The 144,179-nt window shown below is 37.1% G+C and overlaps 3 protein-coding genes across 12 annotated transcripts; 2 read left to right on the top strand and 1 right to left on the bottom strand.

Moving 5' to 3' along the window:
* The first annotated feature begins 22,638 nt into the window (after positions 1-22,638).
* On the top strand, positions 22,639-51,103 carry LOC140152541 (cytochrome P450 3A56-like). The gene is made up of 13 exons (XM_072174922.1): positions 22,639-22,866; positions 24,698-24,791; positions 35,427-35,479; positions 38,856-38,952; positions 39,776-39,892; positions 40,940-41,028; positions 42,788-42,936; positions 43,156-43,286; positions 43,590-43,736; positions 44,088-44,308; positions 44,995-45,132; positions 50,431-50,593; positions 50,878-51,103. The coding sequence occupies exons 1-13, from the start codon at positions 22,796-22,798 to the stop codon at positions 50,959-50,961; spliced, it is 1,554 nt and encodes a 517-aa protein (XP_072031023.1). The 5' UTR covers positions 22,639-22,795; the 3' UTR covers positions 50,962-51,103.
* Positions 51,104-57,936: 6,833 nt separating this feature from the next.
* LOC140152539 (uncharacterized) lies at positions 57,937-108,886 on the bottom strand. Of its 10 annotated transcripts, XM_072174912.1 has the most exons (20): positions 108,794-108,886; positions 89,971-91,205; positions 88,666-88,802; positions 88,233-88,316; positions 87,312-87,448; positions 86,138-86,266; positions 85,316-85,425; positions 84,989-85,121; positions 84,305-84,499; positions 80,184-80,292; positions 79,106-79,218; positions 76,895-76,970; positions 75,934-76,302; positions 73,858-74,169; positions 72,703-73,242; positions 70,284-70,484; positions 66,601-66,786; positions 63,621-63,893; positions 62,488-62,673; positions 57,937-60,542 (listed from the first exon to the last, which is right to left on the bottom strand). In XM_072174912.1, the coding sequence occupies exons 1-20, from the start codon at positions 108,845-108,847 to the stop codon at positions 59,857-59,859; spliced, it is 5,265 nt and encodes a 1,754-aa protein (XP_072031013.1). In that variant the 5' UTR covers positions 108,848-108,886; the 3' UTR covers positions 57,937-59,856. The 10 variants fall into 10 exon arrangements, with proteins under 10 accessions (XP_072031013.1, XP_072031014.1, XP_072031018.1 ...); XM_072174913.1 differs by lacking the exon at positions 66,601-66,786; XM_072174917.1 differs by lacking the exon at positions 72,703-73,242.
* Positions 108,887-113,391: 4,505 nt separating this feature from the next.
* Positions 113,392-132,422, top strand: LOC140152538 (mitochondrial import receptor subunit TOM20 homolog). The gene is made up of 5 exons (XM_072174910.1): positions 113,392-113,600; positions 123,076-123,140; positions 126,139-126,220; positions 126,857-126,999; positions 128,060-132,422. The coding sequence occupies exons 1-5, from the start codon at positions 113,477-113,479 to the stop codon at positions 128,126-128,128; spliced, it is 483 nt and encodes a 160-aa protein (XP_072031011.1). The 5' UTR covers positions 113,392-113,476; the 3' UTR covers positions 128,129-132,422.
* Positions 132,423-144,179: the final 11,757 nt, after the last annotated feature.

Here is a 144,179-nt window from a genome sequence, read left to right as displayed (position 1 = left end):
AACATACAAGATTACGTTCCTTATAATTTTATGGTTTCATGCTTTTTCGTGATGACCGCATATTGACGAATCCCACATAACTATAAGCCAGCCCCTTTTGTATTATAATGACTATAGAGGGCGATGTTGTTGACTTAGCAGTGTAAAGCTCGTTTGTGCATTCGCGCTGCTGTTATATAGGATCGGTTTATCGTAATTACTATTCGCAAGTATGCAAAAACCACTGACAATATAATCTTATAGAGGTTATCCACTTTTGTATGTGTGACGTCTTACCAAATGCGCTGGTTCCCGTAGTATTCCTCATTCAAACCAATTCAATGCACGACCTCGGAGTTAATACCTGCATGACTTTGGCGGGTTATTTTGAAACAGTCATAGTTGCACATGCAGCCTGCAGGTACTCCTTTTGAAAGTCCTAAAGAAGGTATGGCAGTCGCTGATAGGATATGCAGCTTATAGACCACGGATAACCTCTATTGAAGCCTAATAATGTCAGACCTCTCTGTGAGTTATTTATCACAATGCCACGCATAAAACGGGGAAAAGCATTTTGATGGCCAAATCTGAGCGGGTATAATGCTTGGGCCATGTGTACCGCCCGCATATAGTATAGGCCTAGTCCACACACTATGGTTATGTGTATATTCACACTATACAGAAGCTTGACCATGATGTGTTTACCCTTGCAGAATTTAATTCAGAATTTGCTGAATTGGAACAGCCTGTTTGATTTTACTACTTTTATGTTTTCAGACTGCATTAATACCAATGGCTCAATTATTGATGGATTTTGGAGCAATAGAGAACAGCATCATGTACTGCCTATGCGGTGCCGAGGTATCTGTATTTAATTAGAGAAGTAACAAAATCATTGAATGTTGTAAAGTCCTGGGTGTAAAGTATCAAAGTCACTTCCACAAATAATACACAAGCAGTAACTAAAAGCAGAGAGCTAAATAAGGATAATTTACTGGATGGGCAGGTGTAAAAAGTAATAAACAAAAAAACATGTATTCTTTCAAAATAATAATAAAGTTTAGATTAATTGCAGGAATTTTTTTAAAAATAATTATACATGTAATATTATTACCTATTTGTACATGCTCAAAGACGAAATGAGCAATGTATATAGCTGTATTAAGTTTCAAACAATGTTTCAAGTCTATTAAAAACACGCCTCATTCGAGAATCCAAATTTACGGGTCAGGTTTTGTATGGAAATTGCTCAAAATAATATAAATCTTCGGCTTCTTATACCATTGTGTACTGTGTGATATATATTCCTACTAGTTGTAAACATGGTAAATGAATAAATTTGTTAAGAAAAGATACATCACTTTCATTATTCAACACCACTTTTAAAGTGCAAGTTTTCAAGAGATGCACCACGGTACAGGGGCGTAGCCAGCTTTCTTGGTCAGGGGGGCAAAATAAAATTTTGGGGGCACAGACGAAAAAATTGCAGTTGCATCATACAATACATAGAGACTGTATGTCTTCGAGCTTCCCGAAAAAGGGATGATGTGCGCGCGTAGCGCGAAAAAATGGTATTTTACACTATTTTCGCCCATTATCCGGCTAAAAAGGGCTTTATTGTTACAATGTGCGCGCGTAGCGCGGAAAAAATTTGTATTTTACACTATTTTGGCCCTGAATTTTTCTAGGAAAGGGGCTCCTCGCCCTTTTCTTTTCCTTTGCCCTCCTGATTTTCTCTTTCATTTTTTTGTCAGAGGGCACTTTTTCTTTCATTTTTTTTGTCAGGGGGGCACTCTGCCCCCCCTGCCCCCCCGCTGGCTACGCTACTGCCACGGTACTAGTTTTATGATAATTATTATATGGTGCCCAATTTGTTGTGGTCAAAATAATTTACTGGGATGGCACCTTTCCACCCAGGTCATACTCTGTTTTATTCTAGTCAAGATTCTCAGTAAACGTGTCACAGATAGATGGCTGATAGCAGTTGGATTTCTGTTGGAGATGGCACCTCTTATTTTGCTTCTCATTGTCTATCCTCAGGCTCCACACCGTAAGTGTCTAACATTGTCATCATTGTTCCTAGTACACACTTGCTATATGCCTGGAAGTTCCAGTGGAACGGGACATCTTAAAGTGCCATTCAGTGATCCAAGCGAAAGCGTAAAAAATTATAATTGTTTATAAATTGCTTAAAAGTGAAGGATAAGTCATTCAAATTGTCATTTGGTATTTTGATATGAACATTTTGGCAGAAAACAAAGAAAACAGTAGTATTGACAAAGTTGAAGCTCCAGTCAAATACATGTAGCTAATTTATATACTGTCAGTATACAGTAGACTTCGGTTGTATATATAAATGCGCATATATAAATGCGCACGTGACCAGATGGCTAGCGCCATATTTGCATTACATCACTGTCAATCACTGAAATGGCGATCATTGAAGGAGTGGCTACAGTTGTGACCTTGTTTCGTGGCTAGCACTGGCAAGGAACATTGGCTGGAGGTTCGATGCTATAAATTTGCAAGGATAAATCATGGATATCAAAGGATCATGATTATTGCACAGCACCCCATGTACAAACATAACTAATGTTTATTTATTTATTTTTATTTATTTATTTTTATTTATTTATTTATTTATTTATTTATTTATTTATTTATTTATTTATTTATTTATTCGACGAAAAACGAAAACCCTGTTCTATTTTGGGAAACAAATTTTTCCCCAAATTTCGGAAATTTCATGACAATTTTTTTTTTGTATTTTCTCAAATTGAAATTTATTTACAGATTTTTGTGATTTTTTGGGTTATTTAATTTTTTTAAAATACCAACCGACCGACCGACCCTACTTGAAAGGTCCGTTCGCCCGTAGAACAGGGTTTTTCTCTTTCTCGCCTTACTTATAATTTTATAAATATTATTTGTCCCCCCCCCCTTCCCCCAAAACCAACCAAAATAATATAAATCTTCGGCTTCTTATACCATTGTGTACTGTGTGATATATATTCCTACTAGTTGTAAACATGGTAAATGAATAAATTTGTTAAGAAAAGATACATCACTTTCATTATTCAACACCACTTTTAAAGTGCAAGTTTTCAAGAGATGCACCACGGTACAGGGGCGTAGCCAGCTTTCTTGGTCAGGGGGGGCAAAATAAAATTTTGGGGGCACAGACGAAAAAATTGCAGTTGCATCATACAATACATAGAGACTGTATGTCTTCGAGCTTCCCGAAAAAGGGATGATGTGCGCGCGTAGCGCGAAAAAATGGTATTTTACACTATTTTCGCCCATTATCCGGCTAAAAAGGGCTTTATTGTTACAATGTGCGCGCGTAGCTGAAAAATTTTGTATTTTACACTATTTTGGCCCTGAATTTTGCTAGAAAAGGGCTCCTTGCCCTTTTCTTTTCCTTTGCCCTCCTGATTTTCTCTTTCATTTTTTGTCAGAGGGCACTTTTTCTTTCATTTTTTTGTCAGGGGGGGCACTCTGCCCCCCCTGCCCCCCCCGCTGGCTACGCTACTGCCACGGTACTAGTTTTATGATAATTATTATATGGTGCCCAATTTGTTGTGGTCAAAATAATTTACTGGGATGGCACCTTTCCACCCAGGTCATACTCTGTTTTATTCTAGTCAAGATTCTCAGTAAACGTGTCACAGATAGATGGCTGATAGCAGTTGGATTTCTGTTGGAGATGGCACCTCTTATTTTGCTTCTCATTGTCTATCCTCAGGCTCCACACCGTAAGTGTCTAACATTGTCATCATTGTTCCTAGTACACACTTGCTATATGCCTGGAAGTTCCAGTGGAACGGGACATCTTAAAGTGCCATTCAGTGATCCAAGCGAAAGCGTAAAAAATTATAATTGTTTATAAATTGCTTAAAAGTGAAGGATAAGTCATTCAAATTGTCATTTGGTATTTTGATATGAACATTTTGGCAGAAAACAAAGAAAACAGTAGTATTGACAAAGTTGAAGCTCCAGTCAAATACATGTAGCTAATTTATATACTGTCAGTATACAGTAGACTTCGGTTGTATATATAAATGCGCATATATAAATGCGCACGTGACCAGATGGCTAGCGCCATATTTGCATTACATCACTGTCAATCACTGAAATGGCGATCATTGAAGGAGTGGCTACAGTTGTGACCTTGTTTCGTGGCTAGCACTGGCAAGGAACATTGGCTGGAGGTTCGATGCTATAAATTTGCAAGGATAAATCATGGATATCAAAGGATCATGATTATTGCACAGCACCCCCATGTACAAACATAACTAATGTTTATTTATTTATTTTTATTTATTTATTTTTATTTATTTATTTATTTATTTATTTATTTATTTATTTATTTATTTATTTATTTATTTATTTATTTATTCGACGAAAAACGAAAACCCTGTTCTATTTTGGGAAACAAATTTTTCCCCAAATTTCGGAAATTTCATGACAATTTTTTTTTGTTTTTTCTCAAATTGAAATTTATTTACAGATTTTTGTGATTTTTTGGGTTATTTAATTTTTTTTTAAAATACCAACCGACCGACCGACCCTACTTGAAAGGTCCGTTCGCCCGTAGAACAGGGTTTTTCTTTCTCGCCTTACTTATAATTTTATAAATATTATTTGTCCCCCCCCCCCTTCCCCCAAAACCAACCCTCCCCCCTTTTACACTCATAAATTAATTGTTTTTTTGCTAACTTTCACCTTCCGTGTAAAGTAAAACTTTATAAGCCGGTTGAATCAAACTGAACAAAATTGACGTATACAATTACAATATACCATGACAATAATGTGTATGATCTAGATCTAACTTACTAGCTGAATAAATCTCCAACCATGCATCACATACGTGATTGTACGTCATATTGTCATATAACGTATGAGCGTGATGTATAGTATACGAGTCTTCATCAACATCTTCCAGCCGGGATGATTAGATCATGTACAGTCATCTACGTGTTTATACTCTAAATTGTACGTCAAAGGGTGACAAAGGGCGTACAGATTACCGATTTAGCATGGGGGACACAAAAAGGTGCTTAAAAACACATTTTGAATTTGTTTTTTTGTCAATTTGCGAGCGAATGAGTAAGTTAGAATTGAGGAGGTCGGGCGGGGACATCTAGCCTATTAGTTTGAGCGGGTCATTATACCGAAAAGGGCTAAAGTTATAGTTTCCTCAATTTACGTTATAATTAGAGTTAAAATTAGGGTCAGAGTTATGTTCATTGGCGGCACTACGGGGGGGATACTTATCTTGACTCCCAAATAAATAAATCCATGACCCCTTCCTTCCGAAGAAACTGACAGCCCCCTAAGTTCCCTAAGTGCAAACATTATCAAATAACATCATCGGCAGGTACCCAGTTCTGACCTTAATGCCAGTAAGAATCACATTTCGTCATCAATATGGCCAATTGCCACGCCCATTTAGCACGGAAATAATGAAATATAACTTTTAAATCAGCTATATCTAGCTTTTCCGTCATAATTTTTTTTTTTCCGTAATGGAAAATCCAAATAAAGAGTTTATGTTTCGGGTCAAATTATTTTGCCCTTTGCAATCAATGCCACTATTTTGCAAAGCCAATTTTCCTTGTAACCTGTCATTTTCGCCTATACTTTTGCGTGTGGAATTTGTGCACATCCGGGTACCTTACATCGTTGAACACGGTATGGCGACTTGTAGATGTCACGTGCGCATTTATATATGCGCATTATATATATACCCGAAGTCCACTGGTATAGTTTCAGTTTCAGCCTCCCCAAAAGGAGAGTTTTATTACATTGTAAATATAGGCCACCGGCCTTTTCACATCTATAAAATCAATGATTACAATATTTACCAATTATAGAAACACATACAAACAAAGTCAGTCATTTTTTTCAATACTGTATCTGGTAAGCAGTGCATAATGGCAATATGAAGCAAGTTCTTTTAAAGTGTGTTCATTTGATGAAGTCATAAAACGAATGAAATTTGCCATTGTTGGCCTCGAGTCAAACCACGAGGGGAAATATTTTGCTCTAAGATCATCGAAGAAGCTGCATTTTAGGAGAAAGTGCAATTCATCTTCAACTTCTTCTTCGTCGCATAAAAACAAACACGTTCATCATAAGGCAAATTTTCTCCGTCCTGTCTCGACTCGAAGGCAATGACTAGAACATCGTAATCTTGCCACGGCAGTTATGAATCGATTATCATTAAATACATCAAGATAGTGTTCAGAAATGCGCATGTTCTTAAATTCCCGATATAGAATAAGACGACCGTTTGATGATACCTCTGCCACCCAGTCTTGATGAGAGATGTCAGAAACTCTTTGGCTAAACGAGTTTAAGAATTCGATTTCATTACCTATATCTTGTGCAAGCCATGCATAGCCAAAGCCATACGAGAACAGAATATCTTTAACAGCGCTTGCCCAAGTTGTTTTACCATTTTCATCAAGTCTAAGTAGCATCTTATATGCAATTCTTGGATATCTATGATCGGGAAGTCGCAAGATCCTCAGCCAATATTTTATAAACCTGATTATTTGACGAGTGTATAAAGATGATCTACCACACTCACCCAGAGCTGCACAATTTGGAGTTGATGAATTTACACCAAGGAAAAACTTACACGCTTTTGTTTGGACTCTTTCAATAAGATGATATTCACCAAAGCCCCAAATTTCAGAACCATACATAAGAATGGGAGCGACAGTTGAATCAAAAACTTTAAAGTGCCGCATGTGCAAAGCACCCACCTTTTTTGAAATTAAACGCAACTGCGCCATAGCTTTACTAGCTTGGTCCGACAAAGTGCGTGTTGCTTTTCCCCATGTATTTCCTGGTGTTAAATCTAAACCAAGATATTTATAAGTATTTGTTATTTCAATGCGATTTCCCTTAAAAAACCATCTTTCACGCTGCGCAATTCTGCCACCCCGTCTAAAAATAAGCACTTTGGTTTTGCGATATTTACATCCAAACCCCATTCATCACAAAATCGGGCGAGAATATTTATATGCCGTTGTAGGTCATAAACCGTATCAGCAATAAGTACAATATCATCGGCAAAAAATAAGGATTTGATTTCGTTCACACCTTTTCCAATATTGATACCTTTTCCACCTCTATTTTCAAGCATTTCATGAAAAATTGATATAAAAATCGAAAAGAAAGATGGACTTAGCATACAACCTTGCCTAAGACCAATATTACAAGGGAAAAAATCAGTGATGTGGTTTTTATCCACTTTAACTGCAGATGTTAGCTTCTTGTATATACCAGAAATACATTTATAAAAGTTACCAGAAATACCAACTTCGGATAGGCGCGACAAAAGCTTATCAATTTGCACTGTATCAAAAGCACGTGCGAAATCAACAAAAATACAATAACATTTGCGACCTCGACTGAATTGATTGTTGATAATTGCATGGAGAGTGAATACATTGTCGATAGTTGAATAGCCTTTCCGAAAACCAGCTTGAGCTTCTGGAATAATACTTGTGTTTTCAATGAATTTGTTCAATCGACTGTTTAGCACACTAGTGAATATCTTACTGAACACATTAATCAATGATATACCCAAAGAGCTTTTAAATAGAGGATATACCACGATAATTTCTAACATCATTTGTATCACCTTTTTTGTGAAGAGGGGTGATAACAGACATGCACCAATTATCAGGAATAATCGCTGAGGAGAAAACAACATTAAAAATACAGGTCAAGCATGGCAAAATATCATTAATGCAATATTTATACATTTCACTTCATATACCATACGTGCCAGTTGACTTGTTACACTTCAACTTTCTTATCGCCTCAATGATTTCAATATCAGTTATATCAACATTCAAACACTGAGCATGATCTTGATTTACACCAACATTCATATTATGTTCATTATCATTCACATCACGATTTAGATCTGATTTGAGAAGGGAGCTAAAATGATTAAACCAATCAGATGGAGAAAGTTTTGGATCTTTTTGGATCTCACCTTCTGTTCTCAAAAACTTTATGAATTTCCAGAGAGACTTTGGATCGACACAGTTTGAAACCATTTTTTCCTTCAAAGAATTTTTGTAATCACGCTTCTTCTTTCTACATAAATTCTTGTATGCCCTTTACTCATCTGGTAAAAATTCAAATTTTCACTGGTACTACTTTTCCGAAACAACTTTAGACGAGACAGTTTTTCTTTTTTCATATCACGACATTCATCATCAAACCATCCACCTTTAATTTGTTTCTTGGAGTTGTATGTGGTACAACACTTCATGTGGTTTGCAGCCTTTTGTAATAAACAAATAAACTTTTGAACACCATCATTTATATGACCATTAGCTATCATTGTACAAATTTCATCAAATACATGCTTATTTTCAAACACATTTCTTGAAAACTTACCACTTTTCTCAACCGACCAGCAATACTTATCAATGGTATGAATTTTGCAATTATCCTTGAGACCATTATGCAAAGAAAGTTTAACATTGCAATTTAAAGACCATTTTAAAGGCATATGATCAGATTCAGTCATAATATCTACAGAAAAATCACTTATATACTCAAAAAGTGGTGAAGAAATAATCAAATAATCAATCACACTTTTGCCCTGTGAACTAATGAATGTATATTCACCATAAACATCACCACAACTTCTACCATTCATGATATGAATATTGTGATTTTTACACAAAGTTAAAACATCTCTACCATTTTTATTTACAATATTATCTTTTGAAACACGTTTGCATTCAAAATCATCATAGTCATAATTAAACTCTTCACATGAATAATCAAAAATATACTGTACAGAATCATTTGAAACTAGAGTCAACAGACGCTGAGTACAAGCCGCAATTTGACCCCTATAACTTGACCCCTGGGTCACGGATGGGGTCAACTGCTCTTGCATTGTGCTTAGGATGTCATAAGAAATATTCCTGGTCAATTTCAGCTTAATCGGAACTTATACATGGATTTTGATTTTTTAAATTTTTGATTGACCTTTTGACCCCCTTAATGACCTTTGACCTCAATGAAAAAAAAACCCTTATGTACACCGACAAAATGCATTGTTCCAATTTTAATTAAAAAATTCTAATATGTTCAGTTCTTGAGATAAAAATTCTTGAAGTTATTCAGCTAAAAACAGGAAGTGACCCCTTAATGACCTTTGACCCCAAAATAAAAATACCATGCATACATCAGGGAACACTGATTCATGTATGATGGTTATATTATTCTGGTCTGTTTACATTTTGAGATAAAAATTTTTTGAACATTTTTGATAATTTTGGTTTTTGACCGGAAGTAACCCTTTAATGACCTTTGACCGCAAAACTGTAGGCATCCTAAAGACCCTGGCTAGTAGCAATGCATGTGTGCTAATGGCGACTCTCTGCTATGTAATTTGTAAAGACAGTGATTTTTTGAATATTTTTAGACTTTGACCGGAAATGACCCCTTAATGACCTTTGACCCCTTATCTGAGCACACCCTATAGACACCGACTAAAGTCGAGTCACATGATATAACCATGTCCTCATCGCATGAAATTTGTGGAAGGAGTAGCATTTTTTTGTGAAATCACATTTTTGACCATTATAGCTAGGTCAAAGGTCACAGCAAGGTCAAAGTCAAATGGAAGGTTTGGCCTAGCCCAGTGGTCTTTTGGGTCAAGTTTGGTTGAAATCTATCAATCCTTGCGAAGCTAGATGCAGTTGATTGCGGTTGCCAGAAGAAGAAAGAAGAAGAAGAAGAATTGGAAAGAGACAGCACAAGCCGACGTTTGACAAACGCCCTTCAACTTTGAACTCTAATCACGTTAAAAATTGTAATTTTATGTGTTGGAATGTAAATGGACTGAAAAACAAATTGCAAAATGATGATTTTATGCGTTACTGTACTGGTTTTGATATTATTTTCCTTACTGAGACTTGGGCTAAGTCTACCGAGGAATTTATAAACTCTTTTGATGGCTATATGGCCTATACATCATTTAGACCAAAAATTAAGAAATACGGTCGATTCCTTGGTGGTATTGCTGTGTTTATCAAAAATAAATTTATGCAGGGCATAACCAAAATTAACACTGATTTTGACCATGGTATTTTCTTACTCTTTGATAAAAACTTCTTTGGTCTTCTTGAAAACATAATTGTTGGAATAGTTTATATCCCTGATGTTCAATCAAGCACGTATAAAGCCACTGAAGAAAGTCCTCTTGAAACACTCAATGACATCTTATTTCACTTGAAGGATACATATGATGCTATGATTATGTTGTGTGGTGACTTCAATGGACGCACTGGTGTGGAAAATGACTTTATTACAAGCCGACGTCTGTAAGGCTGCGATCACATAGAAGTATACTATTCGGGTATACGGTGCACGTTTTGCAGGTTCACGCGTATAGCTTAAATCGAGCAAGGCAATTTCATAGTACCGGGTCACATAAGGCTACGATCGCATAGAAGTATACTATTCGGGTATACGATGCACGTTTTGCAGGTGCACGCGTATAGATTAAATCGAGCAAGGTAATTTCATAGTACCGGGTCACATAAGAGCTATTCGAAAAGGCCGTATACCTGCGTTTAGTATAGTATAGTGGGAATCGCGCATGTTCGATTTTTAGTGCAGCGTATACCGTCAAAATTTTAAAAACCTAAACCATATGTGGGTAAATTCATTTTTTTAATAGATGCGCTATCTAATTCTGCACATTATGACACCTCATTGAATGCAATGTGACCTCAAGAAGTAAAGATACAAGCATTTGATAAGACGAAGAAAATGGGTAAACTGACATACTCGCTATTCGCTATACGAAATACGCTCGTTCGATCAGGCTGAGTTCACATAGTATACTCCTATATGAACTCAGCCTGATCGAATGAGCGTATTTCGTATAGCGAATACCGTATACCGTATACTTCTATGTGAACTCAGCCTAAGAGCCCAATACGTAACAAAATCCCAGTACGTACAGGCGTTGGCCACATCCCTATTTGTCAGTATATATAAATTACAGTTACAGATTCATGTAAAATGACTTATTTTGTCTTAAATACATGGCTTTTGGCTGAACCACTAGCAGGCTATGTTGGCACATCTATGACAATAACAAAGGTACCAAAACCTGGATTTTGATGATTTTTACGGATGAGCAAATCATTAAATGGGGCTTTAACTGTAGAAGATACTTATCTGGAGTAGAACCAGCTATGTTCTCTTACCGCTGTACCCACTCAACGGACCCACTCGTTTGAACGGACTAAAATACATTGCTCACAGGGCACTTAGTCAGTGCTAATTCGTTCCAAATATTGATGAAAATCGGAGTAACTTTATTTCTTGACCATTTTACAGAGTAAATATTGACCGTTGATCCTTTTTACCATATACCCAGCAAACACAAAAATGTTCTTAAAACGTTTGTTGAAAACGTTTTAATAACATTTAAATGTCGGGTTCTATAAAGGTCGTGAAAACGTGTTTAAAACGTTATTTTAAAGCATTTTGGCCAAGTATTTTTGAAAAATATTTTGTCAACACATTATAATATTTTGTTTAGAATGTTTAGCAGCAAGTGCTTGATTTTTGAATGTTATTAAAACGTTTTTATACCCTTTACCCGACATTTAAACCATGTAAACGTTTTCTCTAAAAAAATGTTTGTTTGCTGGGTAACCCTTAACAATTTTCAACAGAAAATAATATTTGTTGGATCTTTAGAATATTACTTGATAATCTTTTTGAGTGAAAATTACACATATGGAGTCGTTCGGGGGGGTGTCATGGGGTAAAATACAGATTGGCAGGCAACAAACTTAGATTGAGCATACAGAGTTTTTCATTTATTGTGTCATCTCCACCCACAGAGTTTTTAATCCATTGTAGCACATTTTATCGTATTAGAAACCCGGGTAAGTGTACCCTGCATGTCTTTAGCTACGACGGATTGTGCAAAAGTGCAACTTGTGAATTATTGTTAAACCTTTCGTGAAATGGCCCAACTATTAAGACATGTATTAAAGTATAACATTGACATAATATCATTTATATAGCTTTTTGGCTACAATATATTATTTACTTTCTATAGATAACAGAAATGCCAATATGGGTTGGTTTATGGTGGCATATATCGCACAAATAGCTGGCTTGGCATTCTGTGGAGTTGCGATTGTTTCACTCTATTCAAAATTAGTAAGCGAATCAAGTCAAGGTAAACATTATTTATATTTGAATTGTAAATTGCAAATAATCGACATTCAGACTTGACATTTAGTATGGAATATTTTTTCGCAAAATTCCAAGACTGTCCTGGAATGGGTCTACGTAACCCGTACGGGCTAAATATTAATTGGAGTGTGTCGGGAGAAAATATTCCATACTAAATATCACTTCTGTTATTGATGATCATACCGTTTTCCTATACACAATACACAGTGCTCTCACCATTGACGCGTCACCTCCACAAATGATGTATGTTGGAAGAATGGACACTTGCCTAGTTAACATCACTGTGTGAAAAATAACCAGCCAATATTTAATTTATTCTCCAAACTTCTAGCAAATATATTTCTCTAACATGACCTAAAATTACAACTAGGTTAGATGTTCAGAAATGGTCGCACTTTTGTAAAATATGAGTGAGGGCAAAGCATAGCTAGCTCATAGCTAGCCAACTCCCCGTGTTAATTGAATGGAGATTTGACCGAAAATATTGAACTATATTGGTAACGGACCGCTCCGTTCTGAAGGATGCCACAAAAAACGGTACAAGCTACATTTAAACTATTCTAAATAAATAGGTTCTAGAAAATATAGTTTTGTAACATGTCCTAAATTTTAGCTAATTTAGATGTTTGGAGAGGGTCGCACTTTTGTGTTTTAGGAAGGATATGTAAACGACAGATAACACCAAAAATATGAAGAAATTATTTCCAAACCGTGTTAAGTCAACAATCATTATGTTGCTCATTTTGAAGAATGCTGGTTAACTAAAAGCAGGTCATTGTCTCATTTCGTGAACAAAGGTACACATACCATTGTTTCCTTTCGTTTCCTTTATAATCGGTTACCCAACTGAAGCTATAATACCAGCTTTATTGCGATGTCGCACATGTAAAACAGACACTTGTGCACAACCAGAGAAGATCTGATTTAATCAGTTGAGCTGCTTCAATGAGCGTTCTCTTGATTCAATAGCATTTAATGGGCTTAAGTCCTGCAAAGCGCCAGATGAATTCTACTGTAGACATGACTGCATCATGTACCATAATTTCGCTCCACAAAATCACCACATTTAACCGATACGGGAGGGAGGGAGAAGGGGAAGAGGGAGGGAGAGAGAGAGAGCACCAGAGAGAGTATCAGTTTTAGGTAGGCTGATACGTTGGTGAGGGAACAGGGTTCATATGCCTCAAAACTAAAAAGACAATGTGCTTAAAGTGCCTAAAATATTTCTCCTATTGGTTTTGCTCTCCTAGGTTTCACCCAAGGCATCAGACGCTCAGTTGCCAGCGTAGCAAATATATTGGGACCGCTATGGGCTGGTGGAACAGTCTTGATGGGGTATACTATGGTTGGGGTCATGTTGATTCTTCTTGTTATGGTAACTGTAAGTAAAATAGAGAAAAATCCAAGACTAATCCAAATTAAGATTAGAAATTCAATCTTATGGATATATTATAATTTATTTCAGATTATTTGAATATATTGAATCTAATAGAATAAGAATTTTTAATCTACGTTTGGATTTGTTCCTCATCACAATGTTATAGACGAACTCGTTAAAAGAAGCTAGAGAGTATTCCGAGCTCATCACACAAGCATTGATGGTGAGAAGGGACGCTTTCCATTGTCCGGCACACCTCATATAAATAACATCTGTATACAGAGATGGAATTAATCAAACCATGCGGTAGGTGTATAAGGGTACCCAGCAAACGCGAAAATGTTTGTAAAACGTTATAAACGTTTTAGGAACGTGCTTTGGTTTTGATCAAAACGTTTCGATAACATTTAAATGTCAGGTTTTTACAAAGGTCATAAAAACATTTTTAAAACGTTTATATTATATTAGAATATTTTGCATCAAGTTGTCACAAATGTTTTCTGAATGTTATTAAAACGTTTTGTACATTAACCCTAACACTGAACACTGCTTTTTTCTATCGAAAGTTACGAGAAACGAAAAAGGAGAAAAGATGAACAAAAAAGTCACTTGGTACCCCCGGGATTCGAGCCTTAGTCCCCTCGCGTGCCAAACACACGATCCCGACCGGTAGCCACATGGCCAGCGGTTCCCTGAGAATATAACACTTAGGGTGATTACGCCATCGCAACACGTGGGATGCCCGGTGGTTATCATGGTGGCATTTAGTGGTATCTAGCATAATATTAGATTATGAATTATTACTTTTATTATTATTATCATTAAACCCTTACTTGTTTTGTTTTTGTTGCTGTTTTTGTTTTTACTTTTACTGCTATTTTTGTTGGATGATTTTATTCTTCAGATCATGATGGTAATATCGTGGAAGCACCTCAAAGCACCAGGTGATGACGACCTTACAAAAGCTAGAAATAAAAAGAGAGAAACTTCTTCTTCAATGGCACACGATGAAAAATCGCCATTGCTTATTAATGCAGAGGATGTTGATGTCCAACCAAATTTTGATCGTGATTGAACAAAATTATGTATAAACAAAAAGCGGGCAATATGTTGACATTCAGATGGGATGTATTTGGCAATACTTTGTTTGTCGGATATTCTTGCCTCACAGTATTTTATGGATTCGAACCAGGCAGCGATCTGTATTGCGTGCACTGTATCAACTAAGCTATTCAGGCCTTTACACTTAGGATCATCCATGTTTTAAACTTGATTAGCCTAAGCAAAATGTGTATGTTTTATAATAGGGCCTACATATATTACATTCTATTCCACAGCGCGCACAAATTGTAGACAGTGCTAATAAAAGATTTCGTTGTCATACGAATGGAAGTGTCGGTTTCATTTGATAAAGCTTGAGAAATTTAAGATCCATCCCAGCAGAAAAGCAAAGATGTTCAAGGAAAATGTCATTTGTCATACGAAAAGGAAAATTTACGAGTCCTTTGTTTAGAAACTGCTAAAGCCAGATAGTGTTCAATACATTCCATGTATTCACATCCACATATTGTTAGCAGTTGAAGGAGGAAAGTACTAGAGCCAGGGGGACAATTGAAAGAGGGATAGGGAAAGAGTGGTGCGAGATCAGGGGGGAACAGAGGGAGAAAATTTATTTCTGGATTGGACCATTTCAAGTCAGCCAGTTTTAATGAAATGTACATGTTGCTTCCTATCGCAGTGTTTTTGTTTATATCTAATTTTATTGTGACGACTATGTTTCATCAGAGGCTAAAATATTCGTTTGTATGGTGTTGTTGACAATGAATCAATCGTTCCGAAAATAGCCTCCCAATTGTCAAAATTGAATACAAGTAGCCGCAATCTGTGGCCCAAGGACGAAACCTCGAGCACAACCTCTCTGGATAGTATACTTTTAAAAGCAACAGAGCCCGAAAGTTGTGCTATCAGAGAAGTAGACTCTTGGAACTGCATCAATAGCCGAGGAGAGGGCGTGGTAGTATTAAGTCCATTTCCCTTAATTCCGCATTACTTAAACAGCTCTTTTCGGAGGCACCAATTTGTATTATTCTGCAGCGTTTGCCTTGGAAATGTCAGAGATACATGACAGTTAACGTTTATACTACATGTATATATTTGTTTCTTAATATCCGTAGTTGTTCATGTTCTATTATGGATCCTGGCAGAGCTCTTCTTTATATTCTTTTATTACGACCTGCCAACTTTACCTGAACTTCTGCAACAGCAACGACAACAACATCAATTAGAGCAAGAGCCAATTTCAGCTGCTTCGCTTAGAATAAACAGTCTGTTTCATATTTTTGCTACTTGTATGATTACACACTGCATTAACATCCATGGCTCAATTATTGATGGATTTGGGAGAAATAGAGAATAGCATTATGTATAGACTATGCCATAGTCTATTTTTGATAAATAAAAGCATGTTAATCATGATGAAAGCATTCAGTTGAACTCGAAATTATACTGATATTTAATACATCAAAATACTAGTATAAAATTGTTATGAAAAAGTTAATATAATTACATTAGTGACACTAAAAGTAAAGTGGCTTATATTATTGAATGCAATTTATCATAATTTCATAATTGTATTGGCACTTCAATACTAAACAATTCTGATTTTAGAATTTGCCAGTTTATTAATCGCGAAATTCCAGGTTAAAAATAGACTATGGACTTTCAATTTTAAACGGGATTTTGAACGGGCAAAGTCCCTAACACTCACACTGTCAATCATACTTGTTTATCAATCAAATTTAACCGCAAGCAAATAGAAGACGCGCTCATGCACTTTACTGACGCGTTCATGCAATTACACAACACAAAGGCGGGGTAAGCCACATACTTGTGTACCATGTAGTTATTAATGGTAATGACAGGTACCCGGAGGATTTAAACCATAACGAGATCTGGGCGACCAATCACAAGCCAGATCCATTTAAAGAGGCATTACATCATGGCCAATTTTAGTAGGCCAGATTTCCGACAATCTCATCCATAGAAGCTCATAGACAGCCGTGTTAAGCATCTCTGATCGCAATCCAAAGTCAGTAGTCCACTTGGGAAGCTAACAAACAGAGGGAGTAGGGTGACTGAAAAGATCAGATGTGAAAATCTATCAATTGTGCACACATTACGGTAATTAAATCAGAGTTTTAAGCTTAAATACAATATCCAGAGTATGCACAATGGGCAAGTGGACTACGGGGTAGTCTACATTATGTACTGCCTATGCGGTGTCGAGGTATCTGTATTCAAGTTTCAGAAATAACGAAAACATTTCATCACGTCATATAATATCAAAATCAATTCCACAAATAATATGCAAGCAGTATAACTGGCAGATGAGCTTAAGCTCATCAAAATCGTCCTATGCTTTTTTACGACCTTTGCTTTTTTGCAGGCAAACCAATAAAGAGTTTCAAATATTGGCATGAGCAGAATACCTCTCTGAGATAGTGTTAAGGTTAATAGAAGTGTGTCTAACCGTATGGTTGCTCATACTGTCCGCTTCTTCGGTGCCGGACTCGCTTAACTGTTTGCCGCATTTTCCACAGAATATCTTGTGATATATCATACTGTAACTACGACGGAAATTCATATTCATAATGCCATAAATGATGAAGTTAATTGAGCTGTTAGTTAAACACAGAGCAGAACCTGTCAGTATACACCAATCTGGCCAGGTGCCGTAGATGTTAAACAAAATATCAGACGTATACGGTGCCCACATTATCATAAAAGCTGCCCAAATTGTTGCTACTGTCTTAAGGATTTTTATATCATGACCTTTCCATTTTTTACCGTCTTTGGGGCTACCACTGACCTCAGAACGATGCTTCAAAACCCGTTGCTTTGATTTCTTGACATAAAGATAGATACGAGTGTAACAGTATGGTATAATGATCATAGGAACAACCAGTGCTAAACTGATCCCATAATAGCTGTAGAAGTAGCTTCCCTTAGATGTCCAAGAACAGATCCGATGACGGTACCAATATCTATAGCTTCCCCAACTAAAAAGGTAAGGTAGCGCAACGATCGCTGCTACCAACCAAATACAAAACACAATAAATGGCACTGATCGTCGATTATAAACTTTGCGATACAGAGCTGGATGGCAGATGTGTAAATATCTTTCAAGTGATATTGAAACTATTGACCATATTGAGCCAGTGCAGGTAACAGTAACAAGAACTCCGAGGCCACTGCACACAATCGGAAAGCTGACAAAGAAAGCTGCGTCATTGAAAAGTCCAACTGCGGTAAAGGGAATAATGACAGCGGTGACAATTAAATCAGCAATAGCTAGGTTGATCACAAACACATTGCTGATGACTTGTAGTTTCTTATTAAGAGCCACAGAAAACATGATGAGAATGTTGCCTAAAGTACCAATAAACGCCACTAGAACAAGGAAAACGAGGTATGGAATGAAACGGATTGGTAGGAACAGTTGACCCAAATTGGCAGGTGCGTCCCATTCATATTCGTATATGTCTGTGGAAACTATAGATGTCATTGATGTCGTAGCTGTTTGCGCAATATTCATTGTGACCATGCAGGTTACGAGTCGAAAATGTATTTGTCAAATCAAAATTGAAATAACGGATGTAAAATACGAAATTATGTATCCTGTGACCGATTGCATACAAAATCCAATCTAACATCAACAATGTGGTCGTTGTTCGGAATTGCTCCTTAATAATTAATAATATGAAATTATAAAACCTGTTACTCTGGCGTTAATTTTATATATAAACAGACGCCAAGCCTGATTGAGCGGTAAATCAACCTCAACTCGTAATTGGTATTTAAAAGTATACCGCCATTAGCGGCTATTAGCTATGTCAAATGAATAGAAATATTATTGGGAAAACAATCTGAAGACTCTCATAACAGGTAATATTTGAACATAGATTACTATCTCTGACTCAATGGACTGTGGTGAAATTTCATAAGCCAAAAACATGCGAGCACTTAAGTGGCATTATTAAATGAGAGAGCCCATCCAATATTTTATGTCATTATTTCTATATGTTTAATGTATTCCACCTTCTAATTTAACATAAAAAGCAAAAATGCAATTACTATCAGTTTGATTTATCCATTTGTTCCATCTCTAAAATATCTCTTAATTGGATGCGTGTGTCTAATTGAACTTACATCGCCATTTACATCGATGGTCCTCTTTCCGCTCAAAATCATTAATAAATCGTATCACAGACCTAGGCTGTTTCATTCTATCTGTTGTATGAAGCCTTCTTCAAGAATCTTCCGTTTCCGTTTGTCTTGTGCATCCCTTGCCCAAGTGGTGCCTCTATGTTCTGGTTATTCGTCACGCCATCTTCGTCTTTGCCTTCCTCTTCTTCGCTTTCCCGTTCTTGGTTGCCATTCGGTGACTCTTTTAGTCCATCTATTGTCATTTGTTCTTGCCACGTGTCTGCCCATCTTCATTTCGCTTCAACAATCATTTTTATGATATCTTTGACTCCTGTTTTACTTATGTCACTGTTCCGGACTCTATCCCGTAAAGTTATGTTTAGCATGCGTCCGTCCATGGCTCTCTGGTTTTTTTTCTGAGTTTTTGTTCTAGATCTTTAGTGATAAATATATAGTTGACCAGGTTTCAGTACCGCAAGTCATGCCGGATAACACTCATTGGTTGATTTTTATCACAATGGATATATTTGTATCTGCCAAAACATTCTGATTACTGATTCTCAGTAAGACTTCAAGTTCTTCAATTGTGTTGTCTTCCATCTTGACTGTCTTGCCTAGATTGCATCTACTTTCTCTATCGGTTCATTGTCAATTTCAATGGTTTCCCTAGCGTCAAAGTGGGTTATGTATTTTGTTTTCCTTTTATGTATTTCCAATCCAATTTTCTTACTCTCAGTATTGAACTGTCAAGTCTTTTAAGCTGAGCTTCCAAGTATTTACTGGTGAGGTAAGGGCTACATCATATGAGCTCATATGTAAACCTCAGCAGTGGCGTAGCGACATAGGGGAAAGGGGGCTCGTGCCCTGGGTGCCACCTTACAGGGGCGCCGAATTGACCATTGAGCACCGATTCTACGCCCCTCCAGCTCCAATCGATGAAAGTCAATCTTCGCGCGCATTTCAGCACAAATATTCATTTGAAAGATCATTTTCAAACCGAAATTCAACTTCATTATAACCAACATTATTTTTTGGTATTTGTACAAAGTTTCGCGCGCTCCGTGCGCAATTGTTTCATGAATGGGGACGGCGACATTAATGTAACATTGGCCCTGGGAGCACAACCCCTAGCTATCCCACTGAACCTCAGCCCAGTTAACCGTTGAGCAATTTTGAGAAAACATCAACTGATCAAAAAATCATCAAAAAAGTACTGATATTTGGGGGTTTGCAACCAAAACAGTTTGGGTAGGATTAGACTATGCCATAGTCGAATTTTGATTTAAATAAAAATATGTTATTATTAATCATGATGAACGCATCCTGTTGGAACTCAAAATTATACTGATGTTTATTATAGTTAATAGTAAAATGGGAAGCTAACAAACAGAGGGAGTACGGTGACTGAAAAGGTCAGATGTGAAAATCTATCAATTGCACACAAATTAATACAAATCAGAGTTGTATGCTTAAATGTAATAGCCAGTGTATGCAAAATGGGCAAGTGGACTACGGAGAAGTCTAGAGTAGGATGAGCAACCATTTTTTGTCTTGTCTTATTTTACTGCACAAATCGCCGTCGGGTGTGGCTATCAACGTACAGGGTGAGTAAAATAAAGTGCAATAGAGAAAAGAATCCATTTTTATTTAAGAACCGAGTTGAACCTTCTAGGTTTTAAAACATGTTATAATTAACATATCTATTAGTGATCTTGTGTGAAAAAATCAAGGAATTAGCATTTACCGTTTTGTTTTTATGACACATTTTATAGCGATACCCAATTTTAATGTTTGTCCAAGAGACATCTAATATGTGACCCGGCAGCACAAATGAGCCGTAAATTCCCTAAATTGTATTCTGAGTTATGGTGTAAAATGTGTACGAAGGTCGTATTCATCGGTAACTTAAGCTGGCCCGACATCAGACTCATTTTGATAGGCAAAAACTAATCAATAATCCTATTGTTGAAGTGGATAATAAGCATCTACCTTAGATGGCTATAGAACTTTTAATAGCTCTGATCTTTGTTTGCTTTTGCTAAATCTTGTTCAAGTGGTGGGTTACCAGGCATTGTATTTTGTACAGGTATGCATAACCAACAATTAACAATGAGAGAACTAGTCTTTCTTAAACCTCGTTGACTTGGGGATGATTTGAAATGACCGCCAATTATGACTGTTTGATATTTATTGCCAGCAATGTGGAAAAAGAGACACATGTAAAAACGTAAAGAGCTATCATTTTGTTGAAGGAGCAAAGTTTAACAAACCATAACCCCGCTTCTGGATATCGTTTGAAGTCAAATGATATACCATTTTTAAGTTTATGATGTTTATTTTTTAAACACAAGATATAACAAAATTGACCGGGGAGTAATTTACGGCTCATTCGCCGTGGACGGTCACATATTTGAATGTCAGCCGACTCTGTGTAAGGTAGATTTGGAACCACTGCCATTTTCTTAACCTCATTGGCATTGAAATAAAATGTGTTATTGTCCTTGGTCTTGTTTAAGGGGAAGAAACATTATTTGTTGTTATTTTCATTTTCCCTTTATTTTAAAGATGTTTATTCTCTATCAAAACCATATAAATTTGTAGGCGGGTTTTTCAAATGTCAAAATGAAATGCGCGCAAATTGAAGTGGAGTGAATTTCAAAATATCCAGTAAGTTGAACATATTGTGATTAAAAAAAACTGGAGTTGGAGTCGAGTGAGGTATGAAGGACTTAAAGTAATGTTAGAAAGTTTGTTTGAACAGAAAAAAGAAATAAAAATAACGCAAAATCAACCTTATTTAAGGTAAAGTCAGTTTCAGAGCTGGCGCATTTATCGTGCATTGCGTGCTCCCATTCAAAATACACGGTACTTCGTGGACAAATATTGAAATTGGGTATCGCAGCAAAAGGACTCATAAAAATTAAACGGTAGTCGTGAGTCACTTCATTTTTTCACAGAAAGTGACTATTGAGTGTGGCATTTATAGAAACTTTCAATAATGGGAAAGTTCAACTTGGTTCTAACATAAATATCGATTCTTTGCTCTATTGCACTTTTCTTTTACTCACCCTGTATATATCGACTGAATGAATACGACAGCTTATTTTGACCTGGCCGTGTTAATGATCGAAGTTCAATAATTATAGCTACGCGTGCTGTATTTGTATAGTAATGATCTATATTCAGCATTGTACAGGGTGGTCCAAAAAATTACCCAATTTACTCAATTTGAAAGCTTAATTTCTCGGAGTTTAGTGCAGCTTTTTCCCAATATTGTTTAATATTTGAAATATGTATATTTCTAAGAGTATGTGGTGAAAAATGAGAGAAAAATAAGCTAAATTAACAAAATGGCAGTAGTTTTACGTCAGAGGTTCGAAAGTCACTTTTTTCACACGTAATTCAATGGAATGACAAACCGAGTGTGTTTACCAATATGCATGCCTAACGCAATACTCACTGCAGATAATCGGTTACATCCCATTGAATACATGTGGACAAAGTGATTTTGGACCCTCTGACGTAAAACTGCTGCCATTTCGTTACTTTAGCTTCTTTTCTATAATTTGTACACCTCATATTTTTAGAATATATAACACTTCGGGAACTCCGGGAAATTAACATTTCAAATTGGGTAAAGATCTTTTTGGACCACCATGTACAGTAAATATAGACATACACGCTAACGGCAGCGAAGTGGTCAATAACGAAAAAGGTGAATTATGTAACTACGTCACATACAAACTTGAACTCGACCTTCAATCTGTAATTTATGCCTATAGTAAATGCGTGTATACTATACGAAATCATGGCATTCAGCATGTTCAGTGACGAATCTTGAATCAGGCAGCCAGGTCAGTCAGTCAGGCAGTAATCAGTAGAGGCTAATGCCTATTGTAATTTGTCAATCCAAGGTACATGTAGTGAGTAAAGCACAGGGGAGCACACGCAAATATCAACAAAATGGAAGAAAATGACACAAATTTATCGACAACGTGGATGCTGGTCTATACGGCTATTGCTTTGTTTATCATGTGAGTTGATATTGAATTGAATTGCCTCTGCTTTCAGTCATAGGAAAATAGTGGTTATGAGTTTGTGAGTGGGATGTATGCATAGGCATAGATCCGGGGGGAATAATATTATTTGATGCTTATTTGATATGGTGTGTGGCACGTATTATTTGGGGTGTGTTTGGGAGTAAGAGGTGCGCTTAGGGGTGGGTGGGGGTGGGGTGTGTGTGATGTGATGGGGTGAGTGTGGAGATAAGATTAAACAGGGGGTTAGCTTTCATAATTATGTGCAATATAATATTTTACTATGTTTTTCTTATTCTTATTTCTTGTTATAATGTATTTTATTAACTTTTATGTGTAATAATACTTAATAATTTTGATGTTTTAAGATTGAATAAATATGAAATGTTGACACCTGTATGTTATGGGTTTCTGACCAAATTAATCTCATACTTGGCCAATTTAGCTCCAAAAGTGCCCATTTTTATTCTACTTTGCACCATATTTCATCAGTTTAGCTTCAATATGGCAAAATTGTTGGCGCACTTCCCGCGCATTTTTACCATGAACTTATTCTATCGCTAAAATGTGCTAGGTTCACCCGTACTTCAAGAAATTGTTTCCAACCCCATCCCCACCATGTCAAAATAAATCTACGCTACTGGGTGTATGAATGTATATATCTAATAAAAACTATTTCAATATGAATGTATAGGATTAGGGGTGGGGTGGGATGTGTAGGGGTCATTGGTTATGGTGTGCATGTTTGTGGGAGTTTGTGTTTCCCTAGCTAATACCGTAAATTAATTAGAAGATGATAATTGTGAAAGAGGATACCATGCGCAGCTAAAGACCCAACCACGTGATTCAAATTGACAATTTTGATTGGTCAAACGGCTGCACGTAGCTTTAAATAAGCTGCGGGTAGCTAGCTGCACGTTATGACACTAATGGCTTGCCATATACGTTTCCTACACCTTGTGAGGGCGTTAATATTATAAACGGTGCCCAAAACATCTGTGCCAAAAATCGCTTCCTGAAAGGCAAAGCATGAGAGGGAACGATTTTTGGCAGAACAGTTTGAGAATTTTGACAGACAAGTTCGGCGAGTGGCGTAGCTAGGATGATGGCGCCCAGGGCTTAAGGATACATAAGGGCGCCCCCTCCCCCTTATTCTCGAAGCAATTACGCGCGGAGTGCTCGAAAAAATTTGCACAAATATGGCCTACCACTAATTAATTTGATAATTATTTTGTGATGAAATGAGCGGCGAATCGCGACTTTCATCACTTGGTGGGGGCGCAGAATCGATGCTGAATTGGTCAATTCGGCGCTACCCCTAAGGGAGGCCCCTTGCCCCCCGCTACACCACTGCCCTGAATATTTTTAGTGACACAAAAAAATTAACATAAAACGTGAATTGCTTAGTTAACGAAACCTTAGTCACACAATCGATCGATAAACTTTTAAGGTTAGCAACTATTTTAAACTGTTGCGATTTGGTACTAGTTCACAGCATCTTGCAAAGTGTAGTGAGCTCCCGGGAGTGAGCTTTGGCAAAAACTCCTCTGGTTCTTGAGTTACGTTGTAAAGAAACAAAAACACCTTTGTAAAACGTACATACCTCATTAACAACAATAAATCAAGCAAGTTTTGTTATCAAAGTATATGATTTGTAGAATGAACTTGTGCAAAACATCCAAGTGTTATTTTTCTATAATATATTTAGATAATGAAAATCGATTGTTGCTTCGACCAACAATAGCTAGTCTACCCTTAAACCATTTTGATACGAGACATTAAACGACGCTATGATTAATCATGTTAATCATTTATGTTCCATTTACAGCAATCAGATCTATAATTTGACCCACTTCTGGAGACGAGGCATCAAAGGGCCTATGCCATTTCCGTTTATAGGAAACTATCCGTCATTTGCAGCAGTAAGTAAACATTGCATGGCCAAGTCCAATATTGTAACCTATGTATGTGAACCGCAGATAGCACTATTTTAGACAGATTTAGGTAGAGAAGTAAATGAAAAATAGTATACCCATGGGCGTCAATCCGGGGGGCAGTGTGACGTGTTCTTTTTTTTTGTTCTTTTCAGTCATTTTTTACATTTCAGGGCGATTGGCTACCTCCCCTCCCCACGTTTAAAGCCGGATTGGCGCTAATGAGTATAGCTAATACTGAGAGGTGTTTTTTGATATTTTTTTTGACCAGTGCTTCAAAAAATAATAAAATGCCTGATTTTTGCTCAAATTTCAAATAGTTTTGGCGTTAGTAGTTGATCAAAATTTAAAACAATTTACATATTTTAAATTTAAATTAGCCAAAAAATATGAGTTATACCTTGCATTTCATGATAAAGATTTTTGAAAATTCTCTCGCCATTTTTTATGTTCTATACCATTATACAAGTGTCCACCCCTTGTAAAGATGCAAACAAGGTTAAAGATTAATAGCGCCACCATTGGTCAACTTTACTGTTAAAAATGACTCAGTTTTACATGCCATCAAACAACTGTGAAGGAAGAACAAATGATTAATTGTGTTTCAACTGATTTAGTGTCCCAGGTTAAAGAGGAAATAAAACAAACAAACAAACAAAAATTTGGGGATGTCTTATTTACAAGATAAGACCCATGGTCCCAGGTACATCCTTATTCCTTATTCAAATGTAACGACTTGTTCTTCAAGATCAAGATCTTCCAAAGCCCGTTTCATGTCTTCCGCACGTGATATCTTTTCCAGTTTAGCCCATTCATTATTGTCGTCACGTTCTGCAAATAAATAAATAAATAAATAAATGAATAAATAAATAAATAGATAAATGAAATAAATAAGTAGATAATTAATTAATTAATTAATTAATTAATTAATTAATTAATTAATTAATTAATTAATTAATTAATTAATTAATTAATTAATTAATTAAAATTTGGGAAAGAAGAAAGTTAAATGGCAATCGCCATCCTGTGATACAACAAGAATTTGGTACAATAAGGGAATACACGTAGTCTATGCACATGACGCAGCTAGTTATGTTGCATGTTGTTTCGTGCAGAATGTTCGCTAAAAGGCGAAATTCTTTGGGGTGTTTAAGTGTTTTAAAATAATTTGAGCGCCATTTTTTTCAAACGGCACCAGATAGGGGTGACGAATCCAGGATTGCGGCCAGGTTGTACACATTGTACAAGTTATACAATGCCTCTGATCTCTTCTTCTCCTTTGTGATGAGATGTATCCCTCGGTGGCCGAGTTTTATCACATCCATGGAGCAAGTGCGGTGCAGAAAACACAGAAGGTGCAGGAAATAGAGGAAGGTTTGATCTTTGGTGGGCAGCTTCTGATGTTTCGCTGGAGAAATGCTTGAGTGCTGTTGGCTTTCTTGCACACTAATTTTTATTTGGTGCTCCAAGACAGGTTGCTGGTAATGTTTACACAGACGTATTTTGGCACAGTTTGTTTTCTTGAGAGTTTCAATGTGAATAGTATATGGATATGAGATGCAGTTTCTCTTGTTGGAGATTGTGATGACTTCACATTTACTTTGGTTGAAATCCATCAGCCAGTCCTGTTCCCACAGCTGTAGTTGTCCAAGTCCGCTTGCGAGGTTGCAGCATCAGAAGTATCATGAATGGTACGATACATCTGCAAATATTCTGGTTTTAGATGAAGCCATTGAAGGGAGGTCATTAAAACAGACCAAAGTTAGCAGAGGGCCCAGGACCGTGTCCTATGGTACGCCAGATGTAACAATTGAAGTGGTTGAAAAATTAACAGTTTTTGAGAAAATCTCAAAATTTGATTTTACTAACTGACTCGATGAAGGTATACGGACTATATGAATGACGTGCTCCTGAATTTGGCAGCATATTGATGTCAGAGTGATAGGCTTGTAGTTCGATGCAGTGCTACGGTCTCCTTTCTTAAAGACAGGTGTTATTAGTCCATCCTTCCAAACAGCTGGTATGCAACCTGGATTTAGGGTTGCTTAGAAAAAAAACAGTACCAGTGCAGGTGCAATCTCATCTGCAACACTCATCTGTTAACGTAAGAATGGTACCTTTTGCGACATTCTAAAAGTTCTTTTCTTACGTCTCGAAAGTTTCTTCACAGATGAGTTGATCCAAGGTTTGCTAAAGTGCTGAAAATTTCATTATGTGCGACAAAGTCAACAAAGATCTTCCTCTTCACGGGCCGCTGTGTCATTGCTCTTGTAGCAGAATCCACTAATACAGCCTCATGGTCACTAACCCCGGGGATTACTTTACACTTACTGACAAACGAAGGTCTGTTGTTGAGAAACAAGTCCAGGATATTTGTGCCGCGGGTTTGCTCATAAACCAGTTGTTCGAAACCGACAGTATTGATGGTTTCCAAGAATGTCTCATTTATTACTTTGAGGTATTGGTGACTGATGATTGAGGAGTTTTCCCAATTTATATTTGGTACAGGGTGTCCCAAAACAAGAGGCCCCTCATTGCGCCCTCTTTTTCTCCTATTTCTGAAAAGTTGATCAAATATATTTTGGTATGGAAAGAAACCTTGAGTCGTTAGCTTTAATAAACCAAAACAATTATATCAATCGCCTCACAACTTTTGAAGATATGCTCTTTTAAAGAAATGTACCCATTTTTCACTCTGTCCACGGAGAAGGCTTGGCTACTTCAAAGATTGAAAAGGAGTACACATACCATGCATGAATATCAAACATTCCTCAATGGTAACTTTATAAAATAACTTTAGTTATGGAATGGGCTTTACCGGTGGGTTGGTGGGCAATGGATTTGGTTAATAGTGTCATTCATTTGTGGGTAAAATGGATGCCGAATAGGACTTCTTTTGCTTTACTTGCAATTACTTATTTTTTCTTGGTTATTTATGCTTTTTATTTTATTATGTTTCTTACTTTCTTACTTTGTTGTTTCTTGCTTTCTTTCTTTTTATTTAAAACATAAGTCATTTCTCTTTTTAGGATAAAATGTAGCCCTAAAAGGCTGTTTGGTTTGTCTTTGGTGAATACAGGTTTCTGCCCTGGTCCTCATTGCATCAATTGCGTTGCGTACCATCCTTGTGCGCCGGATACTTGCGAATGCATTCAGTAACACGTCTGCGAAGATTTTGCTACAAAGGAAAAAAAATCAAGTGGTGTGATGTCTGGTGATCGTGCAGGCCACTCCACAGCATGAGGCATCCCAACCAATCTGTTTGCCATCCGTGGACAGAGTGAAAACCGGGTACTTTTATTCAAAAGGGCATATCTTCAAAAGTTGTAAGCCGATTGAAATAATTGTTTTGATTTATTAAAGCTAACGATTAAAGGTTTCTTTACATATCAAAATATATTTAGTCAACTTTCCAGAAATAGGAGAAAAAGAGGAGGCAATGAGGGGCCTCTTTTGTTTTGGACACCCTGTAGGTTGAGATCTCCAGCTATCCACAATGCTGGTGATCATGATGACAGATAATTCTTTTCCATCGATTGATGGTTCAAACAATTAAAATATGTATCAAACTTTGAACAAGTTGCTGAACAACAGTGATAAACGATGCCCTGATTATAACGTTACAGAGATGTGCTGCTCTTTTGCAACGTTTCAATGACAAGGTTCTTAAGATTCGTCAGAACCTTGATAAATAACTGTTGCTGATCAAAACATCTATGGTATTGAACGTTGTCAAGCGAGTAATGCTTTTCTCTGCAATGTTACAGCAGAAGATGTGTCCAAAATTATTATGTCAATTCCAAACAAATCGTGTATTCTGGATACCATGCCTATATCGTTGTTTAAGGAAACTGTTGATGTGCTTGCTAAACCACTGTCTGATATTATCAAAAAGTGCTTCAGCAGTCGCCTATTCCCCACAAAACTACGTGAGTCGGTAGTGACTCCTGTTCTAAGGAAATTGGTGACATTTTCCAGAAACATGACATCAATTATCATATGTATGCGGGCGACGTCCATATATACCTGTCATTCAATTCTGAGGTTGAAGGAGATGCGGAGAGGGCAGTTACGAGGATAACATCTTGCATCGATGAAATCAGTGATTGGATGACCAGAAACAAAGTCAAACTCAACCATGATAAATATAATTTCTTTATTGCATCTGCAACTCACAATAGAAGATTTATCAAAGACATTTCCATCACCATCGGAAATAGTGTTATCTTGCCCTCGTCACTCTTTGGCATCTCAACGAATAACATGAAGAACTTTACAGAACAGGGCGGCGAGAATTGTCTTCAGATCCAACAGAAGGGACCTGTCTGCACCACTCGTCAGATAGCTCCACTGGTTACCACCAGTTAATGCCCGAATTATATTCGAACTCATGTTATTAGCTTTCAAAAGCTTCAACGGACATCTTCCCGCTTACTTGATCGAGCTCCTCACTCAGAACATCCCGCGCAGATCCAACTTAAGATCAGGTGATGACACATAATTATCTTCTTAACATCCCTCGTATCAACCTGCTCATATTCGTTAATGTACCACGATACAAAAGTTTCAAGAAATCTCTCAAATCCCATCTGTTTCTGAGACTGAGTTCTTCACCTTGCGTAATTTCCTGGTTTTCTTGTTACGTTTTTTAATAATGTGTATTTCGCTTTACTGTATGAATGTTTTTATGATTGTAACGTAATGTTAATTCAATGCATTGAAATCGAATTGAATTGAAATGAGTGGGCTTGGGCATGAATTGAATTGGATTGGAATTCAAATCATCGTGAGCAATGAAGAATTGAATTGGATTGGAATTGAAATCATGTTGAGCGATGAAGAATGAAGTGGAATTGAAATGAAATTCAGCTGTTCTGGTATACCAGAACGAAATTACAACAGTGGCCTATATGGAGCAGTGTAATACACATAAACATGCATAACTCGCAAACGCAAATTCGGAATCAACTCAAATTTTGGGAATAAGCTTTTTTCGTGGATATCCACAGAAAAATGTCATAAAAAGAGGATGCTAGGATCACGAAATCCTCCTTTAAATTTAGAAAATAATGTGCATGGTGGACAAGCAGTTAAGACAAATATTAGGAAGTCAGTCACCTAAGAACTAAGAAGTTCCAAAGTTTTGTAAAATAGGACCCAGATGTCAAGGATCACTCGCATTGTTTGAATGTGAAAAGTGAGTTAACAATAAAGTCTCTTCTGTTGAAATGCTATTGTGACAAGTAGTGTACTTGATTTTGACTTTGTGTTGTGACAAGTGTTATAAAATTGGTAGTAAAATTTAAAACATGCACTGCAAAAACAGTGTCTAGATATTAAACACCATTCTAGACACCATCTTGTTCTCAATTTGTAAACATGTCTAAATGCTAAACATGTTTAGTACGTTGATGCCTTGTGTTTAGATATTAAACACTTGATATTTTGAAGTTTAACATTTGTGTTTAGCTTTTACATGTGTTTACAAATGGAGGACAAACTGAAAGTGTTCAATCTCTAGACACAGTTTTTGCCGTGTGCCTTTGGTCAATTAACACAAACTGCAACTGTATTGGAATTGGAATTGAATTGGAATTGAAATGAATGCTCAGAATTGAATTGAAATTGATTAGCTGTTAATTTCACTGCATTGAATTGGAATTGAAATGAAATGCTTTTGAAATTGACAAAATGAATTGGAATCGAATTGAATTAATTCTAAAGCAAGGTGGATTGAATTGGAATCGAATAGCAAGACTCCAGGTGTAGGAAGAATTGAATTTGAATAGAATTGAAATCAATTTTCTGGAGTGGAATAACAATATTGTAACGTAACATGGTAGCGTTAAATTTTAGCATTAGATACTATAAACCATATGATTTTGTTTTATTTATGTAGAGGGGAGGAATAAAGAGAGAAAACAAACAAGGAAGTTGTTTGCTCTGGGTGGGATTCGAACCCCAGACCCCTCGCATGCCAAGCAGAATGTCGCCGACACTTAGTCACGGGTCTTTCGCTGCCCGGGCCAATGAAAGCGTGCTTATATCACTTATGGTGATTGCGTCGTCACATCCCGTGTGATGCACGCATGCTCAATGAGGTTGTTAGTAGTGTTTTGTAGTACCCGGGATTCTGCACGGAATTTATCATATACTAGTACCTATCAGTAAACCTGGTGGTGGTAGTGAATTATGACTCTTTACGCACGTACCACACAAACAAAAATCTATTATACACACTTACTTTTTTTGCTGCTGCGTCTCCGAGACGTATTGAATTGTGAATCAGCAACAAAAATGCCTGCATTAACATTGGGTATTAAAGAAGAAAATGTTACTAGTATTCGATTATATCTAACCGCTTCACAAAAAGAACGTTCCCACTTATTTGAGTAGTTATAAGTTTTAACACAAATAAAAATACATATGAAAGTGTGGATAAATTTGTTAGCTCTGTGCTCTCCTAGTGGTGGATTACTTTCCTTTTATCCCCAGGTGCCTTTCATAGCGCCATGGGAAAATGTGGTTTTCTAGTCGGGTAGCTTGACTATCTCTGCTTGGCTATTATAAGCTCATGTTGATGTCTTGCCAAAAGAGAAGGCCTGCTTCCCTAGTTCCATCTGCACACCTCGTTCCAGAAACAAAGTTCTAAAAAGCCTAACGAACCTTTTATGTCTTCTATATGGAACCCTCGTGAAAGAAAATGTTCCTTAAACTAAAATAACAATTTTTTTAAAGAATTAACTCTTTGTAGAACCATCTTTAGCCTTTATATAACCCTTTCTGGTTCTTTACAGAACCGTTGAGGGTTCCTAAGAGGACAGATTTTATAAGCCATTTTTCTGAGAGTTAGTTCCTCTTGCCCTAGTTCCTAACACATAGCTATATAGCAGGTTGACTATAGTACCATGTGACCAAACCATCTCCCTCTGTTTGGCAACAGATTCTGTGGCCGCTGTGGTGCATAGCATTTTCCTGATATCCTCATCTTGTCGAGCTTTTGCGTTGTCTTCTTGCTGCCAGTCCAATTTTGACATTGGTAACATTGGTTTCCATTGGGATAGTTGAATGAGTTTATCATCATCATCATCATCATCAGCCGTATTCAGCCCACTGCAGGGCGAAAGCCTCCCCAAGTTGGCACCAAAGATTCCTGTCATTTGCTTTTGCCATCCACCTGATCCCTATGAAACTTGATATTTCAACCCTCCATCTGACTTTCTGTCTGTCTTGATGTCTTGAGCCCAACCAAGGCCTCCATTCTGTGACATTCTTTGTCCATCTACTGTTGATCTTGCAAGATGGCCAGCCCAATGCCACTTCTTCATCTTCATTGTGTGGATTATGTCCCTTTTGGTGAAGCACATCGTGCATCTTTCCATGCTATGCTGTGCAGTTTTAAGTTTTTGCGCCATGCGCCATCCTCTTAGTAAGTGACCATGTTTCAGCTCCATAGGTCATGGCTGGTAGTACGCATTGGTTGAAAACCTTTCGTTTCAGACAAGTTGGCATCTTACTTCTCATGATGTCATTGAGCTTACCAAATGCACACCAACCAGCCCTAGTCCTTCTTTTTACTTCATCCATGTGATTGTGAGTCATGTTGATTAGTTGTCCTAAGTCAGAAGTACACATATTGGTCCACCTTTTCTATATATTTCTGTGTTCCCTACCATGACCATGATTTTCGTCTTTTTCATGTTAATCTCTTATTATGACTATGTCATCTGCGAAGCGAAGGTGATTTAGGTTGTCTTCGTTTATGCTGATGCCCTTACTTTCCCAGTCCAGGTGACGTATAATTTCTTGAAGTGCCGTATTAAACAGTTTAGGAGAAATGGTATCACCTTGTATATAAGCAGCCCTCGTTGGACATATATCTTATCACTGTCCTTGTGGAGGCGGATTGTCAAGTTGAAGTGCCCTTGCTGTAGATAGTATTTATTATCTGGATGTATCCAGGATGGACGCCTTGCTGTTTGAGGGCTGTGATGATGACTGCCTGGATCTCAATGCTATCAAAAGCTTTTTCGAAGTCAGTGAATCCAAGGCACAGTGGCTGTCTGTATTCACCCATCTTTTTAACAATTTGGTTGATGACATGAAGGTGATCCATGGTAGAATAGCCGCTCCGAAACCCCGCCTGTTCCCTCGGTTGGTTGAAGTCAAGGATGTTGGTGATCCGATTTGTGAGAACTTTGGTGAAAAGTTTGTAGGTGTTTGAGAGTAAACTGATTGAAGTCTTTGATGTCCCCTTTCTTGTGGATGAGAATTATAAGGGCATTATTCCAACTGTCCATTGAATGTGTTAGTTAGTTTTAAATGACATTACGGGCCTGTTAACATCATATTTCTACCTCTTTGTTGACCTTTCCATCTTCAGAAAAAAATGCTTTAAAAATGTCTCAACTGTTTAATTTGATTCGGTCTCTAGTTGTTATGGTTATATTCTTAACCTTTGGTGATAGACTGACCACCATCTGATCAATTAATTACAAAAATGTCTACACGATAATAGCAACTTTATGACTTTTATATTAGTTTTTTTTATTTGTTTGTTTTATTGCCTTTAATTTAATAATTAATATCATACTTATCGTAATGCATTTGCACCTGGCTTATTAAAATAACAACGTACATTTTATCATATATACCACGTATAATGACTATATTATGGGTGGAAGTTATTATTACTGTGTGCAAACACACCCCTACATCACATAATAGTTATTGTTACAACTAAACACATAGCTACGGTTACCCAAGGAGATTTAAAATGACACTAGACCTTACCATGACCCAGTCATGCGACCATTTGAAATAATTACATGAATTCAAATTAATACCGAGCTGCTTATCTAAATGTGAATACGCTTAACTGTCCAAATATAACCTGATAGGGAATAAACCAATAGTTCGATCTAAGACTAATAATATATTAGCTTCAAGTTGAATGGCGCCACGAAAGTGCTTTCGGTAGGAGGCTGGCCCTCTCCCTCCCTCATTGAAATGAAAGTGTTGAACATTGTAACCCCTAGATATGATAGACTGACCACCATCTGATCAATTAATTAAAAAAATATCTACACGATAATAGCAACTTTATGACTTTTTTATTAGTTTTTTTATTTGTTTGTTTTCTTGCTTTTAATTTAATAAATTAATATCATACTTATTCTAATGCATCTGCACCTGCCTTATTAAAATAACAACGTATACATTTTGTTTGTTTGACAGGCATTGTATCATATATATACCACGTATAATGACTATATTATGGGTGGAAGTTATTATTGTGCAAACATTTGTTTACATCACATAATATGAATAAACCAATAATTCGATTTAAGACTAATAATATATTAGCTTCAAGTTGGATGGCGCCACGAAAGTGCTTTCGGTAGGAGGCTGGCCCTCTCCCTCCCTCATTGAAATGAAAGTGTTGAATATTGTAAACCCTAGAAGATCACCGCCCCTCCCTACCTAAAGGACTTTCGTTCATCATAGGACGTCGTCGAACTTTTGGATTGTTGTCTAAGTATTCCAAATAAGAATTATTAACATGATAAGTAAATTATTTCAAATGTGATTACTAACCTGCTCATTATTCCAGATATGAATACTAACCTGCTAAGTATTACAGATATGAATACTAACCTGCTAAGTATTCCAGATATGAATACTAACCTGCTAAGTATTCCAGATATGAATACTAACCTGCTAAGTATTCCAAATGTGAATACTAACCTAAACATTCCAAATATGAAAACTAACCTGCTAAGTATAACCAGGGACCGTAGTATAACATGCTGAATATGAATACTAACCTATTCTAAATATGCATACTAACATGAATACTAGTTTTTGCGCTAAACTACAGTTTAGTTTTTGCATTTACTGCCATTTTGTTTCAAGGCAACTCAAATCTTGAAAACCGGTGCCATGCTGAAGCACACATTATTGTATGGGCATGATGCAGTCATGTCTACAGTAGAATTCACCACGACCTTTGCAGGACTTAAACCCCATTAAAAGCAATTAAACCAAGATAACACTCATTGAAAACAGCTCAACTGATTAAATCAGATCTTCTCTGGTTAAATCCACACTACACATGTTTCTGTTTTACCTGTGCGGTATCGCAATGAGTTGTTATTATAGTTTCAGTTGGGTAACCGATTATAAAGCAAACGCAAGGTAACAATACTATGTGGGCCTTTGTTCACGAAATGAGACAATAGTCTGCTTATTGTTAACCAGTATTCTTGAAAATGAGAAACATAATGGTTGTTGACTTAACACGGTTTGGAAATAATTTCTTCATATTTTTTGGTGTTATCTGTCGTTTACATATCCTTCATAAAACACAAAAGTGCGAATATTTCCAAACACCTAAATTAGGTAATTTAATCTGGTCAAATTGTGATGGGAAAAAGCACGAGCATGGGGGGGGGGGGTATGGACCATCCCTCTCATCCACTCGGGATCTACGCCTATGATTCCCCGTATGCTGAATGAGATTTGGTAAGTCTAAATGTTCTCTCCCTTTCCGAACACGCCACTTTGATGAGATTATATCACACCTTAACCGTTGTCTTGTTTACTTCTTGTTTTTTTTTATAGGGATTCGTTCCTACATTGGAAAAATGGGAAAAGAAGTATGGACAAGTTTACGGGTAACTATCAATCATTTATAACTATACCTTCCACATTACTTATTGCAGCTTCTGATGTATTGCAACATGGAAGCCCCTACAATGAACGGAAGAATTACATAACTTTACGCAATGTTATATGACTGGTTCAATTCCCATTCATGCATGCTGCCAGATCGAGGCTCTCCTCGCACATGGCGGAATCATGCAATGGTTGAATGATTATGCCACAGTGCAGTAACATAAAGCTGGTTGGATCATTAGACCAAACTACAAAAAATGGGTTGCTCGTCTTTTTTGCTCGTCTTGCTCGTCGGTTTTTACTGTACAAAGGTTATTATTAGAGGTTTTGGAGCTTTGGAGCAAGAGGGATGAAAGGTGACTTACGATGGGGAGAAGACAGAAATACTTAATGACTTTTCGCCAGCCCATTCGGGGCTGGTACCTGTTTCAGGTTTGGGGTCAGTTTACTCAAGAGATTATATTTTAGTGGTATTGGAATGATTTTTTTTTTTTACTTTTTGTGGTTAAATTTTTTTTAAATATTTTAATTCGATTTGTTAGGAAAAGTAAGTATGTTTTGCCGTTTCAACGAACGAAAACGAGTGAGTATTACCAAAGTTATGTTTGAACTGATTAATTATGACTTTAAAAGTATAAAGGCCTAAATGTAACAATAATAGTAAATATATATAGCATCATATGGTCAGCAGAAGAAAATCTGACATCACCTATGATGTCATATCAGTGTCCTTGACCGGGGGTCCTTACTCCTTGACCACTGAACAGCGTGATATCATGTTGATAACAGATCTATAGAATCAAAATCTTCATCATATTCCCGGATCATATCACAGATTCTCAACAATCTGTGATCATATGGACCATATTGATGTGAAAGTAGTTATCTATCATATCCTGTGTCGTTTTATGGATAAAAATGACTCAAAATGTTATTGATGAAATGGTTGCTATCATAAACATCAGTTTTGTCTTTTCAACAGGAAAAATCCGATGCAAAATAAAGTTTTTAGGGCCTAGCTATAATATGGGCATAATTTATGCATATAGTATTGAACAATGTACCCCATTTGACATGCACTTATAGATAAATAAATTGTCTTACTTTATTAATTTAATAACTTCTTTATTATAAATAAAATGACACATAACTATTTGATTCATAAAATTACATTCAACAAAATGATTGAAGAGAAAACACACAAGGCACTAGGCAGACTGTTATAGAATGGAGTATGTAAGATGCCATGTCCATAGCTTCGCAGGAGTTTCCGACTAGCAATCAACATGATCAGCACATTCAGAAAAACACAGTTTAAGAGTGAAGATTGTAGTGAGTAACCAGTCCTTTATAAATGTGCTGGCCACTATCTATTATAATATAGTAGGCTTAAACTATACATTGCGAATTAATTAAGTTATTTTAAAATAAAATGTACATGTAAGTTAACTCAAACCGGCAGTGTATATATCGAAAGCAGTGAAATCGGACATTCCTAAGCGAAGATATTGAGTTCGTAAGTTCTGGTATTACAAAATTGGAAATTGAGATATCGTGGGTAAAAAGCTGAAAAGACAAAAAAACCAACGACAACAACAACAACAACAACAACAAAACAAACAGACCAGAACAATTTGGAGTACATGTAATGAATTAAAAGAGTTGACATGAGATTAGGAATTAATGTTTTCTGCTGTTTCAGTGTGCATGTTCTCATCGTTGATGGTTTGGTGGACTGTCATGTAGATGTAAGCGTGATCCTAAAATGCCTTTCACATTGACCAAAACTAATTACAAGACCTCTTCTACATTGAGGCTGGCTTTCCCTTTTAAAGGGAATTTTTATTTACAAGTGTGTTAAAATGTGCGCCAGAAGGTCAAGTCTTGAACAAGAGAAGACATCGGGCGTCATACACCTTGGCTGTGGCGTTCGTGTGCTATATGGAGGGATAGTCCCGATTTCTTCTCTTGTCTTGAACACCCCATTACCTGAGAAGAAACACATCTAAAATTTGTATGACATTTATATTACGCCAGATACTGTTATAGAGAAACTGAGTAAACTACATTCTGAACAAAGCATGTGGCCCAGATGGTTTCCATGTTAATTTGCTTAAGAATGTGCTGGACTTCGATGTTCCACTGTGTATGATTTTCAACTCGTCACTGATATCTGGGCTGCTTCCTCAAGACTGGAAAGACGCCAGCATTACACCTCCTCGCCTGAGCTCCAACAACTACCGTCCTGTTTCTCTCATAAGTCAAGTGGTAACGCTACTGTAGCGTGTCATCTACGACCACAGCTAATGTACCTAGACTTTCGCAAAGCGTTTGACACGTGCCACACGCCCACCTTTTGTACAAATTAGACCATCTTGGATTCTTGGTGTCCGGGGACATTTACTGTCTTGAATCAAAGCTTTTCTCACCAGAAGAAAACAACATGTGATTTTGAGAAATAGAGCCACTTCTACTCAAATAGGGTGGTAAAGCATAGGAACCAATTACCAGATCATTTAGTTGTGACCGGACCTACTGTGGCATCCTTTAAAAGGTCCATTCAGTGATTCAAGTGTAAAACATATTAAATTGTTTATCAATTGCTTAAAAGTGAAAATTATCATTTGGTATTTTTGAAATGAAAGATTTGGCAAAAAACGAAGAAAACAGCAGTATTGACGAAGTTGAAGCTCCATTCAAATATACGTAGCTAATTTATATGGTGTCAGTATATAAATTATAGATTCATGTAAATGCCTTATTTTGTGTAAAATACACGGCTTCGCCTGAACCACTCGCAGGCTATGTTAGCACATCTATGACAATGACAAAGGTACCAAAATCTGAATTTGGATGATTTTTACGATCGTCCGGATGAGCAAATTACTGAACATTGCTGAATGGACCTTTAACAAGAATATAAGAGTCCTGCCGATAGGAATGAAGGACTAATCTACCAAATATACCAAGTAAGTAAGTATAGTTTGTAAGTACAAAAGAATATCCACTTTATGTGGAAATTGCAAAAAACAGTTATTGATCTTTTTTCTTTCTTCTTTCAGAATATTTAACACCCTGAAAGGGTTTTCAAACAGTTTCTTCACTCTCACTTATCATGCGTTAAAACATGAATGAAGTGACGCAGTATACCATGTAGCCTATACATTAGAATAATATCCCAATTCACACGTATAGACATTTTGTTAGCAAAGCATTTACATGTTTTGTCTATAACCTCTAAAAATCTTTATGTTAGGAAATCTGATGGACATCTCTGTCTCCCACAGAGAGTACGAAGACAAGCAAATAATTTATTCTGGCTTGACGCTTGGATGTCATTACTGAATACTGTTGATTTTTGCTTTCTTCATACAGCATTTTCGTTGGACGTCAGCCTGTACTCATGATATCAGACGCTGATCTTGCAAAGCAAATTCTCGTTAAGCAATTCTCAAGTTTTTATAGCACAAAGGTAAACGTTCGTTTGTCATGTTTGCGTCCTGCTAGAGAACTTTCATATCAATTTCTAAGCGCTCTTTAAGCAATGTCGTTGTTCATTGAATTTACAACCGTATGATAAAACAGGCGAAAATAGTAACTTTTCGCACAAGATTTGCAATTTAAAGAGAATTGGCCATTGCTCATTGAAATGAATCTAGTATATGGACAAGTGTGCTCTTTCATTTAATGACATAAAATTTGAAAAATATTGTAAGGATCACTCGGGGTTTTGACTTTTAAACCTACATTTTGGTCAAAAATTGTCAAAAACTCTGACTGGATGAAGGGAACATTCGAGGTTTTGACAAAAAACAATTGCAGATGCCGTATTTTACACTAGTAAAATCTACGATTTGGTTAAGTCATTTGGGTGTAAAAACACAAACGGTTTTTATTTGCCGGAAGGTATTAAGCTTATGACGGAAATGTCACTGCGCGCAATGGTTATGAGTAACAACCCATTCGTCCGAAGGGTTATTAATTTGTCCGAAAAGGGTTAAAGTTAACATTTTAGGTTGGATAAAGTTAGAGTTAGGGGTATGGTCAGGTTAGGGTTAGGGCCCAGGGTTAGGGTAAGTGTTAGGATGAGAGTTGAGATTAGTTTTGTGTTAACCTTAGATTTAAGATTATAGGGCTTAGTAGTTATGGTTATGGTTAGAGTGAAGTTTTAGGGTTTGGGTAAATTACGCACACGCGCATTGACAACGTGCTTTTTGTGTAAGCGTAGACCAATAGCAGCCTAAATCATACGTCGGAAAAGCTAGTGATAAAAACTCTTTTTGTTTATTCTTTAGGAGTCCGAGTTTAAAATCAGATATCTTTCAGATAGTCTGCAAGCTTTAGAAGGTGACGCGTGGAAAAGAACTAGAAGTTATGTGAGTCCAGCATTTAGCACTTCAAAGATGAAACAGGTACGAGTGGTAAACTATTTTTCTTTAATTGTACAGCATGGACTTCCACTTTTGTCTGGTCATCGGTTGGTTAGGCCAATGTTAGATTAGATTTTCCTTCTGAAAAATATAGCACTTTCTTGAAATATCATCTGTATAATAGATTTATATGTCTTTGTCACTCACTATATTGAATATGAACGTATTTTAATTCACAGCCCAATAAATGGCACCCAGCACAAGAAATATGTAAGTAAGTGGAATCGTGTACAACAAGACCTGTTTCTTGAAGAAAGTGAGTGAAAAGCAAAAGTCAGCCCCGTTCCACACTATTCCACTTACTCTTTGGAAATTGTCATCTGTATCCGCATTCTCACAGATTTCTTGTGTTGGGTGCCAATTATTGGGCTGTAAATGTTGTCCAGGAAGCTGTTCAATGTAAGTGCATTTTGCTGTTGTGTCAGTTGCACAACTTGCTTGATTACTGACATGTGTTTAGAGTAGAGTATTGAAGTAGGGGTGTGTGTAATTTTGGTTCATTTTGATGCACAGGATTTTAAGATACGACCTTGTGAAAAATTATAAGTATCTTTTGGCTTTTGTGGAGCACGTGTGGCCGAGTGGATAAGGTGCCCGACTCATAATCCATAGGTTGCGAGTTCGAGCCCCGCTCGTGCCAACGTGTTGTGTCCTTGGGCAAGGCACTTTATCCTCATTGCCTTCTGGGGGTGGGTGGGGGTTGGATTGGATGTTTGTGTAGTTGTTTGTTTCAATGTTGTTGGCGCTGATTAAGCTGCTGCCTGCAAATTGCATTGTGTCTGTTTAGGTGTGTTTAATGTACAATTCTAGCAATTTGACCTGCGGGTCACCATTAGAGTTTGAAATAAAACCTTCCTTGATTACGGGTGGGTTTTAAGTGCATTGGACCAATATTTAAATGATAAATCCTTGGCGCTGCTTAACCCTTTAAAAGGTTTTTTTTATTTTGTATATAAATAACTAAAAACCACTGAATGGCCAAGTGATCACAATATGATATCACTTTCTTCTGATTTGTTTATGATTTAGATGATTCCAGCTATAAATACATGCTGTGATAGGATGCTGACCATCATGCAGAAGAAAATTGATAATCAAGAATCGTTTGAAACAAAACCGTAAGATATGCAACAGATTGTATGCGTATATTTACCGGTATATTTTAAGATACGCTCAGGTCCTATTAGCAAATGATTTTAGCCGAGGAGGGGAGATCGACACTTGCTTGGTATTTCATCGCCCAACTAGAATTGTGATTTTTTGACCTTTCGTATTGAAAATATGCATGAAATTTTTTTAAAGAGTTTTTATGAATATCTTCAATACAAATTTTTTTTTATAATGATCTGTCTTTCATCCCAGCTAAAGACACTTTAACTACATATCATTAGATTTATAAAGTTTACTTGCCATAAAATTTATATTATATCGCGAATTTCAAAACATCACAATTATTTGATATCAGAAGGACATTCCTCGTATTAGGTATGCAATTTGGTGTGTCTATGAAAGGTTTGACTACAAAAATGATTCTCTTATAAATGCATCTACGCACAGTTTTCGCCTCGATACACCCGAGCACGCAGATATTTCCAAGCACAGCGAGTCTAGCCTCTACGCAGTCTGTATACTACACAGTTGAGTGCATAGCATCATAGGAACTGTGTGAGATCTAGTGGAAAATAGGTTTTTGTCAAAACCTCAAGTGTTCCCTTCATTCAATCAGAATAACACTTCCCCCTAACAACACCTTTTTTCATTACGTCAACACATGACGCAATTCAATGTTTATAGCAAGGCGAATGTGGTAAATATGTTGAAAACGACCTATCCAAGCACAGTTTTTGACCAAAATGTAGGTTTTAAAAGTCAAAACATAAGTGCTCCTTACAATATTTTTTTCAAATTTTATGTCATTAAATTCATTCATCTTTATTTCATTCAAATATAAAATATAACAGCACAACAATTAAACACATACATTGAATGAGGAGGTTCTCGGAAGGCCGGATGGCCTGTATTAAGAACCCCCTGTCCTAACAACAACAAAAGTTTCAAAATAACAACAACAAAATATACCTCAAAATGTCACAACCACCCCCCTCATTTACCCTAAAAAAAACCAAAAAAGCCTGTTTTGTGATCAAGAATATGCAAAAAAAATACCGTGATAAATTCAATACTACATTAACTATATTACAGATAATACGATTAACGATACACAATTAAATTAATTTAAGCCGTACAAGGAAATTAGATAAAATCTGAGACGAATATATTCGTCTCAGGATAAAATACTAAATGTAATTAAGAATAATATTATCTTTCACTTTGGTTTTGAAATGATTGATCGTCTTTATATTCTTTATATGTTTCTCAAGTGAATTCCACTTAATTGGGCCCGCTGCTTTTAAGGTTTTATGAAAGAGCACACTTATATTGTCAATACTAGCTTTATTTCAATGAGCAATTTTTACATAGATTTTTCATAATCTTTTCGACATTTATTTTTGCTAAATTCAGAAAATATTTTGGTGCATATAAAATTAAAATTAAATTCTCTGCCTTCTAAACGACACCAGCTGTACCACGGTTTTTACACAAAAAATATTTCATCGAAATTAAACCTTCCCACTCGGCTATTTCAAAATTGATAGTCAAACTTCCTCAAAATGTGCAATAATTAACATTGAAATCAAGTTGTTTTTTACGCATTTTAAAAACACTTGGCTCGATGAGGAATGCCGCCGTTGTACTGCACACGTCGGTTGTAATACCTTATCCGGGACCTGATCGCAGAGTTTGCAATTCATAATTTCGTGTGACAAAGGAAAGAAACAAAGTGTTTAATGTCAACATTTCCTCCATGCAATATAGGGTGTTTGGTTCATATGTTCTAGATGTGATAGCAAGCTGTGCCTTCGGTATCAATACAGATTGCCAGACCAATCCAGATGAACCATTCTTGAAACATACCAAACAACTCTTCAGTATCAAATTGACCAATCCTGCCTTCCTTATTATGAGTAAGTACATGTACGTATATATGTATATTTGTACTATTGGCCCTATAATGATTTTCCAGAATGATGCGCAAACTGTGATCCCGTTGTTTACTCTTGTGACAATTTTTGACGGAACACACTATCAACTGCTACAATCCTGTTCATTTAAAGCCTTAATGTACCATCTTTTTTCAGAATATACCTTTATTTTTTATTATTAATAATATTATTATCTTGTAGTATTTGCTCCGTTTATGGCGCCAATATTCAATCTATTTGACGTGAGTTTTTTACCAGATGATTCTCTCGAGTTTTTCGCCAACATTGCGAGAAAGTCCGTTCAACTCCGCAAAGAAGGAGGAGCTGCAGACGTAAGTTGTTGGTTCGAGCCCTTGCTAAAATATCTCTACAGAATAAACAAACGACAGGAACTCAAGTAATTTGTTACATATACAATGTAAACCAATGTGATGTACCGGACCGAAGCTCTTGTATCGACGATCTAAACTGCAGTTTGGGGGAATTCTTTATATACTTTAATAGCCATTGATACATAAGAAGAAACACGATCTCTCCAAAAATACAAGGTCCCAATTTATATGTTAAGGGTAGGGCCTATATAGAAATAACAATATTGCGGCCTTCATCATTTTTTTAAACTTAACTTTGATTAGCACAAAGATCTGCTGCAACTGATGTTAGATGCAGCAGAGACAGGTGGAAGTGAAGAAGAGGAAGTAACAGAGACTAGGAGAACACCAGGGGAGGTCAAGAGTAAGCGGAAGAAAATCCCTCTGACACACAAGGATATCATAAGCCAGGTAATAATCAATAATCTCTATGACAAGTACTATGACATACAAGGATATCATGGGGCAAGTAGGAATCAAGATTCCCTCTGACACACAAGGATATCATAAGCGATATCATAAGAGAAGTGTGTTTATGCATGAGGACAGCGGGCCTTTTCAAGTGCTTGGTTTCTCATCTTCATTTAATCGATTTTTTCAGAGGGGTGCATGGGGTAATGGGGCATGGTGACTTTTAGGGGGGAAAGGCATAGTGTGTCACAGCTAATTTGGTTTCTACAGAAACCTTTCTTCCAAATGCGTAAATTAAACAAGGCTTATTAATCCGCTAGCTGACCAATATATTTTGATTGTCATTATCAGAGTCTCATTTTCTTTTTCGCTGGTTACGAAACCGTTTCAACAACTCTGAGTTTTGTTGCATATGCCATTGCCACTCATCCCCAAGTACAAGAAAAACTACAGGAAGAAATTGATAAAATACTTAAAGATGATGAACCAGTGAGCTATGAGATGATTTCTAAGATGGAATATCTAGACAAGGTGTGGTGTGAAGCGATGAGACGGTATACATCACCAACGGTGTAAGTTTATCATCAAAACTTCTTTTTATTTTCTGCCGTTGATATGGTATGACAGGAAGCACGATGGCCTAATGGTTATGGCGCAAGGTTCATAATCTAAAGGTTGCGGGTTCAAGCCCCACCACTGCCAGTGTGTTGCGCCCTTGGGCAAGACAGCTTAATTCCCAATTGCTTCGATCCATCGACCCAGGTGTAAAATGGAGAGCTGCTGGGGGTAATCACAATCGGTTGCGAGTACCTGCGTAGGCCTATTACTAGTTACGGAATTGATTCGGATATATGGCAGCGGGATAATTGTTGAAGTGTGCTGGTACTTAGGTGTAGCGCACGTTAAGTCACCGACATTTATTTTGATATGATATGATATAACTAGTAATATAATTACAACTACATATAACGTATATAGTATTTTAAATGATTTATGTTTTATTACCAAATTTTAGGTTATATTATACACAAAATTTGAAAGTATTAGCTCAAAAAATAAACGAATCAACTACTTCCTACAAAATACATCTAGTCATAATATGCAGATGACATTTCACTCTCTCTATCTCTCGCACCTCCCTCTTTCCACGCTATTCCTCGTTTTCGCTCCTCATTTCGCCCTTTCTCCTTCCATCTCCCCCTCTCTTTCCTCTTACCTTACCTTCCCCTGCTTCCTCTTTCTCTCTTCTTCGTTTCAGTATCAAGAGACGTTGCACTGATGATTTTAATCACAACGGCGTGCGAATCTCCAAGGGTCAGATGGTGTACATCGATAAACATGCCATTCATCGCAATCCGCTATATTGGCCAAATCCACTCGACTTTGATCCAGAACGGTAAGTAGTTTGCTCATTCATTGTGTAATCATCTTATCTCTTTACTTTATGAAGATCATCATGCTTATGTTATTGTTAGAGTATGTTCCTTCGTTATGTGTTTAGCTAAGAAAACGAGATTAGAGTGTGGGTGTTCCTGGATTGGATGTAGGTCTACCGATGTTTGTTTCTAAGTGAACTTCCCAAAGATCGATGAGATCGAACGTTTTCTTTTTGAGGAGAGTGGTTAGAAATTTTTCGATTTCGTTTGTGGGAACTAGAAAACATCTAAGTTGGTTGAGCGGTGGTCAGTGGAGAGGATAACATAGGCCTACCTCCGGAAGTGCTGAAGAGGTGCGACTTCTTCTCAAAGGAAAGAAACATGATCAATGGTCCATACTTTATTCCTATTCCCAAAACAGAAGATCTTTAGTTCAGAAAGCAACTATCGTAGTATCAGTCTAAGCTCCATAGTAGCCAAACCTACAACAGAATGATACTTAAATTAAAGGGTCAGACCAGAAATTGGATTGAGTTAGTAGAACGACTATTGGGCACATCCTTGCACTACGTAGGCTGTTTGAAGAGGTGAAGGCACACAACCTGCCAGCGATAATAAATTCATCGACTTCAAGAAAGCTTTCGATACTATCGGTATTCCTGAACTCATTGTTGAAGCTATGGGCAAATACCAGAACACCAAAGCCAAAGTAATATCACCAGATGGAGAGACCGAATTGCTTGAAATCTTAGCAGAGGTACTTCATGGCGACACCCTTGCCCCATACCTGTTTGTGATATTGATGATAGTGAAGAGAAGCTAGGATTCCACCTGAAAAAGAAACAAAGCAGGAGAGTTGGACCAGTGGTGTTGACAGACTTTGATTTTGCTGACGACATAACGACATAGTCCTGTTGTCTGAGGAATACAACAAGCACAAGAACTAAGTAAGTCACTATTTTATTGAAGATGAACGCAAGTAAAACAAAGTTCATGACCTACAATAACAGTAAAGAAATCATCACAACAAGCGAGGGTGTAGCACGAGAGGAGGTCGACATTTCAAATATATAGGCGCTTGGATGAAAAGCACAGAGAGGGATGTGAAGTTACGTAAAGCAACAGCATGTAGGGCGTGCAGCAAACTTTAAAAAATCAGGAAGTAAACTCTTACCAAGAGTTTCAGACTTCAAATCTTAGCTGCAACGGTGGAGTCGGTACGTGGATGTGAAGCGTGGACCATCACCCCTAAACTTGCAAAGGGGATTGGTGGCTGTTATACCCGCATGCTAAGAACTGTTCTGGATGTGTACTGGAAGGAACATATGACAAATGCAGACCAATTAAATATGGAGATGTTCCAAAAATAAGCCACAAGATCAGGAAAAGAAGAATCCGGTTTGCAGGCCATTGTTCCCGAATTAAGGAGCTCGCATCAAAAATGGTTTATACACTGGAACATAAACATTACAAACTAGCGCACAAACTCAAATTAGTGTGCTTAAACGGTTCATTGGATAACCAAGCATGGGAGGCGGAAACCTGCTCTGACCTATAGACATTCTGAAAGATGACACTGGACTGGAGGTAGCAGATTTCAGGAGAGCAATGAAGAACAGAAAGTTGTAGAAAGCCATCACAGTTCGAGGACACCACTCGAATTAAGTTTAAACATTACATGATTACGTTTCTGCATGATTGCTAATTTCAACGTCTTTCCAGCATGCTTAGGAAACAACTTCAATGATCGACGAAGTCCTTTAAACCAAACTAACTATTTTAGGTCGAAAAAAAAAAAAAAAAAGAACAGAAAGGGTACTGGAAATCATTGTCAGTTTTATCACCATTTGGGTCTTACAGAAGTGGCTTATTTTCACTATCTTTCAAAGGCCCATTCAGTGATTTGCTCATCCTGACGATCGTAAAAATCATCAAAAATCAGATTTTGGTACCTTTATCATTGTCATAGATGAAGGGGAGGCAGTGCTTAGCACTGCCGAAGAGCTGAAAGTTACCCTTACCAGCACCGCTTGGTGCTGGGTTTCTATGGGTGTTTTTTTTTTATCCTAATGGGTGCTACGGTGTGGGTGGCAGGCAACGGCAAACCACCACCCATCACACTTAACATCTTTATTGCCATGTATACCTTGATGATGAGTTTCAAAAATGTTAGAAGCATGACACTGGATAGTGAGACCCCCAGGCCTGAAGGTGTCTTAAATGCGACTGGGGAGGAGAGGACGGATGGCATCATGTTTGGTTCCAATGACGCTCCAACATCAAAGCCAAATGGAAGTGTTGGAGTTGATGGTTCTGTGGACAGAGAAGCCAGACAAAACCTCTGGAAAACAACTTTGAAAATTGGAACGTGGAATGTTAGAACGATGAACCATGGTAAACTGGACATTGTAACCAGAGAACCAGAGGTTGCTTTCATTGCCAACCCAGATGTTGCCCGGTGTGTTCTTGGATACAATTAATGAGAGAATCATTACCATCCGAATACAAGGAACACCAATGAACATAATCTGTGATTCAAGCATACGCACCTACCTCGGCATCAAACGAAGAAGAAATCAAAAACTTTTATGACCTCCAAATGGCTACAGACAGTAGCAATAAGAGAAATATATATATAATATCATTATCATCACTGGAGACTTCAATGCAAAAGTTGGAGGTCAAAGTACCAACAAAAATGTGATGGGAAACTGTGGCCTGGGAGAACAGAATGAGAGAGGAGAAATGCTTATTGACTTCTGCCAAGAAAACCACCTTATCATCCTCAATACTTTCTTTATGCAACACCCAAGGAGGCTCTACACCTGGACATCCCCAGACCATAGTACAAGGAATCAAATTGATTACATTTTGGTCCAGAAGAGATGGCGATCTAGTTTCATGTCTGCAAAGACATATCCTGGGGCAGATTGTGGATCAGACCACCAACTTCTTATGTCAACCATGAAGTTTAAGCTGAGACGTAAAAAACAACAAAGAAAGCCTGCCAGATATGATGTGAGCAAGATCGGTGACAGCTATTATAGAGTTGAGGTGAAGAATCGGTTCCAGAAGCTACTGAAAGATGATCCAGAGGAGTCCACACTAGAAGAACTGTGGCAAAAAATCAAAACTGTAATTACAGATACAGCACAGAAGACACTCGCCAAAAGAAAGAACATGAAAAAGCCCTCGCTTTCAGAAAAGGACTTCAAATTGGCGGATAAAAGAAGGAAAGTAAAGGAAAAGGGATGATAACCGCCAGGATTATCGTGATCTGAGCAGGAGAATATAAAAACAGGCCAGAAAAGATAAAACTGACTTCATCAAGCAGAAATGTGCTGAGATTGAAAGGGACAGTGTAACAAACAACACCAAGGACATGTATAGAAACATCAAGCAACTGACCAGCAAACCAACTCACAGGCTCAATGTGCTGAAAGATGAAGCTGGCACCATCCTTACAGAAGAAGAGGAGATCAAAACGAGGTGGAAACAGTATTGTGAAAACCTGTATGCATCTAGAGAAGGAAATACACCTGAAGTAGAATCTGATCAGGAAGATGCAAATGCTGACCCAGACATCTTGATGTGTGAAGTTGAGCAAGCCATAAAAAGACTCAGGAATGGTAAATCACCCGGAATTGATAACACCCTGGCAGAATTGTTGAAAGAAAGTGATGCTGAAGGAGTCGCCATCATCCACAAACTCTGTTACAAGATATGGAGAAGTAAAGAATGGCCGGAAGACTGGAAAAGAGCAGTGTTTCTCCCGTTACCAAAGAAAGGGGACACAAGAGAATCTGCAAATAACCGCACCATATCTCTTATCTCTCATGCTAGCGAGGTGCTGCTCCATATCATTGCTGAAAAAATTAGGGGTCATCTAGAAAGTGAGTTACAACCAGAGCAGGCAGGTTTCAGGAGAGTAAGGGGAACTAGAAACCAAATTGGAAATATAATTGAGAAAAACATGGAATTCCAGCAACCTTTATTTCTGTGCTTCATTGATTATTCCAAGGCATTTGATTGTGTCCAGCATGGAAAATTATGGATCATCATGAAAGATATGGGCTTCTCTGCACATGTGGTGGATTTGATTAGATCTCTATAAAAAGGACAGGAAGCCACAGTAAGAACAGAAGGTGGAGATAGTGAATGTTTTACAGTTGGCCAAGGAGTGCACCAGGTATGCATTTTGTCACCATACCTGTTCAACATATATGCCAAGCATATCATGCGGAATGCACTTGATGGCTACTCGGGTATGGTTTCAATTGGAGGACGACAAATAAGCAACCTCTGGTGTGCTGACGATACCACCCTCATTGCAAGAACAGCTTCTAATCTACAAGATCTCATTAACCGCGTTAAAAAGGGCAGTGAGGAGTATGGATTGTTCCTCAATGTCAAGAAGACAAAGGTCATAATTTGTGGTGGAAACGTAGACCAACAAGTGCAGGCAGGTGGAGAGGACTGTGTGTACTGTGGCTACCTGTCCTTTTTAAAATACTTTCAACTTCCTTGGATCCCTCATTGTAGAGGAAGGAGACAGCTCCCAGGAAATCAAAAGACGCTTGGCTATGGCAAGAACATCTGCCATTGCACTCACAGAGAACAACAAAGATGAACATCCTGGATGCCCAGGTCTTCCCGATTGCCACGTATGGGTCTGAAACTTGTGCTATTGGAAGAGCAGATAGATCTTGCTGCAACAATGGTGCTGGAGGAAAATGTTGAGAATTTCTTGGAAAGAACACAAAACAAATGAATTTGTCAGAAGCCAGATAGGAGATCACACCTCATTATACCAGAAGATTGACCGGAATAAACTTCAATATTTTGGCCATGTTTCTAGAAGAAACGGAGATTGCTTGGAGAAGATCATTGTTCAAGGTCATGTTTAAGGGCATCGCAGAAGAGGTAGACAGAAGACACGTTGGTCAGATGGAATCAAAGCGTGTACAGAACTATCTCTTACTGCAGCCTATCGTCTTGCACAAGACCGAAATAGCTGGAATGACATCATCAAAAGGGTCACAACGGGTCAGTCTTGACTCATAGGGCGACGACGATATAAACTAGCTGCATGTATTTGAATGGGGCTTCAACTTCGTCAATACTTCGTCAAATTTATCATTTCAAAATGCCAAATAACAATTTGAATGACTTTCCTTCACTTTTTGGCAATTAACAAAAAAATTTAATTTTTTTTACACTTGCTCTGGGATCACTGATGAAAGGGCCTTTAAGCCTGTAAATGGTCAGATTTGGAACAAACTGTGAACTATGTATCCTCATCATCCACTTTGTTGTAGGTTTAGCCGGGAAGCCAAAGAAACTCATCATCCGTGTGCTAATTTAGCATTTGGTGCTGGACCACGAAATTGTGTAGGGATGAGGTTTGCTATATTAGAAGCCAAGTTTGGGCTCGTTCGTATTCTACAAAGATACAAACTGGAAGTTGCATCTGAAACCGATGTAAGTAAACATGTAATCGCACACCCCACCCACCTCAAAACACACACACCCCCACACCCCAGTTATACAAACACACCCCATTACACACACCCCTTGCATATAATACCCTATCTGCCCATCCCCTTCCATAGTGCTAACAATCTGTTATGGCTGACACTTGGTCAATTGATTTATAAGATAAGTTCTTAAAAATTATTATGATGATTAGTGTCATTGGTAAAATAGTACTTAAGTCAAAATATTTTTTTTCATAATAATAATTTTTGCATTCTTTTTATTTTCAGGATTTAAGCGACACTTCTAACTGGGGCAAGTCAACAGTGTATCCAGCTAAAGGAATACACCTCAAAGCAAGCCCTCGGACATGAGCAGAGGAATCAAGACTTGTTATATTGAACAAAGTTTTTTAAAAGAAGTCTACGACTTTGGAATATTATATTATTATTTTGATCATGAACCATGTACAAATCAGGCTATGTCTGATTGTCTGTACCATCGCGGTAGTAATAAACCTTATGCTTCTGTCACACTACACCGAATAGGTATTCCGTACAAGAAACGGATGGTAGGCCTATTTTAGTAAATCCGTTGTTGTTCGTCAATGATCGTTTTATGTTCTTTTTATGTCCTGCTATCATCCGCCAAATGCGTTTCGTGTTAGGTGATGTTCGTTAAGTCCGTCGGCATGCACAAAACTTGAAACGGAGTGTACCGAATGCACATGTTCGGTATTTATCCGATGTGTGTTCGTATGGTGCTGAATATTGCCGGAGTTTGTTCGCTCTCCTTTCGTTCATGTTCGTTCTTTGTTCGTTGCACTCGGCCCGTGTTCGTTGCAAATACGTTCCTGTGAGGCCTTCACCACCGGATAGCATATTTTTGTATTCGGTGATGTACGTTGACCCAGACCGTGTTAGTGTCACACTACACCGGATCGGTCTTCCGTATAAGAAACGGATGGTATTTTAGCAAATCCGTTAGTGTTCGTCAATGTTCGTTTTATGTTCTTCATATGTCCTGCTATTATCCGCCAAATGCGTTTCGTGTTAGGTGATGATTGTTTAGTCCGTCGACAATACGTTTCAAGTTTTGTGCATGCACAAAACTTGAAACGGAGTGTGCCGAATACACATGTTCGGAAGTTGTCCGATGTGTGTTCGTACAGTTCTGTATATATACCCTGGGTTTGTTCGTTATTCTTTCGTTTATATACCGCAGGTGTTTGCAAGGTTTCGCAGGCGCTTGTGCCGGATGTAGGCCTATGGCGAACATGTGCATCAATCATGGGGGGGGGGGTTCTGAAGGTGTGTGACGCAACATCATATTTCCCCAGTACTTTACTGACTGACATGTAGAAAAAAGGGGGAAAGGAGAGAAAAAAGAAAAGAAAGTGAGAAAAATTGAAGAGAGAAGAGAAGAGAAAAAGTTAAATTGCACGTAATTTTGTAGGCCTATACATGTAAGTAGTATTGAGCATGTTGAGGGAGGGGCACTTTCTGAAGGGTAGAGGACGCAATATCAAATTCCTACCAGTTTTAGTGATTGACAAGAAAGAAAAAAGAAGAGAAAACATGAAAAAGGTTAAATTGTATGTTATTGAGTAGGCCCAGGAGAGTATATAGTAAGCCTAAGTATAGGCCTGTGATTATTATAGGCAGTGCTTTAAATGTCGTTCCTTGGCCCAAAAGCCTGTGAAAATTACTGCCGGCCCGTCGATAGGGCCTATGTAAGGCCCGTGACATTTTGTCACCAAAATCAGTATTTAAGACGGACTTAGGTCTATTACTGACTTTAACATATCAATCCATGCATGCTTTACCTGAAATTACGAGTCTGAAGTCTTATATCTTAAAGTGTCAGTGGATCAGTGTAACATTTTAAATTTTGCAAATTCAGTTCGGGCCTTCTTTTTTTTTTGTTTAAGGCAATAATAGTGTAAAAATGATGCACCAAAAACAATTGTCCAAATTTTCCATTTTTAAAACTAAATTTTTACACAATAGGCCCAGGCCTAATAGGCCCTACAGTCCCCATGCAAATGGCTTCAATTGGACCTTCATTTTGAAAAATGGACAAGTCTTCCTTTTTGCTTCTGCTATGGACATCCACGTGTTATTTTTAAAACAATTGTTTATATTATACAATAATTGTGAAAACTTTTCAATGGCTTCAATTAGGCTTTCGTTTCACCAATTTGCGGCTGTTTCAAACTAAAATAGTACCCAATAATAGTACTAAAATTGATCCAAAAATGACAAATGGCTTCAATTGGGCCTTCATTGTCCAAAGGTTTCTCACCTCTATTGCCCCGGACTCTGGTTGCCCTGATATATCAGATTTGTAGCCCTTTTGTACTTATTAGCCAATATTTGACCATTTTCGTCAAAGTTTTCCCCTTAAAGTTGTCTTTCCCCACTTTGTTCACCCTCTGAAAAAGTGCTTGCTACGTCACTGCCTCTAAGGGGTCAAAACCCTCTCAAACACCCTCTCCTCCCCCACTTTTCTGATAGTGTGGGCGTCCCTGTTGGTGCCACATGCCACGGATTCGCCGGTTATTTGTCGGACGTTGAACGATTGAATATAAAACGCCTGCAGGATTATTAGCGGCCACAACGCATAGAGAGACGAACGGGAATCGGATCCCAAAATCCGGACATTTGTTGGACGTTGACCCCCAAATCCGGTCATTTGTCGGACGTTGAACGATCGAATATAAGACGCCTGCAGGGTTATTAGCGGCCATAACGCATAGAGAAACGAACGGGAATCGGACCCCCAAATCCGGCCAATTGTCGGACGGTGAACGGTCGGATACAAGACGCATGCTGGGTTATTAGCGGCCACAACGCATAGAGAGACGAACGGAATCGGACCCAAAATCCCACGAATCTTCTGCGGACTGGTGATTTTTCCACGAATAAAATATTTTTGTATTCGGTGATGTACGTTAATCCAGTCCGTCGTAGTGTGACAGACCTATTACAAGCAATGTAGTTTACATATTATAGTCCTAATATCATAATCATAGGTAGCTAATAATTCATCAATGCCAATATCAGCAGTAGATAGCTATAGTTTGATCAGCTTGTAACACTGTGGCTAAATATCAATATATTTCATTTTGAGAATTATCTTGTGACATCTCGCCATAAGCATCCCAAAGTAAAATCCTATACTTTGGGAATAGTTCAGTTTTCATGTAATTCTTAAAAAGGAGGGCATAGCTAATTCAATGACTGCACTTTTAACCAATCAGATGACAGGAATCTATATATGTGGTGTATAATACTAAATAACTACTTTATCAGTAATAAGATCAGCCAAAGACAACTATTTCATTAGTCCATTATCAGCAGAAGATAGCCAATTCATCAATAGACAACTACTTCATGATTGAACTACAATATTAGCAATACCAATATAAGATCGATACTTCACCAATGCCAATATCAGCAGTAGATAGCTAATTCATCAATACTATTATATCAGCAGTATAGATAGTTTTTTCATTATAGATATAGCTACTTCATCAATACCAATATCAGCAGTAGACAGCTACCCAGCAAACGTTTTACGTAATTGTTGGGTTATTAAAGGGTATAAAATGTTTTAATAATGTACATTATGTTGTCTGCTTTGTTTACTTCACCTTTGGCTTATTCCCATTATTTATGGCACAGCTCTTGCACTGTCCAGCTCTTACACTGTACAGCTCTTACTGTCCCCAGTTTATGATCAGAGTGGCGCCTCTCTAATTTGGACCTCTCAGGCCACGGTCATTTGACCAAGGTGGTTATAGCATACAATTAAATCTGACCATCCTCTAATAAGTTTAAAAAAGTGATGAGGGCCCGTAGATTTTAAGGGCCCAAATCTTTCATTTCCCTGACCGTGAGTAAATTTACAAAAAGAAATGCATTTTTTAAATGATGACTTTGAATTTGGGATTGAATATCAGATATTGCTAATTGCAAAATAATGTTATGTAAACCAGTCCACATAAAATTGGCAGTTGCTATAATATACAAAGCTTTGCCTTTGTAAAAAATCATTATTATAATTTTCTTTTTTCTTTTTTAATTTTAAGTACATGTATTATTTTTTTGTATTTTTAGTTTTCAGTATTGTAGCATTATGTTCAACTACATTAACCAACAGAATTGATCATGTCTCACCTTAATAACTCTTGTAGAGAGCTGTCAATATTTGACCTCAGATTGCCTCGGGCAAACCTCATTTTCTGGAACTAAACACCACACAAGGTCACTTTATGCAACTCATAGAACCATCAGTGTTTATACTGGTGATCTGGTCATCTCAGTATACTCTACTTGCTCTATGAAAAAGGAATTACTATCAAAACCACTAGTCCCTCCAATTATCCCCTGCTGATACCCATCATCCAGCTATCAATATGGTGAGAAAAGTGTGCCAGCCAACAATTTTCTATCTATTGGCTGGTCTACTGTGGTTTATTATTGGGGTGGGCTTGTCCAAATTGGCCAAAGGGGGTAATTACCAGTAATTGGGCCTGGATTTATATCCTTTTTCATAGAGCAAGAGCAGGAGAGAATGCAAGTTGTGATCAATTCTGTGAAGGCAATGGCACCTTATCAGTCTAATAAAACCACATGTTTTATGATATCCAACTGATATATTTATCAGTTTATTTTGGTCACATTTTATCTACAAGTACAACAATTTATCATACACAATATCAATGGGTCTGTTTTCACAACAAATCCCTAGACATGAGGGTAGATTTTTCACAGAAAATCCTTAAACATGGGCTCATGTTTTGAAAATTCATTAAGAAATGGCAAAAATGGAGTAGACTTACCAATCTCAGGCAACATACCAAGGCAAAAATTAATTCAAGTTCCCCCTGTGCTGAATGCAGGACAGTATTTGCTGTCGTAGTGCATGTTAGTAACCATTGATTACTGCTCCAAGCCTGGGCTCATACACATGCTCTGAATTTTGATATGCCATAGGCTTTGCGTTGTGATCATTTCGATCAGTTAACCTAGCAATGATCATAATCTAAAATGCACTACGACAGCGAATTGCCCCATAACAGGTTATTTGCAATATTATTAACCTGCTTGTTTCATACATTTAAATGAATACTATGGGGTCCATGAGTGTCTCTAGAAATAATAGTTGCAAGGCTTTTATTACAAAAGCTCCTGTCTCTAGTACATGGTAACCACCTCCCACCACCATAATTTATACAGTCCAACCTCTTTTAGCCTGGATTTTTCCACAAGGGCAGGGGCTATTTTAACGTGCCTCGCTGTCACATACGTGCCGCGATAAAATATTCGTGCAGTGACAATTAACAATCCGTGTAGATATGCTTTAGTAGTAGACAATGGTAGAGCCTTTCTTACGGTCAGATTCAGGTAAAAATGTCAATTTTTTTATTTTTGAAACGCACTCTACTTCATCAACACTTTTATCTCATTGCACGAACATAACGGTGAGACACGTTAAAATAGCCCCTGCACAAGGGGCAAGCAAAATGACTTTCAGGGGGAACAAAATTAGTTGAAAATGGTACTCAAGACCTAAAGTATCACAACAGAACAGCCAGCAGCCACGTGGAGGGGTCGTTGGGGCAACATGTTCCACAGGGGAGGCAGCTGCCCCCTTGGCTATGAAATGAAAATTCTGAATATGTGAATTATATGTATTTATACATTGAATGTCTCCTTAGTGCTTAATTAATTCTGCATAAGAAAAGATTACTCAATATAGGGTGATAACACTGAAAGATGATATATGTGTGCTGTATGCAACATCAATATATCCTAAATGCTTCAGAGCATGAAATGAAAATGTTATAGCATTAAAATAAACATATTTATATTACAGAGTGATACTGGGAAAAGGACCTGATAAAGGAGGTTGGACTGTAGAGTAAAAAAAAACACCTGCACTACATGTGTTGAATCTACAAATTGCAATTTCCAAACCAAAATATTCCTTTCCCATTTTCCCATCTTGTCACTGAACATAACACTGACACCATAAGGCACTGACATGTCCACATACATACTACATAAATCTATGTATCTATACATAGCCACTATACACATAAATAAATTACCCTGATATAAAACAATGACAAGATACAATACTGTTTTTCACATGAACACTGCCATAGTTTCTGTTTTCCAAAACAGCACCCAGGAATCTAATCTTACAACATATTCATGTCCATCAATGCTAGATAATCACCCTAAAATGATGATTTTAAGTGATTTGTTCTATGCTCTGAAATAGACAAGCTGTCCTTGATACAAGTTTGAGATTCTAACGTGAACTAAACACCATGCATATGCACTCGTACCTGTTCTTTAGAGAGTTGTTTTTTTTTTCACTTGACTGCTCAATTATGACTACCAGACTCAATCCTTCAATATCAAACATACCCCGTCTATTTCAGTAGTTTACAGCATGCACCGTCAGACTTGTCTTGCTTGGTCTGTACATTTTTCAAATAATTGGTGTAGCCAGGGGGTGTTATTCTGAAGGGTTGTTATTCTGAGGCTCAATACTACAAAGCTTCATTATTCCAAAGGCTCATTACACCCTAGGTCATTACTGCGAATTTACAGCAAGGCTCCTTACTCCGAGTGGATCATTATTCTGAATTTCTGAATTATGGTCCTTCGGAATAACAATCTTTACCATAAATTCAGAATAATGACCCATCGGAATAACAAGCCTTCCTGTAAATTTGGAATAATGACCATTCGGAGTAACAAGTCCAAATTTGACACAACAATAACAATAACAAACCTTCAAGAGTAACGAACCTTTGGAATAACGAACCGTGACCGTAGCTAGTCAAAGTCGGCTCTCCAAAGTAGAAACGAAGTACCTACTTTGTTAATACAGTGGAAACTCTTTAATACGAAATTTGTGGGGCCACAAAATTTATCAGTCTTAACAGGATTTTGTCTTATCCATCGCATATTACATAGGGATTCTGTGCCAGGGAAATGAAAATCAAGCTTGTCTTATCAGGTTTTTTGTATTATCAGAGCTTGTATTAACGAGTTTCCACTGTACAAGCACTGCATTGGGCTATTCCAGTTGAAATCCATACACCCTATTGAAGACATGACCTTAATCTTCCACACAGGGGGTGTCAATTTCAAATAGAGTCACCTATTCCGGTCATCCCATTTAAAATTCACACTCAGTGTGTGGGAGATTAAGGTAAAGTCTTCCATAGGGGTTGTATGGATTTCAAATTGAAGAGCCCATTTTATTTTAGAGAACAGATTGATTCAAAATAACTTTCTCCCCAGTATAAACATTGTAGTTTGTACTTATCCATTTCACACCTCTGTCAAAAGGACACCCTCTTGAAATCCCCATTTGTTTCTACGGGCATTTCACTTCCAGTCAATTTTCTCCATATAGAAAATACTAATTTGCCTTTTTCTTCTGTAGTTATTGGCAGCTGATTCCCTAATAAAAAGTTGTGTTATTGTTTCACAAACAGTCATTGTTGCGGCATGTTTTGTGATTTTCCTTTGAGAGTAACAGTAAGCATCCCCTTGCATGTCAGAGGGTGCGAGATGGAACAGTAAATAAAGCCAATGTGATGAAGTGAGCTAGTTCAAGTCACATCATGCTGACCTAGAGAACCTGCTCTTATTTAATGTATCTACTGCAAATACTGTCTCCCAAGTCAAAAGGCAGTACCAGCTATAATCAAAGACTGAATTAAAAAAAGACTATAGTCTATATATCTACCTTGAGTCAACAGCACTAGAATTCAACATGTTTTGCATTAGCTTAGCGTTACTTGGTGCGTGTACATGCTTTACGCATCAGATCAATGTGCCACATATGTACACGCAAGAAACAATGCTAAGCCAACTCTGAACTTCAGATCTAGTGCCAAGGTAGATATATAGACTATAATTTGTGTCTAATTTTGCACCTTTAAACATACAAACTATCTCACAAGTTAGGTCTTAGTAACTGGAAAGAGAAGTTGCTTTTTGCCTTGTAAAAGTAACATTATTTTTTGCCATTTTTTAACCAATCCTATTCACCAATAAAGGCACCAGATAGATCAACATTCCTTTTACTCCCTACTAACTAATCACTGGCAGTGTTGAATTGATCACCAGGCGCAAACATAGTATTTTTATATCCTGTCTCTGATTAACTTACACCTGTCTGCTGCCTCCCAAATCAAAAGGCAGTACTTGCTATCACATTTACTTACATATGCCAATCGTTCACTTGGAAGGGGCAGAGGTGTCCATGTGTACAAAATAATTTCAGTCAAAATTGGGACTGAATAATATGAACAAATATGACTTTTGATCTACCTGATTACAGTGATCAGCAGTTTCAAGGTGCACCATTTGGGATTGGCTGTGAAGTAATGAGCAGTCGATCACTGGCCATTGGGTGGGTATGCAATGCCACGATGTAATGTCAACTTACAAATGTACAGAGTATCATAAAGATATAATTTGGCACCAGTCTTTGGAAGCATTGTACAGTAATGAGCAAATTGGCAACTGGTCAGTCACCAACACAAATCTGATACAATTAGCACACAAGTAAACACTTTGATTATTGTACACTACTCAAAATATTTAAAGGATTAGAAACTGATAATCCTGGTTTGCATTCTTTCTTGTCTGTTTTCATGGAGTTGATGAAAGTGGTGTTTGGAATCACAGGACTGTAGTATTTGGTATCTGATTTACAATGCTAACTGCTGTTTTTGAAAAAAGCTATTGAGTATGATCGTTTAATTTCTTTGAGTAGTGTACATAAAAGGAGTTTAAATGCCTTTGTTAACCCAAAAATTCAGGTCATAATTCATGACTTAATCAGGACAATAACTGCATCAGAAAAGTAACTTGAACTTACCAAATTTGGTTGAATTTGAGTTGTGCTCAGACTCAAGGGATGGAGATATTGGCAATTGCTGCAGTTGAGGTGGTCCAATCACCAAACAGCGCTTTGTTTACAGAGAATGCATTAAAAATGGATTACAATTGCATAATTTGCATTGCTAACAAAATTTTTACAAATCCTGCAGATGAGAACCAACCTGAATTGTATACAGCCTTGTGATGTGCCTCAGCACATTATCCAACAAAGATTTTTTCATTACTTTGACTGGATTAAAACATCATCTTAGTAGATATGGACACAAAAAATTAGCAAATATCAATTTGTAAGAAATATGTTCAATCTTAATATTGTCATGGTACTATCTATTCATTATTGGCAGAGGGCTCTGATGCTGTGGCTTGGACATCAGTAGTGGTAAGAGGTTCAGATGCAGGGGTTTCACTAGTCTCCATAGGAGTCTCTGTTGGATCTGATGCATCATTTATCTTTTCACTTTCGGTTATATTTTCAGATAATGCAACTGAATTTTTAACACTAGATGCTTCTGACTCAAGCAACACATCATTTTTTGCTTGCAAAGTTTCACTGACTTCCATTGGTTCTTCTTGTGGTGGTTCACTCTCAACTGGAGTTGGTTGTTTTTGAGGCTCACTGTGTACAACAGGTTGCTCCTCACTAACAACTTTGGTTTCTACAGAGTTAATTGTATCAGGTTTCTCCTTTCTTACACATTCCTTCTCCAACACACATTCACTTGTCTCTGCTTTTTCACTACCAGGAGTAATCTTTAATGCATCATCTTCACTAGGATTATTGACTTCAGTTGCATTTACAATGTCTTGAGAGTCAGGTGTAGGGGAAGGAGTGGCATCAGGTGTCTGCTCTGAGGAGACAGACTCAGAGATGACTTCAGGACCAGTTACTGAATCTGAATCTTGGTTAGAGGTAGCTGGGGATTCTGCTGGAGTCTCCTGTTGAAGTCTGACTATTTGGGGTTGTTCTGGCATAGCTTCAGTGGTGTCCTCTTCTGGTTGAATATGCCTCTTTGCTGTAAGAAAGTAATAAAAAAATATGTAATATGTTCCATATAGTTATATAACATTAAAATAGAAGGAAGTAATCAAAATGGAATTAATCAGTTGAAATCAAAGTGGAATGTCAAACAAAACAAACTATTTAGAAAACCTTTTGCATAATCTGATCCAATCAGGCCGAATGCAGCAAAATTAGAAAGCAAGAATGAATAAGTAAATAAAAAAAACCATAAGAAATGTGGCACTATAATAGCACACAAATTTGCAACCAAATATGTGTCAGGGATGTAAAGAACTCAATTGCTAAAATTGCCTCCTTGACTTGTTTGGATCAGGTTGGACCATGTGTTGTATTGGCAAATATGTATTTTATGTCCCAGAACCAAACTGAAATTTTGGATGAAAGATGGACAGTGTGACCTTCAAGAAGTCATGTACACCTTAATACAAAATCTGATGTATTTTGTCATTTTTATGAGGTTTGAGGTCATGAATCCACATATTTTAATTTTTTCAAGAGCTTGGCATGTGTTGAGAACAGCTAATCACTTAGCTGGGGATGATATAGGTCTATGTATCAAAGCAACAAAAATCAATTGATCAGCTGAACAATAACAACAAAGATGAAACTGAAAGGTGTAAAATACTTGGTACGTTGAACCAGAACTGTTGTAAAGAATTAACTTACATTAAAACCTCAAATGCAACATTGTAATATGCAACATTGTGTAAATGATTAAGGAACAAACAAAACCGGTAACAAAAACCAGTCGTGTAAATGACAAACAAAATACATGAAACAGTGAAAGTCAGCAACAAATCTCTTGAATTCAATTTGGTCAGAGGAATGCAAGAATACTAAGACACTTTAACCCCAAGGGTACTACACTAACTGCCCTCCTTACAGGGACTCTGAAATGCATGATATAATCATCTGAGTAACCTATCAAAATAAAGCTTTCAGATCTCTTAGCAATCTTAATCCCCTACCGACTTTTCTTACCATGTCTTACCCAGTAGTGCCCATGGGGTTAACATAAAACTTTTGCATTCCTCCAATGATATTTATGGGATAAATTGTCCAACAAAAACAGACACTATATAATGCATGTAAACAGAAAATGATCTTGTTCTGTAACAGTGTCAAGGAATGTATACCTACGTTTACTCAAAACTCTTGCTTGTTATAAACCTACAGATTTGAAAGAAATATCCATCTTACAATGAGCTCACCTAATATTTATAATTAATACTATTGAACTATGATGTACTCCATAATTATGAGTCCGGATAAAAACTTCTTGTTAAGACCTTGAGGCTGAGAACTTGACAAGGAAATCTATGAATCACAAGTGTCACCTGCTTTTGTGATTACCCTGGGGATGCAAGATGCAGGCAACACAAGGGAGATGTTAATTAGATTGCATTTATTTTGGTTATATTGGATGTGATATGTTCAGCTATATAGGAGTTAATGGCAGATTGCCTCATTTTTTGCATGTCAATTCCAACCCACAACTCATTTCCCACCTAACTAACACATTGTACTTTCATCCTACTGAAAGCACAGGATCTGTTTTGTGATATGGTAGTTTACAATGACATGGGTAGCCATGTTGATGCTTTTTGTTTGACAATAAGAACTCATTTCTTCATACAGAGTCACAGCTTCAATTGACCTTAACATACGTAACGTGGGAAAATCTATATGATTTCACCCTGCTATTTTCATTTGTAACATTTCTGTTACAAAAGGTTAAATGCAATTCCTTACATTAATATGAAATGACACTCAGAAAACCACATCCTGTTGTGCAGGAAATACCTCCTAGATGTGTCATTGGCCCCTGAACATGTTTTAATAAGCAAAACCTCCTATGTAACCTTTCGGCAGTTTTATTTTAAACATGTTCAAGGGCCACAAGTATATAGGAGGTTTTTCCCTGTCTGGATTGTTACCTTTCTTTGCTGATGATGGAGTATCTTTGTCCTTCTTAGGTCTACCTCTAGGTTTTCTTACAGGAGCTGTAGGAGTTGATTTCTCTTCATCACCTGTCTTTGGTGCACTTGCTGGTGTCCCTGGTGTATCTCCATCTGTTGGTTTGCCATCTTCAGTATCCACTGCTTTCTTTCTTGGTATCCTCACTAAAATGACAAGATAAAAAACACCAGTTTTGTTGCTGTTATTTCCTAAGATCCATGATTGTTCCAGCAAGGATGTTTGACAAAATACTTTTGTTATTTTGTGGAATTTGGGAGGAGTTAATCCATATTCACGAATTCAAATTTCCACCAATTAGAAAAAGAGTGCTTTGCAAAGTTTGGGAGTAACATGGAATTTCAGAGTTTGTGAAATTAAGCCCCCCTTCTCAAAATGCTGTTCAATAGTAGTCAGTAGTCCCCTCAAAGAATCCAAAATATTTAGAATTTTTTCAGTAACAGTTTACACACAGGACACTTTTTCTAGAGATTTGTGCCCGCTAGTCAGTAGCTGTGAACTTTCTGTTGAGGGAAAATGATTCTTCATCTCATTTGGGGATGTTTAACACAAATTCTCAGTACCAAGATGTAGCAATAAGAAAATGTAAGAAAACACATTTCACAAACGGTTAATTGCCAACATACTATCACAGCGGTATACAATGCAAGTACTATTTTTATGCCCATATCCAATTGGTCTTTTTATCTGATGTCATAAATTATATGCAGCTCTGAAATTTATGTAATTATTTTCATAGGAAATCATATGGTGTCATATACCAAACAATAAAATTATCAGATTCATATTGTACAAGCATCAAAGTTACCATGATTTACACCTAATCACTGTAACATTATTCAAAGAGTTTCCCAACTTCAAAATATGGTGCTGATATATATGATGTGCACAAAAATGAAAATATGGTGTCACAAAATACAAAGATTTCAATAGAATTCCTCACACCAAAAGTCTAATAAAAAAGGTTTTGGGCCAGTAAAATAATATTCCTGAGTGGAATGAAGGAATAGAATGTTAGTACAATCATGTATATTAAATAACATGATGCGCATAATAAAAAGCAAATGTTGTTCAACCAAGTTGAGATTCCAACCTTTCTTTGCCGACGCTGACGTTGGCGTATCTTTGTCCTTCTTTGGAGGGCGCCCCCTACGTTTCTTAACAGGAGTGGCTTGATCCTCAGTAGGGTTAGCCTCTGTGGGAGCATCATCACCCTTAACTGAGGACTCTTCATCTTTTGTGGAGGGTATTTCTTCTTGTAATTTCTCTTCTGCAGATTTCTTTGGTGTGTCATCTTTTTCATCTGGTTTGTCTTCATCTGGTTTCTCTTCATCTGGGGTGGGCGTGTCTGTTTTACGCTTTTTAGCTGTGAATAGATACATGCATGGATAGAAGTCATGACATGAATTAAGCAAGCGAACTGATTTGATGTGCAATATATGGGATGGAGTAGACAAAATGGTCATCATAATAGTCTGATGTCTGAGATGCATTAAGTAATGGATAACGGGCTATTCCAGTTGAAATCTATACACCCCTATAGACGACACAACCTTAATCTCCCACACAGGGAGTATGAATTTCAAATGGAATTTCCTGAAAGGGATGACTCCATTTAAAATCTACACCCCCTGTGTGGGAGGTTAAGATCATAAGTTCCATGGGAAGTGTATCGACTTCAACTAGAATAGCCCAATTTGACAGCACAGTTCAATTAAAAAGGAATGAATCAAAAAACTGCCACAGAACAAGCAATTCAAGTTGCTCTGAATAGTTCAGGTGCTTACTCCTCTTTCACTCATATATACACAAGGCCATGATGGCTACTGTGATGAGTTGCACAGAAATATGAAGATGTTAGTACATGTACACAGGAAATTCAAATCGATATTTTGAGTAATAATTAACACAAAAACACTGATATATATAGAAGAACGCAAAGAAGTCTCTTTGGTTTATGAACACAATGAAGTAAGTCTGTTAGTACAATGTTAAGTTTGTTAGAACACTGTTAGAAGTATTTAATACACTATGGTTATAATAGTTAGTTGGAACTGGAACATGATTTCTACATCAGTAAATGAAATGTTTTAGTTGAGTGTTGAAGCACCTCATCACAGACAGACACCCCACACTCTAGATTAGCATATAGTCCAACATATTTCTATGCATTTTCCTGCTGCAACAGACATTGCATTTTCGGATCTCCACAGCAAGTTTCAGTTATCTGCTGTGAGCTTCAGTTTTCAGCTGCGATTTTCTACTCAAATGCTCAGTTCTTCTTCTCAGCAGTAGAAGACACTACGGTACATTTTTGTTGTGAGGACAGGGAATGTGACGACTATACCATTATCAATAAATTCCAGGGTCATTTTTTTACAAAAAGCACTCAAAATGTTGGACTATATTGTGGCCTGCCTTTTGATGATGGAAGTGATCAATTAGTAACTACCGGTGTGGTTTTCTCATACTGGCCAATTCAAGATAACTATGAACTGTCCCCATGTATTATATTGCCTGTAGAGGGTGACATTATCAAATGTTTTTCAGTGCCAATCTGCTAATGCAATGGTAGCTACTCAGGCTCATCAAATCACATATAGACACTTCACAGGTTATATGGGAATGAACCAGTATGAGCAAATCACAATTTAAAACTGCATAAGTGGAAAATTTAAATATTAGAGCAAGCACCCACAAGGTAATTGATCTTTATAACACATAAGTTTTATGACCTATGCATTAGGCAAAAAAGGTTTGTCTCTCAAATATTTTGCAAAAAAGCTACAGTAGGTGCCATGCTTTTCCTTTTTTTTTTTTTTTTGAAAAAAGAAGCAAATGCTAAGCGGCATGTTCTGGTGCATGTGTTTAGTCCACCATTTATTGTTTTTGCGGCTTTTCTTTTTTTATTACTAAAAATAAAATAGGCTGAAAAAAATACAAAAAATGGCTTTCATATACTTATGCAGGGTTGAGAGACAAACCATCTTTTTTTTTTGCCTTATGTAAAAGGTTTTTTGCATATTAGATGAGTATTAACTATTGTATTTGTAACACACCATCCTGTATACGGTTCATCAATTTTACATCATGTGCCCAAGCAATGTAACAAGATTGTAGCTTTGAAGCACCTCTTTAATGTACAAAACTGATAAGTTGACCATTAACAGTATTACTAATGGAATGGTGTCCAATATTACTACTACTAATTGGCAGTTAATTGTGAAGTACAAAAGTAAAAAGTAGGAAACTACCGTGAAATATATAAAATTGTGCAAGCTTTCGGCCATAGGCCTTTTTCATAGCCATGATATAATACTTAGTTAATTGTTAAGGACAACTATAGTCCATTTGGCTTCTTTCAGGCAGTGACGTCAATGCGTGCTCCAGAAGGGACCATATTAAATTGTCACACAAAGTTGGCTCAAAGAACTGGTGTATTGCAGTGTGTTCACACAAACTCTCAAAGGCGGTGCATCTGTATACACATGAGGTAACTGTGATAAAGTAGTGCCGTCACTGTTTTGAGGAAGCCAAATGGATTCTAGCACCTGGTTTGAAATAACTGGGTCAAATGTGTACAAAGTTCTGTTGCATTTATATTACTGTGATCATACCGATGAATCGCAAATAACTATAAACTGGACTGTTTGTTTTAATTACTGCACTATAGAGGATAACATCTAATTGGGTAAATCTTGGCATGCTTATATTTTCACAGTTCATAGTTATTTGGTATTCGCCAATCGCACGGTCATCTCAAAACGAGGTTCTAACTGCAAAGTGCATGCTGTGTGTGCGTACGCCTGTCAAACACATGCTTTATTTACCGCCTACTGGTGCATTGCTATACAAGCCCGAGAAACAAAAATGTACACTTTGCGTATGGGTTTGCAGGGAGAACCTCATTTTGGTAGCAAGATGGCGGATCCGTGCAAAGGGCACATTCAACAGTCTGCAGGAATTACAGTGTTATTTAGTATACACTTCCACCTTTAGCATGAGATAATGTTAGTAGTGCATGATGTGAACATGATGATATAATAAGCAGCATGGGAGAAGAAAATGCCAACCTTGTGGCTTAGATGCAGGTGTCTTATCCTTTTTAGGCCGTCCAGGCCCTCGCTTTCCAGTTGGTGTAGCTGATCTACTAGAAGCTGAGTCTGAATCTACAGCAACATCATCTATTGGAATGCTAACTGCTGTCTGTAATGCTTTCAATAGCAATGATGAGTCAGTGGTATCTGATGCTTGGTCTGCTGTGGATTCAAGTAAGCATGCATCTTTATGAAATATTAAAGACTTACATACACAGCCTCTATATGAAGAGCTTTATTTCCAAACCATGTTAAGTCAACTATCCCATGTTTCTGATTTCCCTGTGTGATATTGCAATGTGTTGTGATGCTGGTATTATAATTTCAGTTGGATGCACCATTACAAAGCAAACAGTGGATGCACAGTAACAATACTGTGTGTTGCTTTTGTCTCCCAAATGAGAACAATAGTCTGCATATTGTTATTAACAATATGCAGATGCAACATTATTATGGTAAATAATGGCTTGTTGATGGTACAACTCATTATTGCTAATGTCAAACTTGTCAAAGTAATTATGATTGTATCTCACAAGTAAATGAGACATATGGGGTTGTGGACTTAACGCGGCTGTGTACTCAAGACGTTGTTTCTTTCGCAAAATTGAGCTTTTTTGATATTTGTTACTTTGTTATGTTTTTTATGAATACAAGGAAAGAAAATCCAGATTTATAAACTCCAACTGCGCTATTTTATGGATTTTATTTCACTATTTCATTCGTGTTTGCAATTTTAAAAGAGAGAAAACCTTTGTTGTATCAGCGGGGTGACACGCGGCGCAACAACGCATCGCGCTGCGATCGCGCAATTTGTTAACGCACAGATACGCTACGCATACGCGATGCTTATCTGCATGCGTGGCGCATCCTTTGGAAACACTAATTTCAAGTGGTCAAATGGCTCCGTTTTAGCTGATAAAATGTGGGTTTTTTCAAGTTCTTTTCCTCGATTTGAATATCAAGTTATGAATGGATTTCGCTTAAACTTCTCAACGGGCTGTGGATTTACCCGATGTTCACATAATATAAGGTAGAAAAAACGAAAACTGCCGCATTCTCCTGCGAGATTCCATGAAAGGGCAAAATGTGACCACTTTAAACTTTAACGGCCATTATTTCAATGTTCATTTTCTCGGTAAAATGACGATTTAGAATACACGATAACTCAATAAATACAGCATCTATAGGTAAGCAAATATGATCATCGTAAAAAGCATGATCGACTCAAGAAACGGTTTTCTCATTTTTTTATATTTTGGTCTATTTCTGATTTTAGGCATCATTTTGTGCAAATAGGCGTTTGTGAATTTTAAAAAGTTCAATTTGATGCCTTATATGGTCAATATCTCAAAAAATAAGGCCAATATCAAAAAAAATTTAAAAAAACGTTTTTGGAATGGAGCCTCAAGATTGAGCTAAAAACAAAATAAAATATTTTGGAAAGAGTGTTTTTTGTTATGATGTACCTAACAAATATTGCCAAAACTCATTTTTTGTGATTTTCTTCATAATTGTTGTTTTTACCCCAAATCTGTATTTATATTAAGATTTATTGATGTCTTGCCGTCATAAAAATGTATACTTTTATATGTCTTGCGCGAATAATTACAAAGTTATTGCACTTTTACTACATGCATGTCTGAGAGTACACAGCCACCTTAACACGGTTTGGAAATAAGCTCTTCATATCCTGAATATAGTTTAACCTATTTCCCTAATGAAACCATGTAGTACATGTATTTGTTTTATTATGCAAAAAAGAAAAAGGTGAGTTTCCAGTAGTACACGCATTGCTTTCTGGCGGTCGTTTTGTGTTTTCTTTCTTTTTTAAGTATAGTGATGTACTAAGTAAAATAACAGGTAAGATTCAATTTCAAGGGGAGAGGGTGACGATAGGGTTGGGTGTATAGCCCTTTTTTGTCAGGGAACATTGTTGAAAAGTGGTACTTTCTTTCAAGTATCAATCCTTTTACTTTTTCATTTATTTTGATCAATTTTAAGTAATAATTAAGTTTTATTTATTCATTGATATTTTTAATTAGGTCTGAGCTAGCTTCCATTTTTTGGTAAACCTGTCACTTTTAATATGTTTACTAATTAACCACTTTTGTAACCACTATTTTTGTTGTGTCGTATGTGATTGACACCATCAATCAATTGGCACTATCGCTCATGAATATGTAAGCTATAATAATACTTAAATACTTAAATACACTTCCACCTTTAGCATGAGAAAATGTTATACCATTTTTCATCCTTATGTGGCAGTGACGTCAGTGCATATTTCATTTGGCGCAGCTTAAAATTGCCTAGTGTTCACTCAAAGAGCTAGCATAAGCATGCAAGCCCTTAAAGACACCGCGCGCATAGATGTGTCCACCAAGCAGCTGTCTCAATGCATTGATGTCACTGCCACAGCAGGGTGAGTAATGGTACAGTAGTGCATGATGTGAATGTGATGATATAATAAGCAGCATGGGAGAAGAAAATGCCAACCTTGTGGCTTAGTAGTAGATGCAGGTGTCTTATCCTTTTAGGCCGTCCAGGCCCTCGCTTTCAGTCGGTGTAGCTGATCTACTAGAAGCTGAGTCTGAATCTACAGCAACATCATCTATTGGAATGCTAACTGCTGTCTGTAATGCTTTCAATAGCAATGATGAGTCAGTGGTATCTGATGGTTGATCTGCTGTGGATTCAAGTAAGCATGCATCTTTATGAAATATTAAAGACATACATACACAGCCTCTATATCCTGAATATAGTTTAACCTATTTCCCTAATGAAACCATGTAGTATTTGTTTTATTAGGCAAAAAAGAAAAAGGTGTGTTTCCAGTAGTACACGCATTGCTTTCTGGCGGTCGTTTTGTGTTTTCTTTCTTTTTTAAGTATAGTGATGTACTAAGTAAAATAACAGGTAAGATTCAATTTCAAGGGGAGAGGGTGACGATAGGGTTGGGTGCATTCCTGTATACACCTTTTTTTGTCAGGGAACATTGCTGGAAAGTGGTACTTTCTTGCAAGTATCAATCCTTTTACTTTTTCATTCATTTTGAAAGAGTTTAATTGATAATTAGGTTTTATTTATTCATTGATATATTAATTAGGTCTGAGCTAGCTTCCATTTTTGTTGTAAACCTGTTTATTTTAATATGTTTACTAATTAAACACTTTTGTAAACCTGTCAAATACTGATTTGGAATAATTTAATAGTTAGTCTCAAAGCCCCCGCGCACATTGGTAAACTTTCCCGCTTTTTGCGTGTTATTTGAGTAAATTCCATTTCTACCACAAGTCGTATTTAATGTAAGTCTCAATAAAATTCTTCACCTTGACCACAGTGAAACTATATGTGCATATTCCCCAGCGAATTCTTGTCAAAAGCCCATCCCAAGACCATTTTTCATCCTTATGTGGCAGTGACGTCAGTGCGTATTTCATTTGGCGCAGCTTAAAATTGCAAACGTTCGCTCAAAGAGCTAGCATAAGTATTAAGCATGCAAGCCCTTAAAGACACTGCACAGATGTGCCTGCCAAGCAGCTGTCTCAATGCATTGATGTCACTGCCACAGCAGGGTGAGAAATGGTACAGTAGTGCATGATGTGAACACACACACACATGATGATATAATAAGCAGCATGGGAGAAGAAAATGCCAACCTTGTGGCTTAGTAGTAGATGCAGGTGTCTTATCCTTTTTAGGCCGTCCAGGCCCTCGCTTTCCAGTCGGTGTAGCTGATCTACTAGAAGCTGAGTCTGAATCTACAGCAACATCATCTATTGGAATGCTAACTGCTGTCTGTAATGCTTTCAATAGCAATGATGAGTCTGTGGTATCTGATGGTTGATCTGGGATCATTGCTGTGGAATCAAGTAAGCATGCATCTTTATGAAATATTGAAGACTTACATACATAGTGTCTAATGTGCATGGTTACACTTGTGTACAATTTAATCCTCCCTAAATCAAAACAACTTAATTTGAGTGAAATGACCATTTGAATGATAAAAGGTTTTATATACTTCATTAATATATTCTTGTTCATTGATTGGTTAAAAGTGGATCACATGACCAAAAATAGTTCTACCATCAGTACTCCTATCCGTAAATAGTACCTCTAAGCCATAAATAGTATTTGCAATGTCCCGGATGAGCCGTAAATAGTACCTCCAAGCCGTAAATAGTACTTTTGACCATGCCTTCGGCGTGGCGCATTTGATGCGACAGAACAGTTCACGACGCGAAACTACCATAGCGTGATTTCTCGCTGCTGTAATTGGTTAGCCCGATTTTAGCCTATTCGATTTTTTTGAAGGGTAAAATATAGGTTGTGCTTAAATTGGTCGTGCTGTTCACTCAGGATAGAAGCTGGAGAGTCAAAACGTCAAATAATTTCCTTTTAACCAATCAATGAACAAAGAACATATTAATGAAGTATATAAAACAAATATATACTGCCTTTATTGAAGTTCTGGTTAAAACTATGGTCCCTCGTTGAGATCAATTAATACTATTTTCCTTCGGGCTGCACCCTCAGGAAAATAGTACTATTGATCTCACCTCGGGCACATAGTTTTAACCAGAACCTCTCATGGCAGTATATATTTGTATAATATTCATTCACTCCATCAGAGCACTTTATTGCCCATTACTGGAACATGCTCAATTATAGTTCCTGGCAAGGTTCAATGACTGGACAACACGCTTGTCCAGATTATTATATAAAAAGAACCAGTTTACATCTTGGTCACACGATACTATGCACTTTGTTCAGCGAACAAGGTGCCATTTTTCATGATGGGATTCAATTGGCCAATAAGAATCCACTTTTGTATTTATACAGTGTACTAGGCTGTACACATGCTAAAATTGGCAACAAGTACAAAAGAAAGTTGGTAAATAGGATATGTGTGTCAGTTTTAATGGCTTGACTCTGTGTTTTATTGCTGAGGAAAGACAGTAATTGACATTGAAAAATGTCCCTTTTGAAAACTTCTAATATTGTCATTCAAATAAATATACATCTTTGGCAAACAAAGGAAATGAACAGGACTTTTTTCATCTATTTTGTATGGAGTGCAAATAGTCTGCCTATGTTTCAAGTATACATGTAACATTATACCTTTATGCACCATTCAAAGATCTGCAAATATTTATATTGAAAAGACTTATGCTGTTACTGTACATGCAATGATTGTAACTAACTACAAACATCAAGACTAGTGATTTGCATGGTTGTAGCTTGTCATGACATCTAACAAAACATTTATGTTTTTCAGCAAACAGATGTCAGCTTCCATGACCATGTAAACATTATGAATGAGTGAAATGTTAGTATGAACCTAAACAGTAATATTGTGAGCTAGGTCAATCTGATTTCTCAAGAGGTTTTTACTTATTTGCGAGATAAAAATATCCAATAAGGTCATGATGAGGCAACACCACAAAAGTCCACAGGGTTCTTTAAGGTTAATAGTACTTCTTAAGTTGAATAGAATATTGTAACAGCAATTTTAACAATGGAAATATCCTCCATTGGTATAAATAAAAAAAGTAATTAAACACAAACATTCACGGTACTTGTAAATTTCACTTGGGCACAATATGAAATGTGATGATAAGTACAACAACGGTATTAGTATTAGTACAAAATATAAATAGATACATTCATACCCATTCATGCAGGGATAAAAATTTATCACACATTGCAAGATTCAAGAGCTTTTGGACAATATTTCCATGTGTGTGAAATTGATACATCTAAACCCGTCAGAGGCTATGACAGTTTTTCAAACATGAAAGTTCTTACTTCATACTGATGAGATAAATAAAAAAGTTTAGTAGAATGTTGCACGGCATGCACGGCTTATGATAATAAACAAGTCCTTGGATAATTTTGGACCAAATTGACAACAAGTTATCAACAATTTATAAAACAATGTAAAGAGTTATCAAATGCAACTTCAAATTATCACATAGATATAAACACAAAAATTTAAGTACACAACAATAATTGGTGTTATTTTCTTATTAGTAACAGGTGCAAAACAGCACACCACACAATGTTTCAAAATCCAACCTTTCCTGGCTGACTTGGGAGTTTCTTTATCTGTCTTGGGTGGACGTCCTCTGGGTCGCTTGCTAGTTGTTGGAGTAGACATTTCCATTATTTCCTCCAGTAATAATTCATCTCTACCTTCTTCACCATCATCTTGAGGCAAAGGAGATGGTTTTCTCAACGGTGGACGACCTCTTGGTCTTTTTCCTGAAGCTGACAAGCCATTGTTGTCAGTTTTTTGTTTTGTTAAATCAAGAGGTTGCCCAGAGACTTCTTCATCTTTGAGATGACTTGGTGTTGGTGAATTCTTGGCAGGAATATTCAGTTGCATAGATGAAGGAGTGCCTTTGTCTTTCTTGGGTGGACGTCCTCGTGGTCGTTTTCTACCATCTTGTGTTTCAGTTTCCTCTTCTGAAATGTCTTGCTCTTCTTTTTCATTATTTGAAGTTATCCTATTATCATGTTTGGATTTTTGCTTGTTATCTCTTTTCTTAGAAGCTTCTTTGTTGGAAACATCAGATTCACTTGACGAAGAGTCAGCAACTTCTTCCTCAACAGGATCTGGAGAATAATATTGGCTTAAATGCTCAAACTAAGTTCTGTACAAATGCAGACACTGAATTTGAAATGAGCATGACTGATATGTCATATAGCTCAACATTTTTACTTCAAGTGAGCATTTTCTCACTCTCACTATAAAGTTTGTTTTGCCCTTAAAGCTCCAAAGTCAGGTCGGTCAGTCAGTTTACTTTTTCTTTTAAATATTTTGCCACATACAATATCAAATCAAACAGGAAAACTTTTGAAAATTTTTATACCAAATATATGAAAATACACAACCCAATTTTTTCAGATTTTGGGTTGGTGGGTAAAGGGCAATACAATTTCCAGTCAGTCATCCTTTCACATTGACCAATCAACTTTCTCCTTTCCCATGTAAGCATCACAAGGATTTTCAAAACTTTCCATGCTCATTTTGAAATACAGCACCTGCAAATTAGTAAATATATCTAAGATACATGCTATACATATCTACACAATGATAGTAACTACATCAATACGACACACAAATGATTTCTCTTCTAAAAACATTACATTAAACAGATCTAAAGGGGAAATGTTCAGCAGAAATCAAACTAGCAGCTAACTCTAAAACGATGCAAATATGATCCCAACCTTTCTTTTTAGTTGCCGATGTGGGCGTATCCTTATCGCTCCTTGGTGGTCTCCCTCTGGGTCTTTTGACTTTAGGAGTTCCTTGTTTCTTCTCTTTAGGAGTAACTTGTTTCTTCTCTTTAGGAGCCATTTGTTCTGTCTCCTCACCACCAGTTGCAGCAGATTCTGAGGCAACAGAATCATCTGCAGTGGTGGTTTCCATTGGAGATTCTTCTTGAGAGTCTTTCTCTTCTGAGTCTTTCTCTTCAGATGCTGCAGGGGATTTCTGGGGTGTGCCTTTGTCGTCAGAAGGGGTCTTGCTTTTTTTCTTGGCTGTTTATCATAAAAGCATGCATATTTTATGGGTGATGGTTTTACAGTGATTTTCATAGTTTCAGCATCGATTTTTAGCTGCATTTTTTTGAAAAGCAAACAAATATGACTAATTATAGTCAGTTCTGTCAATTAAATTTTCAAGTTCAGTCAATTGTCAAAAAGATCAACATACTCTTTTGACATGTTTAAGAATTATTAATCTCGGGTTCATGAAATCTTTAAATTTGGAATCCTTCCAACGCCTATTCATGATGATCTCTCTACTTTTGAGATTTAAATAATTTTTTTTATCAAAGCGCCACAAATATTGTGAATCCTTATAATTGTGCATGCTACAAGTAAGCTTATAATATATAGACAGATATCATTAAGCTTCTATTAGCAATGGTTGTGCAATTATACATGTGTATTTAAAATGTGCAACGTCATAGCTTGAAACAAGTACTTATTTTAGATTGGATAATAGAACTTTGAAAAACATACACATGATACATGAGGAGACCATGTTAAGGTGATACTGACTGTATGGATGTTGCCTCCTAGTATATTGCCTTAAACCTTTGATGAGAGCGTACTTCCGCAATGTGACAAGGCGCAACTCTCAACACATACGGCAGCAAAATTAACAATGCGTACAACATGTAAAGCACACATTCTACGCTTCACTGGCATTGTGTTAACATTGCAGAAGTATGCTCTGGTCAAAGCAAAATAGTTTATTTAGTTTTCTCAATGCACTGCTGTATGATTGATAAGAACCATACATGTGCTCCTGCCATTACAGGCCCGGAATCAAAAAACTAGTTTGTGTCTGATGTTCCTGTCAATCAAACACAGCGAGGTCCATGATTGGCTATGCATATCTAGGGAGGTGCTATCTTTGGTATGATATGGTAACTAATTACAGATCACACTGAGTTTGATCAACATAAGCTTTTTTTTTCATTTCTAGCTTTTTTTTATAAAGTATAACCTTTTATTTTCATGATATTTTTCACAGTGACTCACTTAAGCTAAATGAGATATGTTTTGGGACATATAATTTTATAATTCAATGTAAGGGAGATATTACCCATACCCCTTTCATGCACGAACATGGCAAATATATCCATTGGAAAAAAATCATGTAACATTTCAACAATTCTAAAATTGTCTCAATACTGTCAGCATCATCTTAACTGGGATATACTTGACAAATCTTCGACATCTGTCACATAATACCACAGCACACTGTTCTATAATAGAGACCGTCAGCCTTTCCACAGGATCCGCCATCTTGTGGGTACTGCCGTTCTGCATGTCATGCGTTAGACATTACGCCCCCGAATACGCGGAAGTCGCAGCGTGTGACGCACCTCTTCAGTCAAGCGTCAGCACGGTGATCTTAGCAACAAGGCTCTCCGTACCCACAAGATGGCGGAATTGACGTTACAATGACTACCTCTATAAACACATCAAGTGTCTATTATACACAAACTGTTACCCCACCCAAAAAGGAAATAAAAGACAATACATGTTAATGATATTGCTTAGCTTGTAGGATTTCATGGATATGACCAAGTAACTTTGACTGATGCAATGTCAATCTTTACCTTAAGTGTTTCCTAGTTCTATAAGCAACACTAAGGATGACGGCTGATTAAAACAAAGTAACACGTCATCAAAATGCAGTCCTACTAAACCATTATTTACATCTGCTATTACTCAAGGTTTATATCCATGACCCCTAAAGCTACCAAGCAACTCATCATCTCAACTTACATTTCTTTATTGCTTTCGGCGTACCATCTTTGTCCTTTTCCTTCTTCTCTTTTGGTGTCTTCTTCTCCTTTGGTGTGCCTTTATCCTTCTTTTCCTTATTTTTTGATCCAGGTGGTCGTCCTCTCGGCCTCTTTCCAGGTGGTGGTTTTGTTGGAGTAACCTCTGCACCCGACTCTACAGCAGACTCTGGTGCTGGTTCAGACTCTGTGGCAGCTGATTCAGAAGAGGTTGTTGTTGCTGCATCTGTGATGGGTTCTAATGTGGCTTGTTTAGGTTCTAATGTGGCTTCTTCTAGAGGTAGTTGAGCTGTAGTCAGAGTTACTGTTGTATTAGTGCTGGTTGTGGTACAGCTTTCACACGCCCATTTTCCTGAAAATTACAAAATATAAAGAAAGAGTAAATAAACTGTGAAACAACAAAACAATTCAATTGGGGTATCAAAGGTGCACTTAATATAGCTATGTGTATGACACTTGAAGAAATCTTTACGACACCCTTTATATCAAGCTCTGTTAACAGTCAGTTTGACATGGCAAGGAACCAATTCCATGTCCTGGACAATTGTAGTCAGACCAGGACAATTTTGCTTTGATTTTGAATGTCTGTGCATTCCTGGACACAAGACCCCTGAGATAACACCCTGTCTGGGCAAAGCCTGGGTCCTGGGCAGACCTAGACAAAAATTACATATTTCTGGACATTGGTTGCTATATTGTATGCAGTGGTGGGTTTAACAGTCATCCGTCATCTTGCTACTTGGGTCATAAAACCTGAAGTTCATCTTTCATCAGTTGGGAAGATTAGACTTTGACAAGGTTTATATAATGTGTTCCTGCCAAAAAGGTTGTTTTCAAAATGTTCAAGCAGGAATGAAAAGATTAGGGTTTACTCTCAATCACAAGTCATCATATTTCCTTAAATATGACACCATCATTTATGCTCTTAGTTGCTTCCATCTTACCTGTAGGGATGTCCTTGAGTCCCACACAGAATGTATGATAACCTCTATCACAGTCATCACAAAACATCATCTTGTCCTGAAACATAAAAAAAAACAAAAAAAAACAAGATTGCTGTTATATCGTGTGCATGTGCAAACTACTGTACAGATTAGGTAGGGGCAAAGTACCATTGGGATGTAACAATCTTATGGCACAAGAAATTCATACTTTCTAGTCCAGTAAAACAGCACTTACATATCAGAATCTATCAAGATTTCTTTTTCAACACTGATGTTGTTGTGACAACCTTCTGTTAACCACCTCCAGTTACTCAGGAACATGGTTGCCAATTGGTTGCTCCTTCAAAAGATTGTCAAAAATGTGAGTTAGATTATATTGCCCCTCATCTCTGTTCCTGGAGGTGCCTGGCTGGAAATATAATCTCATGTGTTTGATGATCTTCTGAAGGAGAAACCAACTGGCAACAAGATCAGTGATGAAAAAGAAATCGGATAGATTTGATATACTCACAGTAAGTTCTGTTTTATTGGATTAGAACTATAAAATTTGAGTTTACTTTTCAATAACAGTCCTGATGCAAAACGTTCAGTAATATAACAATCTTGTTTGTAATCAGTACAAACTGACAAGTACCACTTAATGGCCACTAATGGTTACTGGATGCAGGTTGTATACATGACCAAATTGTAAAAACTGAAAATAATTTTCATATATTGCAACACTAATTCATATATCATCCAAGATCTTCATTCTCTCGGTCGGGCTGATGTCACATAGTGGAAAAAGCCTTGTAAAACCAGTGTGCGCATGTGCAGTTCCCCTTCCTCGAGCTGGTTGCTATGCGTGCACTTGTGCAAAGGGGACAATGTTCCCGCATGTCCGACCGAGAGAATCTGCAATGTAGTTTCTTAATCCACTTGATCTACTTTTAAAGAGTGCAAATTAATAAAATATACTCATTAAAGCTGTATCTTACTTGACATGACACAACATATCTCCATAGAGGGGAAATGGTGTCTTGATACAAAGTTTGGTTTTCATACTCAAAAAAGGGAAAAGTGGAAAATGGCCCATTATGTAAGGGACCAAATATAGTGAAAATAAAACTAGGAGGGCCTAAAAGTAGCTAAAATTACCATGATTTTACTATCCTTTGGAACCACTGCAGACGAGCAAGGATGTAAGTAGGTAAAGTAAAATATTCTGGAAAAATCCTAAAATTCTGATTTTTTTTTTGTACATGGTTGACAAGATTTAAAAACAATATCCCAAATTCAGGATTAATTCTGAAAACTTAATCAGTAAAAGAGGGTTTAGTTTAATTTTGCATATAACATCTACGGAAATTTAGCAGCCTTTTATGGACATAACACGTAGTCCTTTTTATTGCTAATTTCTACCATTTTAAAGCATAGATAACTAATCAAAATACCCAGAAATCTTCCCAGCCCTGTGTACATTTAGTTTTCAGTACAAAGAAGTTGTGTCCACACATCAGCTGCTAAATACTTCACTAACTGGCCGAGTAGCACAGTACTCTCTTGCCCATGGTGCACATACAATGTGTAAACAGGGCCCCTAGTGGTGAAGTTGCTCGTCTTATAATCATAACAGCAGACCGTCAATCCTGGGCGGTAACCTGATTGGCTGACTATGCAACAAAGCTCCATTAAGCAGCATGCACTAATGAAGCCAATATCACTCACTCTTTAACAAGATACATGTCAGCAAGTGCAAGAGAGAGAGTCTTTCTTCTCTGTCAGCTACTTCAAGATGACCTCATAATGTTTCTTACACTTTGTGCCAAAATTTATGTCAAGTATTGTTAGTTGCATAAGCATGTTTTTATTTCATAGCGATGATTTCAGATATAAATTCTATAAACCATTCCAGTAACTTGAAACGACCTGATGTGAGGCACTGAATGCAATGTGTTTCTATATGCAATTTGTATAGACAACTACAATGGCAAAAAAAAGGTTGTGCACTTAATAAAAATGATTCAGTGACCTCATCAATTCACAGGAGACTAAAACCTGTAAATGAGGTATTGGAATTGAATAATGGCATTGCACAACTAACGAGGTGCAACTGGATTCGCTCCCTGTGATTTGTGCAGTTGTGATGTATTATGGTAACGTGAAGACATCTACTATGGTTTCCACATAGGACAATCAGATTAACAAACAAAAAACAAACAAGTACTGTACCTCATGTGTTGGATCGCCACAATGCATACAGGTTTTGCATTCCATACATTGCCATGGATACGATAAAATAACTTTGACAAGAGCTTCAGTCATCTCCAAGCAAGAAGGATGCCCTGCAAAAAGCAACATAACATAGATGCATGCATGCGCATGGATTACAATACATACATGCATGCGCCGGCATGGATTGATTCAGATATAATAGGTCTTTTTGCAGATGAGGTGCAAAGCCATGCACCAATGCCAAGAGCCGGCCATATGCAAAAATGATAGTTTCATTCTTCCAACAAAAATAAATCTCAAAATGCTTGCAGAATAAATGCAATTGAAATTTTGGTTTGGTGTTCTAAATTTAGAAAAATATTAGCCTATGCTCTATAAATATTTTGTCTTTATGCTTTTTAATTATAATAAATCAATATCAGATTATTTTTAAGCTTAAATTTTGCTAATCCAAGGTGAGGCTTTAAGAAAAATTGAAAAAGAGCTGAACTACATGTATGTATGTAATGTAAGGAACACAATTTCTTGTTCTAAAATAAATAAATTTATTCATTGACACTACAATAACAACATTATCTGACTTGATACCTAAAAAAATGCAATGTCCTCTCCACAAAGCTTCCTGCTCTCCTTGTACATGTATTTCATTAGCCAAAATTACATTTAAATGTGTATTTTTACTGATATCATAAATATCCGCTGTCTGTAGATGTCAAACATTAGTCTGTTACCCAGTATTTTATTTGTTCAAGCTGGTGTAAAAGATATCAGAATTATAACAATTAGTGGGTTTTTAGCGGGTTCGCCGTTGGACAAGTTTTCTAGAACCCACTAATTGTTATGAATTCCCATCGTAAAAGCCTATCCCACAATCAGAATTATACTTCTTTCCAATCATCCTTTCAAGATTCAAAGTTAATGGCTTTCTCCCTACACAAATTAAGTTACTACTGAAATCTTTAGCCTAAAAGTCATCGATAAGTCACTTCCAATAATTCTACTTCAGTAATTCATTTATTTATTTATTTATGCAAAACTTAATTAATTAATTAATGTAAAATAAGTGAACACCTACCACTATTATCACATTGTGAGCAGTGTACAAGTTCCTCATGTTCGCCTTTCTTGTTAGTCGTTTTATCCTTTAAGCACAAGCCACATATGGCATCTGGAATGTTCTTGGGCTAAGAGAGAGTGAAGTGATAACAATCAAAAAATGTACACACAAGAAATCATGCTAGGTGTAGTGAGTGTAGTAGGATCCAGAGATACCACTTAGATCGCTCAAAAAGCTGCAAATAACACCATAAATATTGGATAAAAAGCCCCAAAACATGCTGAAGATAAATTAAAGCATGGAAAGTTCAGGCAAAAGAAGGAAAGTGGCATCTCTTTTTCTAGGATCCAAGCCAAAATTTCTGACTGAATTGTGTGATTGTGGGTCACTGTGAGAGAGTAAGTGAATAAGTGACGTGATTTGTAGTAGCAATCATGTTGAACAAACACTTGGTAGAATTTTGTAGAAAGAAGAGTGGTCAGATGATTCATTTGTGCAGCCTGTAGCAACATAATCGATTCCCAAGTTTTGAGTTAAATTGAACTAGTGGTTTAAATATGCAAAAACATGTTTCACAATTACTCATAGAAAAGTATGGGTGGTTTTCACAACATCTAAACAGAACTTCTGTCAAAATCTCAATTTTGATAGGATAAAGTGGGTAATTCAGAAATTGTAACTTTGGTAATAACTATTTGGTTGGTTGGCTGGTTATAATAGCCACATGCCTGTATATAAACGACGCAAAAAAAGTTTCTTTATGGTTAGGAAATTTACCCACTATTAAAATCTAGCAACTAATTTTGTACGGTTGCTAAATAATTGCATGCGAGGGATTGTCCTGCGCATTTTGACACCTCAATCACTACCCTACGACACTCCTGAGAAAAGATATGAATGTTTAAGTAACACGAGGTCGAAAAATAAAAATTGCAAAGAAGCCTATTCAATGGTTTTAGAGCTGATTCACTGATCGAAGACGGTTTCATTATTCCCGCCTTTTCAATTTGAATTTAAGGCATTTTCATTGATGCATGTTGGACAATCCTTTGCTTATTGTGCAGATGAATGATCAAAAACAAAGGTGAGTGGGTACTAAGACATTTACGTTTTGAGAGACGGGTTTGGAAAAGGGATTTCAAACAGGTCATGATTACAGCAGTTTGGAAGATACTGTATGTTCAATATGTTACCAAAGAAGAATTGAATACCTGAGTGGAAGAGGGGCCCAACTCCATCAAAACTGTTTTTGAGATATTAAGAAAAAACTTAATATTTGGAAAAGTTTTATAGACAGAATGTTTTCATCTTCAGGGGACCTTTAATACATGAACATACAATATTACATACATTCGAAATTATATATCATGTTTCCATGGCAGCGGTACAGGTCTTAATACTGAGCTGGAGTTGGGCCCTTCTTCCACTAATATACTACGAGGCCCAGTTCCGTAAGCAGATGTGTTATAAATAGCTACAGAAATTTGATAATTATCCATTAATTGCACAAATAGAAGCATGTAATACGTTAGCAAGAAAGTTTATTGTATTGAAAAGCAGATTTCATGGATGAACAGAATTCCTCTTTAATCCAATATTTGTGGAAGAAGGGCCCAACTCCATGGAGTTGGGCCTTTCTTCCATGAAAACCATGATTAAGTGTACGTGGAAGATTATTTAGAGAGTGGATTTTGGTTCATCTTTCACACACAAGGAAGAACAGTCTGCTGCCAATAAAATGCTGGGTATAACTAATTTTTGTAAAAAAGTGGAGTTGGGCCCTTCTTCCACTCAGGTATTCAATTGAGACACTTGAGTGGCCCTCCAGAAGCCCTGATCTTAACCCCTTGGATAACCATTGGGATCAGCTCAAGAGATGAGTCAACAAGAAGATAAAGGCAGACAACTCTGGTGGGATTGCGTCGCATCGTTATCAATGAATGGAGCGGAATTGAGCAAGGTAACATTGACGCCTCATTAAGAGCATGAGCGCGGCGTGGGTGCTGTAAGGGAAGCTAACGGTGGACACACAAAGTACTGAAAGAAAAAGAGATTAATCTCAAGTGAAGTTGGAAGCGGCAGTATGATGCCTGAAATGTGCTCAGCAAGTATAAAACAAAAAATGTTATCTGCATGTTTTTTTTTTTTTTGTTTTGTTCTTTTATGCTGAAAACTTGAATAGGCGTCTTTGCAATTTTTGTTTTTCGACCTCGTGTTACTTAAACATTCATATCTTTTCTCAGGAGTGTCGTAGGGTAGTGATTGAGGTGTCAAAATGCAGGACAAACACCCGCATGCGATTATTTAGCAAACGTACAAAATTAGTTGCTAGATTTTAATTTATTGGGTGACATGCACTTTTTGATAAGGTTGCTAAACGAAATTGAAAAATAAGAAATGCATTTGGCATGCCCAGAAATAATAATCACATAAAACTGGTAATTTTAGGAACATTATGAGTTCATTTACAGAGCAAAAGACAGGAGTGGTATTCACCAGAAACATACATGCTTTTAAACTTTATAGAAAACTTGAAAATCATACTTGGCATGTTGTAGATGGGCCCAAAACTGCACTACATTTTAGTCTTTTTGTGCATCAACACATTTATATTAAATTTCTCTCAGTTTTTTGGACCACACGATTTGAGAGCTCTCTACCACTTCATTTTGTCCCTAAAAATGCAAAATTATTAAAAATTAATAAAAAATAAACCACCGGAGTAGAGAAAAGCACAGTAATCTATGAATGCATTACTAAATCATCACCCTGCTACAATAAAAGCCCACATCATTTTAGTAATTCTGAGATCAAAGTACAAAATGTGGTTCAAGTGTGCATCATTACGTAATCACCCGAATTGTTTCAGATTATTTCCTATAATTTGTATCATTATCATATGTTCTTGATTGGTGAATAAATATGTTTAAATGCTTTAAATATTTTTTACTTTGTTCTCAAAATTACAAATGTTCTCAAAAATTTTTTTTAATGACTTATGCAATTATCTTAGTAGGCTGACAAGGTTAGACATGTCCACATTCCTTATTATAGAGGGCGACATTCAATCCAAAAAGGGAAATACAAAAATTTGAAATTTGGACACCAGAAACTTGACGACGTAGTCTAAAATGTGCGGTACTTTATCCTTGATACAGAAGTCAGCATGCAGTGAAAGTTAGATTTCATAAAATAAAATCGCCTTTGTGTAAAATGGATCGCCGTGGTGAAAAATGATGCATTACATGTTTTTTTTTTAAAACAGACATTTGCCCATAACTTCGCTAATTTTTGACCTACAGACATGGTTGACCCCTCATTTTTTAAGTTAAATAATCACCTTTTTAAACAAAATAATTTCCATGTGAAATATCATACTTGAAAATTTTGTGAACATGCCTAACAAGGTGATATCATGACTGCCCCTTGCCAATTGCACAGTGACAAGCTCACAACCACCAATACAATTGGGCCATTTGAAATCCATATATATACATCCCCTATGGAAGACTGGCCTTAATCTCCTGCACAGGGATTCACACTCCCTGTTTGGTTTGGGGAGGTTAAGGCCATGTCTTCCATAGGTGTATGGATTTCACCTTTGATGTTGTGCATGATTGGCACAAATGCCCATATCGTACTAGCAAACAGAGTATATGATTAAAAATGCAATGATGTAGAGTCAAAATTGCCATCAAGCCAACTGGTTGCGATTGATACTAGGGCATGATAATGATTTCTGATTGATATATTAGTAATTACTTTTGTGATAAGTGGAGGAAGTAACGTCACAAAAAACACTGCATTCCTTGTGATTGCCTGATACAGGTATTACTGTAATGAGGCAGATCTATGCAAATTACATATCTGCTCTACCTACTGCAATGATGCACTTCTCCTTACTTTACACCCTCCTTATCTGACCGTATAGACTGGTTGTTTAGGCTGGTCTTCATTCGATACATCCATCCCTTCTTTTGATGACTGCTGGTAATCCAGGCTGTATTAAGAGTGTGTGTGTGTTGGGGTGGGGTCAATTCTCTCTATTCACCACCCTCCCCAAATGCTGCATGGAGCAACAGTTTCAACAAATCAACCAACCCTCCAATTCTTATAAATGGAAGGGGATAAATTCTTACCACATATGCTGGTTGTTTAGGCTGTTCATCCATTGGTACTTCCCTGCCTTCTTTAGGAGGTTGTAATGGTAGTGGTAGATCTGTACCATCAGCATCATCACCTTGTTCACCATCACTAGAAGAATCACTATCACTGCTGCTACCACTGCTACTGCCTGAATCCATACCAGTACTCTCATCTCCTGAAAGGCTAACCTGCATGAAGACAACGATAAATAGTATAAACAGCGTCTCTCATTATTCACAGCAAGTAACACACGCACCAGCAACATGTAGGTTGCTCTGAACAGTTCTGGGGTAGGGGTGGGTTGGTGGAAAAACCCTTTTGTTTTATTATATTTTTTGTTGTTGAAATTCTAAATAGTCAAAACTGCACAATAAACTTGTCAGGAAGTCTTAGAATAAGATGTGAGTGGGGATATTATATATCTTCTTGCATGTTTTTAATCCAGTTAAGAAGTGTGAACCATTTAAAAAACTTTTAAATCATAATTAAAAATTCTGAAATAACCAAAACTTTTTTTCCAGAAATGTCAATATTTACCTGTATTCCTTTGCACAGTACAGCATTTTCGAGTTTTGTTATGTCCAATGGGTAAAGATCGGTCATTTTAAAATGGCCACTTGAATTAAAGGCACCAAGAGGGAGAGAGAAAACATCATATCCTATAGATGGGAACTTACTGGAATACTGTCATCATCTGATGCTGCATCTTGATCTTCTGTCGTCTGGGCATAGTGATCCTGTCTGCGTGGTGATGCAGGACCATAGAGGGCAGTAGATATGGGGAAGTATTTCAACTCTTCTGAGGTATATCTACAAACGAAGAGAATCAATGTTATCATATTAAGTTTACCATTTTTTGAAAATATCCAACAAAATATATACATCTGGAATAGACAGACAGGACTCACAGCTGAGTGCAGCACCTACGAAATGTGCTTAAAAATCGACCAGAATAATTCTGGTCTATTACGAGTTGATCACAGTATAAAATAACAAGAACTTACTGGCGATAATAGTTCTGGAATTGTCCAGGAATGAGAGAAACCGGATATGGTCCTGGTTTGGTGTAGTCCTTGTCTAGTTTTCTCATCTTGTTGGCTGGAACATGCACTGTCTGTTATGGGGAAAAATTAGTTGAAAAAAAACAATTATTTGGAAGATAACTTTAAAAGTGGGCCATTAGAATAATATCTAACAGTCATTATAAAAGCAACACTGGACCTTTATTTGCTAAGTATAACCTTATTACTATTAATAACATGTACAAACTAGAATAATTACTATATACTTTCTGAAAATGCTGTGAGCACAACAAATTACTGGCCCTATTGTTTGGAATAATTTAGAAAATTCCGGTAAAACATTCAAAACAGTTAAACATTTCAGAAAGAATTTAAGATGAAATTGCAACACATTGAAAATATATTAATGAAGTGTAAATTAGTGCAAAGGTCATCTATGTTGGGAAATCATGAAAAATACAAACATGTGTGCACAAAAAGAACCACCTGTGCATGTTTTTCCATTTTTACAATCACATTTCATCACATTCTGAGATTTGTGGCAAAATTAAACTCTGCCTTTGATAAAGATCCTAATAGGATCAAAAGCTCGGGCTATTAACCAAATTTGTATTGAACTACATTGGTTATTAGCTCAGACCTTAAACCGATTTGAATTAAACTACATTGGCTCTTTTTGTGGATAAACAGTTTCCAAAAGCTCCTTAAGGTCAAAATTAACTAATAAATTGCTCTGTGATATGATTCAAGGTTAACAGGTGTGGTGCTACTATAGAAACACCTGTTTCTGATCCCTATTCTTACCAATGTTTGCATGTCAAAGTAATACTGTCTCTCTTCTCTTCTTTCCCTCATAAGCAAACTGTTGTACTCAGCAGCTTGCTTGGCTGCTTTCTTCAGGTATTCTTTCATCTTGGTGGCATCACATACAGGCTGGTTTAAGAACAGAGAAAACAAATTATACTTTTAACTCTTTTTCCCAGGTTTCCCTGCCAAGGCACTAAAGTAGGACATCTACATTGTAAGCTTGACAACATACTGTAAATAATAACTCCTAACACCCTTTTTGCAACTCTACTGCATATTTCCTATCATTATAATTAAGCCATGTTTGATAATTTGAAATTAATTTTGTTAATTTTTTTCAAACCTGATTTTTGGCATATGTGCAATATACATATATCCCAATTCACCTTTTCGGTAAATCCCATAATCCTTTGCGAGTACACTTGAGACCTCGTCATTTGACGTCACGCCAATCTGCGCCGATACGCACATCGTTTATCGAACATCGTTACTGCGTATTGCAAGTCGGCGTGACGTCAAATGACGAGTTCTCAGGTGTACTCGCAAAGGGTTATGGGATTTACCAAAAGGTGAATTGGAATCAGTCAAATATGTTGTGTTTGTAGGACATGGAGCCATTTTGAACTATGTCTTAATAAGACATTTTTAATCCCCCATAGCGGCCAAGATAATAAGTGGGTTTTCTTTCATTTTGCCTCATTATTCCAACTTAAAATGACCAGGACAACCTCCTGACATTGTTACTAATATCATTACATTATTTTTGGTGAAAACTAAAAAAAATTTAAATTTTACCGAAATTGTATATTATGGCTTTAATGTAATGTAAATAATGAAGAAAGAGTATGTAGAGTTTTTTCTCCACCAAGGATCTACTTTGGAATCAACACCCATTGTTCAAGGCTGCTCTCACTTCATTTTGTTATTTCTTCATTACAAAAACTATGATCAATGAAATGAATTTTACATTTATGGAAGGAACCTAGAAGCGTGATGTCTAAACATTGATTATAGATATAACTTGCATTTTAAACTTGAGTAGACTTTATATTTGTAGTCAAGTCTCAATCATTTATCAAGTAACAGTTGTTCAAAGTAAAGAGAAATCAGAATACCACTGTGACTGCTCAAGTACATCTCTTGTTTGTATTTTCAAAACCTTATTGCATACCTTGCCATAATTTTTATTTCTCTCCTTGATAGACTGCTGTTCCTTTTCTCTCATTATCTTGATGTAATCGTCATATTTATCTGGGTATTCCTTCTGCATCAAGTCATAGATATCGTCTGATTTTAATGCTGTTAAACCTGTCATAAACAAATCATGATCATAAAGAAAATATTATTAAAGTCCAAGTAGTAACAAGTTTCCATTAGTAACTTGAAGAGGATAGTAATGTGCATTAATTAACCCCATGTGAACTATTGCCTTTCTCATAGTGTTCAGATTGGTCAATTACTGGATATATTCATCTTAGTGACCAATTAAAATACAGCTTCTAGATATTTAAGCTCTGCAATCCTATATATCAGCCCTACCACCATTCTTACCATGTTGCTGATTGGCTCAATAAAGCATAATTGCCTTATTGTATCCAATCCGCAGGTAGTATTCATGGGATTAGTGGATTCAAGAAAGTTGGCCCTATGTGTTTTACAACATGAAAACAACTAATTATTCAATTACTTGTCACTTTTTTTGATAATATAACACATTTAAAGGTGGGCGGTCCCATTGTAACACATGGTGTTTTCTACCTCACATTGAGGCCCATCACTCAAACATTCTTATTCCATGTTTTGAGTTTAATTACCCCAGTATATCAGAAATTGTGTATCACACTGGCCTGACTCTTATTTGTTCTTTTGTACAGCACTGTGTTCCTTGTAGATCACTTTATAAATGTCTTACTGCCCACGTTGAAAATTTATTTCCCATGGAAATGCAGTGACCTTGCTGAAGGGCTGGCATATAACTGCATAGAATAATAAAGACTAGTTTGACCATCATTTTTAACATCTATTTTTTCTGCATGAGCCTCGAAGTTGAGTGTAGCAAATTTTCTACTTAATAAAGAAAGAAACCCCTTACCGAGTGTGACTTGCTCCTCCGATACTACTCCTCTCTCCCTCAAGAAGTCCTTCTCTTTACCAGGCATAACTCTGCGCTCAATATCTGAAAACAGTAATATCACAGATTTATAATGGAATGCATCAGCTGTTCATCACCCTGGTTAAAGACATACTGTGTGCTTTTCTCCTTGTATGACAAAACCAAGATAATATTTAAGATGGCTGTAGTGTCGACATTGTCACATTATTGTGCAGTGGAAAGCTATTCAAAGAAATCACAAAGTATACCCAATCTGAATTAGGGAGTCAGGTAACTGATTGTTGTATGCAACACAATTTGAACTCTGGCCTTTAGGAATCCTAGACTAGCCAGAAACCTGTTTGTTGCAATGTATGAACTGTGTGTGTGTGGGGGTGGGGTGGTAGGGTGTGTGTGTGAAGGACTTACTCACCTGGATATTTTCTCTTAAAGGAAGTGACTCCTAGATACTCGGTGATCTGTTCTTGTACAAAATACCATTCTCCACCGCCATCTTGTGGCCACTGGTATTCAAATACATTCTGAGCTGGCATTACTAACCCAAATCCACTGCAATTGAAAAGGCAAGATGAAAATACTGTTAGGGCTCTTAATAAATTCCCTAACACAGGTCGCAGGCTGGACTTCTCCCACTTAGCTTGTACAATGCACAGAGATTTCTTGCCCTTGTGTGTCAACATTAAATTGGATCATATGCACCCAGGATATACCATGCATGATATTGATCCTTTGCCCAAAAAATAAAATAAGCAAATAGTGAAAAAATAGGAAAAGCAATGTAAAATTGGGCTAAAAAGCCCAAAATCAGGCTGGAAATAGACAAAACACATAAATATTGGCTATAAACAAATGGAAATTCCTATTTAAATAGGAAAAATATCATACTTGAGCCATGCCATAACCATAATAACAAACATAATCTTAACTCAGGACGGAGCAGGTATTCCTGCCACTTTCCTGTGTATTGGCATATTAGGTGTAAGGTGCTAGGCCATTAGGCAGAGTTATGCACAGGGTCTGTGATTCAAAACCCCATCATGCCCAGTCCTTAGTTGCTCACTCCAAATAGTTCATGTAGGTCAGCAATTTCATAATCACATTCAGGCTGTGTATCATTAATTTCATCTCAGATATACACAGTAAGTTTGACAGGGTCACATATATATGGCGGTTCCAGCTCTGAACCCCAAGTTGTAGGCACAACCCAAAGATTGGGAACCCCCGTTTAATGTGTGGATCCTACAATCTTGGAAATAAGTCTTGGAACACTTTGTGTGTCAAGAACTAAAAACTGACACCCCCTCTCCCCCGTGCAATGTTGGGAAATGCCAATGTCTTCAGCAGGTTTCCAAAAAAGTGTTCCAACATTGATTGATGGGGAGAGGGGGAGGGTAAATAATTGTAGTAGATGTCATTTTTGTTCAAAACCAAAATACACATCATTGCCATGATCATTGCAAATTCTGCACGGAATTACGACAACGTGTACCAAGTGTTCCAAGTACTTTTTTCCAAGATTGTAGGTTTCTGTACCAGTCAGTTTGACTCAAATTCCTCCCAACAATATAATAAGCATATTGCATGTAACAAAGGAGATATGGATTTAACCTCCAAGCTGTATGTATCTACTGTTCAAGCAAACTGACTTCCAGTAGGGAAACCCAGGATCCATGAATAATAGGCTTACAACTAAATATGTTGAATAAAAAACACTTACGCTTGAGTATCTGCCATGGTTTGTACCATACTCTTCTCTTGAGTCCCATTTGCCTGCACGCCATCAGCACCATTTTCTGTCGCTGTCTCATCTGTGACATTCTCATCTGCATCTCGCTTCCTTTTTGCAGGTGGTTCACCAATATCATCATCATCTGGTCCTTGGTTCCCTTCTCCATCATCACCTTGGGCGACATCTTCTTTCTCTTCACCAATATCCTCTCCATCTCCATCATTGGTTTCAACTCCAGTCTGATCCTCTGGGCTTGCACCTTTCACTTTGTCTGATTTTAACTGAATACATTCACTAAGGTCTACATCAACTGCATTATCATCTGCATCTATAGATTTCACAGGATTATTTTCATCTGAAATTATGCCAGTCATACTTGTACTCTTCATCTCAGACTCTACTTCGCCAAATTGATCTATACTTAAACCAGATTGACTTTGGGAAATTTGTTCATCAAAAGGTCTACTTTCAGTTTCCAATCTTTGGAATAGGTTTGAATTACTTTCATCCGGTATTTGACCTTCCAACATTTTTTCAGACTCATCCATTATTTGAGATGTCAAATTTGATTTTTCTTTGATTTCACTTGCAGACACAGACTGGTTTTCATCCACTTCCATTGATTCCTCAGCTTCATCTTTATCATCCTCTTTAATCACTTCTTCCTTTTGATGTTCTGAGGAACTAACTGCTCTTGCAACATCTCCACTCGGTATACTTTTACCTGCAGTGTTTTCATCAGCAACATTTGGTTTGATCAAATCTGAAACATGTTCCGTACTACTCACAATATCTACCTTTTCTTCTACTTTACTTTGGACATCTGTATTTTCTCCTTTACTTTGGACATCCTCTGTCTTATCTGATTCTTTCTTTTCAACATCTGTCTTTCCTTCTTCTTTACCTTTGACCTCTGTCTCTGTAACCACATTGTCAGTTTCCATAGACCCTTTCCCACACTCTTCTGTTGCTACATCTGCTTCACATTTACTACTCTGGCTTTCATCACCTTGCTGTTCTTTGAGTTCAGAATCCCTTGCTACAAATTGATCACTTTCAGTTATCGCTTCCTTTCCTTGACTATCTGCTATTCGTTCCTGCTCAAGATTTTTGCTGGTTCCATTTTCCTTTTCAGTGACAGGTTCCTCTTGTCCATCACTGGTATCCATTTTGGTAGTTGTTACTTCAGCTGGATAATCTTCAGTGGGTTTTGTCATAGTGTCCTATTGGGGGAAAAGATTACTAAATTAGAACATATTTGATACAACAGAAAACATTTACACATGGGACTTTAATACACCAACAGCAGTCACTCTTTTTAAAATTGAGTTATCATAGAAAATAATCTTTGTAATTATAATCCAATATGTCTGGGAAACAAGCACACAAATAGTCCAAAACAGAAATGTTTTGTAGACTCAACTGTTTGAGAATAATAGTATCAAAAGAATTCAACACCGCCATGCATAGCCCATTTCAGCTCAGACCTGCACCATCAACATACATTTGTCATTAGGCCTATATAGCTGGGAATAAATACCATAAATACATAAACCTTCAACATGCTATGAATAAAATTATCGTCAAGTGGCAATCTTTTCAAATCATAAGCTCTTGTATGTATTGTATGAATTAAACTTGGTGTGGTGTGTGGCTCAATAAATTCTATAGATACAATGAGAAAGTGCAAGCTTCAATTATCCTGGTCAATAGGATTATGACTCTGGAATGGAAAGATATCGCTAGAGGTGAATTTTATTAATTCAGCTTATTTGCAATCCAGCGCCTGATGGTGCGTTTACATTTCCACGTGATTTTGTCTGTACAAATGTAATTATTGACCTCACGGTGATGCTGTGCACCCCACCTTAGCAGGCGTGGATCCAGGTCTGGAATAGGCAACAGTTACTAATAGTTTCACAGCATACCCTCACTTACGATCATTGGGTATACCGATCATCAGACGGATAATTTGTCATGGTTTCAACTTAACAGAAATGCATATACATGTACATGTATACATTCTGTGGTATCAGAACCATGGCAAAACCACCTTCAGCACAGCCTCTACTCCAAAAGTAGTCGAAAGTGCTCAACCACTATAAATATTGGGGGCGTAATATAACAAATATAATTTTTCAGGTGACTAACTTTGGAATTAAAAGTGTTCAAACCCATTACAGGTGAGCGTAGAAACAAATTCAAAGTATAGACCTCTGGAAACGGCAACAGTTACTACTAGTTTCACAGCATACCCTCACTTACGATCATTGGGTAATGGGTATACCGATCATCAGACGGATAATTTGTCATGGTTTCAACTTAACAGAAATGCATATGCGCCATAGAAGTGACGTAGTTAATCGGATAGCTACCATAGCAATAGATGAATACAATTTTTACTATACTGCCCTGCACTACAACGTTCACGCGGTACCGATGCATTGAACCATAGATGTCAAAGAAAGGCTGATCACTCGCACCTGTAAGATAAGTATCTTTGAAAAGAGCGGTATTGTATTCAATAGATATTTGTTGATATACACAGGTGATTGGTGCAATCTGCTTGTACTGCAGGGCGGTCTATTCAAAAATTGTATTCATCTATTGCTATGGTAGTTAATCCGATTATGACGTCACTTCTACGGCGTATACATGTACCTATAAATATTTTGATATATATAGATAGACCTTCGACACAGTCGATCATAAGCAACTCACCTCCAAACTGAGAGCATGGGATTTCTGGCAAAGATCTTAGATTGGATTAAGGACTTTCTTCAGAATAGAAAACAACAGGTTGGAGTGAGTAAAGAACTGTCAGACTGGGCCGATGTCATGAGCAGCGTACCGCAAGGGTCAGTCCGGGGGGTCAGTGTTAGGGCCAATACTCTTCATATGTACGTCAAGGACTTGCCAGAGGTAGTTACGTCAACAACCAAAATGTTTCCTGACCAAACTGTACAACAGGGTCAAGAAAGACAGCACTGAAGGAAGCGATGCTATACAGGATGATCTCAACCAACTCACAGACTGGTACAGATACCTGGCTTCTTCGTTTCAATGCATCAAAATGCAAATGCATCATCTAGGAAACGATATTACCCAGAGAGATCCCATGTCCTAAGAGAAGATGAAATTATGGTACCGGTAGCCAAAGAAGAGAAGGATCTGGGTGTCTACATCACAGATGACTGCAAACCATCAATGCAGTGTACAAAGGCAGCCAACAAGGCCATTACCAGTCTAAGAATCATCAAGAGAACATTCAAGTACATCGATAGAGAGAGTTTCTTCATCCTGTATTATAAAGCTAGGCTATGTTCGTCCACATGTGGAGTATTGTGTCCAGGCATGGAGTCCTTATAACTTGATGACATCAATCAAAGAAATTGAAAAGATACAAAGAAGAGCTACGGTACTAATTCCAAGTTTAAGAGAACCAGGAAAGGTTCCAAGAACTGCATCTCTACCCACTAGAAGTTAGAAGATTAAGAGGCGACCTGGTATAAGAAGTTTTCAAAATCTTGAATGGACTAGAAGATATCAAAAAGAGCTCTTCACCATATCACACAATACAGGCACCAGCCCGGGGGAGTCACTCACTACTTAACTTGCTATGCACCCGCGTCCAAGAAAAATGTCTAAAAGCTTAAAGGGTATGTTTTTCACCACACAGTATCGTCAGCGTCTTTTTGAAAAAGGGGTAGGCCCTACTTTTTCAGAAGGCATCGCCATTTAGGGGTCCTTTTTCAGCCAAATCCTTAGACGTTTAGGGTTAGTAATATTATTCTTTGAGTGAGTTTGCACTAATTTGATAAAAATCACCACTTTTTATTTGATTCTTGTTACCTTTGTGCATGTTTTCTTTAGTATCTATAGATCTGCAACATCAAAAATACACCTTGGGTATCAAAGTAGCTCATTTTCCTGTTTACGCCACTTAGGGTATAAATTAGATATTTCTCAGTTGACGCCATTTAGGGTACGGTACATATGGTTTTTGCATGTGCTACGCCATTTAGGTAGGATTTTGCATGTGTTTTGCCATTAAGGGGTGCGATTTGGTCCCGGGATTTGGTTATGTGAAAATTCACCATTATAAGGGTGCATTTCAGAGGTGGTCGGACGCGGGTGGGTAGCAGGGGATACAAAGTGGTCAAAGTCTACAAACTCTTCATGAAGCAGCTGCTCAAAAAGGCCTAAACCTGAGGAAGTTTCTTCTCTCAGAGAGTGATTGACACCTGGAATAGTCTTCCGGAAGATGTGGTGAATGTCAAGACAAGTTAGACAACAAATTCAAGGTGAAGGGCAAAATTGACAAGTTTTGGAATATTCACAATGTAGAATGGATATGGGGAACTAAAAGGGGAGCGATTGTCGAATAGGGTGCAACTCTACTAGTTTTATTACAAGACTGCCCTACCCCAACCCTAAACCCTAACCCTAAACTCCGTAAACGAGGACTGGACTCAAGTCTAGCAAGTTGCACCCTATTCGGTATTCGGTAATTGTACCCTAAAATGCTTAAATTAGGGGTTCATATATTTTCATGACTAAACGGTTGTTTATGCCCGAGACACCGGGCATAAAGCCATAAACGCTGTTTATGCCCGGCTCTCGACCAATCACTAGGTATGCCAGGTGAATTCAAATTTGCCATCAAACTGCATCATTTTATATATCAAATTAAAGCCCTTGAGTAAAGAAAGCCAAAACTGAAAACCTTATTTTCATAGCACTTTCCGTAGCAAAGTTACATCTTGTCAAAGATTGACTTTCATCAAAAAGATTCAGCTAGCAAAATTCCAACAAAAAAATTTCGGTGGTGTTTCTAGATCTTCTAGTCTCATGTTGATAGCAGGTTTTTACCGGGGTTTTTTAATGGAACTGCTATCAAAATCCCTCTAAAATTCCATGTGCGACTATATCACCATAAAAAATCATATATTTGGGTTAAGTGAAGTATAGACAACATATTTATGTAGGTTTCCTTGACCGGCCAGTTCTTTTATATTTCTATGTAAATATATGTATTGTGTCTTTAGAGGCGAATTTGGCTGACTAGCAAATGTGTTAATTAAGGTTTGCCTGGCATACCTACAATCACACGCGCTGTTATAGCCGTGTATGTAGGTATGCCAGGCAAACCTTAGTTAACACATTTGCTAGTCAGCTAAATTCGCCTAGACCGGGGACCAAACACAATACATATTTACATAGAAATTTCAAAAGAACAGGTCGGTCAAGGAAACCTACATAAATATGTTTTCTATACTTCACTTGACCCAAATATATGATTTTTTATGGTGATGAGACACTCACACATGTTTTTTTAGAGGGATTTTGATAGCAGTTCCATTAAAACAAGCTGCTATCATCATGAGACTAAGATCTAGAAACACCCCTGTAGCCACCACCTTCTGTCTTGAAATTTACCTGACTGGCGCCTCTATTTTGGATTACCAGCTAAAGATGCACTAAATCATAAGATAAAAGTCACAGAATTGTTTGACCATCTCGGAGTAGATTTACCTTTTCTACCAGTAAAGATTACGTAAAGATTACGATTATTGCATAAGTGGATGGATATTATGTTGTGCCAGGAAATAAATCACTTGTAGTCTGAGATCCAACAAGAACGGATAAGTACTATTGTGTTTCCTAGCTGTCATATCATTTGCAAATCTTGCGTGTATTGGGAAAATGGTCATTCGAGTCATGTCAAACCAAATTTGTGATGTCAAGAATAGAACAAAAGGGTTCGCTAATGAGCAGCGATAGACTCAAGAACGAGTCAGAAATTAGACCCTACATTAGTAGAAAAGGTGTATTTGATCGTTATCTCATACATAAGAGGAACTTCGAGAAAGAATCCGAGGTTCACTAAAAGTTTATTGTGCATGTACATTTGCATTATCAGTGCATTGGTATACACACGTACAGTGACAGTGTATAGCCCGGTGTGTAGATTGCAATCTGCTCAGTCACAGCGCTGTGAGAAAATCAGCTCACTTGAAACACGCTGGCGCTAGACTTGATCAAGACTTGCGTTCATGCTGATAGTGGACCTAAATAGGCTAGGTCTAACTTGCATGGGTTTGGACTTAGATAAGTCTAATCATTGTTTTGACTGGATTTCATCCTTGCCCTTGACAAAAGTTGAAATAAGTTTCTGAATTTAATTCAGGGACCATCTCAGATTTAGTGAGATAGTAAACAAGCCAGTTTATTGTAAAATAGACTCAATATGGCTGCAAAATATCCAGGGGATATTGAACAGATTGAACATGCTAGCATTAAAAGCAAAGTTAGCAGAAAATCAAAGAGTAGTATTAGCAGTGCTATTGTTAAGGCTGCTCTGCGTAAAAGCAGAGTTAATGAGTAAACAAACAATAGTTCAAAAAAGACAAGCGATTGTGAAAAAAGAGCTGGAATTGCAACAGCAAAAGGAGTCTATAGAGATAGATGCAGAATTGGAATTAGAAAATAACAAATTAGAAATTTATGAAAATCTCAGTACATCTGAAGGTAGTCAGGAAGGTTCGCCTCTACCATCTACTATAGACAGCCGAAAAAAGCATAAAGTTGGCTTGATAATCAAAATGATAGTCCTGGAAAGGTTGAAATTCAGGAACCAGTTGTGCAAAAATCTGATGTCAGAATGCAAAGGCCTACATCAGATGTACATGTAGACAGGTCTATGGCAGCTGGTCAAGACATATCTCCTGAACCACAGGGAGAAACTGTTGAATTGGCTTCTAATATAAAGCATTGTGATGATAGGAATATAGTACCTCATCATCAGGAGTCAGACCAGAAAGTACAGGTGAACTTAGAAGTACCAGTGCTACCAAATAGACTTCCTGCTTCATCGAAACCTAGAGATATATACCCAGTAGTCAGGCCGAAAGTTAGACAGCCAAAGTTGGAAGACCACAGATCTGAACGTGATGTGAACCGGCCACGGCTTGATTACAATAGTTATCCAGAGGAATATACATTCCGACCAAGACATGTGCATGATGATGCACCTCCTATGAAGCCATATAGACACATGCAGGGACCAGCACCCGTGAGATCAGTATGATCAGTTTATGCCATATTACATGGACTATAGACCACAGCAACAGCCATATTTTGGCCCACCATATTATCCAACAGTTAGTGTACCCACACAGCCTGTTGACCCCCCACATGTTCCAATAACTAGTGTACCCACACAGCCTGTTGGCCCCCCACATGTTCCAACAACTAGTGTACCAACAGAGCCTCAACAGCAAAGACAGGCAGATCATTCTGCAGACCAAGCTGAACAGCTTAGTGAATTGACTAGATTGCTGATAAAACAGCAGTTGCGAGCTTTATTGCCAGAGACGAAGATCCAGACTTTCGATGGAGATCCGTTAAAGTATACATCATTTATGAGAGCCTTCGCATTTGGTGTCGAGGACAAGACAGATGATGAGAAAGAAAGACTGGAGTTCTTATGTCAGCATACAGATGGAGATGCCAAGAAATATGTAGAGAGCTATCTTCATTATGAGGATCCAAAGGAAGGCTTTGAGAAAGCTAAAGAAACTTTAGCCAAGAAGTTTGGAAGTGGCCATAAAATTGCACAAGCAATGCTGAAGAAGGCCAAATCCTGGCAAGAAGTTAAAGATGAAGACAAAAGCTTAAATGCCTTTTCGCTATTTCTTACCGAGTGTAAGAACATGATGCAGACAGTGGATGCCTTAAGTGAGTTAGATCATTCTAACACCCTGAAGATTCTTGTTGCGAAACTGCCATACCGACACAGGAATCTATGGAGAAATAAAGTGTATGCTATTGAAGAAGAACAAGGAAACACAGTAAAGTTCAGCGATCTTGTTGAGTTTGTCGACAGACAGGCAAAAATAATTGCCAATCCGGTGTTCGGTAGAATAGGGAACTCAGAATCCTTCAGTAGCAACAAGAAGAAAGCCTTCACTACAACTGCTCAAGAGGTCACAGAGAAGAAAGCTTCAAACAAGTCATGCACCTACTGTGGAGATGGCACCAAGCACAAGATCATGGAATGCAGAAAATTCTCCAAGTTGCAACCTAAGGAGAAATCAGCCTTCTGTTTTGACAAAAATTGTGCTTTGGTTGTTTGGAAGCAGGACATCCTAAGAAGCAGTGTAAGGATCTGTTGAAGTGCAGTAAATGTCAGAAAACGCATCCAACTGCGATGCATAGAGACAAACGAGAGCAAGAATCTCAATCACCTAAACAAAACAAGTCTCAAGAAGAGGCAACTGTTAGTAGCAGTAATGTAGTGACTGGTTGCACCAAGACTCTAGCTTCAGCAGCTACAAGTAGTGATACCTCACCATTAATGACCATAATACCAGTATTGGTGAAGCATGAACTTAGCGATAGTTACATAGCCACATATGCTTTCTTGGACAACGGTTGTGATGCGGTTTTCGCCTCTTCGCTACTACAACAGCGAATGAACTTGAGGACTCAAAAAGAAAACTGCTAATAGGAACTTTGACTTCAAGAAAACCGTGAACTCAAAGGTGGTGTTGGATAAATTGCTAGTGGGTGATTTAAATCAGAAGAATTTCATCCCGTTACCACAGGTGTATATCGAAGACAAGATTCCAGTCTCCGCAAAGGACGCACCGACTCAAGAAGATCTGAGAAGATGGGCACACCTTTGCGATATACAGTTGCCAGTAATACCAAGCGAGTACCCATGTATTCCAGAGGTAACAATGATGATTGGAAGCAACACTCCGGCAGCCACCATGCCGCTGGAATTAGCCACAGGAGAAATTGGTGAGCCATACGCTATACTCACACCCCTGGGTTGGGCAGTGTACGGTATTCCAGGAAGATCCAGCCAGCAAGTTCAAACCTACTTCTGCAGTGTAACAGAAGGTAGCCTGGAAACCATGGAGACCCAGTTCCAGTCTTATGTGACCCCTGAGTTCAACAAACGTATGAGTGATAGAGGCCTGCCAGTCAAGCAGCTGGTAGAAAGACCAGACTGGATACAGGGGCCGGCGTTCTTGTCAGAACCAGAGGAAGAGTGGCCGGGAGCAGAACCGGCAGTATCAGAAGAATCTCCGAGTCCACAGACGTGGAAGTCCACGCTGTCACAGCTGAAGACCAGAGCGATACAGATAATGCTCTAGACCAGCTGATAGAGCACTACTCCAGCTGGACAAGGCTCAGAAGAGCAGCCGCCTGGTGGCTGAGACTTAAGAAGATTCTTAGAACCAAACAGAGACAGAGTCACAACTTCACAGACGCACTTACTGTGCAGGAGTTGGAAGAGGCAGAGTGTGCAATCATAAAACATGCACAGAAATCTCTGCAACTAGACTCAAAGCTTACCAATTTAGACCCACAGGTGATGGATGGGATGGTAAGAGTAGGCGGTAGACTGAAAACGCCAAGATACCGCAGAATGCGAAGCATCAACTTATCATTCGAAAGATCACCACATAGCGACTCTCATAGTCCGTTATATTCATGGAGAGATTCATCACCAGGGTAGTAACCACGTTCTCGCCGAATTACGACAGAAATACTGGATTGTGAAAGCTCGAGCTAAGGTGAAGTCAGTCTTAGGGAAGTGCATAGTCTGCAGAAAACACCGAATGCCAGTTAGCAAACAGAAGATGGCTGATCTTCCCGCCTACCGAGTAAAGAGTGATGATCCAGCCTTTACAGTCACTGGATTAGATTACTTCGGACCCTTCCATATAAAGCAGGGCAGAGTAACAAGGAAGAGATACGGTATGCTGTTCACGTGCATGAATAGCAGAGCAGTCCACATTGAAGTCGCTCACACCCTGGACACTAGTTCCTGTATTGATGGGATTAGGCGATTTATTGCAAGGCGTGGACCAGTCAAAGTAATTCACTCTGACAACGGAACCAACTTGGTCGGTGCGGACAATGAGTTACAGCGCGCTCTGCAAGAACTAGACCAAGACCAAATACAGAACTTCTCAACATCCCACACATTTGAATGGCGATACAATCCACCAGCAGCCTCCCACCACGGTGGAGTATGGGAAAGGCAAATTCGTACTGTAAGGAAGTTAATGTGTGCCATCCTCAATGAACAACACCTGAAGACATGCAGGTCGGATGAGCAACTTCATACCTTCATGTGTGAGATAGAATCGACGTTGAACAGCAGGCCACTCACAAGAGTGTCGGATGATCCGGATGACTTGGATGTCATCGCCCGGGACCTCTTGTTGCTGAGACCGAGGGCGGACATGCCACCAGGGTGCTTTGTCGAGAAGGACATCTACGCTCAGAGCGTTGGCGTCAGATCCAATACTTGGCCGATCTGTTTTGGCAAAGATGGCTGAAGGAATATTTACCTGAACTTCAGCGCGAGACAGCGTTGGCTGCAGCCACAGAGGAATCTGAAGGCGGAGCGTTGTTCTCATAGTAGATGAGTCAGCTCCTAGGAATTCCTGGTTGATGGGAAAGATCGTCACAACTCTGCCAGACAAGAATGGTCGAGTGCGACAGGTTGATGTGCGAACCAAGTCATCCACCCTACGGAGGCCCATCAGCAAGTTGTGCCTGTTGTTGGAGGCAGAAGAATAAGCTGTCTGTTTCCATGGTTTCTGGAGACTTGAAGTCCAGAGCCTATGTCTTTTATGTTTGTTAGATTGACTTTGTCTTGATGTATCCGGTAGGGAATGTCTCAGGTGTCTTGTTGTTAAAAAAAAATCAAAATTATGGCTTATTGATATCAGTAGACTTCACTAGGTGACACTTGCGAAAAGTGCGTGGGTCTTCGTATACAAAAGACATCTGCCAGGCAATACAAATTTATTCATTAGGAGACACTTGCGCGAGTGCGTAGGTACGCGATGCAGCACTCAGCGCAAGAGATGCTTGAACACGGTAACACAAATCTAATGGGTTTGTCGGAGTAAGATTATTAAGGATTTGGTGAAGAGCCTTTTTGGAACGTTTGAATTTGTCTAATTTCAATGGTGCACAACCTTGTCTGTGTATTCTGGCCAGGACATGGACAATTGTTGTGCAATTTGTTTGTGGAATGTTTTGAAAGGCATTGGATTGATAAGAGAGGATATGTTTTGTAATGGAAATGTATGATTCAAAGGTTTGATTCTTTGATGGAAGTCATCCGTGAACATTTGATTGCCTAACATGGAAATAGAGCATTCCTTGTATTTGTACTTGTACTTGTAATTGGCAACCATGTTGTTTCGAGTTGCCATGTCGTTGTTCGGTTTGATTCAAGAAAAGAAGAAAAAAATCATACTGACACGAAACACCCATAAACACCAACAAAAAACAAATATTATTGTATGAAAGAAAGATTGAATAAAAAAGAAATCAAAAAATATAAAAATATTTTTGAGTATAGTAATAGCGTCGGTAATCGTTTGTGCCACCTATGGCTGTATGGAGCCATTTGCTTCGGAACTACCGACCATAATTTAGGATCAGCAAACGTTTGTACCACTCATGTTGGAGCATGAGCTTCGGAATTGCTGACCAATGGATCCAGCGAGTTTGTAATTCATCAAGTTCATCATGGACCGTCGGATTCCAGGGAACCCCGCAGTAAGGAGCAGCGTTGGAGCAGTAAGCCAGCAGCGCATGATCTTCTTCCAATGTTTCATCTGGAGTGCCGAACCGACGTGGATTATGTTATTTGGACAATGGACATTTGTGATTAGGACACGAACACTATTGATTAGGATTTAAGATAATCCATGGAACCAGTGATTTTTAGTGAAATTCGCTAAATTGTTTGTTACCACAGTCAAAGAACTATAAAGCATCATTTGAACTATATTATGACTGTGAAATGTGACTATAGCGCTGCTACAGTGTGAACTCTTACATTATATTTAGTTATATTAGTGGAGAAATCATTATAGACAGTATATAATCTCCAGAAAGCATGTTCAGTAAAGTTGGAGATAAAGGATTATTGTTAAATTTTGGCAATGTTTTGGCCCAAATTTAGTTTGCCATATTTGGATCAAAATTTATTGTTTGTTAATTAAAAGAAGTGCTTAGTAATTGCATGTTTGACACATGGCAATTAAGGGGCGATATGTAGCCACCACCTTCTGTCTTGAAATTTACCTGACTGGCGCCTCTATTTTGGATTACCAGCTAAAGATGCACTAAATCATAAGATAAAAGTCACAGAATTGTTTGACCATCTCGGAGTAGATTTACCTTTGCTACCATAAAGATTACGTAAAGATTACGTATTATTGCATAAGTGGATGGATATTATGTTGTGCCAGGAAATAAATCACTTGTAGTCTGAGATCCAACAAGAACGGATAAGTACTATTGTGTTTCCTAGCTGTCATATCATTTGCAAATCTTGCGTGTATTGGGAAAATGGTCATTCGAGTCATGTCAAACCAAATTTGTGATGTCAAGAATAGAACAAAAGGGTTCGCTAATGAGCAGCGATAGACTCAAGAACGAGTCAGAAATTAGACCCTACAACCCCCGTAAATGCTGTTTTGGGGAATTTTGCTAGCAGAATCTTTTTGATGAAAGTCGCTCTTTGAAAAGATGTAACTTTGCCACGGAAAGTGCTATGACAAAAAGGTTGTCAGTTTTGGCTTTCATTACACAAGGGGCTTTAATTTGATATATAAAATGATGCAGTTTGATGGCAAATTTAAATTCACCTGGCATACCAATGTCGTATGAACTAGTTGGATGATATAATTTTAAACCACCAAGACTAAGTGTAAGTTAAAGGCTTAATGTACGATTTCCTTCAAATTTTAAATTTTAAACAGCCTCAGTTATACAGATATACTACTGAGCAATTACTTCAATTAAACACTTCAAATTACAAACAAACTCTTCCACGATTAGCTGCAAATGTCTGGAATAACATTGTCACTCTTGGTGTATGCCGTTTTCCTCCTAAGCGCCGTGGAAAAAGAGGTGGTCGGCGCAAAAAAGGGCTCGCCAATAACCACTCCTTGTTGGAAAATTCTAACTCAATTCAGCAAATACCCGATTACATCAAAGACTCTGGTCATAATATCAATTATCAACTTAATAAACACAAACCGTCAAGCATTTCCTTTGAAAATCTGAAATCTCTTCATGTTCGTAATGACTCTGGATTTAACTTTTGTTGTCTCAACATGCAATCTATAAGAAACAAAACGGATGAATTTAGTGATTATGTTTTACAACAAGATCTCCACCTAGTAGCCATCACTGAAACCTGGTTCATGCCAGGGGATGAACTTATTGAACGCGAGTGTACTCCCCCAGGATACACCCTCCACCATGTCCGAAGGCAGGTAAAAAGGGCGGTGGAGTGGGACTTCTGTATAAATCAACTCTATCTGTGAACATTAAAGACAATCATAAGGAATATAATACATTTGAATCTCTGCATGCAGAAATCTCAAGCAACTCAAAATCAATTCGGCTGATTGTTATCTATCGACCTGAGTTAGACTCAAATGGACATCGTGTAACTTTCTCACTGTTTCTTGAGGAATTTGAAACCCTCATTTCCAATTATTTAGTTCACCCATCTGAAATTGTACTCACTGGTGATTTCAACATTCATTTTGAAAAATCGGACAGCTACTCAACTAGGTTTAAAGAACTACTATCTTCATATGCGCTTATTCAACTGCTGCGTTCAGGAGATTGCTTTACTGTAATTATGAATTGAACTTTGCCTAAATGTTTGCTTTTGGTTATTACTTTGTCAATTGTACTTGCTTTGTATGCTTAATTTATATCACTTTGTCATATATAGTTTTTATACTTGTTTTGTATTTCCATTTACTTTTAATATCCTTGATTAATGATGTAATGTAACATGTAAATTTATATAGCAACACGGCCCCAGGGAAGACCAGCTCAAGGGCTGATCTGGGCTTTTCCGTGTATAAATAAAATTGAAATGAAATGAAATGTAAATGAGCCAACACATCGTTTAGGTCATTGTATTGATTTTGTTATTACTCGTGATATTCCTACACCATTTGTTTCCAATATTATCGTGAATCCCGGTTTTTCTGACCATTTTTCTATACTTGCCAATTTCCACTTGAAGAGACCGTCTGTGCCTAAAGTGAAAATAACAAACCGGCGTCTCAAAAATATTGATTCTGAAAAATTCTGTAGCGATATTGTTAACAGTCTTTCAAACACCGATTTTTCAAATAATGATATTGATTCTTGTGTGGAAAGTTATGAAAATGCGCTTCAATCAACACTTAACAAACATGCTCCTGCTAAAACCTGTGCCGTCAAACTTTGCACTGAATCTCCATGGTTTAATGATGATATTCGCAAGCAGCCAGGAAGAAAGCGGCGTCAGCTTGAGCGAAAGTGGCGAAATAATGGGAAACTTGAAGTTTACAGGCTGGAATATCAAAATCAACGTGCCCTGGTGAAAAATATGATCCAAAATGCAAAAGTGGAATATTATTCTTCACAAGTTAGTGACAGTGCGGGTGATCAAAAGAAACTGTTCAATGTCATTGACAGACTTCTTCAAAAATCTAAAATAACTGTGCTACCGTCTTCTGATTCTGATGAATCACTTGCAATTAAATTTGCTGATTTTTTCCGTGAGAAGATAGAAACCATTCGGAAAACATTCATTATCAAACCTATCTGTGCTACATCAAATCCATGCTCGTCTGTACCAAAATTGAATTCTTTCGCACCCACTGATTGTGATGAGGTTAGAAAAGTCATCATGAAATCACCATCGAAATCATGTGAATTAGATCCTCTACCTACATCTCTAATTAAGGACAACATTGATATTTTTGTGCCATATATTACTGACATTGTCAACAAATCGCTTCTTACAGGAATTTTTCCACAAAGTAAAAAACTGCTTATGTTCGTCCTCTTATTAAAAAACCTACTTTGGATAAAGAAATCTTCAAAAACTACCGACCTATATCCAATCTCAAATTTCTTGGAAAGACAATTGAAAGAATTGTTTCTAACAGAATTTCAAACCATATCAATAAATTTTCCCTATCAGATCCCTATCAATCAGCTTATAAACACTACCATGGAACAGAAACTGCTCTTCTTCGAGTTAATAATGACATTCTCACATCACTTGACAATGGCCAAATCACAGCTTTGATTCTTCTCGATTTAAGTGCTGCATTTGACACTGTTGACCACAATATTCTTCTTTCCGTCTTCACTATTATCTTGGCATTCAAGATCTTGCCCTGGACTGGTGTAAATCATACCTTACAAATAGGCATAATATGTTCGCATTGGCAATGCTACTTCTCATTCTACCATTCTTGATTATTCTGTGCCTCAAGGCTCTGTACTTGGACCTCAGTGGTTTACCATTTACACCTACCCTGTACGGAATATCATTCTTCGCCATCAATTGAATTATCATGTTTATGCGGACGACACGCAACTTTATTTATCATTTGAATCTTCTCAACATAGTGCTAATTCTGCAATTGCTTCTCTTGAAATTTGTATCAGTGAAATCCGTAATTGGATGAAATCAAACTTCTTGAAATTAAATGATGATAAAACAGAATTTCTTCTGTTTGGATCCCACCAACAGCTCTCTAAAATCAACATTGAAAATGTTTGCATCGGTGACTCTGCAATTGCCTTATCTTCCAAAGCACGCAATTTAGGTGCATTTTTTTTTATTCTTATGACCATGCAACCTCATATCTCTAATGTCATTCGTTGTTCAGCGCTTCAACTACGTAACATCAGCCGGATCCGCAAATACCTAAGTCGCGATGCTACTGAACAAATTATTCACTCATTCATCTCTTCTCGTTTGGATAACAACAATGCACTTCTTTATGGATTACCAGCAAACCAACTCTATCGCCTTCAGAAAATTCAAAACACTGCCGCTCAATTCTTACTTTCACCAGAAAATATTGCCATATCACGCCAATCCTAAAGGAACTGCATTGGCTTCCTGTCACACAAAGAATTGTTTTTAAACTTATGTTGATTGTATATAAATGTATTAATGATATTGCTCCGTTATATTTATCTGAACTCCTTTTACATTATGTTCCCACCCGCACGCTTCGATCTGGAAACATGCAACTTCTTCAAGAAAGAAAATCCAACCGCACATGGGGTGACAGATCATTTGCAACCGCAGCTCCACGTCTATGGAATGAACTGCCTATTTATATCAGAACTGCTAAAAATGTAACTGTGTTTAAAAAGTTGTTAAAAACTCATCTTATGTCAGAGACATTCTGTAATTCTTAAGTTATGTTTCTTAATTTAGTTCCAGTTTTCTTTGTCTTGTTAGTTTTTGTTTGTTTGTTTTGTTTTAGTGCCTTGAGCGCTCTTAATTGAGTGGATATGTGCCTTGTCGCTATTATTATTATTATATTATTATTATTATTTGTCATTATATACTCAAAATGCTGATATACGGTAATACAAGTAATAATTATCGGGAATGGTTTTTGTTAATTTTGAGCTGAAATAACGAGGTAAAGTGAAAGAAACACTGCTTGTTATTTTGGCCATTTAACACACAGTTCTATGGGAGGACATAAAGTCATAATTCTTTGAATTATGACTTTATGTTGAACTTTGCTCTGTTTACCTACAAAGTACAAGTACAAACACAAGAAACTTGGCTGATTCCATTTACATGTAGGTGCAAGTTGTGACATGTGTAAACATTACAAACTAGATTTCGCGGTTCTCGGGTCGGGCGCTTCTCGTGATAGGCCTATTTCTAATTACCCAAACCTGTTACCCATATACCTGCCCTGACTTTTTAAACTACTATGAAATGCGTCTCTCAATGATCAAGACCCAACTTGACACCACTTAATCAACTCTGTTTGTTTTATAGGTGTGAGGCTTACTTCGGTGTGGTTCGGTAGGCCTACCCATAATCTGGAAACCCATCATTCGCCTCTTGGATATAGGCCGTTACTAAAGCAATGAAATCAATCGCGAGAAACGTGAACGCAAAAACGGTTATAGGCCTTACCACAACGGATAATTTTTATGTTAACCATTCTGGAGGATTCGGAAATAGTCATGTTCTGCTGAAATAGGCCTATATGCACGTGTTTGGTGTGTGCACGCGTTCGGTATCTTAATCTTGAAATATGTGTTGAAAATAAGGCCTATAATTATTGGCCCGATGAGATGCACCTGTTAGTCACACTGTAATGCTTTTCCGGCGCGCGCACTGTACTCGCGCACACTCCCGTTGATACTCCGCGATAGCGCACCTCCCGCACCGCGATAGTGCACCGCGTGAACGCAATAGCGCGTGGACGGACACGCCGTTAATACTATTAAGATATGCCAAAAAATCAGGTTTGAAAAAAATTAACCAAATTCATATTAAAGGGGCATTCGTGATCCATAGCCTCATCCCTCCACTTTTCCCAAAAAAAGTTGCAGATTAATTCGTTTAGCAAAAATATCGCCAAATTTGAATTTCGTTCTGGTGCACCAGAACGAAATTACAACACATTGTCTATGGAGCAGTGTAATACACATAATCATGCATAACTCGCATAACGCAAAATCGGAAACAACTGAAATTTTGGAAATAAGCTTTTTTCGTGGATATCTACTGAAAAAGTCATAAAAAGAGGATGCTAGGATCACGAAATACTCCTTTAAGATCGTACATTATGACTTGGAAGTAAAAACGGGCATGGCTAATTCACATGATGGCCTTTAAACACGCGATCCAATGTTCCATCAGGTACATGTACATAAACATGCATATATTGCATACGGATACGATCCCGGGGGGGATCCCGGGGATACGATATATACAGTGATATACACAGGAAAGTTGAAAAAGATATACATCATGAAAGAGTATTGAAAAGACGAACTAGACTTGCTTGCCAGTCCTATATTAGTCCTGCCAGCAAGACTTCAGTCTTTATCATAAACATAATGACATCTAGGTACGACGAGTTACAGTTACTGGAACTAAGTCCTATATACGCTAGCCCTAGAACTCTGGCCATAGTATCCGTTTTTTACTTCTACTATGGCCAGAGGCACTTACATTGAAAAATTTGTTGGAGATGCTTGAACGATCCAATACAAAAAGTGACAGCATTTCAATGCTTGATCGAACCAATATAAATGTGTGTCAGGTCACTAATTAACATGATAAAACCCCCTTGAGAACACACAATCGCCGGTCATTTCTAAAGATGAATTTATACTCAATCGCTTTTGCAGAAACCTGAATCGCACGCATGATCAGTGCACTAAATCGCCGTCGTATTTGCCTGCTGAGCATGCGCATGATTCGCTGTTTTTCGAAAGCGACACGTAGGCCTATATTGGCACCCTCTGTCGGTCAACGTTCTCTAAAATTGTACACATAACTTACGGTAGTTAGCGACAATGATTCAGTCTGATGATGAGTAACCCATAGGTATAAACACAGCTTTACACAATGACTAATTTACATAGGCACAAAAGACCGTGTTCATGTACCGTTACTCAGCCAAACATGGCAGAGTAGGTCCCGGATCTTCGTACATGTTCCTATCTCCGCAACGTTATACCTTTCCAACAAGGAAAGAGATACGAAAGGCGAACGTCTAATATACGCCGTACCTATGTATATTATTATTAAGACGAACAAAGAAAAGGGGCGATTTTAAAAGGGGATTTCTATTCACTTTGGACCCAATTTAAAAGCCCATATGCGTATATTACGAATCAACATGAACTACATATATTATACAATTTAATCAATGGACATTTTGTACCAAATAAAGCACTTTGTTACCTCTTTTTCAACCACATCCAAACCACTGGATTTTCCTCCAGCAGACGCCGCCATTGTTCACTGTAATAATTTCTATTCACCAGGAGTAGGAAACTCTTTCAGGGATCATAACCTTATAAAATTTTTATTTACCCCAGCGCAGCGACCACACAAGAGACCTAAAAATAAAAAACGTTAAAACATGTTTTGGTTTTATATATAAAAGTCATGAAAATATTTTAAAACAGTTTTATGAAAAACACAATAACATTTTAAAGATGTATTCAAAATGCCGGGTCAAATGTTAGGGAACGTTCATACTATGGTAGGGGGCTGGAAAATTTTGATATGATGTCAAAAACTTTTTGACCCCCCCTCTGCCTGTAGGCCTATGTTAAACTTTTAGCACCCCCTCTTTATGAACTCAAAATTTTTGCCCCCCCCCCCCTTTTGTATACACCCAAACTTTTTGTACCCCCCCCACACACACACAACCCCACCGTACCGTAATAAAGGTAGGCCTAGGGGAAGGTGGGGCATAACGGACCCCGGGGCAAAACGGACCCAACGGAAAAATAGGCCTAGGCAATACTGCCGTTTATGCAAATTATATTGAGGAACACAAGTATGGCCACACAGATTTACAACAAAAATTTGATCTGAAACAATCTACTGACATCCGAGCAAGATCGAGTCAAAAAATTACAACCTGTCTGACGTAAGATATGTAGGCTAGATGTTTAATGCGCGGAAATTTTACTTCCCAAATAATTGTGTATATTGTAAACACTAAGGTACTAGCTTTGAGCTGTATGAACTGCATGGCCTATATGCTACAATGTATTAGGCCGTGTAAAATTAATGTTTTGGTTCTCGTCCAGAGGATTTTCATGAATTGATGAGGGAGGGAGGTGTTTTTTTTTTTTTTTTTTTTTTCAATGTAAAATTAGTATTGTCAGTAGTTTTCGGTCTTCTCCAAAAATGTTTGAGGAAACGAAGAGGCCCTTTTTTTTTTTTTTTCAAATGTGAGATTCTGAGGATAAACCCCTAGAGTACCACAAAAAGACTTGGAAGTGATGCTTGTTCTCTAATAAACTTATTTATATGTATGAAGATTTCATAAATCATTCCAAAGTCTAAAAAATTGAAAAATCTAAAAAAAAAAAAAAATCTGACAAATCCCAGAAATTGAGGAGGGAGGGACGAGAACCAAAATATTAATTTTACACGGCCTTATGTATGCAACCTATTCCTAAAAAATCAGGTATGGGGCAAAACGGAACCCCTAGTGTGGGGCATAACGGAACAGGGTTCCGTTTTGCCCCGGGCGTTTTGCCCCACAGATGGGTTCCGTTTTGCCCCAATTGGACATAATACGTATTCACTCAAGGAAATGTAGGCGTTATCTAGGGGCCTACTCGAGCATGGTAAACACTTCGCTGAAACATAGGCATATTAAACTAGGCCTACAGATAGAATTAATGATTAAAAGTTAACTTACTCCACAGAGATGGGTAGGCCTACTTAATATTTCTTTCTAATCAAATATTGGTCATACATATTATAGGCCTACTAGGTCTATAAGAAGTTAACCACTCACTCCACAGAGATGGTAGGCCCACTTAATATTGTAACTGAATATAGGCCTACATATAACTAGACCTAGGGCCTACCGATGGAACTACTGATATAAGTTTACACCCAGGGTGCCGTTTTGCCCCATAGGGGTTCCGTTTTGCCCCGATAGTGGGGCAAAACGGATTTATTTTTTGAAAATATTTCTTCATTTTTATAAAAATTGTAAGATTCAAGTTATATTGGTTAATGGTATATTAAAGGTAAATACAAACTTCAACTGAACATATACTTTTTACAGTCATATTACTTATGGTGACGTCACAGAGCATCCTCGAAGTTAAGTGTTCCGTAAGTTGCCTAATGCTTTCTTTTACTAATGGATTAAACTTAGGCCTATCAAATGCAGTTTCAACCTTGTTGAAAATTTTTTTTTAAACAGATCTGCACTGTTAGGCCTACTAGGCATACACTGGAATTTTTCAGTGAAGAGGTAGGCCTAGGCCCTACCGCTAGAATGTCTTAACATATAGGCCTATAGGCCTAATGAACCACTTGTCTAATCACTGAAATTTTAGTGAAGTAGGCCTACTACCGTAGTAGGCCTAATTGGATTCCTTTCCCCTATACATGAACTTTTGCTACCAGTGTGTAGTTATTTTTTGAGAAAAAAGCAAAATGGTCAAAAAATTTATCAGGGGGTGTAGTAGGCCTATCACCTTTAACATACATAAACATATGTCTATACCAGTTTTGTTTTTAGAGAGACTGTATATGTCTTTGAGAAGGCTTTACTGGATGATATGAACGCATAGCGTGCAAAAATTTTGTATTCCATAGATTTGACACTGTTTTCGCCCATAATCGGAATGAAAAGGGCTTTATTGTGACAATGTGCGCGGGTAGCGGGTAAAAATTTTGTATTTGATATTTAGGGGCCAACAATATTTTAAAAACAAAACGTTCATTACCCCCCCCCCCCTTTATGGGTGTTAAAACTTTCTGACCCCCCCTTTTGCCATGTCAAATTTTTGACCCCCCCTTTTTTTGGAAGGTCAAAACTGAATTTTCCAGCCCGCCCCCCCACCACCAAGGTAGGCCTATTTATGAACGTTCCCTTATAGGGATTGGTCTAGGCCTATAGGCTAATAGGGGGCCTTATTGCTTATTAGGGCCTATATACATAGGCGTAGACTATGCCATAGTCGAATTTTGATAAAAATATGTTGTTATTAATCATGATGAACGCATTCCCTTGAACTCAAAATTATAGGCCTACTGATGTAGGCCTAATGTTTAAAAGTGTTCAATAGTAAAATGGTCATAAAGAGTTTCTATAATTATATGATTAGTGACAATAAAAATTATTGAATGCAACATATCTTGTCAAATTAAACATAGCTAAATCCTAGTCCGACGTGTAGGACCTTTTTTCTTATTTACCTGACAATATTCACCTCAGACTATGACCACTATCTCATATCTATGGCGCAAGAAAGACGAATCGCGAAAGTCCAGTGACCGCGCCGCCCGAAAAAAAAAGAAAAATTTCGGGCGGCGCGGTCACTGACTTTCGCGGCCGTCAATCTTTCTTGAGCAATCAGAGCCTGAGCAGTGATAGGCCCTAGTTGGTAATTGAGAAAAAACCAGGTCCTATTCGTCGGACTACTAAATCTAGTTCTAACTGGCAATAAGTCAAATTTTAATATTTGGTCAATTTTTGGAAATAAGAGTCAAGAACGTAGGCCTACATATGCCTATGCTGTGACAATCAAGCCCAACTTGTAGCCTACAAAGACTCAATTCAAATTATGCATTCTAATTTTTGGAAAACACATGTTTGCAGGCCTAATCTTTTTAATCAATTATCAAAAATAACATAGGCCTACAATATTAAAATTACGAGCTAAACTCTTTGCCTATTTAGGCCTACTCAAGATTTTGATTCCTTAGACTTGTGCCAATTCCTTACAATTTTGTGACTAAGAAAACATGCCAAAATGCATGTTTTAATTGGCCTATTTTCCCTCAGATTGCAAAAATATTAAAATTTGAATTTTTTGCCAGCTAGCCAAAGGATTATTAGGGCTGTGCAATAATTATCAGCCATGGGGAGGGTAAAATTTGGGGGGGGCAAGAAATTTTGGCGAGCCGAAAGGGGGGGGGCAAAGGGGGGGGGCAAGCAATTTTGGCAAGCCGACTGGGGGCAAGCGATTTTTGGCACACATTCATGGGGCGCTTTTTTAATAAAACGCTCTAAAAAGGCTCAAGTAGGAAAACAGTACGGCCCGGGGGGATCACTCACATAAATGGTCTGTACGCATGCGTGACCAAAAAAACAAGTAAAAGGGGGTGTTTTTTTAGGCAAGGCAAGTTACGTGCGTGACGCGTTTAGGGTCTAAAAAACAGTGATTTTCAAGAATAAGGGTAGTTTTCTGAAACTGGACAACGTGTTTAGGGTACCTTTTCAAATTTTTGGTAAATTATTAGTCCAAAAAGGGTACATTTGTTGCATTTTCACCAGCCAAAAACTCATTAGGGGGTAAATTCTACACTAAATTACCTTATTAAGGGGCTAAATTTGCTGGTAGGGTAAAACTCGTTTAGGGGGTGTTTGAAAAAAATTTGGTCACGCATGCGTACACTGTCATATTTGAGTGGCCCCCCCGGGCAGTACGGAAACGCTTAAATATGCAAATTTTCCTGCTCGCTGCGCTCGCAACATAGGCCTACATCTAGACCATTTAAAGTTTGCAAATTGGGATCCCAAAAATATGGCATGTTCAATAGGGGGGCAAAGATTTTTGGCGGGCCAAGAGGGGGGGGCAAGCAATTTTTGGCCAGCCGAGAGGGGAGGCAAGCGATTTTTGGCGAGCCGTTTGGAAATTTCCCCCCCCCCCCGGGGGCTGATAATTATTGCACAGCCCCTTAGGATTTAGATAGGCCTATGTTTCACTCCGGGGTTTCACTTGGCAAAACAGGATAATATTTTTAAATCCCAAACACAACTTTTGTGAAGTCTCCTGCAGTCTTGACCTTTGACCTGACCAACCTCTGAGGAGCAGATTTTATTGCTGCAGGGTTGCAAAATTTTCTCACGTGAAATTTTGTTTCATTTTCGAAGCAAAAATGTTGTCAAAATCAACATTCGGTATATTTGCTGGAGTGGCAGGAACATTGTTTATTGGATACTGTATCTATTTTGATCGAAAAAGGAGGAGCGATCCACTTTTCAAACAGAAACTCAAAGAAAGTAAGTAAGCATCCCATGATTAGGGAGCGATCATTATTTATGGCAGGGGGGGATGGGTAAATTTAGGGGGGAACACGAAATTTTTTGTGGTCTTGAGGGGGAACCTGAAATTTTAGTTGAACCAGGAGGGGGATTGTTAAATTTTAAATGGAGAAAATTGGGAAAACGAGGGGAACGCGAAAATTTTGAGCGAACGCGAGGGGGGAACGCGAAATTTTTTGTCGATATTTTTGCCAAAACACCCATTACCCCCCCTGCCGTAAATAACGATCGGTCCCTTAGATGAACATGATGAAACGGGCATGATCCCTATCCGTTTTTACTTCCACTAGGGCCATGAGGGCCAGTAGACTAATTCCAATCAGCCGTCTACACTTCGCATGTACTGTGTATGCTTCGTAGTGACGACTGATTATCTTACAGCCCATATCATGACGGACTTCTGAAAAATAATCAATGCGACTTTGGTTGTGCGCGTAGCGCGACTGACTAGCGGCGCCCGTGTGCAGCGTCGCTGTATCGCGCCGCTGTGTCAAGATCGCGCCGGAACTTCTAAAAACAACAAACTCGGTCAAAAGGTCAATTTGGACACAACTGCAAGCATGCTCTATGCCACAGGAATCCTGTTGCAAAATCCGTCACTTTTTTTCCATGTAGTTTTCTCAGTCGTCAATCCAGACGGTTGACGACTGAGGGCAGCAGTCTAGAGGGCCAGAGGCACTTACATTTAGAGAATAAACGATAGGAATTTTGATTTTGCCTATCCTCTACCGTGTGATAGACGACAGGCAGGTCCAATATTTTGAGTAGTGGATGCCGGCGCACACTACGATAAAAATAGTGGACCTGCCTGTCATCTATCATAGGTAGTTCCAGTAACTGTAACTCGTCGTCAGTAGACAGCATTATGTTTATGATAAAGACTGAAGTCTTGCTGGCAGGACTACTATCATAGGTAGAGGATAGGCAAAATAAAAATTCCTATCGTTTATTCTCATTCTTAGTCAGTTAAATATTATTTTAATAAGGCAAAATAAAAAAATAAACATGTTTCACGTCCCCTCCCGCTTCCTTTTTTGAGGTTCCTCAAATATATTTTTATTTTTTTTTTTTTTTTTATTTTTTTTCAAAAAATATGTCTAGGAATTTTGTATGCTTTCTATAGCCTTGTTAAGATACTAGAAACATTTTAGGAAGGTTTTGTGATCATTGGAGGGGGTGTAACTCTCAGAACAACAAATAAAAAAGGGCCTCCTTCTTTTTCCAGGCATTATTGTATACGCTAAAACAGCCCTAATTATGGGTATTTACACCAATTTTCCGATAAAAATAGAAAATAAAAAGCCCCTCCTCCTCCTTTTTTCGAAAACCGGACGTGAAACATGTTTTATTTTTACTTGGCCTAACTGGAAACAATTTTTTTTAAAGCAAAAACTAAGTTGCCGTCATAAAAACTCCCCTCATTATAAAATGAACAAAACTTGTTTACAACTTCACGTATTCTGTTGCTGCGACTGCTAAGCGCGTTCACAGTATTCCGCACTAGTCTACGCATCCAGCGCGATACATACGCCGCACCTCTACATGTATGACGTGGGGTCGTCTACGGCCTGATAGACGGCACCCGAAATCATGCGATTGTCCAATCAGAAATGTGTCTACGAACTAGACCACTCCCATTGACTAAGAATGAAAAATTTGTTGGACATACTTGAACGATCCAGTACAAAAAATGAAAGCATTTCAATGCTTGATTTAGGGGTTCATTCATATATATGGTCGCATGTCACAAGTTGGTACCCCAAAAAAGGTGGAGGTGTTACAATTTTCCGAATGTAGGCGAATGAAAAATGTCATATTGAACCAACCCCTTGTCCTATTGAGCTACTTTGGATCTCATTTTAAAGCTAAAGAATAGGGCTAAAACTGTGCAAACTAGTACTGAAAAGTGAGTCAACCTAAATAAATGGCATCAGCTGGAATTGAAAATTGATGGGGTGGAGGAGCACGTGGATCAGGAGCATGTGGATCAGGAGGTACTATTAACATAGGAAAATGTAAGATTTCCATAGTGTTGGTTTGAATAAATTATTGTATCTTCTTAACCCCTTGTCATATTGAGCTTTTCAATGCCTCATTTTAGAACCAATTACTCAAAGAAACAAGATTGACTTCAAAATTGATCAATTTCATATTCCATATTAGTTTCTCATTACATTTTGTACCACGGGTTGCCTCTCAATGCACAGAATTCAATGCAATCACGTGCAAAAACTGCAAAGGGCCATATCTCCTTTAATATTCACTGTATCATGATAAATGTATACGTTTTCTAAAAGGAAATTGCACAAGGAAACTAATTTTTGCATTTTGAAAATGGCAGGAACTATTGTTGGGAAAATATGAATGATTAATTAAATTTTAATTAAAAAATATCAACTTTTTTTGGTGCACCCTGTATATCATGAACGCGATTACATAATTTTTTTTGAAGGGTGAGATTGATGCATCACTATGTTGTGAACATATCCTAGCACATTGGACAAAATCCAACTTAAGACATTTGTTGTGGGGTATTTTATGTGAATAAGGTCCAATTTGAGAAAAACGCATTTGAAAATTTTGATTTACATTGCGGCCTATGGGCTAATTAGTTATTAATTAGGCAATTACGCCAAAACGATAAACATTTGTGAGGTAAAAATGGTATGAGATGTTGTAGTTTTACAATATCTATAACAATTAACATATTAGAAAATAATTTTTTTGACCATTTTGATCATGTAACACAAAATGGACCACCTCATGACATACGACCATATTTTCATGACTAAACGGTTGTTTATGCCCGAGGGGCCGCTTGCGGCCCGAGGGCATAAACAACCGTTCATACATACTCGCTATATAACAGCATGCGTGATTGGTCGATAGGCGGGCATAAACAACGTTTATGCCCGGCGTTCCGGTCATAAACAAGCCGTGCGAGAACTGATGGACGCTCGCGAGTAGGATATTACGCGTCTATGTTCGCGAGCTATTTACGCAAAGCGCGAGTGATTACACGATTTCGCGCGCGTCCAAGCACGATGGACTGAGCAAGTAAACGTTTTCTTACAATTAGCGATGGAGAAACTGTTAAAAATGATAAGAAACTGGTAGTTTTTAGTTTAAAATGATGGTATTTTTAGTTTTGGAGGAAAATAACAGCAAGCAGAATGTTGCATATAATGAGCGGGGTTCATTCATATATTTTCATAACTAAAGTCACTATGCCCTCGGGCTAAAGCCCTCGGGCATAAACAATCGTTTAGTCATGAAAATATATGAATGAACCCCTAATTTAGTCATGAAAATATATGAATGAACCCCGTTCATACATACCAGAACATTTTGTGATTCTTATTTCATCAAAATAATAACAAAAAAGTTACTAAAATGCACGATTTTCCTGCACTTTTCCTACCCGGCGATCTAACATCTGGGACACCGGGCATAAACGCTGTTTATGCCCGGCTCTCGACCAATCACGCGCGCTGTTACATAGCGTGTATGTATGAACGAACCAATACAAATGTGTGTCAGGCCACTAATTTAGTCTAATTAACATGATAAAACTAGGTATGCTAGGTGAATTCAAATTTGCCATCAAACTGCATCATTTTACGTATCAAATTAAAGCCCTTGAGTAAAAAAAGCAAAAACTGAAAACATTTTTGTCATAGCACTTTTCGTAACAAAGTTACATCTTGTCAAATTGACTTTCATCAAAAAGATTCTGCTTGCAAAATTCCCCAAAACGGCATTTAGGGGTGTTTCTAGATCTTAGTCTCATGGCAATAGCAGCTTTTTTTAATGGAACTGCTATCAAAATCCCTCTAAAATTCCATGTGCGACTTGATTATCACCATAAAAAATCATATATTTGGGTCAAGTGAAGTATAGAAAACATTTATGTAGGTTTCCTTCACCGACAAATTCAAATTTCTATGTAAATATGCATTGTGTTTGGGCCCCGGTATTGGCGAATTTCGCTGACTAGCAAATGTGTTAACTAAGGGTTGCCTGGGATACCTAATAAAACACACTTGAGAACACACAATCGCCGGTCATTTCTAAAGATGCATTTTATAACTAAATCGCTTTTGCAGAAACCTGAATCGCACGCATGATCAGTGTACTAAATCAACGTCATATTTGCCTGCTGAGCATGCGCATGATTCGCTATTTTTCAAAAGCGACACGTAATAGTATCAAGAGACAAAAATTGCTGACGACCGGTATTTAGGAGTACTCACAGTACATACTACCATATTTGGTTGAGTTGAAGACAACAATGGAAGTGAATACAAGATATCTTTATCCCATGTTAAACTAGTTGCTGTTAAGGCCGTATAAAATTAATGTTTTGGTTCTCGCCCAGAGGATTTTCATGAATTGATGAGGAGGGAGGTGTTTTTTTTTTTTTTTCAATGTAAAATTAGCATTGTCAGTAGTTTTCGGTCTTCTCCAACAGTGCTCGAGGAAACGATGAGGCCTTTTTTTTTTTTTTTTTTTCAAATGTGAGATTCTGAGGATAAACCCCTAGAGTACCACAAAAGACTTGGAAGTGATGCTTGTTCTCTAATAAACTTATTTATATGTATGAAGATTTCATAAATCATTCCAAAGTCTAAAAATTGAAAAATGTAAAAAAAAAAAAAAAAAGTCTGGCTATTCCTAGAAATTGAGGAGGGAGGGGACGAGAACCAAAATATTAATTTTACACGGCCTAATGCAACTGGACGGAGGCATGAGTATTCTCATGAAGACGGCGCAGCGCATTGAACATCATAATAACCTATGCTCCACGGGTCTACACCCCATCAAATGTCAATTGTTCAAATAAATTACGTACATTCGCCCTAATATTCCATCTCCAGTCGCTACGATATATGGTCTCATTTCTGTGTCAGTTTTGGTCCAAAACGTGGTCAGAAATAGGTGCAAAAACGTGCGCAAACTCTGCCAATTTCTATCAAATTTTCGTACTTCCGGGGTCCAGACTTCTTAAATTAATGTGTTGTTGATGGCGCTAAAACATGTGGTGCCACAATAATACAAAAAAAAAATTATCATTTCGATTTTGCCTTTAAAATTGCTTTTATTCAACGTAACAATAATATTAATAAAGGAAACGTAGATTATTTATGATAAAATAAACTTAAAACATTAAAAACTGAATATTTTCAGGTCCATGGACACTACAAAACCGGAAAAAAAAACCAATTAGATAAAAATATCTAGGAGCCGTTTTTTCATTTTTTTGAATTTTGACCAACTTCACCAAAAATATTTGAAATTTGGGCGAAAATCAGGCTTTTTTATGATTTTTTTGAAAATTCAGCATTTTTTTACCATTTTTGGTGCAAATTTCTCGAAGTTGGTTGAAATTCAAAAAACTGAAAAAATGTCTCCTAGATATTTTTATCTAGTTTTTAAAAATTAATAAAAAAAAATTGGGGTCCAAGAATTTTTTTTTTACGTTAGTACTGAAAAAAAAGTGGGCCAAAAAAACGTTTTTGGGGATTTTGGGCCAAAAATGAGCATTTTGGCTCAAATTTGACCTCACAGATGAACTTATCAAGTCCTTACCATTCTAAATATGTATACTTTTATATACTTAAGACCAACAATTTAGCAGTTATGAGGCCCGAAAGTTTCCATAATTCCAGGCACGAAACCTGGGCCGCAACTCCTGTTCCTTTAATGACGTGCATTCTCTAAATTCAGTAAATTTCCATCGTCAACCGTGTAATTGAATGGGATTATTTTGAAATTTTAAAACGCTTGAAATATCACAAACAAATAGGCCTATGTTAATAAATAATATGAATACAAGCTAAAACCGTTGGGCTTCGATAATGAACCCCACAAACAGGCCCTCGAAATCTGCGGTAACGCGGCCGCGCCGTTCCCAGAAAAAAAAATTGAGGTCACAGAAAAAAAAAATTGGAAAAAAAAAAAAATTAATTTTTTTTTTTTTTTTTAATTTAATTTAATTTTAATTTCTTTTCCAAAGTTTTCGGCGACTTTGGAGAACCACTGGACCTATTCTGAAATTCTAGGATCATTCACAGTTAATTTGAAAACAATTGGAAAAAAATATAAAAAAATTACAGTTTGTTATCCTTAATATGCAAAGCACTAACTAATGTTTACCTCTTCATCTAGAACATATTATAAATGCATAGAAAACGAATGCATGTATAATAATGTGATAGATGAAGAGGTAAACATTAGTTAGTGGTTTCCATGTGAACAATAACAAACTGTAATTTTTTTGTAATTTTTTCAATTTTTTCAAAATAACTGGGAATGATCCTAGCACTTCAGAATACGTCTAATGCTTCTCCAAAGTCAACAAAAACTTTGACATGTTTTTTTTTAAATGGATTTTTTTTTTCTGAATTTTTAACTTTGTATTGTGCATTATATCAGTGACCTATCAGTCACGTAGGCCTTGTTATAAAGTCAAAAAATCGCTTCAATGAATGATCGTTATGTACAAAAGTATAGGAAACTGCATTTTTAAAAGCACATTTTCTATGTGAAGGAAGCATATTTTTCAAACTTGTAAAAACGGGTCCCAGAATGTTTTTTCACATTTCAAAGGTTGCAGTCATCAAATGATTGTGTTGAAATTGTTGCCAGATATGGAGTATAAATCCCTCCTGAAATGCAAACCTTCAGAATAGGTCTAGAGGTTCTCTACAGTGACCAAAAACTTTGAAAAAATTAAGAAAAAATGGATTTTTTTTTAAATTTTCACCTTTGTATTGTGCATCATATCAATGTCCTATCAGTCACGTAGGCCTTGTTATAAAGCCAAAAAAAATCGCTTCAACGAATGATCGTTATGTACAAAAGTATAGGAAACTGCATTTTTAAAAGCACATTTTCTGTGTGAAGGAAGCATATTTTTCAAACTTGTAAGAACAGATCCCAGAATGTTTTTTCACATTTTTTTTCATTGTAGTCATCAAATATGTGTTGAAATTGTTGCTAGATATGGAGTATAAATCCCTCCTCAACTGTATAAAAGCCTAGGGCTTCATTTTCACCTTGTTCTTTATTGTTGTTTTTCTATAAAATGTGTCTTCTGTGAAGGGGCTTACAAGGGTTACAAAGGTATGATATTTCAGAGTTTTTTTTTTATCAAAGCTCACTCTCATGCCTGAATTAGAGCCTCAGAATGGTGATTTCTTACTTTAAAAAGTCTAAAATCCATGAGTTTTTTAAGCTTTTTGAGCCCCTGGACCCCAACCGTTAAGGGCGAGCGACAAGGCACTCGCGAATTTCACAGAAAATTTAAACCAACATAGTTTAAGTTCCCAGACAGGAAATATTTTTCCTATGCCCTGCCCACAAAACTAACCGAGTATATGGAAAATGCCATACGGCCGGGTGGTTTCACAAGTTGCCGGCTCTATCATACCACTCGCCGCCTGCCTATAATCACAATCGGCATCTTCTTTCTGAATCGCGCAAGCAATTTGGATCGTGCATGTTTTAGTGTCGCCGCGCCTGCAATGTAAGCACGCAACCAAGCATAAGCAAATGAAATAAGGATTGAAATAAAAAGATATGAAAATATGCTGAAGTATGCTGGGTTTCCGAAGTTTAAACTAATGCTTTCAATATAGGCCTACTGGGGGTTTGTGTATTTTCAGAATGAGTTTGAGCCAGGGTTATAGCTAGGCAAATTTTAGTGCTGGGTAAAATCTATATGAAATGGTAAAAAAATTGAAATTTTGATAAGAATTGCTAATTTTTATACTGATTGTTCATTGATTTTGAAACATTTGAGACTGGAGTGCCGGGTATTTGGGCTCAAAATTAACTTGAGTGCCGGGTGGAAATTAAGAGTACCGGATAGGTCCGCCTGCCGGCCACCGCCCAGCGTAGCTACAACTGGTCTGAGCAAATATTATCAGTGGAAATGAATTTGCAACAAAATGCCTCGATATTGGCAACGAGTAGTGTTATATAGCCTGCTTGTGGAATGGACATATTTTGAAACGGACAATAACATTGTGGGTGGGTGAATTTAGAACACAGCAGTCTGCAGATTAGCCAAGTGATTGATCAGCATTGGAATAGTTCAAGCCATGTTTCTGTTTATTTGTTTGTTTGTTTGTAAACTATTGTTTACTTGTTATAAATATTTTGTGAATGTTGTGAAAAGCAAGAACAAATTTTTTTGTCTCACACTAGTAATGCTCTTAAATTAATCTTTTGTCTAAGTTTTTCTGTGATTGTGTGAGCAATGTTCAATTATTTGGATGGAAACAAGTACTGAAATTTAACGCACTGATATTCCATTAATCCACTCTGCAGCCTACTCTCAATATGCCTTACCGATTAACAATAACTTGGTAGGGTATTTTCAACTCCTGTGTCAGGTTATTTACTTATTTAATGAATGTCATAATTTTAAATAAATTTGCTTATATTTAGCATTTTCCATCCATTTTGTAGCATGTACATTTGTACACAATCTGATTAACTTAGGTGATAGAGTATGATCACCTCTTGTTCTGCATATAGTTTGTTTCATGTTATTTGCACATTTATGAATATTAATGAGATCATTTGCATATTCTTTTTATTTACTAACCTCTGTTATATTTTACAAATCTTTGTTGTGGCAGCCACCTTAATTGTGAACCATGTAATTTTAGTTAAATTTGAAGCCTAATTTGATCAACTTTTAACTTCCAAAACGGTTAATAAATTAAACCAAATGGTTCAAGAAACATTATAATGTGCACATTTAAAGTACCACAAATGTTTACATGGCTTGTAGCCCTCTGGCCTGTAGCCCTGTGTATCTATGTCAAAGTGTTTTGTTACACATCTTCAAGTAACCTGTGACTTCTGTGTGAATGCTCCACATTCTTGGGCCCCTGGAGAACCAGATCAAAGTGCTTGAACAGTTTATTTTTAGCATGGATAAAAGTTTGAAAGGAGTAATGTTCAATTGGTTTGTGACTTGAAAAAGATATGTTGAGTACATGTAATACTGTACATTGTTTTATTCAGTAAATTCTAAAAATAAACTGCTTTTTAGTATGGTTTTCCAGAAATGTGGGTGTGGTGGACTGGTGGTGTAAATGTGAGAGTGGTGTGTGTGAGGTTGTAGGTGAGGATCTGTATATTTGTGACCGGATTAACAGCTTCAGCTTATTTATGAAATGGGTTAATAAATGCATCTTTTGTCAAATTATTGCTCAAGAAATTGTATAAAATAATGTACAATATACTGGTACTGAGATGTTGATGCATCTAATGCACACCTCCCTTGCATAGTTTCTGCATGAAACGCCAACATCTCAATACCCATGCATTATTTTGTACAATTAACCTATAAACTTGGATATTTTTAAGTTTAGGTCTGTCGTTTAACTCTGTTTGTATATTTTGCCTACAATTTCAGAGCGTTCCAAACAAAAGAAGACACAACAGAGAGGAAGGGGAGGAGCTGCAGCATCATCAACACAGGTAAGGTCAAAGGTCATGGCTTGTTCCTGGGTGAATCGTGTGTCAATCCCGGGGGGGCCACTGGTCATTGACAAGGGGGTATCATGCGTGGCCAAAAAATCACGTAAAAAGGGTCTTTTTTCACGATCAGGCACTGTACGACGTATCGTGAATAGGGTGTCAAAAACATGGAAATTAGAGAAAAAGGGTATCTTTTTCACAACAGATTTACGTATTTAGGGTCCGTCCAGACTCCAGTCCTTTATAAGTTTCATGTCCTTCATGTTTATCCCTAGACTTGACTGTGTAGTTCTCTGTTTAGTCTCTTCTTTAAGTCCATAAAGATTGCCGACTTAGCCCAGCTGGCCCTGTTAATATTTTTCCATTAACCCATTCAATGCTACACAACCCTACAACATTCAATGGTGATGTACACATGCAGTACATGTACAATGTACATGCACAGCACGTGTATACTCTGATTTTAAGAGTTTCAATTCTCCTTTATAAAGTCCAAAGTTTCTCATTTCATTTTAAAATATTTTTACTGTTATTTGAATTTTCTATCTTGTATTTATGGATAAAAATAAAGATTTTAAAGCTAATTTTCATGTTGTATACAATTATTTAACCACCAATATCTATGGAAGAGGACTGATTGACTTGACCTGTGACCTATTATCCACAAAATAAATAAATAAAAACATGCATGTTATTATCGTCAAACGTATCAGATTTTTGTCAGAATTTTGTCACAATAAGTGATCTTGATTTTATTTAAAAAAACAAATTTTAAACTTTTGAATAAAATGTGAAAACATCTTATGAATATTAAAAGGTATTGATGGATATGGTGCAGAATTAAAATACGTTTTTGGATTGGTATCAAATTCTGCAGTCATACACGAATCCTGCAAGTCTTGGATGAACTGATTGAGCATCATGCATCTCAGTCGCTATTTACCAACTTATTTTCATCCTAATACTTTATTCAACTTATGAAATAATACCACTATTATTCATCCGATTCCTTCCAGAAGTAGGCCTTAATTGTTGTCATTTTAAGCTTTTAAAATAAATCATTAATAGGGCCTATGCACTTGTCATCTTTTCGCAATAAGGCCTAGGTCATAAAAAAATCTGACCACTATTTTATGATTTTTGTCTCACTTTGAAACATGATTTGTAGCCTTGTAGGTCTATAATAATATTTGGAGGATGGAGAATAAATTGTGAAACTTAATAATAGGGCCTACAAAAATGATATTAAAACATTTCTTGACTTCTTTTCTCTATTTTATTTTCTTCATTGGTGTTTTTTCTTAAGAGTTTTGTAAATTTTCTTTTCATTTAATACCCTCTTATTAGGCTCTCTGATAGGCCTACTATAAATCTGCTTAAAATAATGTAACGTTTATTTTGTAATTTTAAAATAGCCATATTCTGCCCTGGTAGCAGAGCCATTCTGAGTTTACTAATATTAAAGAAATCAATGAAAATGGAGCTTCAAGTAGTATTAGGCCCCCGGATTAGGCCTACTTGCTTAGTGTCGAAAATATGTTTTACTTGCTAAGGGGTAAAAAAAAAAATGCAAATACTTGTTTAGGGTAGGATTTTACACTTGTTATACTTATTTAGGGGTGTAATCTCAGTTGTTGCACATACTTGTTTAGGGTGCTTTTTGAAACTCCATGGCCACGCATGATACCCCCTTGTCAATGACCAGTGGCCCCCCCGGGGTGTCAATATTGGAACAACCGATGATAGGTGGGTGCAGGCTGATCCATAAAGGTCCACATTTTGCCATTTCCAATAAAAAGGTCCAAATCTTGGTGATAAGTGGTTTTAAAAAAAGGGCAAGTTTTTGGGGTTAGGTCCACTTTTTACATAAAAAATCCAGAGGATGTTAACCCAATGGGGTTTCTGACCTTGGTATGTCTGGCTTTTGTACACATGTGGCACAGATGACCATACCTTGTGTGGGATTGTGTGCAAATATCTGGTGTTTTCATCCTTTTATTTAACATTCAAAACATTGAGACTTATGAATAAAATTAATGCAGTGGGACATTAAGAATGTTTTCTATAAGAAAATCCAATTTAATTTGATAAGTCTCAACTATTAGCTGAAGCTTGTTGACTGCAATTTTAAAATTACCATTTTGTGTGTGTGGTAATGGGGACATTGCCTTTAAGATTAGGTTATATTGATCAAATTTCCCAATCATAGTGCATTGTAGAAATGCCTTCAAGCCGCCTCTGTAAAAAAATCTGTGCAGAAGGTGGAAAAGGGTCCTTTTTTGGAAATCCTGCACATGACTCAAGAAAGTGGGGAATTTGGAAAGCTCCTTCCCAGGAAATGCTAGTGTTTTGAGGGGAATTCTGGTATTTGGAGGGAAATTGTACCTTTTTGTATATAAAAACATGCAATAAATTGTGGGAAATTTAGCTTGCTTCCCAGGAAATTAACGTTTTTTCAAGCCCTGGATCCTGCACCCCTCCCCCAATAATAAATTCTGCCTATGGGCATGGTCAGGTGGTATAATTTATTGGGTGGGGGGACCTGCCTAATAGGATTACAATTTCTATACACTTTGGAATCCAGGAAGGAAATTGATCTTTTTAGTAAAACCCATAAGCCATTGCTGGTAGCACTGTGATGTGTCACGCCAATGCGTACACCCGTACCTTACTGCATTCTTTCACAGCTTTGAAATGTGCAGTACAACAATAGTTAGCTAAATGATGTGCACATTAGCATGACATCAAATGAAGACATCTCAGGTCTACCCACAAAGGTTTATGGGATTTACCGAAAAGGTGCAGATTTGATTCACAGCTCTCTATAGATAGTTGACTCGGATAAATTGCTAGATTGCCCATTTATGGAAGACAAATTAAATTACGAAATGCTTTGTGTTATTTAATGAGGCAAATAAGCAAAGACTTGTACGAAGCCACCGGTTTTCCTTGTGTTGACCTGAAGTGATCCATGTTTTGTTTCTGTGTTTGTATGCAGTTACCTGATCTCAAAGACCCAGAAGCTGTGCAGAAATTCTTCTTGGAACAGGTGCAACTAGGAGAGGAACTCCTTGCCCAAGGTATAGTTACTAACTTGTGGTTTTAAGTAAGATTTGAAAATTAAACATTATACATGTACAACAAAAACAACTTATTTTACACTTGGATCAAACTTTGCCGAATCAAATACTCTCTATTATCGGTAAATACTACAAAATTACATTATGAGTCGATTTTTATGGAAAAATCTAACTTACATAGTTCTTGAAATGAAATTAGTCTATAATTTGGCAATGAATGATTGGAAGTACATGGTAAAAGTTATAAAATTATAAAAATTATAAAAGTTTTGTCCATGCAATTGATCGATCATGACAGCATGGACATTTCTGCATCTTGTTACTTTTCATAGAAAAATATTAGGGCATTTATTACAGGTGGTCATCTATTACAGTCAATACTGTAGTAGATCTTGTGAAACAGAAAGTAACCTTTGTCAAGATTAAAAGCAAATATAGTTTGTCTGAAATCAGAATTTGATGTCAATTTCTACATAATGTTTAGCTAAAACAAAAACATAAACATACAATGATTTCCATGGCTGAAATGTATGTACACTTTGTTGCAGCAATTAGAAGTATATATCATGCAGTGACACAATTATGGTTTGCAAATTGATATTGATGATGTTTGGGTGTTGCTTGTTCATTCCCCAGGTGACTTTGATAATGGTGTAGAACATTTGAGCAATGCAGTAGCTGTGTGTGGTCAACCACAACATTTACTACAAGTGCTGCAACAGACACTTCCACAGCAAGTCTTTGAAATGTTGGTACAGAAATTACCTGCAACTAGTAAGGTATGTAGAAAGACCTATGACCTCTTTTAACCAGTTTAATGATACCCTCCCATCACAAATTTCAAAGCTTTGAAATGTTGGTACAGAAATTACCTGCAACTAGTAGGGTATGTAGAAAGACCTATGACCTCTTTTAACCAGTTTAATGATACCCTCCCATCACAAATTTCAAAGCTTTGAAATGTTGGTACAGAAATAAGGCTTGGGCGATATTGCACCCTGCGATATATCACAATATTAAATCCTTATCGCCATGACGATATGTAGAAATAGTGGCAGGCAATATACTTATACTTGGTCTCTCTTCACAATGTTGGTACACAAAACTTACTTTTGTTTGGTAGATAGAGGACTGGGTTCATGACCTATGACCACTCTTTAACCTCTGGCCTCTCTTAAACTATATAGTTCAACAGATACTTCCGCAACATAAAGTACCCACAAGTATTTGTTTGTGTGAGGACTCACAACCACATTAATACAACTTTGAAAAGTTGGATGGATTATGCAGACAAATAAGTGGATATTTGATATAAATTCATTAAATAAACTGCTAAAAATTCTGCCAATCTTAGACTTACAGTTTGTGGATCTGAGTATTTACATGTAGCTGTTCAAAAGAAAACAATAAAATAATAAATATTGGACACTCCTTGTGGACAACAAAAATTTTAATTTGATCAAATTGTGTAATATTGGAATAAGGCCCCAGAAAGAGTTTACTGTAGAACAAGAACATTTTCAGACTAAATGAAGTCAATTAATACACAAAAATATATGCAGAAGCAGGTGTTTTATTGGTTGAAGGAACTTTCTTTATACTATTATCATGTGTTCATAATGGGCAATGGTTGCATTGAACTCTTTAATTTACAAAATTGTAATTTCAAAAGATCAGGTTTTGCTGTTTAGTTTTGAGATGCAGGAATTCTTTTTTTTAGCCTCGAACATTTTTTTTTAAATTTTTGGTTCTGAACTTTTGGGATGGACAGTGGGACCTAAGATTGTAACCCACATGTAAGTAGTAATATATTTCATGTGTCTTTTCTTTTTATTGCAGAGAATATCCAATTCCATCGCTGGCATACAGAGTGGTCCTGGTGTACTGGTAGAAGATGAATTAGAGTAACAGTGTCCCCCATCCTGCCAATACATCCCACCACAACATTGGTATGGCCAGAAAAAAATAACAAGTGAGTGTTGCTCCATAGTCCATTGAGAGTTGGCTCAGTCGGTTGGATTTTTGTTGTGCAATCAAAGTTGCATAATAATCATCTAATACCAAGTAGTAAGAAGGTGTTGCAGTTATAAAGCACTATATGACTTTATTCATATCTTGGAATTTGTTCAAAAAGTCCAAATTCAGAGTTTTGAAGACCTTTTTTAAGAACAATTAAAAGCTCAATAGATTTACAGAGGAAAACTCCTGATATTCCAAATTAGGTTGACAGTCATCTGTGCAGTAAAACACTATGTTATATTGAATTGACTATTCATATGTCAGGAGAACATGTTGTTGAGCAGATGTTGTCAGATGTGGACATGTGTCTTCACATCAAAATATTGAGATAATCTCTATTTTATTTCTGTGATGAATGACTGTTTAAATCGACTTACTACTTTTTTTTACAATTTCAAAAATTAAGATTCACTTGATATGGACAATTTTTCTGGCCTAGCTTTAGTGTTGGAATAGGGTTTGATTTCATAGAGCTGCAATGATTTCTAATTATTTGCTCAATTTGAAGATTTGGAATTATTAACCCTAACCATACCAAAAGCCACAAAAAGCTACAAGAGCAAGAAACCGCAAGCACAAGTATTCCATGTGATGCGCTTGCGTCATCATGCGAAAAGCGCTTATGGTGATGGAAAGCTTGGCTGGCCAAGGCAATCCCCGTAGCAAGGTATGGCCGTGAGCGTGTCTAGCACCTGAGGGGTCGGGGGTTCTAAACCGCACCTGAGAAAATGAAAATTTTCTTTCTTTCCTTCCCCTCAGCCAAAAAGCCTCAGCGGAGTTGGGGTTAATCTACAAATTTAAGAAATTTGGGAGTGTTTTGCAAGCCTTTATGAAATTAGACCCTGGATTTATAATAATTTTATGTACAGTTTGTACAGAATATAACCTATACTGCTGCTTTTTATAAAGAAGGCTGTATTTAAGGGGATGCTTGTGACATATATCTCTGCAAATACACCAGTTGGTTTCCTACAGCTTTGTCCATTCAGCACATCCCACTGACCAAAGATGCAGACACAACAAGTCAAGATTGGATTCTCTGGGGTTTGAGCATGTGACATTTGCCTTGAGTTGTACCATCATCAGGTATGCCACCCATGAGCTGTACTTTATTCTGTGTATACCCAGCAAACACACAAATGTTTTTAAGATGTTATAAACTGGTGTATAAATGCGTTTTAGTTTGGTCAAAATGTTTTTGTAACATTTAAATGTTGGGTTAAATTAAGGTCCTGAAAACATTTTGAAAGGTTTTATATGAAAAAACACTACAACATTTTGTTGCCAAAATGTTATTGTAAAATATATTTATGGCAAACATTCTTGCAAAATATTTTGTCAACACTTAAATAACATTATTTTTTATGTTTTGAAAAGTTTTCAAAAATGTTTTTAATTTTATCAAAACGTTTTTTTACCCTTTTATATAACCTGACATTTAAGCATTTTCTGTCAAACATTTAATGTTTGCTGGGTGATGCACCTTTATGGATAGTATTGAAGGGTATGTCGGATAGAAGTGGCGTACTGTATTGTACAAGAGCTCAGGAACTTGAATTGGCCGCCTTTGCAATTGTCATAAGTGGTTGCTGTGCTACCACTGCTTGGAATTTAGTGGCATTATGAGGGGAATTTTATGTGGCCATTTTGTCTCTGTAAAAATGAGATTTGGTGCAGGTTGGATTGCAGCTGAGATTATTACGTTGCTGGAAGTGTAAATACATTTTCAGCATTTTGCTGTTTACATAATTTGGTTAAAGGCACTGCCAGCAATTCCCTAAATAAGAAAAAAACAAAAACAATCAAAAGCTCAAGATTTTTACATTTTTGTAACAATGATAGGTCTGCTGATTATACTCTGCAAGTTTTAAGACGTGAAAGTGACCTAACCAAAAAAAATGTATCTTTAGACTTTTGCTTTTGTGGCTAAACTGATGAATGCAGCATTCACTCCCATACATGTACTATAGTGAGCCAACTGCCAAGGCTGGACAAAAATAATTGTGTGTTTCCGGCTGCATGTGTCTTGGGAACGAATGTCAATCTGTTGACAAATTATTTTATTTAACATATATGCTGTTGAAAAAGTGGGTCGGCCAGTTGGAAAAATAAATGCATAAAATATTTTGACTTCCATTTAAGTAAAAAATTCGAGTGGATTTTTGAGAAATATTTAGGAAAGTGTTTCTAAAACTTTCATAATGTATTTTCACCAGAATAGCGTTTCTGTGAACAGGCTTCAAATTTTCAAATTACTTTGAGCCAGCAGCCTAGATCTGAAGTAGGGTCAATCGGAAAAGCTGGAGTCCTACAAATAAATATTTGTTCTGGCACTCAAAATCTTTCACTCAGCGGTTTGAGGACACATTCAGTCGGGTAATCGGAAACAAATAAATATTTTGTCCCGCCTTATCACAGCGAGTCATGGTTTATTTCGAGTATGTTTCTATTGTGTGTTGTATTAAGTAGTTGGCCCTGCTTTTATCAAGGGAAAGCAGTGTATACATACATTATTTATAAGTAATGCTTACAGAACTGGAATCTATGGCCATCAGGAAAATGGATAACCTATAAGTTGATGCTGGGTGTTTATGTGAATGCCACATTGCTTCTCAGATTGTAATGTATCTGTGAACATTGATTGTAATATTTTCAAAGTTGTTGCTTTAAGAATTCAAAATCTTGAATCTTGTTTTTGATGACATATGCCTATGTGAGCTGCAACTATCAACTAGGATATTTATCAAAATGGTTTGATATTATGATTTCTTAAAGTATTTGTGCCATTTCTGTTATGATGTGCTACATGTACATAGTGATTTTGATTAAAGGAGATAAAAATAGCATGTAAGGTCAAATTTCATAGGAGTTTTAATGACGTTGTGAGTGTAATTCTAAAGTGTGTGTTTTCTTTGTAAGCATGGCTCAAATAATTTCAAGTATTGTAAAAGTGGTCATTTTCATGCGTGTAATTTTTCGTGAAATTTTCCACTTTTACACGAAGTTACCTATTCACACGACCTACATGTAATAGGCCTGCTAGTGGGTATGGCTGTGGGCAAGAGGTATAATGAGAATAGTTGCTGATTGCTGTGGGTAAACAAGAAGCATTTGTCAACTCGCAACACATGCTGTAAAGTAGTTCACTTGTACAAAAGGTTGATCATGATGTACATAAATATGCATCATATATTACTCTGCTGACTGTATGCAGGGTTGCCAAAACCGTGATTTGATAGCCCAATTGAGTGACTTTTTAAGATGTTCCTGGCAACTATTGACAATTTCCTGTCACATAAGAACAAAATTGGGCTACATTTTGACATTGGCACCTGCAACTTTTGGTAGTATCATGTCCCATAGAAACCAATGGTTAAACAAAAAATTGGGCGACTGTTTGATGATTTGACCCATGATTCAGACTTAAAGTTTCGCAACCCCTGCGTGTTGGTCAACGCCATCGGTATATTGAATTTCAAGGGAATGCTAAAATTAGTGGAACATTAGATCAATCATGATATGTTTTTATTACCCTTAGGATATTGTATTTTATTCTATGTTCAGGTTTGTTTTGTTAAAATTCTTCCATATGTAGATCTATCTATTCCAATAATGGGTATAATAGTGCCAAATATTATACATGTCAACATTGTGATTACTTTATTGTATAAATAGAACATGATTGAACATGACTGCAGGGTTTTCTTTTATTTAATTGGGACTTTTTTGAGAAATTCCAATTTCAATCATAAAAAAATAGTTCAGGATACATGTGCTGTTTTCTTACATCAGTATTAATGCACAATTTGAAATCTCGCCTTATAGAAATTGGTGCAAGCACAAGGATTTGTGTAATGTCAAACTGTTCACTTGTTATTTTGTTTCAAATTTGGTGGCCATAGGGTTCAGGTTCATCAAGCTATTTTACCAGGTTCAAAACATGATGGGCATGGTCATTGGTTATAAGAATCAGAATGGGTTCTTGATAATCTATTGTGCAGGAATCTTACCAAGAATGGATTATCTGATTCTTGCTCAATTTGAAATATTTAACTAGTTAGGAACTGCGATTTTAACAAGTCTGATTTGCCTGCATCAACCAGCAATATCTGCTTTGTAGTAAATATGTACACATTATGTCAACACTTGAACAACTTGAGCAATATTGTAAGATTTCTAAAAATTCATGTTGGCTTGAAAAAAAATGGGTTTTATATATACAAATTCAAAGTATAGACCTCTGGAAAAGGCAACCGTTACTACTAGTTTCACAGCATACCCTCACTTACGATCATTGGGTATACCGATCATCAGGCGGATAATTTGTCATGGTTTCAACTTAACAGTAATGCATATACAGGTATATACATTCTGTGGTGTCAGAACCATGACAAAAGCCACATCCAGCACAAGTCTCTACTCCAAAAGTAGTCGAAAGTGCTCAACCACTATAAATAGTGGGGGCGTTGAGCACTTTTAATTCCAAGGTTTTATATATATGCATGTATGAGGACTGAAAGTAAGTCCAAGCCATCTCATGAACAGAGATGAGAGTGCTTATATTCTTGGTCTTGTTGGATTACCTCTATGATATTTGGGATGAAGTGGGTGAAAATAATCAGCTGATTATTACATGCTGAAAGTCAAACATTTGGTCATGTAAATTTTGTTTCTGTGATTCAGAAAATGTATTAAATAGTAATTATATGCACAGTTACAGACATGTGTATAGTTTTAAAATAAAATGTTTAATTATACTTTGCACATTAGCAATGATAGCTGTGAATATCATACAGGGTAAATAAATGATTTAATTTTAAATAAATCAGTAAAATGTCCGCTAATGTGAAAGCCAAAACGTCATGCACTGGTGTTTTAAAGTTCTGTGTCTTAGAGTTTTGTGACAAAATTGTTTACTTAACAAACTTCACAACTGTTACTAACATTATGGTAGTATTCAGTATTTGTCACATACGATACATTTTTCACGTTTTGTCTAATGTTAAGAATTTTTGAATTGGTTAATGGTGGTATAGACTTACAGGTGGGTAACCTGGTTATCAGCCTCACCAACACCCTCTCACCGCCCCCACTTTACCCCCATCAAAATGCAGACTTGGGTATCAAGTGAAAGCTCATGTGTACATCCATATTAAAAGGATACATTTGTTGAGTGCTTAATATGTCTTGTTTTACGTAATAGCTTGGAATAAATACCAGACGCATCTCAAGTGGAGGTCACTTCAGATCATCCCTAAGACATGTGGTTTAGGAATACAGAGAACAGTATGTAAAAAGTGACAAAGTGCATCCTTTTGATATGCATGTAAACATATTTTTCTCAGTCCAGTGAAAACTTGTTCCTTTAGACGATTTGAACAAAAAAGATGGTTGCTTGGGGGTACACTACCCCAGAAATCATGCACTATTCTATGGGCCACTGTGATGCAAATACTTGTTTTGCTTCTGTATATCAATCCAACCCGCTGGAGCAATGTAACTAAAAACTTGCAATTTAGAATGGTTGGGTGATGACTTCACTAAGGCTTCACTCAAAGTCAGGTAATAATCTTCTTCTTGTGTTACAATTGGAACACTCACCTTTAATAGTATGATCATAATGCAACTTGAGATATGAATGAATGTACACATAGGAACAACACAAATTATTGTCTCTTTTATTTTATTTTCAACTTAATAATAAATAAGTCTTGTCACCCCATGTTCATATGGTAGCCCCTTTGGACATGCCACTGAGGCAAAATACCTCCATCCCTACAAATAATCATGTTCAATACATGCATCTTCTTTGACATTTTTCCCTTGCTCACCCTCTTCCTTTTTAAATGAATTTTTATTTCAACACAAATATGGCTAAGCAATAGCATATCAAACAACAATAAAAGACTTGTACTGAAAACCTGAGAAATGTAGCCATAAGTTTCAGGCAGTTCAACATGTTACTGGAAGTCTTATGCTGTCATGATAATATTTTAGTAACATACAGGCATGCCTAGAAACAAAAAATCCAGGAAGCTGATTCTTTTGAAATTTTGATATCTGGAGGGAAATGTACTATTCTAAATAATAAATAGTGGGAAATTATGTAATTTTGGGTTTTTACTGGGGAAAAAAGGGGGCAAGAGTTCTGACTGGGGGCCCCTCAAGGCCCCCCCCCCAAGTTTAGTGCAAAAGGCCCAATCTACAATAGCTGCCCTCAAATAGGCTTTCACAGGTCTATTCTATAATTGTTTTCAATGCAAATTGTGTACACTGCCATTCTTAATAAATGAACATTTGACATAGCATACAATAGTCATTTGTATAATAAAGGGTTTACAAAAACAATATCCCTGCCCGCACATTTTGACAATTTTAAAAAGTCCAGAAATCTATGAAAAGAGGAAACAGTTAGCTAACCATCCATAGTTGTCCTTTTTCAAAATCATTTATCTTTTTTCCAAAATAATCACATTATCTAAAAGTTGTGTTTTCAGAACCTCTGTAAATGCAACGTGTTTTTGTTAAATTTACTTATTATTTTCATTTATTATAAATTAAGTTACTGAGTTAAAAGAAAAAATATTTGTTGGTACCTTTTCAAGCTGTTTTCCAGTAATTTTCCTGCGGGATTTTCAAATCGATTGGGGGAATTTAAAATTATTCTTGATATTTTCGGTGAAATAAATCCATGCTGCTATTACCTTGATTACACAATAATATGCAACAATAACTACACTCACCAATATAATTTTTGTAAATCGAATTTTGGACAAATGTTCATGTATAAGACTAAGTACACCATCAAATTTCTGAATTATATAATGAATGAAAAAAAAAACCGGGGGAACAAGAAAAACTAGATGGCACAGCTGTGTTTGAGCAAACACTGATACTTCTTAAACCACCATGACACCGTCGATCCACCATGACATCCCCTTAATTAACGCAGCAGCATAACACCCCTACCCAATGTCGATACACTTTGGGTAAGATTTTGACAATTTTATGCTGTGAGCACCCCATAGACACTGGCTAATGTCAATGCATGTGTGCAAGTGGCGTCACTCTGTTATGTTGTTTGTGGCAGAGGAATCATTTTAGACAACGTTTGAGCATTTTATGCTAATTTGCATATAACTCAAAACGGAAGCGCCCAATGAAAAAATAAATCGCCTAAATGTTGCTCATGAAATTTGCCACATTTTGGTACCAATGACAATACACTTTGAACAAGATTTTTATGCTAATTTTAGACCGGAAGTGATCCCTTAATGACCTCTGACCCCAAATCTGTGAGCACCCCATAGACACTGGCTAATGTCAATGCATGTGTGCAAGTGGCGTTACTCTGTTATGTTGTTTGTGGCAGAGGAATCATTTTGAAGATTTTTTATCTTGGACCGGAAGTGACCCCTTAATGACCTTTGACCCCAAATTTGTTAACACCTAATAGACATTGACTTATAGTAGGGATGACCAATGAACCATCAACTTGATTAGAACACTCCCATAGACATGCAGGGAGCTCAACTGTGCACTGCTTGCACAGACATTTCTAAATTGAGCTCATTCTTTCATTTTTCATAATTTTTCTGTAAAGATTGGAGATGTTAATGCCAATTATGTTTTGTAACTATCCTGCAAATTACAGCATCATAACTTATTTGGTTTTTCTGTAAGTGTGAGTCAAAATTGGTCCATCTCCACAGTGCGCTTAATTGCCAGTGGCCCAGTGCAGCACTGCTCAGAATGGCACAAAATATTCAGATGAAAAAGATCAGGTGAACACCTTGACCTACTGAGCTGTAATTTGGCAGAGTTGTTGTTATTACCTCTATCATACTCTCTGTAAAAAGGAAAAAAAACGGACAAGTAGATCTCGAGTTAAAAATTAAATCACCAGCTTCCCTTTGGAATTTCCAAACACCTTCGAATCATGTTAAATAGACACCTTTCTGAACATAAATGTGAAGTTTCATGCTCATTTGTTGTATTATTCACCTGATCTCAACCCTAAACATTTTCTTATATTTATACCATCTGCACTGACTTGCTGCTATACACGCACAGGAGCTGTACTTTTAAAATACGCGCCTAATCAATAATGAGTCTTTCACTCCATTGTTAAAGTACTGTCCTCCCTGTAGCATATGGAATGACCAGTCCCTGGAGTGTGATGGTTTTGTAGCACATGACAGTATTCATTCAAGCCTATCAAGGTCTGTTATTAGCCACTTGCTGAATGGCTGGGCATTATCAGCTATCAAAGAGATACCTTATGCTGCTGCCAATCACAATAGAGGTTAAACATTTTGTTAAAACCCCAGAAGTGATATCAGGACAAAGCTGTGCATGTTGGTACTTGATTGTTTGGATTCCTATGTTGAAAATCCCTTGTAGTACATTAGTATTTTTCTTATGTGTAGTGTATATTGTTGTGGAAAAAAAGTTCACCTGGACTTTGGCCATTATGGATGATTTTTGGCAAATGTTTTCTAAAAGCATGATTTCAGTGCCTCGGTTTGAAGAAATACTTAATGTTATTGACTAGTAAAGTGCCATTTCATAAGAAACCCTTTGATACTTTCACAATATGCTTGTTTCATGTTTGCATATATATTAAAATAAAGAAATATAAAAGGTAAATATATGCTTATACCAATTTTGCTCACATTGCTATATTTAGACTTTGTCAATTTATTTCGTTCCAATGACCGGTCAGAATGGGAAACTTTGAAAATTCATAATTCGAAAAGTTTTTGACCGATTTTGACCATTTAACCACCAAAATACTTCTGTTGATGAGTTCTTTCCAGAAAACAATCTTTTGTAGCAAAAGGGGCAACATGAAATTATGATGGTCATCCCTACTTATAGCAATGCTTATGTGCAAGTGCCGTTCCTGTACTATGTAACTTTAGACAGAATTTAATTTTTGAATTTGTTTAAAATTTCAGACCGGAAATGACCCCTTAATGACCTTTGACCCCAAATCTGTGAACACCACATTGACACTGGCTAATATCAACGTCATCAATGGCATCACTGTACTATGTTATTGGTAGAAGAAGCATTATTAGTGTCAAAAATCTGTGAACACCCCAAAGGCACAGCGTAATAACAATGCGTATGTGCAAGTGGCGTCACTGTGCGATGTTGCTTGCAGAAGAAGAAGCAGATTGACAGAAGAAATCGACCAAAAACAATACAAGCCGGCCTTCCAATCAATCCAGGTTTTACAACTCAAAAGTATTTCATAGTACAGCGCGCTAACCGATTACGCCACGGAGCTGCTTACTGAATGTAAGGCCCTGACCATGCAGCTTGGACACAAGTGTCCATTAGTAGAGAGGTCATTTTCCGAAAGTCATTTTCCAAAATTGCTAAAATGTTGCTTCCATGATATTTATAAAGCCAATCCAAAATTGGCCAAAATTAGGTTCGGCCCTTTAAAAAAAAATTTAGATTTTAGTTTATAATTTTAATGTTTTTTATTACTTTTTCTGCGTGTAAATTTCATTTCAAATCTAAATTTGGTCAACAACATTTTGCTAAAAAGAACATCTTTCCTGTAAAATCATAAAACATCAAAACTGTCCATTCCTGTAGCCATCTAAATGCCTGTCAAAACAAAGGGCATTTCGTGATCCACAGCATCATACCCCTACTTTTCGCAACAACAAAAAATGAGATTTTTATATCACTAGAAACCTCTGGCTACATAATGTTTATGTGCAATAATTTGTTTGCAGATTAATTCGTCTAGCAAAGATATCGTTAAATTTGAATTTCGTTTTGGTATACCAGAACGAAATTACAACACATCATGGAGCAGTGTAATACAAATAATCATGCATAACTCGCAAACACCAAATCGGAATCAACTGAAATTTTGGGAATAAGCTTTTTTCGTGAATATCTACTGAAAAATGTCACCAGATATCTACTGAAAAATGTCACCAGAAATACTTCCAAGTGAAGTTGGAAAAAGTCTTAACAAAATCAAGACTCGCAAGGCAACACACCCAAACGACATACCATTGAAAATTGTGAAAGAATTTGCTTTTGAACTAACTCACTCACATTTTTAATTTTTAATTCATGTTTGGAAAACTTCATCAATTACACCAGTCCCTAAGGTTTAAAATGCCAAGACTTGATAAACTGAGGCCTAGAAGTCTCTCGAAGTTGTTTGGTAGAATATGGCAATTTGCCGAATAGTTCCACCACGCATTATTTAGTTGATCTTGTCGCCACAGTCCTTAGAGGAGTTGATATAACTTATAAGCCAGGCCATTATGCGTCATGTGCAATCGACTTCGCTAAGGCCTTCGACAGGATCAACCATAATGTAGCAATCACAAAATTGATTGATATTGGTGTTCGTAGATCTCTAATACCGGTCATATGCAATTTTCTAACCAATCGTAAACAGACAGTTAGGATCCAAAGTAAGTCGTCTACATCTCTCCACGATATGGGTTATAGTTCCACAAGGGACCAACTTTAGCCCAATAATTTTTTTCTGCTGTGGCAAATGACTTCCATTGATGCACCACTGCGGTGATAATATGTTTGTGTGAAGTCCAATTTGTGTCCAAAGGCAGCTCCCAATTGCAAAATGATCTTAACCAACTTGGTGCAATGAAAATGATGGCAACATCCTACACCGGAACAACGATATTGATGTGAACAATTTCAACGGCAGAAAGTTGCATCTTTCGGTAATGGGTACACGGAATCTTTTAAGGAACTTAAATGAAACGCATAAGATAGTATCAACAAAGACAAGACCTACAGAATCGGAACCATCAGAGCACAGGAAACCAGCAAGAAGAGACTCGCGTGGCTATCAAAACGAAAGAAGACAACGACCGCACATGAACCAAGAAAACAGACGCAAACGCGATGCCCGGTGCAATTTCTGTGGCCTGACAAACCACGAAACCAGTGACTGTAGACATCGTCGCCCGGTGCAATGTCATTCTTGCCATGAATTCGGACATAAGTCATATTATTGCCGCGAAAGCTACAACAGACATGAACATAATGGATATTATTACCAGGATAACCGCTACTAGGATATAGCAAGCATCGTGGAATGCACGAACTCTTTTTCACCTTTAATTGATGAACTTGAATATGTTGATGATTATGATGATTGTGTGTGTATTGATAATAATGATGTGTTTAAAAATGATGATAAAGTCACAAAACCCAAAAAACGCCGTCATAGACGGGGAGGTAAGAATAAGTCAATTAGAAATAACTGTACACAAACTAAAATTAAACTTGCTTTCAACAATGTAAACAGACTCCATCCAAAAGTTCATGAAGTTGAGAAGTTAATTAATGATGAAAAATTTGATGTTTTTGGCATTGCTGAAACTTTCTTTAAAGGAGATGATGGAGTTAATATACAAGGTTACAGATGGGTGGGCAAAAATAGAATTAATAAAGGGGGAGGGGGCATCGGTCTTTTAATTTCTGAGTCGACTTGTGTTGTTATTGATGACGATGTCTTTAATTCATTCACTGATGAGTATGAAAGGTTGTGGGTTAAAGTGTGTTTCGATGATAAACCAATGTATATAGCAGTAGCGTATTTCCCAGGTGAAGGTGTTAACGCGGACTTGACTAATGAATTATATGGTCAATTACTTTCTGAAGTTATGCTCATTGAGGATCAAGATGACGATCCAGATATCTTGATCATGAGCGACATGAACGCCAGAATTGGCCGGGAAATTTCACTTTGGGGATCCTGTATTAAACAGTAATGGTGAACGCCTACTTAATTTTCGTGATGATTCAAATTTAGAGATTTTAAATTGTACTAAAAATGTATTGGTAAAATAACTTGGTCTAGAGGTAACTTGAAGAGTACTATTGATTATATGTTATGTTCTGATAGTTTCATGCAAAGAGTAAGTCAAATGATAGTTGATGAAGAACGTAAATACGGTTTAGGCAGTGACCATAATGTCTTATTATTGACTTTGAACATGTTGAAAAAGTGTAAGGATATGGATAAAAGTATGTTAACAATAACAAAAGGTTATTTGGAATATCCAAAAGACACAGATTATGTAGCGTACCAAAATAAATTGAGGTTAAACTTTTGCGATTGGGATATTGATTCTTTTGATGATGTTGATACAATGTGGGATTCGTGGAAAGGTAAAGTTCTGGCGGCTGCGTCTGAGGGATTAGGATCTAAAGAGATTAAAGGAAAATGCAATTCTTGGTTTGACAAGACAATTGATTCTGGTATAAAAGATCGTAGAAACGCAGCAAGGGAGCACAGGAAGTGGGCAAAGGGTGATCAAGGGGACAAAGAAATAGGCGATAATTTATGGAAATCCTATCAGGATAAGCGTCTTCATGTCAAAAATCTAATTAAGAGTAAAATTACACAAATGCGAGTTAACAGGTCTATCGATCTTGCAAAGAAAGGGGGTCCAGCTTGTAAAGACTTCTGGAAAGTACTTAAGGGTAATCATAATAGTCACAAGAATTCTGATGTACATTGTATTAAAGTACCGCATTCTGATGAAATATTGTATGATAAAACAAAGATGAACCAAACTATTCTCCAATATTGGCGTACTTTAGGCAAGATGTACATGAATATTAATGATAATGATGAGAATAATGTAAGTACAAATAGAGTAAACATGGTTAATAATATGGTTAATTCAATTAGGTGTCACTCAAATGGTAATATTAATGACGATAATTGTTTGCATGATGTTGAAATTAATATGGATATTGTTTTAGAAGCATTGAGCCTAGCGAAAAATAACAAATCACCCGGTCTAGATGGAATCACAAATGAACTTCTTAAAAACGGTGGTGAATATATGCATACAACTATCCTAGTTATGTTTAAGAAATGTATTGCTCTGGAGAAAACTCCTAAGGAATGGAATCGCGGCATAATTGTTCCTATTTTTAAAAAAGGGGATCGCAAAGATCTCAATAATTACAGGGGTATATCACTTACTTCATGCGTTTCAAAAATATTTAATAGAATAATTGCGATGAGCATCTCAAAATTTTTGGAAAATTCAAACACGCTTTCGGAAGTCCAAGGCGGGTTCCGTTCTCTACATAGGTGCGAAGATCACGTGTTCACACTAAGAAGCATTACCGCATGCCGGTTAGCAGAAGGAAAGAAAACGTTTATGGCATTTTTAGATTTTCGTAAAGCGTTTGACACGGTTTGGAGGGAGGGTTTGCTGTTGGCAGCTTGGAATTCAGGGTTGAGAGGGCGTATGTGGAGATTGGTCGATGCTCTTTATGATAATGTTCAGGCTCAGGTCAAATTTGGTAGCATCGAAACTGATTTCTTTGAAGTTTCTGAAGGAGTAAAGCAAGGTTGTGTATTATCACCTGTATTATTCTGTATTTTCATTCATGAATTCACTAAAAAAAAAAAAAACACAATGTTGGTGTGAGGATTCATAACGTATGTGTTGGTAGCCTTTTTGGGCAGATGATGTTGTCTTACTTGCAAACGATGAAAACGAACTTAACAGAATGTTAAACATAGCAGCAGAATTTGCTAATGACTGGAAACTGAGCTTTAATCACGATAAATCTAATATTTTAATTGCAGGTCAGCGTATCGATAATAGTAAGTTATGGAAGTTAGGCGATAAATGTATTTCAGAAGTTGATTCATATAAGTATTTAGGCGTAAACATATCTCGTAACATCTCAGATCACCATCACATTCAGGAAGTAACTAAAAAAGGTAATAGACTAATTGCGTACATTAAGTCTGTAATCAATAATTTTGATAACTTTAATCGTGTCTATTATGGTGATATTTTATGGAGAACAATAGCCCTACCATCAATTAACTATGCTAGCGCAGTGTGGATTCCTAGTAGTCAGGCAGACATTGATAAAATTGAAAATCTACAGCTTCAAATGGCGCGCCATATTCTAAAAGCACCACGGAATACACCGCGAGCAGCGCTTTACGGTGATTTGGGATGGGTCCCAATTTCCACTATGCAGAATTCGTTTAGGGCAAAATACTTTGCACGTGTTATTGAAATGGAGCATCATCGTTGGCCTAAATTGCTTCTAAACACGATGATTAGTTTAGACATTGAGCCCTCTAAATTGCGATACAAATTTTTAAATTGTGTTCAGAATATTTTAAGCAAATGCGACTTAAATGACGTCATTGATCGCGCAAAAGTGGGAATAGCTTCTAGTAATCCACAATGGGCTAAATCAATTAAAGGTACTATCTATAACATCTTTAATAATGAATGGAAAGATGATGTTAAATCTAAATCTTCTCTCATCGATTATTTGACAATCAAGAACGCTCCATGTATGGAAACTTATCTCTTAGATGAAATTGATTTTCATGGTGCTTGTCTCAAATTCAAGATTCGCTCAAATACACTTCCTTTAGAACGTAAAATTAGCAGATGGACTCCAGATAACGACGGTATATGTAAGCTTTGTAACATTGGTGTTGAAGATGTAAAGCATTTTCTTTTTACTAGTTATGCACTTAACAATATTAGAGTTGATGAATACTGTAAACTAGAGAATGAATTGATTAATTTAAATGGCCTTGATATATGGGAATTGTTTATTTCTGGCAATCTAGATGTAAAATTTAATCTTGCTCTTGGAAGTACAGCGACCACTTTCTGTAATATAACTAATGCTGATGATATATATGAAATTTTTGATAAATTCTGTAAATCTTTCGCAAAGAGAGCGTGGAAAGCAAGATCAGAATTGAAGACTACTGACAACTAATAATTGTATGTGCTAAATTCTGCGTTGCTTGTTTAATATAATCTATATTGTATATAATATTTTTATTGCCGTAAACCCACTTCAAGTCAACTTGGGTTCAGGTAGTTGTGTGTTTTCCTCATTCATTTGTCATTCAATATGTATTTCTTTTGCTGTACAACAAGTTTTGCTTTTTAAGTCACCTTTGTATAATATTTGTGTAATTTGCTTTGTTTCCTTTAATATCTTGTTTATGAACGCACCGCCGGATTGGCGTGTGCCACTGTTACAAAAGTGTATGTTCTAATAAATAAATAAAATAAAAAATAAATAAAAATATGGTTCCCAAGCCATAGAAATGTCACATTATGCATATGTGACTCCTCGCCACAACTGAGCCCGGATGTCGCCAGTGCCACTATTGAGATATGCTCCTTCGAACTTTACAATAAACAATAGGAAAGAAAGGATTTATTGACTGTTTTATTGATTTTTCACTACTTAAATGTCAAGTACTATAGACATGATATACATCATTTTAAAGCTAATTTCAAGCAGAATATTTTGGTTGAATATCTCAAAATGATGATTGGCGACATCCGGGCTCAGTTGTGGCGAGGAGTCACATATTTGTTGTATGGGCGGAGCCATAGGCGGAGAGCCATACTTTAATTTTGTTTTGCAATATTTGTTCGCACGTTTAAGGGTTTATCTAGCCACTGTATAGATTGAAAGTTGCAGGGTATATAGTATGTAATCGAATGAAGAAGTAGATAGATTTTCTATACTAATATGTGTTCAGGAGAGGAGATATTTAACAAAAACAAAAACACCCAAGTCCGTCAAATGCACGAATAAGAATACGTGTATAGTATAGGCCTATCCACCATTGGGGAATTGCCGCAGCTGATTAGTGTCGTTCATTTTGTGCGGTACATGATTAGAGTCGTTCATTTCGTACGGTAAATAGCGGGCAATGGGTGTATTTTTTGTTTGCTTTTGTGTTGCTTTTTGGAAACACTCGCGCCCGCTATAAAGTCGTTAATTTGTTTACACAGACCTAGTCTCCTACACAGCCAATTTGTGTCGGGCGATCCGAACAAACATCGTGATAGTTACATACAGTCTGGCCTGAGGCACAGACTATCAAGTGTTTATTTACCAG

The sequence above is a fragment of the Amphiura filiformis genome, chromosome 5, assembly GCF_039555335.1.
Source record: "Amphiura filiformis chromosome 5, Afil_fr2py, whole genome shotgun sequence".
Taxonomy (NCBI): Eukaryota; Metazoa; Echinodermata; class Ophiuroidea; order Amphilepidida; family Amphiuridae; genus Amphiura; species Amphiura filiformis.
This window is presented reverse-complemented; position numbering and strand designations above follow the sequence as displayed.

Coding starts and splice junctions, on each gene's coding strand:
- LOC140152541 (XM_072174922.1), top strand. CDS start 22,796: ATGGAAGAAAATGACACAAATTTATCGACAACGTGGATGCTGGTCTAT. Junction 24,792..35,426: donor ACTATCCGTCATTTGCAGCA/GTAAGTAAACAT, acceptor TTTTTTTTATAG/GGATTCGTTCCTACATTGGA. Junction 45,133..50,430: donor CTCGACTTTGATCCAGAACG/GTAAGTAGTTTG, acceptor ACTTTGTTGTAG/GTTTAGCCGGGAAGCCAAAG.
- LOC140152539 (XM_072174912.1), bottom strand. CDS start 108,847: ATGGCGGCGTCTGCTGGAGGAAAATCCAGTGGTTTGGATGTGGTTGAA. Junction 85,426..86,137: donor ACTTTGACATGCAAACATTG/GTAAGAATAGGG, acceptor TCCCCATAACAG/ACAGTGCATGTTCCAGCCAA. Junction 63,894..66,600: donor ACCTGCATCTAAGCCACAAG/GTTGGCATTTTC, acceptor ATCTATTCACAG/CTAAAAAGCGTAAAACAGAC.
- LOC140152538 (XM_072174910.1), top strand. CDS start 113,477: ATGTTGTCAAAATCAACATTCGGTATATTTGCTGGAGTGGCAGGAACA. Junction 113,601..123,075: donor CAAACAGAAACTCAAAGAAA/GTAAGTAAGCAT, acceptor CTACAATTTCAG/AGCGTTCCAAACAAAAGAAG. Junction 126,221..126,856: donor AGAGGAACTCCTTGCCCAAG/GTATAGTTACTA, acceptor TTCATTCCCCAG/GTGACTTTGATAATGGTGTA.